The sequence below is a fragment of the Puccinia triticina genome, chromosome 7A (genome assembly GCF_026914185.1).
Source record: "Puccinia triticina chromosome 7A, complete sequence".
Lineage (NCBI taxonomy): Eukaryota > Fungi > Basidiomycota > Pucciniomycetes > Pucciniales > Pucciniaceae > Puccinia > Puccinia triticina.
The window spans coordinates 4,402,975-4,544,883 of record NC_070564.1 but is presented as its reverse complement, the minus strand read 5'-3'; the positions used below and the strand labels follow the sequence as shown (position 1 = coordinate 4,544,883).

The 141,909-nt window shown below is 46.8% G+C and overlaps 20 protein-coding genes across 20 annotated transcripts; 12 read left to right on the top strand and 8 right to left on the bottom strand.

The window, feature by feature from the left end:
• Nucleotides 1–8,761: 8,761 nt before the first annotated feature.
• On the top strand, nt 8,762–9,453 carry PtA15_7A510 (uncharacterized protein; the record flags this gene model as incomplete). The annotated part of the gene is made up of 2 exons (XM_053171124.1): nt 8,762–8,919; nt 9,051–9,453. 2 exons carry the CDS (start codon nt 8,762–8,764, stop codon nt 9,451–9,453), a joined length of 561 nt encoding a protein of 186 aa, XP_053022336.1.
• A 3,181-nt stretch (nt 9,454–12,634) lies between these two features.
• PtA15_7A509 (uncharacterized protein) lies at nt 12,635–13,509 on the top strand (the record flags this gene model as incomplete). The annotated part of the gene is made up of 4 exons (XM_053171122.1): nt 12,635–12,780; nt 12,875–13,145; nt 13,211–13,393; nt 13,480–13,509. The coding sequence occupies 4 exons, from the start codon at nt 12,635–12,637 to the stop codon at nt 13,507–13,509; spliced, it is 630 nt and encodes a 209-aa protein (XP_053022335.1).
• Nucleotides 13,510–14,288: 779 nt separating this feature from the next.
• On the top strand, nt 14,289–16,978 carry PtA15_7A508 (uncharacterized protein; the record flags this gene model as incomplete). The annotated part of the gene is made up of 5 exons (XM_053171121.1): nt 14,289–14,426; nt 14,861–15,238; nt 15,334–15,358; nt 15,439–16,644; nt 16,782–16,978. 5 exons carry the CDS (start codon nt 14,289–14,291, stop codon nt 16,976–16,978), a joined length of 1,944 nt encoding a protein of 647 aa, XP_053022334.1.
• Nucleotides 16,979–30,910: 13,932 nt separating this feature from the next.
• On the top strand, nt 30,911–32,155 carry PtA15_7A507 (uncharacterized protein; the record flags this gene model as incomplete). Its single annotated transcript, XM_053171120.1, has 2 exons — nt 30,911–30,928; nt 31,841–32,155. The coding sequence occupies 2 exons, from the start codon at nt 30,911–30,913 to the stop codon at nt 32,153–32,155; spliced, it is 333 nt and encodes a 110-aa protein (XP_053022333.1).
• A 27,162-nt stretch (nt 32,156–59,317) lies between these two features.
• PtA15_7A506 (uncharacterized protein) lies at nt 59,318–61,456 on the bottom strand (the record flags this gene model as incomplete). The annotated part of the gene is made up of 4 exons (XM_053171119.1): nt 59,318–59,404; nt 59,565–59,695; nt 59,763–60,764; nt 60,856–61,456. 4 exons carry the CDS (start codon nt 61,454–61,456, stop codon nt 59,318–59,320), a joined length of 1,821 nt encoding a protein of 606 aa, XP_053022332.1.
• A 930-nt stretch (nt 61,457–62,386) lies between these two features.
• On the top strand, nt 62,387–63,653 carry PtA15_7A505 (uncharacterized protein; the record flags this gene model as incomplete). The annotated part of the gene is made up of 2 exons (XM_053171118.1): nt 62,387–62,468; nt 62,548–63,653. 2 exons carry the CDS (start codon nt 62,387–62,389, stop codon nt 63,651–63,653), a joined length of 1,188 nt encoding a protein of 395 aa, XP_053022331.1.
• Nucleotides 63,654–76,610: 12,957 nt separating this feature from the next.
• Nucleotides 76,611–77,540, bottom strand: PtA15_7A504 (uncharacterized protein; the record flags this gene model as incomplete). The annotated part of the gene is made up of 4 exons (XM_053171117.1): nt 76,611–76,785; nt 76,859–76,986; nt 77,120–77,317; nt 77,379–77,540. The coding sequence occupies 4 exons, from the start codon at nt 77,538–77,540 to the stop codon at nt 76,611–76,613; spliced, it is 663 nt and encodes a 220-aa protein (XP_053022330.1).
• Nucleotides 77,541–77,777: 237 nt separating this feature from the next.
• On the top strand, nt 77,778–78,476 carry PtA15_7A503 (uncharacterized protein; the record flags this gene model as incomplete). The annotated part of the gene is made up of 1 exon (XM_053171116.1): nt 77,778–78,476. One exon carries the CDS (start codon nt 77,778–77,780, stop codon nt 78,474–78,476), a length of 699 nt encoding a protein of 232 aa, XP_053022329.1.
• A 1,337-nt stretch (nt 78,477–79,813) lies between these two features.
• PtA15_7A502 (uncharacterized protein) lies at nt 79,814–80,098 on the bottom strand (the record flags this gene model as incomplete). Its single annotated transcript, XM_053171115.1, has 1 exon — nt 79,814–80,098. One exon carries the CDS (start codon nt 80,096–80,098, stop codon nt 79,814–79,816), a length of 285 nt encoding a protein of 94 aa, XP_053022328.1.
• Nucleotides 80,099–82,129: 2,031 nt separating this feature from the next.
• Nucleotides 82,130–85,576, top strand: PtA15_7A501 (uncharacterized protein; the record flags this gene model as incomplete). Its single annotated transcript, XM_053171114.1, has 6 exons — nt 82,130–82,246; nt 84,310–84,581; nt 84,645–84,760; nt 84,840–84,879; nt 84,997–85,299; nt 85,408–85,576. 6 exons carry the CDS (start codon nt 82,130–82,132, stop codon nt 85,574–85,576), a joined length of 1,017 nt encoding a protein of 338 aa, XP_053022327.1.
• Nucleotides 85,577–86,841: 1,265 nt separating this feature from the next.
• On the bottom strand, nt 86,842–88,049 carry PtA15_7A500 (uncharacterized protein; the record flags this gene model as incomplete). The annotated part of the gene is made up of 2 exons (XM_053171113.1): nt 86,842–87,623; nt 87,698–88,049. The coding sequence occupies 2 exons, from the start codon at nt 88,047–88,049 to the stop codon at nt 86,842–86,844; spliced, it is 1,134 nt and encodes a 377-aa protein (XP_053022326.1).
• A 183-nt stretch (nt 88,050–88,232) lies between these two features.
• PtA15_7A499 (uncharacterized protein) lies at nt 88,233–88,502 on the top strand (the record flags this gene model as incomplete). Its single annotated transcript, XM_053171110.1, has 1 exon — nt 88,233–88,502. The coding sequence occupies one exon, from the start codon at nt 88,233–88,235 to the stop codon at nt 88,500–88,502; it is 270 nt and encodes an 89-aa protein (XP_053022325.1).
• A 300-nt stretch (nt 88,503–88,802) lies between these two features.
• Nucleotides 88,803–89,847, bottom strand: PtA15_7A498 (uncharacterized protein; the record flags this gene model as incomplete). The annotated part of the gene is made up of 6 exons (XM_053171109.1): nt 88,803–88,885; nt 88,972–89,050; nt 89,165–89,229; nt 89,326–89,568; nt 89,669–89,731; nt 89,805–89,847. 6 exons carry the CDS (start codon nt 89,845–89,847, stop codon nt 88,803–88,805), a joined length of 576 nt encoding a protein of 191 aa, XP_053022324.1.
• A 2,899-nt stretch (nt 89,848–92,746) lies between these two features.
• On the bottom strand, nt 92,747–93,221 carry PtA15_7A497 (uncharacterized protein; the record flags this gene model as incomplete). The annotated part of the gene is made up of 3 exons (XM_053171108.1): nt 92,747–92,892; nt 92,956–93,133; nt 93,219–93,221. The coding sequence occupies 3 exons, from the start codon at nt 93,219–93,221 to the stop codon at nt 92,747–92,749; spliced, it is 327 nt and encodes a 108-aa protein (XP_053022323.1).
• An 8,175-nt stretch (nt 93,222–101,396) lies between these two features.
• On the top strand, nt 101,397–103,097 carry PtA15_7A496 (uncharacterized protein; the record flags this gene model as incomplete). The annotated part of the gene is made up of 6 exons (XM_053171107.1): nt 101,397–101,502; nt 101,570–101,652; nt 101,750–101,898; nt 101,990–102,862; nt 102,940–103,004; nt 103,075–103,097. The coding sequence occupies 6 exons, from the start codon at nt 101,397–101,399 to the stop codon at nt 103,095–103,097; spliced, it is 1,299 nt and encodes a 432-aa protein (XP_053022322.1).
• Nucleotides 103,098–105,412: 2,315 nt separating this feature from the next.
• PtA15_7A495 (uncharacterized protein) lies at nt 105,413–106,403 on the top strand (the record flags this gene model as incomplete). Its single annotated transcript, XM_053171106.1, has 2 exons — nt 105,413–105,808; nt 105,900–106,403. The coding sequence occupies 2 exons, from the start codon at nt 105,413–105,415 to the stop codon at nt 106,401–106,403; spliced, it is 900 nt and encodes a 299-aa protein (XP_053022321.1).
• A 4,522-nt stretch (nt 106,404–110,925) lies between these two features.
• On the bottom strand, nt 110,926–111,205 carry PtA15_7A494 (uncharacterized protein; the record flags this gene model as incomplete). The annotated part of the gene is made up of 2 exons (XM_053171105.1): nt 110,926–111,075; nt 111,143–111,205. The coding sequence occupies 2 exons, from the start codon at nt 111,203–111,205 to the stop codon at nt 110,926–110,928; spliced, it is 213 nt and encodes a 70-aa protein (XP_053022320.1).
• A 161-nt stretch (nt 111,206–111,366) lies between these two features.
• PtA15_7A493 (uncharacterized protein) lies at nt 111,367–112,260 on the top strand (the record flags this gene model as incomplete). Its single annotated transcript, XM_053171104.1, has 2 exons — nt 111,367–111,811; nt 111,896–112,260. The coding sequence occupies 2 exons, from the start codon at nt 111,367–111,369 to the stop codon at nt 112,258–112,260; spliced, it is 810 nt and encodes a 269-aa protein (XP_053022319.1).
• A 720-nt stretch (nt 112,261–112,980) lies between these two features.
• PtA15_7A492 (uncharacterized protein) lies at nt 112,981–114,469 on the top strand (the record flags this gene model as incomplete). Its single annotated transcript, XM_053171103.1, has 6 exons — nt 112,981–112,986; nt 113,063–113,210; nt 113,277–113,429; nt 113,537–113,636; nt 113,725–114,025; nt 114,179–114,469. 6 exons carry the CDS (start codon nt 112,981–112,983, stop codon nt 114,467–114,469), a joined length of 999 nt encoding a protein of 332 aa, XP_053022318.1.
• Nucleotides 114,470–115,810: 1,341 nt separating this feature from the next.
• PtA15_7A491 (uncharacterized protein) lies at nt 115,811–117,817 on the bottom strand (the record flags this gene model as incomplete). Its single annotated transcript, XM_053171102.1, has 6 exons — nt 115,811–115,894; nt 115,973–116,386; nt 116,475–116,559; nt 116,636–117,192; nt 117,307–117,727; nt 117,813–117,817. The coding sequence occupies 6 exons, from the start codon at nt 117,815–117,817 to the stop codon at nt 115,811–115,813; spliced, it is 1,566 nt and encodes a 521-aa protein (XP_053022317.1).
• Between the last annotated feature and the right edge of the window lie 24,092 nt (nt 117,818–141,909).

The following is a 141,909-nucleotide window of genomic DNA, read 5'->3' as shown; positions in this document are numbered from 1 at the left end:
ACCGTTGTCACTCCTTAAGACTTTGACCTTCAGGTTGGTTGTCCGCTCCAAACGGATGATCATATCCATGATTGCCTGATTGGCATCTGACTTTGCTTTCAGAATCTTCACGAAATTGTACCCGGTGGCTATATCGCGTAGTGTGAGGATATAATTGCCTCCGTCAACTGCTGTGACTTGGAATGGTCCAACAAGATCCGCAGCCCAAATCTCCATGCGTTTGGCTTTTCGATCACCCGTACCAAGTGGATTGACTTTGGTAGACTTGTTGAGCATGCACGTCGGGCAGTGGATTGATCCCGCTGGCAATTCTTTTGGTAAGCCCAGCCCAACTTTTTCTTTTATCAGTCTTCGGATCACCCTCAGACCAGCGTGCCCGAAAACGCAATGCCAGAAAAGGAGTCTCTTCTCGTTTTTAGTTAGAGAGAAGGTAGTGGGAGTTTGGTTCTGGACCGCAGGGATAGGTTCTTTAAACAGACTAGAACCAACACTCGTTGATTTAACCGCATTGAAGGATAGTGTCAGAATATCTGTCTCTCTGTCCGCTCACATTCCCCTACCATCCCCAGTCCCCAGTAAATTTTCCAGTGCCCAGTCCCCAGTAAAGTATTCTGTCTTCAGTCCCCAGTACCCAGTCCCCAGTAAATTATTCAGTCCCCAGTACCCAGTCCCCAGTAAATTATCCAGTCCCCAGTCCCCAGTCCCCAGTAAAGTATTCTTTCCCAGTCTCCAGTAAAGTTCCCTGTTCCTGTCCTGTCCTCTGTCCAGTTCCAGTTCCTGTCCCTGTCCCCTATCCCAGTTCCTGTCCTGTCCCTGTCACTGACTTGTTATTACAGATGTTAGTTTATTTTGTCTTGTATGTTACATGCTGTTAGGCCCCCTCTGGATCTTGTGCAGGGGGCTCTCTAGTTGTGTATACATGTCCGCTCCTCGAGTATGAAATAAAATCATCGAGTCAGAGCCCAACAACAAGAGACCCACTTTTGCCCAACCTGAGTCAAGCTCCTCTTTCAAAAACCCCCACTACTCGCCTCCCATATTCTCAGTCAACAAGCGTAACCTCAACAGATAGGTCCTCGGATATGGACGGAACGACAGTTAACACTTGATTACGAACCGCAACAGGCAGAGAAACATGAGGAGAAGACTTGGTCATATGGCTGACCTTTTTGGCAATTTCAGAGATACGTGTTTGTGAGAAAGAAGATATAGAAGAGACATATTCAGAGGCAGGAGATAATTCATGAGATCGAGTCAGAGAAGAAATAGGAGTGGAAAACGAGTTATTAGGAGGGAAGGAGATAGATGTTGAGGGGACACAATTGGTAGAAGACATGAAACAAGAAACACCGCCCGCCGCCGCGCCACCACCCATATCAGACTTCATCATTGGATGTGGTATGCTCCAGCGATTTCGGCGCTCTTCTTTGATACAGCTAAAGGCAAACTCGCCAGAGCCGGAAAAAATATCAAACTGATCCTTGTCATTGTCATAGAATACAAGTGCGTTAGCTTTGCGCAAAGCCGCCATCAATATTAGCGTTGAGCGAGCATCCTCACAATAGAGAACTCCACGGAGTACAATTACTCGGCCGGTTGGCTCAGCAAAGCGGAGGCATCCCACACCAGTAATGAAGGATCTGGTGGCGGCGGTAGCTACCGATAATGGCAACGGTTTAGACAGGGGTCTGAAATCATGAAGCAGCTGGCGCATCCCGGTGAAATGGTGGGACGCGCCAGTATCAAAAATAGCAGGGGAGCTTACCACATCATCCCCTAGCGCCATGTTCTTGAAATCCAGATCATCGAGATCATCCGGCAGATCGCCGATCTCGAGCAGATGTGCCGATGCCCCCCCCCCGGAGGATGACGTCTGTGCTGAACTCGAGGGTTTCAAAGTTGACTGTTGGTTGCTGGAGTTGGCATATCGGGGGCGATAGTAGTCGGCCAGGCGTTTTGCTTGTATTTGGGATCTTGACATGGGGGGGGGGCTCAAGGTGTTGATTGGTTGGGACTTTGTGCGGAGGTCGGTTGGGTGTATAGGGAGCCAACAAAAGTGGCTTGGGTTCGATGTGCCGGCATTGGAAATGGAGAGACACCCGGTCCGCGGAGCTTTTTGTTGATCTGGTTTGGCTTCACTCTCTGGGGGCATTCCGAGAGGTAATGATCCGCTGCTCCACACTGCCAACACCAATGCGCGGTTGTAGCGTAGAAATCTAAAACATCCGGCCAGTTTTCTTCGGGGACATCGGCCAGCAGCGCATCAAAATTGACTTCTTCCTCACCACCTTCCGCCAGGAGTACTGAAGGTGCTGAGGAATCCGCAAGGGTCTCTTCTGATTTCGAGTCAGCGTTCTGTTTCTTGCAGATGTCAAAGGTATTGACAAGGAAATCAAACTTTGGCGTACTCTTTGACTCGTCATGTTGCATCGAGGTCTTGACCCATTGTAGGAAATCGTTCTTGAATGCCACCAAGGATTGCATGACTGCCTGTTGGAAAACGAAACCGAAGAAGGCATCCGAGTGAATCCTGACGTTCAGATTGTTCCACTCCGTGTACAGGTTCCGCATTGTTGAAGAAAGACCGGCCCCTTCCGCATCATTGACCGAAAAATCTAGGAACCGGTTCCACACATTCATCTGAGCCGCCCTAGACACAACCAAAAAACGTTTCTTGAGGATCGAGAGCATCTCAAGGGCACTCTTGGCTCGCTGTAAATCAGGAACTAAAGACGGATGGACTCCCTCTAGAACAACCATCCGCGCGATCTTTTCAAAGGTTGTGTTCTGAATCGGTTGGGTGAAAAAATCCCCGTCAGACATGTTGGAGCGACCGATTTCTTCAAGTTCCTTCAGCCATTGGGTCAGATTTGCACCGTTCGCCGCCAAACGCTTCCCGTCGGTCCACCAATCATTGATAAGCTTAGCCGTCTGACTAACGAGCTTCGCCTGTTCGAGTTGAAGTCTGGCAGCCAAAAAATCCTGGTGCGCCCTGGAAAGATCATTGACCACATTTCCAGGTCTGGCGCCAGCAGCTCCTTGTTGAGGTGGTGGAATGTGAGGAGGCGCTCCGCGATTTTGCACGTTCAAATGACCCGTTGCTGACCCCCCAGGTTGTGCTCCCGTAGGATTATTCAACGGCCGGATTGTCTCATCGCCACCTCTTCCCGAGTTTCCGCCAGTGAACAAATCAAACAGGCTGGCCATGCGAGCTCCACCATCCGGGACGAACTCTTCCTCTTCTCTGCCCGACGCATGGCTGTTGACCGAATTCCTTCTCGACATCATTGTCACAACACGGGAGATGGAAAAAGCAAAAGAAAAAAAAATTGGAAGTCCGGGATCGAAAAAAAAACAGAGGGAAAGCAATCACTCACCGCAACGCCGCGAGGACACTTGGATATAAGAGAGGAACAGAAATAGAGGGAGTAGAACTGCAGATCCCAAACTTTCCCTTTCTGCACCGGAAGGTGGGCCACACCTCCGTAATCAGCTGGATGGCTAATCCGCTTAGCTTAATCGGGTTAGTAGTTCACTGCCGTTCAGAGAGGTTAAGGGGAAAAACGGATTCTACCTATCCCAAGTGCCTCACAACGTTACGACAAAGTAACGCAATTCTTCCGAAGTCGGGCGATTACGCTCTAGACTGAGCTACCGGTCGAAAGAATCTAGCCGTCAGGTCGAATTGCCGGCTTGCGAGGTTGAATCGAGATTAAGGCTCATAACCTATTGTGACACAGGAGACAAGTATCGATAGATTCCGTAGAGAAACTCTCCACGACCCGGGATTGTCCGGGGATGTGGAGTGTGGTTAGTGCTGCTGCGAGTCTGAGAGATGTCTGTGACATGTATGTCACAACAGTTTTGGCCAGGGAATGGTGGCGGATGAGAGGAGCTGTTGACCATGCGGTTGATCAAAGCACAGGATTGGTGGCTGCTGTGGCCGCCATGATTGTTGATGTTGATGACAACAGATCATGGCTTTCGAGGGAAGACAAAAATGTGGAACCTAAAATTCATATTTGATGATTTCGGTGAACCTTGCTGAAAATCAGTCCAACCATTCATAAAAACACAATACATATGTATAGAGAACTCTATGTACATGTGATGACATAAGCAGAAAGAGGGTCTGGGCAAGACTAAGCCCTGTGACCCAGTCTGGGTCACAACTTTGTCCAACGAGTTCATCAACAGGTGCGATCCGGATTGCGGATCTCGTTGGCCAGACTTGGTCCGAAAACTGCTCGGACAGTGTTGTCCGAGACGCTCAGCTCAGGCAGTGCCGACGGCTTGACGCTCTGGCTACCGCTCTGGCTACTTATATGATCAAAGACCGTGTCTACTTCACCCAATTTTTGCAATCGCCTTCAATCACGTCCCTCAAGCAAGTATGTATCATCCCAAACTTGGACCCCTTTCTCTCCTCCGTCTCGCCTATGGGTTCATGTATTCGTGCAAACGACTTCAGCTGGACTTGGCTCTGCTGGCGAATATCTGGCGAATATCTGGCCAACGCTTATGCAAAAGCTGACGTGCACGTCCAACTGGTTGGATGAGGATCAAGGATGCAGATCATGATTCCCTATCCAGAGCGTCTTGATGCTAATTGACAGCGCGCGAATAATATCATATTTTCGAAAAATGAATCCCTGAATTGTGCTTCTTCGTGACAGTATAACGCGAGCACTTTCATACGGCAGATCATGATATTCTCTTGCAGGAATGAGTGTCCTATCCTTCGGACATCAGCCGTAGCTAACTTGGTTGTTGTTTTCTTGATAACTCTTGATAAGGACTCACAACTGCGATACAGACAAAATGAGTCTATATCTAACCGGTAGATGGGAGCTTGAAGCTTTGGGGCTGACCTTCTACTAGACATGTTGATAATCGCCTATGTGTTACTCCTAGTACTTCGTGTCCTGATCTGTCCTGATACTCGTTAAGTATCTTCGACTAAATTTTTAGGTTTAAGCTTATCAAAACTCAGTTTTGATCTTGGCACTCTGCCGCTACCATCTCTCGGCTCTCCGGTCGTTATTAGTGGTTTAACATTAAGCGGACCGACAGGAACACCACAAAAAAAAATTGGCAGCATTTCCCCCAGTTGTAAAATAAAATTACAGGTACAATATGACCTGGACCACTTGGCTCTTTAAGCAATTGGCGCCGAGCAAGAGCCAAGTGGTGAACTCAACTACCCCAGACGCCGTATCCTTTTATACTTTTCCCCCCAACCTCAACTGACCACGACTTCCGCCTCGCCTTATTCCTTTTCCGACCCTATTATGTTTCTCAACATCAAGTTACTACTTTCCCCTCCATTGTCTGTGTGCGTTGCAAGAATGTGAAGCTGATGATGTCCTCCAAATCCGGAAAGCTGAGACTATTTCTGTTTCCCGGGTTGGTATGCTATTCCTTCCGAGGCCTACACGTTGCCGGAATACTACCAATTCCGGGATCCTGAGACAGTGTCCCGGGCTACAATGTCTCTCCGGGCCCCGCAATTTCCAGAATAAGATGTTTGCCAATTCCGGGAAGCTGAGACCGTGTCCCAGAATAGATGTGCCAATATTGATACCAACATTATGTCTTGTTTCCAGTCCGTTGGGTTGAAGCTTTCCTGTAAAGATCAATTCCTGATGGAGATGTTTGATGGAGCGCAAGATATTTTCGACTTTGCCGCAATCAGTGCCCGCTTGGAGAAGAATGAAATGATGTTTACTCCGGAGCAGCGAGTCTTCTTCAATGGTGTGATGTATGCGGTCAATAACCAAGTGCCACAAACATTCTACTTGGATGGACCTGGCGGGACCGGTAAAACTTTTTTTCTCAACAGTTTAATTGATGGTTTGACAATCAACCAGAAGAAATGTGTGCTTGTTACATCGACGGGGGTGGCAGCGCTCCTGCTCAACGGAGGTCAAACGGCTCACTCTGCTTTCAAGCTCCCATTAACAATTAACAATGAGACCTTGTGCAGCATTGATGCCTCGACAAAATGCGGTCGTGAGATGATCACAGCCGACATCATTTTTTGGGACGAGATTGTGACGATGCACCTCCAAGCTATCCAAGCCGTCGACATATCACTGCAACTGTTGACAAATAATCCACACCCGTTTGGGGGAAAGTGTGTTGTTTTTCTGGGTGACCTTTGTCAAACTCTTCCCGTCGTTGGGTTGGAAGAGTGTCCGCGGTCTTGTCACGCCACTCTAAAATCTTTGTCCTTATGGGGAGCAGTCAAAAAGCACGCTTTAAACCTTAACATGAGGCTGAGGCAAAGCAAGGACACTGAAGCGGTCAAGAACTACTTGATCTCGGCGAAGGGAGATTGCAAACCACATCAATCGAGAAGGTGCAACTTGGAACAATCAATGTCAACTTGGCAATTTCTCCAGATGACCTCATCCAGAATTCTGTCAAGTATATATATGGAGGCATCAAGACTGAATGTCAAAGAACACAAGACAGTTACATGGAATATCTCAGTTCAAGATGCATCCTGGCCCCACTTAATGTTGATACTTGAGCTCTGAATCACGCGGTACTCAAAAAGATGAATGTAGAAGTGTTAACCTCAATTTTGGTTGATAAGCCAGACAATGAATCCTTAGACTTGTTGGCAGAGGAAAGTCTTAGCAGACTGGATTTCCCTGGCTTTCCTGAGCACAGCTTATCCTTAGCAGTTGGTATGCCAGTAATGTTACTACAGAACCTGAACATTCCGCAAGGCTTGTGCAACAGGAGGTGGAAAATGGGTGCAAATATCTTGACAGGCTCTCATAAAGGAAAAGAAGTTACATTAACAAATATAACACTCCGGTACAAGGGTGAAGACCAGGCTAAGATTTCATTCTATTGCAATCAGTTCCCCGTAGTAGCATACTTCTTAATGAACATTAACAAGAGCCGGGGCCAAACATTGAAACAAGTAGTGCTTGTATTGAAATCTCAAGTTTTTGCCCATGGTCAACTGTATGTAACCTTATTGCGGGTGACTTGTCCAGAAAATTTGGCAATTTTTCAGATTGGAGGTTCTAAAGATCTTCTGAATGTATTTAATACATATGTCTTGCATTAGTTGTGTTATTATTGATTATTAATAAGTGTTTTTGTAGCCTTTGTAGGGAAGGTTTGAAATGCCAAGCCAAAAAGCATTTATTTTCTCTGTGAATGGATATATGCTAGACTAGGCTCTTCGCCATGTTTCAGAGTCCGGGAATTGACATCAATTTTGTTTGACTTCTTGCAGTAATACAATGCAAACAATTAGATTTTTTTACACTTTCACAATTAAAAGCGCCAACAGTTGCAGGGCGGCGCAGCCGCCCTTAAACCCTAGTTTATTTAGTATCGAGCGGACAAAGCTCTCAAAAACCTCCACCTTATCAACAGATTCTTGGAGCTTCGTCTATCATAAATTGGAACGAGTTTCGACAATTGCTACGGCATTGCCGGTCAACTGAAACTGGGTTAGATTCCTATCGAAAGATCACAACGCGCTTTCTACTCTTGAAACTGACGGCTAATGAAAGGTTACCGTCGTCGAAAATTGATGAATCTTGGAACAGCACCCAACTTGTGTATGCAACAAAAACCGCACTTCCGCATTTCTGTTGTTGCGAATGAAGGAAAGGTAGACCGTGCAGTTGAATATTGCCCAGCAGGTTATCCCTTGTGCGGCTAGTAAGTCAAGTGTGACTCTACTCGATTTCAGGCAGCTACTTCCTATTGATCTAGGCTTGAAATCAATTGGCAAGCTGTTTAGCGGTTGGTACAGCTTTGTATATCAAGCCATCGTAAAGTGAGCTGCTTGAATCTAATTGTTGCAGTAAGAAAGATACCGCCCTCAATAATTCAAATATTTTGGAAGATTGCTCAATTCTCCCTTGCGGATAGTACAAGGCGGAGAGCAAAAATTGAGAGATTCTCGGGACCCACTCGATTGAGGAAGTGGTTGAAGCGGATTGCGATGTTTTCTTTGAACAGGTAGGGTCACTTTGGTCAATTAATCAACCACTGAACGACGAGATGTCGGCCACTCAACACTGCGCCAAATGGAGTAAAAATTTTGCGCCGAGAGAAATCAAACCAGGAACTAATTAGCTACACTCTTTGGTGTAAGCCACTGGCAGCGTGACCTCGGAGCCGAAATCATTTGGCTCGCCTCTGGTCCTGGAACAATGAGTACCTGGAGCTTGGCCAGACAAAATGTTCATCAGCAACGGCCCAAACCCACTACCCCGGCAAGTATATCACGTAGTACAATTAGAGACACCAAGTAGGATATCCAACGGCCAACTCATGTTCTACTGAGTGGTACACCCTTTGTTCAGGAGAGACCCAGTTTCCATTGTTGAAGTGTAATGTATAGAGTTTGGCTCAGCGGAGCACCGCACGACAAACAACTGGCGCGACGCGACTCACGGCTGTAACGAGATCGTGTTGAGCATTCCAAAGCTACACGCGATGCGCTGCTCGCCTTTGTTGTCGCGGTTCAGAAGATCACCTTTTTGTCTCTGCGCCCCGCTTCTTCCCTCTTCATGCCACCATAAACACTTTCCTCGCAATTGTACCACCAGCAATAAGCAAGTGTAAGTAAATTGGCATCCCCCCCCCCCCCCCCTCCCCCACCACCGCCACTGCTCACTTTTCCTCTCAACGAGTTCATTCACAATGCTAATTTTTCTCTATGAAAATTGGCTCCTCATTTCTCCAGAGCGGCTGCTTGCGCTTTGCCCTCGCCGAGTGCTCAATGGCCGGCAACGCCAAATCAGTGATGGTTTCATCATACAGTCATTCCCTTTCCACCGAATCTATCCGCTCTCTATCATTGATTGATCTAAAGTTTATTTTCTGGTTATCAGCCGAGACACGGCCAGGGCACCCCACCCCTACAGCGCCCCGCCAGTGGTTGGTTCCCTTCCCAGAAGCCCGCCACTACCACCCTCCCCAGCCGCCGTGCCCCATCTCCCCCCGCCGGCTGCAAGCGTTACTCGACGCAATGCCATTCGCCGGCCCGCTCGCCCACCACCGGAGCATAGGGACACCGAGACTAACGGGGACTGGGAGCTCAACGACCTCGAGCTTAACGGGGACTTGGAGCTCAACGACATCGAGATTAACGGAGCCTTGGTCAACATGGCTCTCGGCCTAACCCCTACCACCGCCACATCTCCTCGTGCTCCAACTACCACTGCCCCTCCTCGTCGTGTTCCAACCACCAACCCGCCTCAATTGCCTCCCATTTTCCCACTGCCACCCATTCGTCTTTCATCTCTATACAACGCCACTCTCCCCCTCTCCAATCCTCCCTTTCTTCCTCGTCCTCCACCACCATCCCGCCGCCGCAACGGAATGATCATCCTGATACCTACAGCCCTTCCGCAAGAGCTGAGGGACATCCAACTCGATGCAGCTATGACCCAAGATGATGACTCAACTTGAATGCTCTCAAACTTTCAAATTTCTGGTCTGTCTTTCCTAAATCCATAGCATTCAGTCTACGAAAACTGAAACACTCTCGCCTTATCTTTCACGAAAAAGTATTATTTCCAGCTTATCATTAGTTATGCTAGTCTCATACTGGAATTATCCTTATAAGCCTACTTTCAAAGGCCCTCATGTAGCTAGTTTAGAGATAGTTAAACCATCTTCAACACCTTACAAGCCTAGTCTCAAAGGCCCCCACATAGTTAGTGTAGAAAAGAACGCTCTCCTTTTGGACAATCTTGTTGTACCCCTAGCTTCTCAAAGGAGCCGTCCTCCCGCTCTTTTAAGATATATAATTCAATTGAAATGATCGTCCTCAGGACCCAATGTGATTGACTTCAGCTCCGAACTTGAGTGATACCGCTTACGCATCATCCATGAATGAACAAGCATAGCCTTTTGTCCCCCTTCTCATTCGACATTCGGTTTTCCATTGTAAAATGGAATATAAATGGATCCAACTTAGCGCCCCATCTGATTACCGTAGCTCCCATTGTCCTATTTAAGATTGGGAATGCCCTAATCAAACCATTCAATTTTAAGTGATTGGCTATTCGCCCAACACATTGGATACGTATTTTGACCTTTTTCAAGGGTGGATTGGGTCAAAGTCACAACAACTAATTGCACCTTTAGAGTACCTAGCATGCAAAATGTGACAATTGGCAAATTTAAGACGTGTTTCCAATTGTCTGTGCCCGGACGTGTCTTTGTGAAATTTGAGGCAAAATCGACAATGTAGATCTGAAGATGTGGCATCTTCCATTTGAATCCACCCGTTGTAAATCTGATCCTCGATGCTGGGTCTGGAGTCATACAACCAGGAACGCCCAGATCTTCTTTGCTAGATAAGCGTGTGAATTATCTAAATCCCACGCGGCGTATCAAAAATCAAGCTGCCTGGGGAAACTGCACTATTCTTTCATGGACAAATTTCTACTTATAATCAAAAGGCTGTTTGGCTTACTAGTATCATGAGTGTGCCCGGTGATTTCTCCAAAATATCACATTCTCTTCGACCAGTGCCGTTCTTAGAGTCCATGGCTCCCCTCCTTGTAAATTGTCAAATGTGGAACAGCGCGCAACTTTTGGCTCCCAAGAACACCAAAGTTGTTGAAATTGTAATCCGCACAGTAAAATATTGCCTCCAACATTTTCCTTGCCCGGCTAATAAATAGAGTTCATCTCTATTTCCTTTAAGCAATTGAGGCCCGTCTTCTTTCAAATTTCATTCCAATTGAATAACCAAGTTGTGGCTGAGCAGCCAGCATGAATTTTCACGATCAAGTAGCAGCTAACAGAAATCCTCAAGAGATTTTTTTCACCGTAAGGTAGAGAGCATCCGAAGATGGGAATTCAATCGGGTATTCAGCAGCAAACCAATTTCTTGTAGGGCAAGTGCACGAACTACTTTGGAGACAAAATCAACTAGATCCTTGCTGGATCAACAAGTGAAGCTCTGCTTGCCAAAGTATTCATCACTGAGCAGCTACGAGTCTAACGCGGCCAGGCTGAGGATTATTCTTAGGGTCACTCAAAAGAATACCAAATCACTGAATCGGCTTGCAACACGTTTGTTTTCCTACAAGAAGCATCGCCTCTACTATTGAATCACGGCTAGATGGAGTTTGGCTCAGCAGAGAAGTGAAAACTCGCGTGTCGCGACTCACTGCTGTAACAATATCGTGCTGAGGAGTCCGAGCCTATATGCCATGTGCTCCTTGCCTTTGTTGCCCCGGCTCAGCAGTGCAGCAGTTGTAGCTGGTGTCTTCCTTCGAAGATATTTAAAGGCCACTTCTTGGTCTGGACTTCCCGCTTCCTTCTTCTTCATACCGCCCTGAAAAGTCCCCCCCCCCCCAAACACCACCAGGTAAGTAAATTCTGATGACCCCCTCTTCCCCTTCACATAGGCATACATCATCATCACTTCTATCCTTTCCTTCCAGTGAATGTATTCACAATGTTAATCCCTCACCATCACTATTTCCTCCTCCCGCCTTCCCCCAGAGCCCCCACTATCTCTTTGCTTGCGCCGAGTGCCCAATGAGCCCCAACGCCGCTGGTCCAGCACCGGAGCTAAAGGACATCGAGATCAACGGAGGCTTGGTCAACAGTGCCCTCGGCCTTACCCCCGCCACCCCTCACGCTCCAATCATCACTCTTCCCCAATTCCCTCCCATTCGATTCTCCTATCTAGACTACTCCACTCTCCCTCTCCCTGCTCCTCCGGGGCGTCGCCGTCGTCTACGATCACCGGACCGCCGCAAAATAGTACTCATCTTGCTCCCAGACCTTCCACAAGAGCTCAGGGACATCCGACTGGATGAAGCCATGACCCGGGATGACGATGACGACTCAACTTGAGTGCTTTCAAAAGTACGAATTTCTGGTATGTTTTTTCCCATCTCCTCATCTGCATCCATAAGATTGAGTCTACGACAACTAAATCATACTCATATTTCCATCTTCTGATGAAAACCCAAATACAGTCTTACTATTATTCATCCCAGTATCATATGTAAAATATATTCGCCATGTTACCAGCCTATTTAAAAGGCCTTATAATCTGATTGTATCAAGGAAACCCTCATCTCTCTATCCATAGTCTTGATTTCACGAAACCTGAATCATAATAACCTTATGTTTGAACAAAATAGTCTTATCTGCATCTCATTAGTATTTATGGACACTCTTGTTGTACCCCTAGCTCCTCCGAAAGAATTTCCCTCTTGCGCTAATTTAAGGCTGTATAATTCAATTGAAATATTTTTCCTTGTGAACCGAGCTGATTGAGCCCAACGCCCAACTTGAGTCGCACCCATCTCACAAGAACCCTGAACATATCCTACACAAGGCTTGGCGCGCCTGCGAAGCGCGCGTTGCTGATACGGCGCCCCAGATCCTTGGAGGCAAAATACTGCCGCGGCGTAGTGCGCAGCACTCTTGCCGGGGGCCAAGGTGTTTGCGCTTGGCCACAGCAGGTTTCCCCTTCACGCCCACCACTCAAGTCTTCCGGCCGGCCAGCTGCAAATAGTGAGTTTTCCCTTCATCTGCTCTTCCTGTCTATATAAACACTCACCTCAATAGTCCTGGCCACGATCGTTTCTCATTCACCTCAACCCACTCAGCATTCACGATGGGTTTCCGGGGAAACAACGTTCTGCACAAAAATCATTTCCGGAAGGATTGGCAACGTCGGGTTAAGACTTGGTTTGACCAGCCTGGTGCCAAGAAGAGAAGACGTAATGCCCGACAGGCAAAAGCTGCTGCTGCTGGTGTGAGGTAAGCTACAGTATCATAAAGGCTCGTAGTCCCCTTCAGAGCACGACATCAACGTCATCGTACCAACTCGATTTACCTTGCCTCTCCACAACAGACCTACCTCTCTCCTCCGGCCCGCCGTCAGATGCCAGACAGTTCGCTACAACCGACGAATTCGCTCTGGCCGTGGTTTCACATCTGCCGAGCTTGCCGCCGCGGGCATCCGCCGGAAGGAAGCCCTATCGATCGGTATTCCCTACGATCACCGCCGCCGCAACAAAAGTGAAGAGGGCGTGTCAGTCAACGTCGAGCGACTCAAAGCTTACAAGGAACGACTGATCATCTTCCCCAAGAATGCTAAGAAGCCCGGCAAGGGCGACTCTACGGTAAGATCAAGAGTAAAGTAACGTGTCTCTCTCGTCCTACCAACTGACTTTTTTGTTCTATTCAGGATCTCTCGGCCCCAACCACCCAAGACGTTTCAGGACCGCTGCCCTTGCCTTCTGGTACGAAGCCCGAAGCTCCTCGTGTCATCACGCCCGAAGAACTTCAATTCAATGCGTTCCGAGCTCTTCGCCAAGCTCGTGCTGCCCAGCGGCAAGCTGGTGTGTGGAAAGCACGCAAACAGAAAAAGGTCAGTAACGTCACACGATCTTCTGACCAGCATAATTCTGACCGCACACTTCGCTTCGCCTTAACTGTCACTCACCTAACCCACAGGAGGAGGAAGACGCTGCCAAGAAGAAATAAACCTTATAGCATCTTAGCCTCCATGAAGCTTTCCGCCATCTCATGCGCCCTCGTAAATTTCATTTCTATCTCAGGAATTTATCCCCTCGTGTCAACGAACCTCACCGAATTCCACCCCAAAGGTATCCACTCACTGGTCAAATGAGTCTCTAAATCATCCGCGTAAGAGTCATGTACGACAACCCCAGCGAATCAATCTTGCATTCTCCGATGACGTCCCGGGCAATGCATGATACTAGCGCGTTGTCAAATTCTTTTCTCAAGCCATGTAGGCCCAATTTAATTCTGCTACACAGCTGTCCCCAGCCGGCAAGAGCCTATCAACGAAAAAAGTCCTACCTACCAAAAAGATTTTCTCTCTAATACTTGTTAGGTCCTTTTTGACTTGAATTTCAGGCCGATAGCATCTGAGGAAACAGATCAAATTGTCATTTGGGAGTATGCAAGACCGAGGTGGACAGCAGCCAAAATATAATTCCAATCCTCTGGGTAATAGCAGTCAGAAGAGAAGAAGCTTGTCAGATTATTAGCAATATTATTACAATCTAAAAACATGGCTTGAATAAAGCCTTCCCATTAGTTCCCAGCCTTCCCAATCCTCGTTGTCAATGCAGGGGCGTGATTTGTGCAACTTGAAGTCCGTTCAGCACCAGTTATACTGCTAAAGCCTTCGCCTTTGGATTGTACTCTGCACTTGTGTTTATTTATTTGCATCTAACAGTTTCTGAAAAGGTTGACATAACGTTCGCGTTTTCTTTACCCCCCCCCCCCCCCCTCCCATGGTTAGGATTATAGCTGCACTTGCATACATAATCCAAGCTCCGTCAGGCAAACTCTGCGGGGCCCGGCTCCTGAGAGGTGTTGCTAGCTCGCGCCGGAAGGCTCTTTTGTCTCTACTCCCTCCGCTTTCCACCTCGGTTCGTTAAACTATGTTGATGGGACTTGGGACACGCCGAGGGGAGCCCTTCCACACCCATGTTCTAATGTGGCTTGATACATATTTACATGTGACTTCAGGTCCGAGGGAGGATTAATTTTTGAGATCAGTTTTGCCGCAGCCATGCTTCACATGCGCACCTCCCCGCTTTGAGGGACCAGTCAAAAATGGATGACTTCCCGTTGGCATTTAAGAGAGCACTAGATGCCCCTCTGATTCCTGAATTATTTACACCAAAACCACGAACAACGCACAGGAAAGCAATCAACTACAGGCTTAGGAAAACATTTCCCTCTTTACTGAAAATCAAAGTTGGGGTGTGCAAATTGAGATCTGGGTGTGCAGCCGCAACCTGCAAACGGTAAACCTTTTTCCGATGTATTTCTGTATTCTCAAGATGCGATATGGCTGTAGGCCGTCCTAGGGCCGAAGGCCGATCGGATTGCCGTTGCTTGCCTCCTCCCCCTCAATTCTCCTCAGACCCCTCCCCAGAACCCTGAGCTCACAAATCGCTGCTTCACCTTTCATCTTCAGCCTGTAGCCGCTCCGTGGTTTTGTGCGATGGCCAAGTTAACCGACTTACCAGATGACCTGGTCCTTGAGATAATCAAACTCACTATCAAAGACCCCCTGGGGGGGCGGTATAGGTATATTAATGATGATCATCATACATTCGATCTCGAGGAAATTAGAGGCATTCCAAAAAAAACAAGACCCCATCTCGAAGACAGAACCTACTTTGGTAACTACCATTCTCCCCGGGATGACTATCGGGGGAAGGAGCGAGAAAACGTTAAGCCTCACAGTCTCATTCCTTTGTTTTCAGTCCACTAAACAAAATCCAACCAGCTGAAGAAATTGTCAAACTTCATTTTACTGTGGCACAGGTGCCTCCAGTTTCATGGCCTGAGGGTACATAAGCGATCCGATTCCACCAAAAACTTGCAAACGAGACTCATGGGTGCTGAAGATTTGTCACGCTTTCTACGCAGGTATTCCTCGTAATCCATACGTAACCATGTCATTGGTCAGCCGCAACTTTCGAAGATGTGCCCAGCACGTGCTGTTTAATAATGTGGCTTTGGAAGACCAATGGCAGGCCAGCTTGTTCCTGCAGGCACTAATCCACCCATCCCCTCACGACAAACGTGGTCGAGCGGGCGAACCAACCGGTGCCACAGGCCACCACGATTCTGGGCTGAATGAAATCGAGGGTGCTCCGTCGTCGGGAACAGATTCTCCTCGTCTGAACGTCGAAGTAGCTCGAAACGTCCATTCTTTGCAGTTCAAGTGGGCCGGTCCCGGTTCGATGGGAAAGGGAGGTGGAAGATTGATTTGTGAGATCCTGCGAAGGTGTCCGCTGCTCGAAAATATTGCCATCGGTCCGATGTTGTTCCATCGCTGCAAGGAACCCATCTTCGAAGCCCTCGCGAGCCGAAAGTTTATCAAAGAATTTGTCGTCCTCCGTAAAAAGTATATGCATAATTCTCCGATGCTTGACTGGCGGGCCGATGAAGTGATCACGCGATTATTTTCCAGATGGGACTTCCTAGAGACAATCGAGATCCCGGAGCTCCTTGGTCAGTCAGACGAGGCAATCGAGACGATCCCTCAATCAGTACGCCCCTTACCGAATTGCACCCTGACAACTGTCATCCTAGAGAGGCCGGATTTAAACGAGATGGAGCTTTCCTGGCTTTTGAAGGGCTCTATACACAGCATGCAGACTCTCAAGATCCTGCGCCCAACCTCGAAGCTTGATTCCTCGGCCATGTGTCGTATATTAAAAGAGTGCACTGGTCCGCAGTTGGAATCCTTGACACTTGAACTTGGTACCGGCAATAGCAGAGGGTGCCCCGAAAGCTGCGGCCTCCTAGACACTGTATTCGAGTCCTCTTCCGCATTGAGGAAACTCAAATCTTTATCTCTCGATTCGTTTCCCGTCAGCCAGGATTTTTTGACTCTTTTGCCTGAATCTCTCATCAAGTTTGCCTCGGATAACAATGAATTTTCGGCTGCTTCATTTTTCAGCACATTTTTCAAAGAATCCCCAAGCCTGAGCGACACCAAAGTCAATGAGCACTCTACTGAGCCAGTTTTCTCTAGACCTCAATTCACCGATGAGCATGATAGATGTGTCCACTCCTTACCCAACCTCAAATGCTTCTCAGTACGCCTTATTAGGATGCAAAACAAATGTCAGTTTAATTTCTTCTTTCCTATTTTGAACTAGATAAACTACCAACTCTTATCTGAAAGCAAATGATTATCATTTTGCGCATAATAATCATCATCATAATAATAATAATAACACTGGGGGGGTTATTCATCACAGGGAGAAAGAAAGATGCGGACGCGATCACGGAGTTTTTCAAATCACGAGGAGTTTGCTTTCATATTCCTGCCTACGACACATACGATGATGAGCGCCCCCTACCGAATCCCCATTGGCAGGATCTTGATGAGCATTTCGATCCGAATGATGACTATGACGATCATTCGTTTCTGTCTGGGCATACGGGGCGTGCCTGAATGTATCCTCCACCGGATCATCAGTAACCAAAGATACTTGCCTAACTTTAGTAACCCAATAACACATGTGTACTCCGATAACAGAGACTTGCGAAAGGAGGATGAGCCGTAGTATGTAACCAGCAACCAGCTGAGTAAACATTCCATTATGTACATGGGACGAGCAGATGAAACGTGATGAGCAAAGGAAACAGATGTGCCATAGTTTGGCAACAACACTGAACAAGAATTTACGAAGTTCACACTTCCCGAGAGCACAACAAACACTTAAGTATCAGTACCGATAAGATACAAACTTCCTCCCCCCCAATTTATGTTTGCTCACAATCCGTTTATTCTACCAGGTTTGAAACCCCCGCAATCTTTTGTTCATCGACTTTGCTTTCGAGCCACTAGCACTCCTTCACTAGGGGAAAACGCGGCGCAAACGCCGCGCGATCAGTGATAGGAAAAGGGGTAAGGGTATGGATGAGAGCAACTGGGGTCAATTTGGCTCCAGGATGATCCTTGGGCCCCCGAAGAAATAAATTGTATAACATAGCATTGAAGGCCCATATTGTATATACATGTGCAAAGAATCCTGATCTCTGGTTCACTCAAGCTTGTGCTGGTGAGTTGTGCACCTCCTGATCACGTCAAGGTTAAAAACATTGATTTTGGAATTGGGCTGTGTTGGCTGTGTGACAATCCCTATTGAGAGAGCCGTGATGGATGTTACCTGGGAGAGGGCAACGTACAGTTGGCCATGGCTGAAAACAGAGTATGGGAGGTACAACATGACCTTTGCGCAAGTGATTGGCCCTGGGACTTGTTGATTGTGAGCGCAAATGCTATTGCAACCAGGAATTGGAACCAACTGAACAATACACCATTAGAGGCATTAGCTTCATGGATAAGTTTGATCTTGGGGATGGTGCACATAGAGCTGACATGCAATCTGGTAAGTATGCTGCACTTGAACCCACCGGGGGCAATCTCATCTATCAATAGTCTGGTCCCGCTCCCACGTCACGGTTGTGGAGCAGGATTATGAGTATGGCAAACTTGATTTGGAGGGTTGATTCTGGCAGGCCGGGGATCAAGAACATACACCAGGAAAAATTAATGATCACTTGTCTGCAGGTGACACAGCAAAGTGCAAAGGGGCCTTTTTACTATTTCATGTCACTTGTAGGCAAGTGATCATTGTTTTTTCCTGGTGATGTGGGGGACTTCTTCTGTCACTGCTTCCTCTTCATTGATCCCATTCATATTGGTGGTCATGGCGTCAATTGCAAGGAATTCAACAAATCTCCCGGGCAGGCACCGGGAAAAAACATCATTGATGGTTGAGCAACACCAAAATCACACGTGAGCCATAGTATTTGATGTTGGTGGCTCAATCTCAGGAGTGCAGAGGTGAACTGGGGTACACAGTGGTTATAAAATGATTGGGAACAGCTGTCTCAGTCAGGCTTGCATATACGTCTCCAAAGTCAAGTGTCTGGGGGGTATGATATTTGTGCTGCCCGGTACTGTTTCCAATTGTCAGTAGCCAGCGGTAGAATGAAGCATTCAGCTCTGTCAGTGCAGAGTCTGAACCACCACTCAGCCTTAAGTTCTTGGTCAAGGAGAACTTGATAACATGGGCCCATAGAGATGAGGTGATCATGAAGGCTGCCTCCAGGTCAAAGATAGTCCCGTTGTGCACAACCAAGAGTGTCTGTTGGAAATCCCCCCCTCCCAAATATGACTAACTTGCCACCAAAAGGTTGGCCTTATTGCGTAACATCTTGAAGAAAGATGTCTCTGCAACCACGTCAACAGCATATCAGTGTTGCATTGAAACCTTGTCTCATGTGATCACACCTGCCTCTTTCAATACCTCAGCGCATTGAGATCAAAGGGCAAACATGAAGGTGCTGGTTGAGTGGATTACTATTGGGAATTTGAGCCGGGAGTGGACAGTGGAGCCATTGACTGACATGAGGGAAGCAGCATCTGAGGATGAAACCACTACTGCGGGGATGCACATGGCTTTCAGGGAATGGATAATAGTATTCATTGTGTAGGTTTTGCCACACCCACCGGGCTCATCCACATATAGCATGCTGGCAGAATTTGCTTCCGCCAAATGCACAGCTAAGTCAACAATGATCCGTTTTTTATGGTTCAGGGTTTGGCACATTTTTTGGAATAGGTCCGCACACTCCGCTTACCAGAGATCTTCTTCATGCATAGTGCTTTTAATAAGTCCCCCTCCCCAGCGGCGGGGGTATGGAGTCCAACACCAGCAAGAGCTTTTCCACTCTTCTGAGGCTTCCTTGCCAGTAGGTAGTAGCAGAGCAAGATGTGAAGTTGATCTGAGGGGTTTTCAACCCGGTAGACCGTTTAGAGTTGGTGCGGCAGGTCATCCAAGAGCTTAACAGCAATGTGGTTGAACAATTCTTGAGGGTTTGAGAGTGGGCTGTGGATAAGTAGGATGCAGAAAAAATGATGTAGGGCTTTGCCCGTCTGCCAGCCTGCGGTTTTGTGCCAGCATTGGCAGCAATGCAAGTCTGAGGACCTCTGCTGTTTTCCAGTAAGTGTCATAGGTCCCTCTGTTGATTGTGTCCATGTCTGTGAAGCTAGTGATACCTTGTCAGTGTAAAAGTAGCAGACAAAGGTCATATTTCTGGCCTTTATTGACAGTGGGAAAATATACCGGGCTCATCATTTTTGTGTGTCTTTTCCTTGCTTCAAACCTGTTGATACCTTTGACGTGAAATGTTGCAGGACCTTGTGATGGATTCCCCTGCTTGCCTGGAAGGCTTCCTCTTGGGCATAAAAATTACACCTGCTTGCCAAGGTCTGGGAATCATCTTGGGCAAGCGGGTACATGTACATATTACTTGGGGATTGTTCCGCTGGCGCATGATTCCAAGGAAGATCCCTCCAAGCAGTTAAAAATGGTAACTGCTTTCTAGGGGGGCTTTCCAAACGGGTACACCTTTGTACTTGGCTGAATGGATTTTGTTCCATTGCCCCCATGACTTGTACCTGCTTGTTGAGGAAGATTTCTCAGCAAGCAGGTGCTAGGTCCTTGGACAGGAGGAATCCTCCCGGGCGAGTGGGGATCCGCTTGCCAGGGATGATTCCAACAAAGATTCCTCCCCAGCAAGCAGTGAAAAGACCTGCTTGCCGGAGCAGCCTCCTCCTCGGCAATGTTCTCGCCGTTGAGGACACCTTTCCACAGAGCAGCTACCCAGCACCTGCTTGCCAAGCAGGATTTTATTTGCTAAGCTGTTGTATGCACCAGCACGCTGGTGAAGAATCATGCTCGGTCGCTTGGCTCTGAGGGCCGGTGTCTTTAATGTATGGGCTCATCCTGGCTCTCTGGCTAGGGACAGTTGAAACTACGTGGTGTCAGACGCTTCGTGAATGACATTCTGCATAAGGTGGTACGTGTGTTTCCTTTGTGGAAAAGCGCCGGGCTGAGATCGGCAGCCCGTGAATAAGTGCGAGCAGATGAGCGGACTCGCGGTCACTATCCAGATTGGGGGTCCTGGGGCTGATCGTGGCATGACTTCATCGGAGATGACCCCATGTTACCACTCCTGTGGGAGGACCGGGATAGAGCAGCTGCGCCGATTTTCTGATTTGCTTAAATAGGGCTCTTATTTTCACCACAAAATATCCCGGGTCTGCTAAGGCTGCAGCGCATCAGCATGAGCCTTCCTACCCATCTAGACTTGTTTGTGCGCATTGGCGTCTGAACCCAGAGCATCAGCTCAGCCCCAAACTTCCTCGAGCACCAGCCCTCAAGGGGCCGAGCATCAGCTCTACCCCGTCCCGCGGCTTCGCCGCAAAATTGCTGCTCCAACTGAGTGGGCGGCTTCGCCACAAAATTGCTCCTCCTGCTGAGTGGGCGGCTCCGCCGCCAAACGCGGCTTTGCCGCGACCCAACTTGCGGCCCCAAGGGGCCAGGTTCTTGAAGAAACAGCAAGAGTAAATCCTCCAAAATTCCAGCCAGCTTGTAGCACCTCTCTCGGAACAGAACCATGTTGCCAGCCGGACCCGATGCACAGAATTGTTCCTTGTTCTTTGCGTTCATCAATAGCTTTTTTGCTTGTTGTATATTCTCCCACCCAACTTTCTGCATGTCTGATATCAGCTTGTTGAACTCCGATCTTTTCATTCTATCAGCATCGGCTGCCCCTGAGAAACTGCTTGAGCCCGTCCGATTTGTACCCAAACATTGATCTTCAATCATTACCAAGATTGCGTGCGCAAGGTTCTTAAATCGACCGATGTCCCGCACTGAAATCTCCTTCGCCATCTCCCTCCTGGCCTTTGTGGTCGACAAACCCTTTGCCAACCTTTCCAAAGAATTGAAGCCAGATTTGAACACTGTCTTCGGATTCAACAGGTCGCCATCACTCTCTACCACCTCAACGTCGCTGCTTCCTTCACCTTCAGTGCAGCCAATGTTGCCCTGATTACCATCCTTTAGTAACGCTCCGGAAGACAATCCACTTGACAGGTTTCCTCTAGCAAGTTGAGGGTGGGAATGCATCCACTCGATTTCCTCAATTTCCGGCAGACAAGGCCTCTTGTTCAAATGTGAGTGCGGCGACATATCACATTAGTACCTTCTCTTTCTTGCATTGGGCTGAACACTGCAATGTGGTCTCAGAATCTCAATGTCGGAGTCAATGTGGTGGAAGGCCGAGTTACTACTGTGATTGTTGGACCCGGCTGACTGGAATGATGTGGATGATTGGCTTTGGGGAAAACATTGCCAAGGTCAAAGCAAGGATTCCCTGACCATGGTGGAGATGTGGGCTGAATCAATTACGGCTGGGTTTTTGCTCTTGTTGGTCCTGGGAAGGCTCTACACGTGACCAGCATGCCCATCAACAACCCGCTCAACAACCAGACGCTTTGATTCACGGGCAAGATAGAACATGTGCTTGCATGCGCTTCCGTGTCGTTCAAACCAGTAGCAAGTGCAGTCCGTGATTCTCCCTCTGAGTTGTCCTCCTGGATCCTCATAACTCACTTTGTATGATTCCATTGTGGGATTTGAAAAAGAATCAATGATAAACTTCCCACCAAACTGCATTGGTGTAAGAGCCCGCTACAGAGGGGTGGAGCTCTTCACTGGAACTGGGACTCAGGGGCACGGAGGCAGGGCCTCAAGCGGTTTCTAGAACCGCGTTGGGGTGAATTGCTGACTCGGGAGAGATGTCAAGACGATCTCTGTTAGTCTAAATACACGATGTGGGGGGGGGAAGAAGTGATAGGAAGGAACTGAGCTTACCTGACTTGGGAGAGATGTCAAGACGATCTCTGCCGAGTCAGGAGGGGCGGGGGAAGGGCAAGACTATAAGGGGGATTGTTATTTGGGATCCTGTGATCCTGCTTGTGACACCTCCAAAGGGGGGGTTACAATCTCCTCCCCTATGGGAAACTCCGGAACCGTGAGGCGGTCGGCGGTCGTGATGCGGGCTGACTATTGTTAGAGGCATAAAATGAGGGGAAGACGGTGGGGCGTTGGAAGGGATGGTGGTCTGGTTGTTGGGGTAGCTGTTCAGTTGGCAAGGCGGAATTGGCTCGTCTGACTGTGGGGGCAACAGAGCCGTGGGGTGTCGTGGTGTCTGATTGACCGTGGCGGGTGCACATAGGAGGAAGAGGGGGGTGGCCGAGTGTATGGGGATAAGAAAAAAAGGGCAGGGATTGGAGGTGTGCGGGGCCCGGTCTTGGTTAAGATGTGCTTGTTTGGTCTGTGGGCGCTTCACTGGGGGTCAAGGGGGCCGGACTGTGCAAATGTGTCCCCGTAAGCACCTGCCCTTGTGCATTAAGTGGAGCTTGCGTGTGGGGGACATTGTGGGGTGTATGTACTGTTCATCCGACAGAGGGCCAAGGATGGCCGCTACGCGTGCTTCGAGAGCAGCGTTGAAATAAGGGGAGGAATCGGCCAACTGTTGTACTGCGGTTTCCTCCATGTCCTCTGTGATGTCCTTGGCTGAGTATGGGATGTGTGCGTCCAACGTCCCCAGAGCTGCGGCCAAGGTCACATCCAGGTGGGGGAACAGGTCCTCCTCGTCCTCATCCCACTCATTTTCCTCTATCACACCTGCCACTCCCGCTGGTTGTCCTGTTGGGCGGCCCGGTCCAGTGGTGCCGTGTGCTGTTGAGGGTCCTTGCGGGCTACTCCTTGCCTTGGGTCTCGTGTAGTTGTCTGGCTTCGCCGGAGGTCAGAAGTCCGTTGGGACAACAACCCGGGTGCGGTCCATCGGTCCTGGGCAGTTTCCGGGAGCCGTGCTGCAGTGGCGTTTGCAGAAGTGACAGAGGCCGACGGAGTCGAGGTATGCGTTTATGCGCCAGAAGTATTCTTCTTGAGGTAGGCCATTGTACCTCCCCTCAGTATTTGTAGGGCCGTCAGTGGTTGCGGTTGGGGCTGCTGCTGGCCGGTTGCGGCCTCCTGTCGCTCGTCTTGGCATGGCATCATAGATTGTCCTGACCCGTGGATCCGCCTCAAGGAGCTCAAACATATGAACTTGTCCCCGCAATTCTGCTGAGAGGCCTAGGACAATCCAGTTGGCAAGCTCCTCGTTCGGCATCACAAGCGGGACAGCCGCGAAATTTACCATGCGCTGGAGTGTCCGCGCTCGCGTCTCGTACTGCGTGAAGGTCTCCGTTTCCATCATGCGGAGGTTACAGATCTGTCCTTTAATTTATCTTCGCCAACGGAGGGGGAGCGCGGTCGTAAAGAGGGCCTCCTTAAAGGCCACCCAAGTCCGGGTGAGGTATTTGGCGGCCTTGTTGGAATAGAAGGACAGAAGGTTGGATTCCTTGATCAAGGTCCCTGCGATCCGGATCTTGTCGCTGTCCAGGGTCACGGCCTTTGTGCCAAAAAAAACTTCCAGACCATAGATCCAGGTCAAGAACCTCGACGTCCTGGAATGGGCCCGTGAACACTGGGCCGTCCAATGTGCGGAAACGTTGCAAATCAATCCGGCCGTTGCGCGGCAACGTTGCGCTTGGGGCCGCAGTTGGGGTCACCAGGACTTTTGTGACCGCTTCCTCCAGTCTCCTCAATCGGTCGCGGTCCTCTTGAGCTTGCTGATCCGCGGCTAATCTGGTGTCGAAGTTTGCTTGCTGCATCTGCAACGTCATCCGTTGCATTTCAGCGAATATACCCATGATGGAACAGTCCGTCGGTCCGGATGGCGCGGGGGGGCGGTGTTAATGGCCGGTCCCGCCACAGGGTTCGCAGGTGCTTGTGTCGGGGCATCTTCCAGTCCTGGGTCGGCCTTGTCCTGCAATGATCCACTGGTCGAGGGTCCAGTTGGTGGGGGCGGGCCGGTCAGATTGGGTGTTGCAGTCTGGGACTTGTTCGTGGGTTCTGGTACATTCATGGCGTTATGTAGGGGCCAGAGTTCCTCTGGCGGGGGGAGTGCCAGTGGGGCTGAGATCAGGGGGTAAATTGGGCCGCTCGGTGGGGGTGGGGGGCGGATCTCGGTCGGAGGGATGATTTCCCAGGCCCGCACGTTCGGTGGATCCGCGGGTGCCGCGGAGAATAGGGATGGTTCCGGTGGGGTTTGGAAGCCGACCGCTGGGGGGAGGACAAAGGATGAGGCGAGCGACGCCGGACAGGAGCTGGTCTCTGTAGGTTTGGTCGGTGCAGCGAGTGGGCCCGGGGTCGAAGATTTCACGCTACTGGGGCCGGGAGCGGTGTCGGATGACGAGGACTTCGCTGCGAGGCGTTTCGCCTTGTTCGCTGCCCGGATGAGGGCCTCGGTATCGGTGATGGCGAGTAGTTGGTCGGACGAGACGGTTCGCCTCGTGGACATGAGGGGGCGGGGAGTTGGGGTACCCGGCGTCTCCAGAGAAAAAAGGAAACGGGTGTGAGTGGGGAGCAGATCAGGTTCAGGCGAGGCAGATTAAGGTGTAGGCAGATCAGATTCAGGCGGGTTCAGATTCAGATTCAGAGGTTCAGATTCAGATAGGTCAGATTGAGAGCGAGATCAATATCAAGGGCAGATCGTTGGATTTGATTCAAGGTTCTAGAAAAAAAAAGTCTAAGAGCCCGCTACAGAGGGGCGGAGCTCTTCACTGGAACTGGGACTCAGGGGCACGGAGGCAGGGCCTCGAGCGGTTTCTAGAAACGCGTTGGGGTGAATTGCTGACTCGGGAGAGATGTCAAGACGATCTCTGTTAGTCTAAATACACGATGTGGGGGGGGGGGGGGGGGGAAGAAGTGATAGGAAGGAACTGAGCTTACCTGACTCGGGAGAGATGTCAAGACAATCTCTGCCGAGTCAGGAGGGGCGGGGGAAGGGCGAGACTATAAGGGGGATTGCTATTTGGGATCCTGTGATCCTGCTTGTGACACCTCCAAAGGGGGGGGTTACAATTAGTTACTGCTGTTGTAATGGTTGTGACAAATACCAATTCTGTACTTACATAGCCAGGAAAAGAAAAAATGTGCACCCCAAGATTGTCAATGCCGCCATAGTGTACCCATCAGCAAGCTTTTTTGACCGTTCTTGAAATTCGTTGAAAACTTGAGCCTTATAGCCACAATCAACGCTGTCGTGTTTGTTTCGATTTGTCACTTCAACATCGTGACACAAGATCTGCACAAATTTGTCAATTTGGTGCTTTTTGGGCGGCGGGATGTATTGAGTCTTGAGCACCCGGTGCCAAGCTTCAACATAATTGTTTGTTTTAATACCTTGGTGGGCAGTCTAAGAAAAAACCCTAGTGAGCTTGCATGTTTGACATCACACCGCCTATGTGGTAAAATAATACACTTACAGTTTGATAGAAGTGTACCCAATGGATCATGTTTGGAACCCATTGCTTCTTGACACACTTTGCAAATTCCGATTTGACTTGTCCCCACTTGGCCAGGTACTCTGTCATCATTGGTGAAGGATCCGTTGTTGAGTACAAAATCCTTGAAAACTCAGCCTCCGCCTCTGTCGCGCGGGCGTGTAGATATGATACGGCCTGCCCTTTCAATGCTTTCAGGACGTGAAACGAGCACCAGTTGTGCTGTGGTGCTAGAGGCCCCAAGTCCTGGTATACGGATTGCACTGCGTTCCGAATTGGAACGGCACAATCACTCATGACCGTTTAGGGAATCAGGCCAGTTGAGTTGCGGATCCATCTCAAAATCCACTCAACCGGCCCACTGTGAGGAAAATTGACATCAACAAACTCAGTAAGTACATAGTTAAGCTGACTGATACAAAAACTTACGTAGCAGCTGAGGCAGCAAAAGTCCAGCAGACCAACAGACCCTTACCAACCACTGCGTTGCACACCATCACAGTGTACAGCCCAATTTTCCTCCCATCTGAAAGGAAGAAGTTTGACACAGTACAGTGAGTACTATCAATCATAATAATACTCCTCCCGTACTCTAGCATCATTTCTTGCTGCCAGGATGATTGCATGACAAAAATAAAGTTGGCCAAGTCAGTCAGGTTTGGTGTATAGATGTGCCAACCTTGCTTGGTCAGTCGTTCACCCCAGAGCACAAGCGAGTGAAATATGTTTTTGTACATCCTTGCATCCACTTTGGTATGGGTTGCAATCAAGCTCCGCACACGGTCGTATTTGACCCTGCGACATTCTGCCTCAAGTCTATCTTTGTCCAGCTGGACACAGAAAATCAAAATCAGTCAATCAATATTTGTTGCAGATGAGCAAGAGAGGACAAACAGGAGATATTTCGGGTGCCTTGAGAAGGGGTCAAATCTCCTTCCATCCAAGTCCAGATTGAACCTTGTCCTTCAACCAGTTGTTGACTACCAGCGGCGAGCAAGTAATCTGCATTTCATCGGCTGAGTATGGGTTGTGATTGTGGTCCCAATGCCACTCGACCCGCAGAGTATCCGTATCCACATGATGTAGGATTGTGAAGCAAGCCCGGCAACCACATTTTATTGATGTCGCCTTTGAATTGCAAGAGTTCAGAGGAGGATGATGTTTTCCGCGACGTGGGCAGCTATAATCTAACCGGAAATGATACTGATGCAAGGTGCTGTGCTGTGCTGTTTTGTCAGTGTTATTGACCTCCTTCTGGGAATTCCATCTGAGGTTTGCCTGCATAGCTTCAACAAACAAATTGGCTGCTTGGCGCGAGTTCCCCGGTATGGAGAAGAAGTGAGGGTTGGTAGGAAAAGACGAGGCCACTACATCAAGTTGTCAAACCATTTGAAGGGTGTTCCGGGGTAATTGGCTATTGGGGGGGGGGGGGGGGGGCTGGAAGCTCGTAGGTGACCAGAGGTGGTACAACATCATAGATGTCATTTACAAGGGGGTACTTGGGTTGTTCAATTGTCATGCCAATTGGCTAGCAATTAAGAAAATTTGTATAGAGGTGGAAAGGTGGATGAAGATAGTGAAAGGTTTGCAAGGCCACAATAATTAGAAGGTAGGTGACTTTAACTGGAGGGGGGGGATTGGTGAAGGGCAAGATGTTGGTAAATGAGGACACGTATGGAAAGGCCAAATCAACCAACTTCAAAACACTACTGAGGATCAAGAAAAAATTAAGGGATGTAAAATATAAACTTGAATGGCTCCGGGCCACAATGAAATGTGCAGTGGAAAATGAGATAAAGGTTTTGGTTGTGCCGTGGTGGGAAAGAGGCAGCTCTTTTATTGTGTTGTGGCACAATTGCAGAGCCTCTCGGTGAACACCAACTTGTGCTGGGAAGCTGACAATATGTATGGGCCCACCCCGCTAGCCCACTTGGGGAACCAGGTGTGAGTCAAAGTCAACGACCATCATTGTTGCTTATTACTGCTAATCTGTCTGTTCGTCATTTCCATCATGTTATTTTTTTCCATCAAGTTACCAATTGGGAAATTGAATATATCCCAGTGACTACAGATAATTGTGCCCGTTTTGGGCTTGTAGAGGATAGATTCGCGGGCCCGCATACGGGGAGATGAATTGAACCTAAACAATTCCACACTTGGATGAATCACTATGGTTAACGTCCCCCCCAAAAAAACAGCACTTATTGTAATGACATACCCAGATGTAGACTTCTTAGTCACAAGAGAAGTAGCGTAGTCAGCATCAGCCCACCCGCACAGGCCTTCATTAGGGTTGGTTGCTTGAGTGTAGAGTATCCCCATCTTCGATGTCCTGCGCAGTTACCTGAGCATGTGCTTCACGGCCGACCAGTGTGCTTCTGTTGGTCTGCTGGTGAACTGTGCCAACAAATTGGTTGCGAACGTGATATCGGGCCAAGTATGCAGTGCAAGGTAGTTGAGCATACCCACTGCCTTCTGGTAGACCTTCTGATGGAATGGCTGAGAATCCGATGCCACAATCTTGTGCAAATCCACCGGCGCCGGCGCTCTGACTGGATTAGAGTTGTGCATGTTGAAATCAAACAAGATCTTCTGGATAAAATCCACTTGATTGACGTGCACAGATCCATCCTCCTTCCAGTCAAGCGTATAGCCAAGGTGTTGAGATGGCCGTTCCTTAACCTTGACGATATAGGTCTTCTAACGGATATTCCGCTTGTGTATGGTGATGATAATCATGAGCACCATCCCTCCCAAGGGCCAACCCAGCCTCGGACCTCCGGCACTCCTCTACCAGAAAGTTGGAAAATTTTGCAAGTCCACTCATCACAAGGTGTGCTCTCAGAAGCAGACTTCCATATAAGAAGCTGCTCCTGCCCTACTCATCTCCATCAGCGACTGCCCCCTACTTGACCATCTCACCTGGCCCGATGCCAATATCATTTTGCTTGTAACTCAAACCTTCACATCTCTCCAAAAACATAATTTGACTATCTCACTTGGCCTGGCGCCAATAACAGTTTGCTTGTAACTCCGACTTAAAATCTCCAACCTTGACAGCTCCGCCGCTATTGTCATTACCCAACGCATACTTTGTTCTGTTTGGCTCTAACTGTAGTCTCCGCTCAACGGCTTTATCCTTCCAATTGCACCCGCTCTCCGACTGTATCCGCCTTTAACCCTTACACCACCTGCCTCCCATCCATCTACACAGCCTCCTGTCCTCCTGTGATCCACCATGCCCAACTTCAATAAAAACATAGAAGACTACCCTCTCATCCTGGACATTGATGATGTTGTTCCCAAACCAACAACCTCCAACGTCCCAGTTCCGGCCTGTGTCAAATCTCCTCAATTTGCATTACAAATGGTTCGATGGATAGGTGGTGCTGCGCCAGCTTTTGATCGCCACCCGTTCTGCTTTACAATCCCTGGTTGGACCATGGGGGACGCCCACTACTTTGCTGAAGCGATGAAGGCCACTGTTTGTTGGACCATGCAGAACTCAATCCAAAATTTCCTTCCAGAACCCTCAACAGCCATCCAGACCCCCAAACTTGGCCCACCCTTCAAGTACCACTTCAAGCTCTACTTTGCCTGTCCTCAACGTGGATATCACAAAGCTCCATTGAACTCTCAAAAGGCACCCTCCAGTTGTAAATGTGGTTGCAACGCCTGCTTTGAAGTTACACACAACATAGCCTCTGACTCTCTCCGAGTCAATTGGCACTGGAAGCACTCTCATGATTTGAACACCAAGGAGGACATGCAACACACTTGCTTACCTAGGGTTTTCCACAACTGGATCGTTGACCGTGTTGACCAAGGTCTTGGATGGAAGGACATTAAAAACCTCCTTGCTTCCCCAGACATTGTGATAGTAAGTCCCATTATCAACTCCCTTGGCCCCGTAGAAGCACCCACGCTGACAGCATTTGTACAAAATCTTGCTTAGCTTTGTGAAACCGGGGTGGCTCTTGCCGAGGCCAACAGTGTACTTTAGGACCTTGTCTACAACCTCATCAAGGTTTGGAGGACCCGCCTTGCTCCACAAGACCTGGACATGTATGTATTGCTCTGACTGGCAACGGCTGGAACACTTTTTCCCCGGCGATATCCGACTCGGATTCCTTCTTGTTTGCCATCCAATCCCCCTGGCAACAAAAAATGATGATAAATCACAGCAAGACCATGCTCTTTGTTGACGCTACCCACAACTCGGTTAAGAACTGTTTCCTCTCAAACGGCCGGAAAGCCAGCTTGTACACTGTCTTGTTGCGCAACCCCGTCACCAGTAAAGGGCTACCTGTCTGCTGGGCCTTCACCAGTTCTCTCGCTATGTAAGTGGTACTGAATCTATTTTTCACTTGGCAAGCATTCACACTGATTTGCCTGCATCCATACATAGAGATCCACTTGAAAAGATCTTCCGATGGCTGCACATGTCCACTGGTCTGGTGCCCAATACCGTGATGAGCGATTGCGCGCTGGCAATCAAGGCAGCAGTGAAGGGGGCGTATAGCGACCTCATGGAACTAGCACCAAGACACTACTGGTGTTGGTTCCATGTCATCAAGGCTATCAAAACTAATGTGGTGATTCATCTTGGCAAGCAATTGGGAGGGGCCGTTGACGAGTTCAAAGCGTTGATACATGCAGGTACCCAAAGGCCTGGTGCATGATTTACTTACACAAGTGGCGGTAGGTCAGCGGGTCATTTGCTGAATACATTGACTCGCAATGGTATCCTCATATCAAGAACTGGTCATTTCATTATTGAACTGGGAGGCTCTTGTTTTTTTCTACTCATTTCAACCATCTTTCTAGTAAGTAACTGACTCATTTTTGGTCTCACAGACTGCCTATCAAGGTACTGACACTAATAACTACGCGGAGGCGTGGCACAAGACTCTAAAAACGAAATTTAGCACATCCTTGGAGCGTCAACGGATTGATGAGCTCATGCAGATCTTCTGCAACGTTGTTGATCCGTATTTCAGGAGACAATCCACCCAGGTGAACACTGGGTTCGTCAAACAACGGGCTAACAAGTTGCAAACAAAGGCCAAGGATCGTGCAAGGGGGTTTACAGCGGCGTATTTGGTTCAGATTGGGGCTCAGGTTCATAAGATGGCCAATCATGTCAGTGTAACAAGGACCCAGGAAAGCCCCCATGGAACACACTAACAAAAATGTATGAATTTTTGGTCAAAAAACAAAAAACATACACACTCCAGATGTATGAATAGGAAATTTGGTGGATAAGGTACTCACTTCAATTGTATGAAGTTTTTTGGGGGACAAGGGGGGTAATAACCAAAAATGTATGAGAATGAGGATATGATACCAAGGTTTTTTTTGCACCCCCCCCCCCCTGCCCTATATTGGTCCAGCTCTTCCTGTATCAACCACATATCCCAATTGCGGCTGGTTTCTACACTTCCTTGCCAAGTTCCGGGATTTTTGTGCATCTTGAAGTAGCACATCTGCACCATTTATTTGCAGTCACCAAAGGCTTAAATATTACAGATGCTGGTGGGAATTGTGTATCCATCTCCCAGAGATTACATTCTCTTCTTATTAAAATGTCTCAAATTGCTTTTCTAGAACACTGGCAGAACAAATTTTCAAAGATAAAAGCTCTCAAACAAAGCAATAAAAATGTAGATGAAGAGTAACAATCAGTTGTTGATGATAGTCTATGCAGTTTTCTACTTGAATATGAAATTTAAAACATCTTCTTCTTCCATTTTTTACCTTTGTCACTGCTCCTCTGGGTATGTAGCAGAAATGGCTACTCAAAAAAGTATTTCTGGGAGTATTTCTTCATACCCGCGGCAAAAAAAAACGTACGCACAAAATTTGTATGAATTTTTTGAAAAAGCTCTGCACCTACGCACAAAACGTGTATGGATGGGCTCCAAAAATGTATGAATTTTTCAAAAATCTTGGAATTTAGGTTACTGTGTTCCATAGAGGCTTTCCAGGGTCCTGTGTAACGTTTCTTAATATTCATAGCCAAGGCTTTGTGCCTGTGACTGACCGTACCTGGCAAATCAGTTCTTGATTGACTCCTTCACTAACCCGCGGGCACGCACCTACCACATCAAGTTTGAGCCACCAATTGGGTTCGCCGAAGGGCGCCTAGTCACCTGCAACTGTTGTTATTTCACCAGGAGCGGCAGTGGATGTAAACACATGTTCTACTTGGCACAAGAGTACAAGTATCTAGTGGTCAAGAGGGCACCCGGTCTCCACGAGACTCGTGCAACCATCAAAATCAACACTGACTCTGACGTTGAAGTGATCAACTGCTCAATCAAGCGCTCGAACTCTGGTCTTTTCTCACCCGGGGACACCTCCAACCCGAAATGAAGCCGCTTCTCTGCCGCGCCAGCTACTGGTTTTGCAGACGCGCACCCAGCTCTGCAACCGGCTATCTCAGTTGCTTCCTCACCAGCACCTACAACCTCTGTTGCAATTATGGTCCCATCAACTCTGCAAACTTGTATTCAAAGGTCCCTTGACTCTGGAACAAAGGCTCTCAAGCGCTCCATGGACGCACTGAAGAAGAAGAAAGACCAGGTTTGGATGGTGGAAAACTCCTTGGCTTCAATGATGAATCAATTTCAAGTGGTGTGCCACTTACTACTACGGGCGGTTGAAGAACGTGTGCCGGGTATTTCTCACACCCCCACCCCTACCTTCACAGGAGTCGGCGATACCGGTTGGTGTGATGCTAAAACCAGGTCGGGGACCCGAATTGTCCGCACGGGTTTGCAGAGGTTGCGGGCTGCAGATTCCGCAAGGCTGGCGCGGAGCGGCACAGTGCGAAAAATGTTCATGAGGCGGTGCGCGGGGTTATGTCAGCGGCGCGGCGGCGGCGGAGCTTGAAGGCGGAGCTGGACTCAACTTAAGCAGGCAGGCGCAGACTGGATAGTATAGGCTGTGACCGGGGGAAGCCATGGCAGCCAAAGCGGGCGTAGCTGGGGCGGAGGCGGCGTGTGGTATCCCGGCATTGAAGGCTAGACAGGGGCGAGGAAGCTAAGGCAAGAGGATTTTGACAATGTGCGATGACGTGCGGTGACGTTGACAGAAGATCCGTGTGAGAGCGGAATGGGCAGATGACGTGCGTGGTTGTGGGAGCGGGGCTTGGCAGATGGCGTGCGTGAGAGGCGGGCGGAGGAGGATGGTTTTCTTTCTCACATTGTTTTCCCTTTTTGTATGGAGATGGGGGGGGGGAGATCCCCCCCATCAATCAATCTATCAGGAGATGTTTGTTTTTTTCTTTTACGGGCTTTTTCTTGATTTTCTGAATACTCTGGTATGGATTCTTTACGGCGGAGATATTACTACTTGCGGCAGAGTTGTTTTGATTGGCGGAGTTGTCTTTTTGTGTACTTTATGGCGGATTTTACAGTTTATTGTGGCTTTTCTAGGTATCTTTGCAGATATTTATATGTTACTTGACTCATTTCTTTTGATCATGACGCCCCTACATGTACTTGCGGAGTGGAGCGGAGTTTCCCAGATCACCCGACTTTACCCGGGAATCATCTTGGAGCAGCGGAGGTCCTGACATATCTACGTAGTGACCTCTTTTGTTCACCACATCAGATGAACGGTTTGGAGCTCAAAGTTTTAATTGGCAACCTACGGGAGGTGGCTTGTGGAGCGTTGAAACAAATGCAAGGCCTGTTGCGAGTTAAACAAAACTTGAACTCTTTTGTTGCAAATTCAACGGAGGTATCCATGGATACATTCAAGGAGCGGTGCTTTGAGATTGTGGGGATGCTTGAGGAGACATCAGTTTTGGGGGCAAGGGTTCAAGTGCGATGAAGATTGAGGACGGTCGAGTTGAGAAATGAAGAAGACAGGTAAGGGAACATGATTTACCATTGAGGTGGGGGGATGACTTGATAGGGCAAGTGAGCTTATGAGGACCAAGGGACAAGTGGCAGTATCACGGACTTTGTTGTTTGGTTGCTGGTCGACTCTTATACCACTCACATACCTCTCTCAACTGCTTCTCTTCAGTATCACTACAGCTGCTCATGATCTCTAATGGTACTCACTGTATCTCTTGCTGCTCTCTATGTATGGTTACGGGTGTTACATTATGTACTTGTATCTACTGGTGCTCACTTGTCATGGTTACACTAGGTAATTTTTCATTGTTGTTTGGTTGTTTTTATTGTACAGATTTTTTTAGCTATTTCTGCAAATCCACAACCATTGTTTAGGCTACATTCAGGTTTGCCTGGGCATACCTGAGTACTCACCAATTCTCCGCACGTGATCAAGAGAAAGTCTGGGTCAGCGGCTCTAGCAACCTCCGAGAAAAACAAACAATCATTAAAGGATATCATAATTGCCTATGTTTCAACTCCGACAGAAGATATGGTTTAGTACGGCTCCTTGATTATCATGATGCACATTGCTCAGAAGAAAAAAAAGCTGCCCCAATAGATACCTGATTTTTCTTGGCAATCTTTGAGGATTGATTGAGTGCGTGATTTATTGGATGGGATAAGTTTGACGCCCAGTGTGCCAGATAGTTACATTCAACCCGTTTGTCTGGAAAATCCTCAAATCAACTGATTGACCTCGGAAATTTGTTGATGGTCCCTCCCTTTGGGCCCCAACATGCATAAGAAAGGAGGGACTTGGACTTGATGGTTATATTTCTTGAAGTTCTAAGTTCTTCAAATAGATTATACTAGACTTTCAAGGCGGCTGCGCCGCCGCTCGTCGCTGGTTCCCCGCGCGGGCCTCCGTACGCCTCACCAGGCCCCCCCGGCGCCCGCGCCCCCGGCGCCCACTCCCCCCCTGCCACCCCCCCACCCCCGCACTCAATCCCCCCCTCGCACACCCCAGCTGTCTCCGTACTACCCTCAGCCAAACCTCGACCAGCAGCTCGAAGGCAACGACCCACCCGACCAATACTGATCGCCACCAAACCCTGAGAGCACCACAGGCCCCGGTATACTGGACCCGCACGACCATCACCGCAACTATTCATCCACTCCCTCCGACCACACGATGGGCCAAGGCATAACTACGCGGACGGCCAACTCCTCCCCCCCTCGCCCCCCATCAATTCGACCAATTTCCCTCGCCAATCAGCTGCCAACTATACCCAACACTAACAAATCTAATCCCAATCATCATGATATGGCCAGTCACTTGGCTCGAAAGTCTCCCCACTCGCGACACCTTGACGTTTTGTGGAAAGTTCACCGCGATATCATCTGTAAGTCCCCTTCCCGCAGCACTTAAGCCCGTCGCTAACGAACTATTCCAGGTTTTTGAGTATCAATCCACCCCCTTTGAAGCACAGCTCACCCGATCCTCGTTTCTCACCTCACCTACCGTCCCAGCAAAATTTCCACGGGCATCCATCACATTAGCCCCTCTTGATACCACACGACAACAACTCGAAGATGGCGAGATTTACCGCCTTGAAGGTCAAGTCGCCCTAACCAACCGAAACGGCAACCAACAATTCTACTATCATCCCCAACGAGTCACTTGGAAACGCCACACACGAGCTCAAGCCTCTCCCGCAAAAATTACAATGGAAGGCACCGGGACTATCCGACAAGTTACCCTCCCACCAAATCACTCGGACAACACCACCCAAACCTCATCCCTTCCATATCTAGAGCTCATCATTGAGCACCAAACTAACGTTAGTGTCATATCTCAAATTTTAAGACGATTACTGACGCCGTCGACTCATAGGCCTATTCCGGCGCAAATTTCTACGCCAAATACATCATAGAAGGAACGTCTGCCCTTCCTTCCGATATCATACCACTCGAACCTGGGGTAAAAGTTCAACTCAAAGGCACCTTAACCGACCGATGTGCGATTACGGGGCTTCTAATAATCAAAGTGAGCCACAACCAAACCTCAACAGTTCACATAACTGACATCTTCCTCAGGTCACGTCAGGCTACGTTGGGCTACCCCCATTATTCTCTAACGGTCCTATCCGATCCGTCATAGATCTCACAGACTGAATCCCCCGCCTATCTGTAGCCAATCACCCAAAGACCAATCTGAAGCGACCTCTACAATTGAGATACCCACAGACATTTACACCAACCCTATCTACCGCGGTTCAACTCATCAACTTTACCACATTCGCCATATGATAAAGCAGAACCCCCCACTTTGACAAGTCTGAGCTACGGGTCAAAGCACCCAACAACCCTCCCCGAAAGACTTTCACATCAACTACGCCACAAGAAGTACGACACGCGATTTCTCGTGCATTGCCTTCGATTTGCTTATCTCCGAATTGTTGTTCTCACATGACCGCTCCATACCTGAGCTTTCCGTACAAAATCACCATGTTTTCTGATTCCCCTTCCCATTCCAACTTGTGCCTACAGTTTTTGTTTCATTCAATTTGAGTAATGTGCAACACCAGATGATATTGACCCAATCATCACCCAATGATACCTCACGCGCAACTGTGCTCCAGCTCTATTGAGTCTTCCATATCAGTCGCAAGAAAATCAAACAAAGCAATTACACAAGTACAAATTGTAGTGTTCCGAAGATAAGAATTTTAATTAAAAAATAAAACAATTCCGGAGATTAATGGAGGAATATAGGAACAATGCAACAAAGTGAAAGAAAATAGCAATTGCTAACAAGAGTGCGACTCTTTCATCCACAGACGGCCCCAACATGTGAGATTTCAAGTACGCCGCCTCCCATTGTGACCTACAGGTGAGCCTAGCGTACGACCTGACTTAGCTGCATTCATCTCTTTGCAAAGAATGAAGATCGCACTCACCAAAAATAGACTTGTGAACAACATTCACAAGGCCTTCCTTCCTGTCAAGCTTACACACAATCAAATTGTCCTTATGTGTCACTCTGGACAACGCAACGTATAATTGACCATGTGCGAAACATGAATGCTTTAACATGACACCCACTCGCGCGAGTGTCTGACCTTGCGACTTATTAATTGACATCGCGTAGGCCGGAGTTATGGGAAATTGATGTCTGAAAAAACTCAATCCCGACTTCTGACTCCCCTCGTGATGGAGTTTGATTTTTGGCAACATCACCTTCTGTCCTTTGAATGGCCCGGACATCAAGATACCCTCTATTGATCCTGTCCCAATCCTAGTCAATATGAGACGAGTGCCATTACATATCCCCGCGGAAATGTCCATGTTTCGCATGACTAATACCGGCATTCCCACCTTCAAGTCGATGATATGTTCGGGGAAGCTAGGTATGCTCATCTTGTTGAGTACTTCCTCCGGCAAACTGTCAACTCCTTTGGGATCTGGCATATCAATTGATGTCGCCCTAACAAACGGCCCGGCGAGTCTCAGTGCCACTTCACGGTTCAACTTGCGAACGTCGGCATTCAAGGGTGCCAAGATACAGCGCTCCGCTAGGTAAGGCAGGTTAGTATCCACGCTGAAGTTATGCCTTGAAGTCATATCACCGTAGACAAAATCCACGACCGTCTTGTTGCCTTGCGCCTTGCTCGCCGCGTGAGTTATATTGATTTCAGAGACTTTGACAACGTGGTAGTCTTCTGTTTGACCGATACCTTCACCTAAGCTGAGCAGCGAAGATGCAAATTGACGATTCTTCTCGGCGTCCTCAGGTACCGTTGAGTTCGCCGCGATTCGCATGTTCTGCACGAGTTTGAACTGCTCCAGTTGGCCCCAAAGGGGAGAAGACCTTATCGTTGCGTCATAGGACGGCGGAAATTCGTCAAATTTGACAACTGGGAGGATTTGCCTGAAATCGCCTGAAAAAATTACTACTTTCCCCCCGAACGGCAAATCAGAGCGGCAACAACGCCTTCAATTGCGTACTTGTGAATCGTCACAATTTCATCCCATATGATTAAATCCGTAGTGCTTAAATCCTTGCCTAACTTATGGTTAGGCTCAAAACTGCACTCTAATTCTGGCTTGAGATTGATTGGTATCTTGAACGCAGAGTGAGAGGTTTGACCTCCCTTCAGCAAGAGAGCAGCTACTCCAGACGACGCTGCCACGACGGACCGTTTTCCCATGAGGCAACATAGGTCGATGATCGCATTCAACAAAAATGTCTTGCCGGTGCCTCCGGGGCCGTCCAAGTAAAACAAACTCGCCTTCTTAGCCTTGACCGCGGTTCTGATCTTGCGAAAAAATTGGGATTGTTGTTGATTGAAAAGGCCTTCTGAGTGGTTGAGGCGAATTGCTACAGCCGCGAGAGACTCGAGTTCCCCTGGTATCTCGTCAAACTGTTTCATCTTGCGTTGATCCGTTGACGACACTATCATCCCGGCATCCGCCAGAGTCGAATTCATTTTTCCTAGCATGATTGATAGTTTAAACAAACCAAAGACCCTCCTTCTTGACCGGCTTAAAGGAATCGCGTTACGATCCCCTCGATCCAATCTCAACAGGTCGTCAGTCATCGAATCCCAATGCTTATCGTACAGGCTTGTTGGGTTCGAAGGTGGCGAGTTTACCAGCATGAGTGCAAAGAAGTGTCGTAAGGCATTACCACTCTGATATATAGATGCTTCCTAGAGAGCTTTATCATACAGATAGTCATTGATCAACAACCCGAGCAGGTTGCAGGCATCTTGGTAAGACGCCGCGAGAACCCCATTAACAGTTCTGAGATCTTCGTGGGACAAGGGCCCTCTTCGGTGGGAGAGGAGAGTGCGTAAGTAAAACTTTTCCCCCGCCCGAAACGACACGCTGAAGATCCTCCCAACTGAAATCGTCTTGTTTTTTCTCGGCGTCCAGACCTTATCCACCTTGCTCCACGTGAAATACTCCGGTATTTCTTCATACAACAAGGTTCGCGCTTTTCGCCCTTCGGCCCCAACAGCGTCAGTCTGGTTGAGGTCGAAAAAAGCCAATAAATTCGTCTTTTCAGGTTCTTGAAATTTCAATTTGTCCGCTATCTCTCCTCCGTCCCTGAAATATATCATTTGTTCATCCACATCGTGTATTGAGAGGCGCGTGACTGGGGGCCACCGAAAAGAAAGGGGAAACTTGAGTAAACGCCATGCGGCTAATTTTATGTGTCAGCCAAAGTCCCACTAAACACATTAGACAAACTGCGTACCTTCTGGTGCGCTAATGAATCTCGCGTCAATAAATGCTTTAGTCTCGTCATTATCCCTTATCTCCATAGACGACCGGTCATGTCCCTTTGTGATATACTTGTAGAGATATTTCACCGCAGTAGAGTCCACCGGTATTTCGACGTTAATGTGACAGTCGAACTTCAACGAAAGGTATTTGTTATACGGAACAACATTAGAGCTGTTGAAGATTTGTTTGTTTTTTGCAACAACAAAATCAGTCACCCTACGCCGATATACTGGGTACGCCCCACTGATTGTGATTGTCCTTGGTGTGAGTGGTTTTGGATAACCCAAAGAACAGCCTTTCTTCGACCAACACGGGCGTCCGGGACAAGGGCCGTGGATCATTAGCCTGGAGACAATATCGTAGAGCTTGGGCTCACTCAGTGGGTCAGGCACCTCGGCGCAGACAAGAAAATCAATCTTCTCGGGGGTGTCCGGCCTATCTTCTTCCCTCAGTGTGACCATTAAGTGGAGATGGGGAAGGCCCCGTTTCTGGAATTCAATGACCCCCACGTATGAAATTACCGCTCCCAACCTTCCGTAATCAATAACTTCTTCAATTAGTGCGTCAAATTTCAATTTGAACACACGGTCGACAAACACAGGATGGTCAGCCGCGGACGCCAGGAGTCCGATTTTGTTGGTTATATCTTTCCACTTTGGATTAGCAGTCATGGTGATGAAAAGTGACGGTGGGCCATATTTCCTTACGATGGCCATCGAGTCTTGGTACAATTGGCCCATCGCCCTCGGGCTGCCGATAAAAGTCGAGGGGAGTATGACTCGCCGGCCCTCAGGGACCTCGAAGTTCTCAATGGATGTCATAAGGGACTGGTATTGATTTGCTTTCAAGGCGAGTTGATGGTTTCGAATGAAATTAAGACGGGAGCCTTCTACGCATACGTACATATCCACAACAAATTCCTGAAAAAGCGTACGGCCATGGAGAATGATCGAGTATCGACCAACTCTTGCAAACAGGAGGAATGCAAACCATTCCAATGACTTGACGCGTCTATTCGTTTCTATTTCGAAAGCACCACTATTAAGACAATGTCATTGTTCTGATCCGAGAAAAGGACTCACTTCGAGAGGTTGTACAAACATATACGTTATCCCACTGTTGGGATCTGTAAGGGAAGAATAGGGGGTATCAAAGAGGGAAATAAGATGAATGTAAATCGGAGATATGCTCTAATTGTCCGTCTTTCCGCCTCAATTGAATATGACGGGTCTTGTTAATTTCACCTCCCCCTTCGACAACGATCGCAACTTCTTCCGGACTTGGAAGATTGTAACGCTTTGGGTTTGTCCCCGGTTTATGAATTGTCGTTAGGGCAAGCGTCTTTGACGGTGAGTTTTTCAAGACAGTTCTAGCACTCTTGTAAACTTTCGCGTATGGGTTATATGAATACATAACCTTCATCAAATCTGACACTATGTCTTCCTGCATGACAAATTTGGCACCAATTGGGTTTCGTCTGCCAGAGGCTTTCTCGATTCGCAGCCGGGTTTCTTCTTGTCCGCCATTCCCGATGACGTAAATTTGTGCATAGCCTGGGTTGGAACGATTGAGGGGCTTGACACTTGGAATCAGGTGGCTCAGACCGCTCGAGATTCGGAAAACATCGATGCCTAGTTGACCGCGGACGGTTTTGTCGACATTAGCTCCCAGCGACGTGAAGCTAATGCAGTTATTGTAAAGTCTGATAAGAGCCTGAAAGTTGATAGCTCCTAAAGAATAGTCAGCCAAGAAGTTAACATCCCTTTTTGTCAAATGTGTTACATACTCTCGTCTGTTCCTGAGAACAACTGTTCGAGTATCGGAGGCGTTTCAGGGGCAGCTGGATCCATCATGGGCAATATGACCTGCGATTTCTGACAGCACATTGTGAAGTCTTTCTCCGTCTTCCCACGGTTGAGTTTCGTCGATTCTTCATTGAAGTGAAGGGCACCACAACCTATACAGATGATTATGCACCTTCCAAGCGAGTGGGGAATCGTAAATAGGACTTGGTTCAATATGTAATTCTCGTTGTTGTCACATTCACGGGTAATAGCCTTGAACTTGAACGGCATTGTAACTGGGGATAGAGATGTGATAAGATGTTGACGAGATGAGGCCCGATAGTTAATGATTATCTGACAATTCAACAAATATAAGGCAACAACAAAGAGGGCTGTCCAAAAATTTATCGCTAGAAGACTCACACACAATTTACGGAGAATGTTCCTAGTGAGGAGAGTGAGGACTATGAACTGGTCAATCGTGTTACGCACCAACCACTCGAGTAACTTGGCAGAATTAGTCCCAAGAATGTCTCAATGAAGGTTGAATGTTGAAATCGCAATGTCAACTGGCCCCCACAACTGGTATCAAACCAACACCAAGAGGCCCTGAACTAGAGATGGCACTTGGCACCCGCCGGCGGGTACCCGCCACACTTCAGGACATAATTCTATGTGCTTGCAGGTACCCATTTTGCGCGTGCAGGTCCCTGCATGTATTTTCAATAAAATGGAACCCCTGGCACCCGCCATGGGCACCTGCAGGCACATAGAATTATGTGCTGAAGTGTGATGGGTACCCGCCGGCGGGTGCCAAGTGCCATCTCTACCCTGAACGTGCATGACGGTAAGGCAAATGTGGCTGGACCAGTCATTTGATGATGAATGGGCCTTCAGGTCGTGACACTCAAGCGAATCCAGTTGGCCCAGTAGATCTAAGAATCCTAGCTCATGAAGGACAACTAATAGCGGGCAAATCGCTAGCAAGGGTATTGGGGCCTATCCAACTCAAATGACCGGACTCGCATTGACATGTTTGGTCCTGGTTGTGAGGCGCGGGCAAAAAGTACGGTTGTTATTATTTGGCTCTCATCTAACTAACAATATCCAGAATTTGGCCCGCTTTTTTTTTACAAGACTATTCTAAATTTTTTTCTATTAACTGTGGCTCTTTATGATAAGATTTTTATGTTGATTTTTGAACTATGCGACACGACAAAAAAATGAGCAATGAAGGGAAAATGGATCCGTACAAAGTAAGAAAATGGCCCCGGAGGGTTCGATCTTCGGCTCACGGGCGCAAGAATTCGGGCAAATGGACTATTGATCTTCGAACTTTTAGTTCTCTCGGTTGGGGTTTGCTGCCGTCGGTGGCCCGGTGAATCATTCATTTTTAGACTTTTTACTTCCCTCAGTTGGGGGTTGCTTGCGTGGGCGGCCTGGCCCTTTCCTCTTGAGGAGCGGATAGTCATCTTCTTCGACCTTGTCTTCGTCATGGTTGTCGTGGTTTTCATCATTGGCAACTTGGACCTCGTCGGGGGATGCTTTTTCTTTTCCTTTGCGAGAGATCGGAGTGTGTAGCAGCCCAGTGGTGCCAGATTGAGATGCGCAGGGGGTTGGAGAAGATTCTGAGTCTTTCTTGAAGGTGATACTGGTGGGATAATCATGGTCAGAACTAATCCGATCTTGAATGATGAATTAAACTAACAACTTCCTTCCACGCGAGGCTGGAGTCGAGGGTCCTACCCCTAATTTGCCATTGCTACCCTTTGACTGATGACCACTCGTAACACTCACGCCACCAACCTAGAATTAATTCCCGAACAATTAGTATTAAGATATGGAACAGACAGTATCAACTCAACGCACAAGAATGATGGGCATCTTTGCCTTGATATCCCAATCGACCAAAGATCCAACGATCGACATTTCCCGTCCCACAGTGTAAAGGACATGGGTTTTCACCATGTTGCGAGTAGCTGGGACTATATACTTCGAAAGAAAAGCTCGGTGGGAGCGTGCCTAGACTGGGTATTAGTACCAAGCGTCGACTTGAAATGAAAATCTGACTTACAACAGGATCCCAATCATTGTGAGAGACAATGACTTCGAGTTGATCTTCCTCTCCAGGGTTCGGGCTGGGAACTTCAGCACGTTCAACAATTACGCCTAGGCCAACGATACCCGTCTTATTCGTGAAATCAAGGTTCAAATCAGTCGCTTTGCCAATTCGCATGATGGAATCCTGTGTGTAAGTCACGGTAGGAGGACTCCCGTCGTTAAGAGCGATCATCCAAGCACCCGTGATCGAATATATTATCCCTTGCTCAAGTGCATTAGCGACGGCCGTATTGGCCATTAATTTGACCTCGAAATCGACCTCTTTATCGCCTCCAACCCCTGCGCATTGGAAAAAGGTCCCGGTTGTCAGGAGCCCGTATTGGTTTCCTCTGACAACGTCTATTTCAGACTTTTGAGGATGGGAACGAGTAAGTCACAATCTGGTCAGGTTGAAGATGGTGGGGTGCTTACGTCGGACAAGGCTTCAAAATGTCCGGATACGATACTCGGATGATTTGAAGGTCGGACGTTCGACATTGGGGTAATGGTACTTGGTGGTGGGAGACGATGTGCGTGGATCTAATCTACGAGGAAGTTTTCAGGTGGCAGGAGATTAAGATGAGTGTGATCAGGTAGTGGGGGGTGGGAATGTGAGAAGGCAAGCAGGTTTTAAGTTCAAGCTAAGCAGTGATATCGCGGTTGGGGAAGTTCAAGACAACGGCACTTGGGCCAAGGAGAATATTGGGCCATGTTGTGAGGAATGGGGTCCACGGAGAAACACGGGTAACACTACAGAAGGGTTTGAGTGAAAACAATAGAATTGGGCGAGGGTCAGTTTTCGCCATGCGCAATGTTTGATGTTCGCTCGCGGAGCTCCTATCGCTCCGTTTTTTCAGGGCCTGGTGTAACAGACGATAAGGACACGGTGGCCATGGTAGCGAATACTTGAGGGAAGGGGTGAACTAAGAAGTAAGGGTGACAATAGGGAAGCGGTTAAGAGAAGTGAATGTGATCAGTAGACGGTGACATGTTGGAGCTGGTCGCGCGCGATGTTGTCAGGGTCTTAAGAACTCACGGGAATGACAATATCAGGCAACGTGGGCGGGTATTCATGCCTAGAGGTCCACAAAAAACAATGGGTGACAATACAGAAGGGTGGAAGAGCAAGTAATGGGATAGGTTGAGGGTCAGTTACCGGAGATGAACGCGTTTTATGCACACGTGCGGACCTCGTACCGAAGAGAGTTTGACAATCGTTTCTGCGAGACGACGCCTCCAGCTTGGGAAGGCGTTGAGGGTTGCGAAGGCGGATACGAATCGGAATGTTTCCTCGCGGTCCAACTGCGCCCCTGAATGACAGGCCCTTGTGGGATCAGTACAGGAAAGATTTAGGTAAAAGTAATTCTGGAAGGTTCCTTGTGGACCCCGGTTGTGAGGGGATGGTAAAAGATAGGAGGTCATGACGAACAGGAGTGGGTGAAGTACCGAATTGGTGAGGCTGTCGGCCCGTAGGCAACAGTATTGGCCGCAAGTAGCGAGAAATCGGAAAGGAGGAGCGACGGATTTGATGGGCAATTGAGATCAAGTTCGGATGAGGGTATTGAGAGGCGAGTTTGGGCGTCTAGGGAGTATCATACAGTGAGTTTGAAGAAAATCGGAGGGGAAGGCGTTTGGGGGGGGGGTGGCAAGGATTAGGGTGCGACGTGTTTTGAATCCGAGAGATCACGTGGGAAGTGAAAAAAAAGAGGGAATGGAAAATTATAAATAGAGACTTACGGCGCATATGGATTGCTCCTTGCGGTTCCGGGCTTTGGCTTCATTATGCCGCCGGAACCGCCATTGTGGGCAAAGGGGGTTATAGCAAAGGGGGTTGAGGTTGGTTAGCGGGACTCGCGCCAACCTCGTGGATTTTCCACATTGAATTGGAGAAATTCATATTGAATTGTTGGCTCTAGGCTGGTTAGCGGGACCCGCGCCAGCCTAGAAATAAGATGGGGAATGGGGAGGGAGAACCCATGATCTTAGGTTCCATGAATCATTGGTTTCATGAAACTTAGATAACAAGGGTGAGTCTTTTTGCACACCAAAAAATTCCCCCGCTGTGGTAGACGGAAAAGTGAAAAATCAAAAGTTTTTTCTCATACATATATTTACTCACCCTAGGCTTCAAGATACCACCAAATGGACCTCAGAAATGGATTCTACGGCCGATTTTACCCCTAGTCACCACTGGAAGCGTCACTGGAACCCCGCAGGATTGGAAGTTACACCCTCTTGGACCCTCATGGACACGGCCAGCCTCAGTCATTAACCTGTCACACCCCTCAAGTCACCTTTCCCAGGTATACACATACTCAGCCCCAGCCAAACACATACTGTTTTCTATCCCTCTTATCTCCACTGCTCATGCAGGGGACCAACCCCATTTCTTCTGTATTTGACATGTCCCCGCCTCATTTATGCACCCCTTGCAGCTGCATGCAGTCTTCTGATCCCATTTCTGCACTCCTTGCATTAGTCTGACACCACTCATGCACCCCTTGCATGAATTACCCCTGTATTTGACATTTCCCGCTTTGTTTATGCACTCCTTGCATTAGTATGACATCATCTTTCATTTCTCACCCCACTTTTTGCCTGTATTTAGTATCTTCTGACACCACTTGTACACAAACCACCAGCTAAAATCCCTCATCCAGGGTCCCCCTTGTAGCTAAAATCCCTCACATTTGTCTATATAAGGAGCTCTCTCCCCCCAGTTGTTTTTCCCTCAGTTCAGTACCCACCAGTTATACAGATATCACCCTTTAGCCATTATCATCACCCTTACACTTTTATAACATACCATATCATCCCTCTTATCTGCAATAACCACTGAGCTCACTCTCATATTCTCATACTCTCATATCACTGGTTGCATATCACGCACCTGTCACGAGTTACCCGGTTCCTGGTTCAACTCCCGACTAAGACATATACCCTTCTCAGTCCAGACACTCTTCTCAACTTCTTATATCACCCTCTCAAGGACCTTTGTTCAACCCCCACCGGAAACATCAAGTCAACTTTCACCCTTTCCATTGTCATAAATCCTCTCAACTCTCACATACCTGTCATCGAACAACTTCATCTGGAACTAGACCAGACCTATCACTTGATTAAAACTTGCCAAGCTTAGCTTGGTGGGTCTTGTTATCTGATAGTATAGAAGGGCAGAGTTTGCACCTCCATCATCCCCTTCTCCATTCAGCAAAAGGGTTTCACAACCGCTTTTGAGTCTTACACCGCGCACACCAACAAGGTGTGCAAGTGTGTGCACCACATCAAGTGGTGTGCATGTTTTTGCATTCTAAGTTCAATGGAGTAGAGGCTAGGTACTCCAGAGCCCAAATGTTTCCGGGGTGCACCTGTGCATGGTCTGCCACTGCAAATAGTATGGACTGTGTCACCACCCACTTCTTCCTTGGTTCCCCAGTCAGCTGTATCTTACAGACAAGAGGGGGTTTCAAACCACCTCTAGGAAGTTGTCCAGGTCCAACTTTCCAGGAAAAAAACACCTCCTGGAAAGTCTCCTGCGGACCTGGATTCCTGACCAGCAAGTCTCTCCAGGAGGTCCAGGAAATCAGGAAAAACCAGTCCAAAATAAATAAACCAACCCACCCTTGAACTCAGCCCCAAGAAGAACTGAGACCCTGGCAGGTTTTTTTTCTGTTGGAGTGAACACAAGTTCACAAGACATGGTCTGTTTTGGAGTGCTGACCCCCATTGGTTTGAAGTGAACAGCCCGGCACTCCAATCACTCAATGGCCGGTGCACCAGCCATTGATTTGAGGGAGTACTTACATACAGGACTCTCACAATGGCTGGTACATACCGGTCATTGAGGGGACTCACCACTCTGGATGATTGGTATAGAAAAGTCATTGAGAGGTCTCAGCACTCTCAACGACCGGGACCAACCGGTCATGGAGAGGACTCAACCCTCTTAATGACTGGGACTGTACAGGTCATTGAGAGTGATCAAACCTCTTGATGGCCGGCACAGACCAGTCATTGAGATGACTCAACCCTCTTCATGGCCGGTACAGGATTGATCTGTACCGCCAGCAAGAGGGTTGATTCCTCTCAATTATTGACAGAAGGGTCATCAAGAGGATACATCATACAACCCTCTTGATGACTGGTTAAAGATGATTAGCTGAAGAGCTGTTAACCTACTATTCCGTTGTCAAGGTCAATGCCACAGAGATGAGAAAAACATTTAGCCACAGAAATAACCAGTTGACAGTTAAGGTGAGGGTTAAAGGGCGGCGGGATATGATAGAACATGTCCCACTTGTGGGATTCAATTCCAATGCTGATACATGTGAGAATACCAGCCAAGGGGACCAACAATCTTCTCATAAATTGAGAAGACTGTTGCGAACTAAAGCTGCGGAAAATGGTAAGCAAAAGCAAACCTTTTCCGCAGCACAAAGCGCAGTGCGGCGGGAGTTTGAAAACTAATTACATCTCCATGATGCATACAGTGACAACAACCGCAAGCAGCAAAAACAAGCTCAAGGAAAAATCCAAGAGCAAGTCTCTACTCGAGCGAATAACAACAAGCGCCAAAGGTAAGCAGTTGTTATAAGACTAGAGTACAATGATTAGATAGTAGCTAACGCTCTATCCATTTCTCTAGCCACAGTCCCAGCAGAAAAGACCAGCGCAACCAAACCCACTCGAACAGGTGGAGAAAAACTCGGTGAGTGACTGTGTTGTAGGCAGATTGGCTAAAGAAACAAAAAGGCTGATGTGGAGGGACGGATGTTCATTAGACAACGTCGCGATACTCCTGAGCCGTTTTGCCGAATCAAGCCAAACCCAGGGCAGCAAAAGCTAAAAGCTCCATCAAAGTAAGGACAGAAGGATTGAACCTTGGTAGTGAGAAGGATAGCTAATTGTCATCTACTTAACGCAGAACCAATCATCCAGATCCAGAAATAGAAATCTGTTTCAAACATACTTTCTTTTCATCTAAAACTCTTTTATCAAAGATACTGCGGCCTATCGCCTGCTCTTAGGTAAAGATGCTTCTCACTTTTATACATTTAACTATTATGAGTTGTATATAGGAAAGTAGTTAGAAAACTAACAAAAAGAAATAAACTCTTAGTTCTTTGAGTTCTTTCAGATTTACAGTCTCGGTGCTCGAACGCGCTACCTCAGAATCAAAGATCAGGAGCAGGTAAATACAATGGCCGATACCAATGGGGAATCCAGTGATTCTAGCTTAGGAGGCAAACCAACGATGAAAGTCCCTAAGTTCACGGGAGAAAACTTTGAGATATGGGAAAAGAAAATTTGGATGGTACTCGCTGAATTCAATCTCGAGCACTTCATTGATGAACCTCCGCTACCCAATATGACCAGACAAACCAAGCCAAAGGCACAGAAGGCGGTAAACTTGCTCTGTTCAAATCTGTCGGATGGCGTCTTCAACACCATTGTAAAGAAAGAAAACTCAAGACCCATACGAGCTATGGCAAATGTTTAAGTCAGTGTACGCATCAGATTCCATACTAGCCAGCTACAAGGTGTGGGCACAATGGGAAGATATGCAGTTCAACGACGACATGGGCGCATACATACTTGGAATAGAGGAATGCCTTGCAAAGTTTGACTCGTTAGGAATGGTTGTACCAGACTTCGTCATCTGCTGCAGCATTATCGGCAGGATCACGAAAAAACAACCGTTCCTCATGCAAAGTCTTTTCGGTGACTTGAAATCTCTTGGAAAACCTAAGTTTGTTATCAATTGTATACGCGAAGTTGGTTGGTTCGAAAGGACAAACAAACGGAAGGCACCTGACAGCAGCCATGGAGCGACTGCCTTGACCATGGAGCCGTTGTCGAAAAAGAAGAAACCATACACTCCAATCACTTGTCCGGGAAATAAACACAACCCGGCCGCCAAGCACCAAGAAGAGGATTGCTGGACGCTACACCTGCAAAAATTCCAGCAACATCTCGATAAACAAAAGGAGAAGAAGGCAAAGGGTGCCTTGTATCACACAATGACCAAGACAGATGTCAACCGTTCCGGAGAAGCAAATATTTGCCCGGCGTTCACGTTTCTCTCCAACACTTCTGAAGCAAAGAAAAGGACCACAATCTTGGACTCCGGTGCCAGCAATCACATGCTGACTACCCTTGGATACTTCAAGCAAACTAATCCGGTCAACATTGGGATTGTGACAGGAAGCGGTCCCGGCAAGCTAGTGGCAACGGCCAGGGGAGACGCCATCCTACCGTTAGCGAATGGCGGCTTGATATTACTCAAGGACGCTCTCTTTGTTCCAAATCTCACTCGGAACCTCATATCCTTTGTCTAACTGCTAAAAGCTGAAGCTATCATACATCGAGGACCGGAGGGCTTTGAAGTGAAAATTGTGATGGTTTGAGACGATGTTGATTACAAAGGAGCAAAACCAGTCTGTGTGAGAGCTAAGTACTCGTGTCTAGTGAGTCAGAGGCTAGGCCCCAAAAAGGGGCCCAACACCCCCCCCCCTCACCTAGACACGAGACCCGCCTCCGCTCTAGATACATGTCACCAAACTAGAAAACAAACAGTAGAAAAAAGGATAGAAAACAAACACGCATAAAGAAAACATAAAGAGTGACAGTTAAGATCCCAACAAATGTTTACGCAGCCGCTCGAAAGGTTCCCGCGTCAAGGATTTAGTGAGAATATCAGCCAATTGATCACCAGTTGGGACCCACGTGAGAGCTGTTTGCTTAAGGTAGAGAGCTTGGTTAGTAATGTGAAATTCCCTGTCTGTGTGCCTTGTTCTTTTGTTGGATGAGTCCTCCGTGCTTATCTTAACCGCGGATTGATTATCACAAAACAAGTGTCCTATGAAGTCTTTACGTACTATGTCTTTCAACAAATGCCTGACCCATAAGACCTGTCTTGTCGCAATTCCCAGTGCCATATATTCTGCTTCACACGTCGAAGCCGCCACAGTTGCCAACCTACGCGACGCCCAAATGATGGGGCAGCCCATGAAGGTCATAAAAATTCCATAGGTTGATTTGGAGTGCTCTCCACCCCAAGATGTGTCGCAAAAACAACGTAACGCCGGCCCTTGGGTGGTAGGGCGTAAAGTCAACACCTGATTCCTCAAATGCGCCAAGTAGTTCACCAGGTGCCGGACACCTTTCCAATGCGACGGACCCGGAGCCGCGGAGAACCTTGCTAAGAAATTCACTGCAAAAGAGATATCTGGCCTAGTGCCAACAGCCACATAACTAAGCGACATCACAACAGAAAGGTAAGCTCTCAAAGAGGCAGGATCACCCTCTTGTTCCGAAGTAATGTCAACATTAGCCGGCAAAGGAGTTTTTGCCGTGGTTACTCCATCCCAATGCTCGTCCAGGATCTCATTCACCAGCTTACGCTGACTCAGGACAAAGGAATCATTGGTACGTACAATATCAACCCCAACTATTGAAGTTAGATCCGCTTCCCATTTGATTTCCAGTTTCCCAGCCAGCGCTTTCTCCAATGCCTTCAAAGAGTCGACAGAATCGCCCGTCACGATGCCGTCATCAACGTGGACCCAAATGATTCCCGTCTTGTCCGGGTCTTGAAGCACGTAAAGACTTGTGTCATATTGACTCGCCGTGTATCCAAGACCCTTGAGAACGTCCCGTAGGTGCAACCACCAGCACCGCGCCGCCTGCCTCGTCCCATATAGAGCTTTCTTGAGACGAAGGCCTTCACCAGGCTTGACTGTCATCCCCTCCGGCGGCTTGATCCAGATTTCTTCGTCTATGTCTGAATTCAGATAGGCGGCTACAAAATCAAAGGAGTGTACCGGCCATTTATTGGCAATGGCCAGCGTCAGCACAATCCGCATTGACACAAATGTTGCTGTCGGCGCAAAGGTCTTTTTGAAGTCTTTTCCTTCAACCTGCGCAAACCCTCGCGCGACATAGCGTGCCTTGTACCGAGTGACGCTTCCGTCCGCTGCTTTCTTGATTGCAAAAACCCACCGGCCGTCCAATTCATGTTTGGGAGAGTCCATGACACACACTTCCCACACATGCTTCCGATCCAGATTGCTTAGTTCCTCTTCCACAGCTTTCTTCCATTGGTCCCAGTCGGCCGATTTTTGAGCTTGTTTAAACGTCCGCAGTATCCCTGCCATGTATAAACCACAAGTTTCTATGATTTCGTCAACCATGCGTTCCTCCTGCTCAAACGCCAATTCATGCAAAGAATCTCCTAGAGAAACAGCGTTAGTAGTGGGATGGATTGTCAAGGGAGCTTCAATTTTAGAGTTTAAATGTCCTGGTTGTACCATCCTCAAACCCAATGAGTCTTTGAAGGTGGCCCAAGCTGATGAAACTAACTTGTCAGTTTCTGGGACCCAAAACATCCAACCTTTGCTCTCGCCAAGATGAGCAATGACATGAGCCCAAAAGGCTCGATCAGCCAGCTTGTGCCTCTTTTCCGGGGGTGTAAGAACATATGCCACACTGCCGAAGATCCATGCCCGATCCAATTGCGGCTTGTTGCCAAAGAGGACTTCATAAGGTGTCGTTTGTCCGCTGGTCTTGTTCGGTAACCTGTTCAGTATCCAAGACGCCCACTCAAACGCAAAGCCCCAAAAACGCTGGGGAAGTCTGCTGTCACCCAAAACGCTCCTGCCCATCTCCGAAACTGTTCTGTTGAACCGTTCCACAACTCCGTTCTGATAGTGATGGTAGGGTAAACTGCACTCCGCTCTAATGCCCCTGGCCTTCAGAAAATCAACCAAAACTTTGTTAGCAAATTCGCCCCCATTGTCACTCCTTAGAACTTTCAGTTTCTTGTCCGTTTGCCTCTCTAGGTGTATAACTGTATCGATGATGTGTTTGTTAGCTTCAGTCTTGTTAGCCATTATCTTGATCTCATTGTAGCCGGACCCAAGATCTTTAATACATAACACATACTTGCCCTTGTTGTACATCTCAAATGGGAAGGGGCCCATCAAGTCCACATTGAGAATCTCCATTGGTGAAACTGACCGATTTGACCGCGCCAAAGAGTTAGTCCTGTTGCTCTTGTGTGTCGCACAAACTGGACATCAAATCTGTCCCGCTGGCATCTTCTCAGGGAGTCCAAAGGCCCCCTTCTGCTGAATCAGCCGACGAATCACCCGCAAACTTGCATGTCCGAAAATTCGGTGCCAAAACAGCAGAGTAGACTCATCCTTTGTCAGATCTTCGGGTCGCCAAGTGAAACTGGGGCAAACCTCCAAAGGTGATTCAAAAATGTCCCCCGGAAATAACTTAGAAGTTAAAGCTTTAGACTCATCAGGTGGACTGATAGAAACAGGATCAGTTTTATCATTGCCATTCATCGTATCCTAAGCTTTGTCAGATTGATCATTCAAGGAAGAGACAGGTTTTGGAGGATGGAAAGAAATGGGAGCACTGGAAGACACGTCGGACTTGAGAGAAACAGAAGGAACAGAAGATGCAGGATCTAAAGGAAAGCAATTGACAGGAATAGGCCGTGGAAAACACCATTTGTTTGCCTCTCGCCTGAATGGACAAGAGAACAATAACTGCCAGTCGGAAGAAAAGATGTCAAAGGCATCCTTCACATGGTCATATAGGAATCGAGAATCAGCTTTCCTGAGAGCTGCGAGGGATATGAGGGTTGATGTCGCATGCTCACAGAAAAGCACTCCCTTAAGAATTGTGGTTTGCCCAGTTCGGGTCCAAAACAAGAGGTCCCCAGCCCCTGTGATAAAGGACCCACCACTCTTAGTGGCTACTCGAAGAGGTATGGGGGAGGAAAATTTGCGAAAGGATCTCAGCACATACCGATTGCCAGTCAAGTGGTGTGTTGCACCCGTGTCAATTACCGGGTCATTGACCCCCCCAACGGACAACTGACTGAAGCGCGGCTCAAGCCCTCCCTCCAATTCTTGGTCCAAGTTGCCAATCTCAAGCACTCTGGCCACCGACTGAGGGTGTACAGGGTCGGCCGGTACCAATTGGGCAGGAGGATGATATCCGTCAAATTGATGAGTTTGTGGAGCCGGCAAACCGTATTGAGGTGGTAGAGTCAAAGGGAACTGGCGAGGATCAAATGCCGGGAGCGAGCCATTCGCTGCCGTAGTCAAATTAGCAGCCAGTCTGGGTTGGACTCTTGGTTGCGAAGTCGATGGTGGTCTGTGGCGATAGTCCGGTCGATAGGAGTCTGCCCGTCGGGCCTGACCAGCCGGTGCATACTGGTTGTTGAACTGAGATGGAAGCGCTCCGTTCTGTTGGAATGATTGTGGGACAAACCCAGGCGGCTTGACGATGGGATACCACGCTTGAAAGTTCCCGGGCGCCATGAAGGGTTGCAAACCGCCAACCGATTGCAGTCGTGGAGTGAAACGTGGATTGAGCGGTGGTTGATCGAAATTGGAGCGCCTTGGAACCGGGCATTTACTGAGAAGGTGATCGGGAGAACGGCAGTTCCAACACTGCAAGCCTTGAATTGCAAGGCCTTCGACTTGTTGCGGAAGCCCCGGCCAGAAATCCGGGTGATAAAGCTCCATCGACTGCGCATAAGGATCAGAAACAAGATCCGGGTGTACGTCCGTCACACCTGCCACAAATGTAGAAGATGATTGAGGGTTCATTTCGAGCTGTTGTTTGACAACGTCGATATGCTTCAAGATGTGGTCCGCCATGACTGCCTTCTTCGCCAAAGTCCTGCTAACCCCCGCCAAGTCTTGTTCAACCCGGCGATCCACTTCCCGTCGATGATCTGATCCCGCTTCAAGTGAAGACTGGATAGCAAGTCCACCAACGGTTTCGCAAGTGAGTTCAAGGTTGAGCGTGCCGAAGTCGTCCAACAATTCCAACAGATAGCTCATTGCCTCCGAGCTGCTGCCATGGTCCAACATCTTGAAGTTTTTTAGTTTCTCCCAACAGAGCAGTTGTTCAGCTCGAGTGACGTTATTGATGCAGGAACGGAGATGATCATACATGCCGTAAACGGTGCTTTGCTTCAACAGTAACCAAACAAGCGCAGTGTCGACAGTCGCCAGGAGAAGAGATCGACCCAATTGTTTGTTGGCCAAGTGTGGATTCGCCTTGGTGAACCATAGACTATCTGCGAAAAGCTCCCGTGCACGCTCACGAAGGAACAGGTCCCACATGGTGAAGTTCGATCCGTCCGCCTTCAGCTTCTCCGCATCGGTCAACCGAGCGATAGCGTCCCAAACATTTTGACCGACCGTCCTGCTGCTCTGCTGTGCCTGCTGAAGAAATCTGGCAACATCAGCATCCGTGTATATTGCGGGACCGTCGTCGCCTGGTCCATGAGCGTCTCGATCTTCAAGTCCAGGCATGTCTGGTCCGGTATTCTGAGGAGTTGAGGCGTGTCTACTGCGGGACCGGTGATGATTCGTGGAAGCTGGCCAATTGGTTGTTGCGAAGGCGTCTGGTCGAATGCCTCCTAGATCAGGTGGAAGCCAAGGATTATTAGCCGAGGGAGGTGAGTGAGTGTTTCGAGGGGAGTATGACATGGTTTCAAAGAAAGAGAAAGAGAAGGGGATCGGAAGTAGGATGTGAGGAGGAGAGATGGATGTGAGATTTTTCGGTTTGGATATGGAGAGATGTCTGAGAAAAAAAATACGAGAGTTGTGGTTTGGAGTCGGAGAGATATCAGAAGGAAAGGGAGATTGTAGATTCAAAGAAGAGAGTAAAAAAAAATTGGTGCAGGGCGAGATAGAGAGAGAACACTTTGAGTATTGAGCAGAGTAGAGATTTTGATAGAACAGCACAGAGGATGAAGATCCGTTTGGCCTCCCGCCTTGCTCTATCTTCACCGTTATAAATTTCAACCCCCTAGGTACCAAGGTATCGGGTGCGAGCTAGCTAGACTCTAGTTTAGTTCACAACGGCTATTTTCAAGCTCAGCGTTCGGTCGATGATATATTGGATGCAGAAGATAGGAACCCTACGCTGGGTGATTAAGAAGATAAAGAGATATCCCTACGCTGGGATAGAAGACGATAAGCAGAAGAAAAGGAATCAGAGAACCACGATTTGAGACCCTACGCTGGGTGGATTGATGAAGCAAGAAAAAGGGCTTATAACCTGTGATGGTTTGAGACAATGTTGATTATGAAGGAGCAAAACCAGTCTGTGTGAGAGCTAAGTACTTGTGTCTAGTGAGTCAGAGGCTAGGCCCCAAAAAGGGGCCCAACAAAAATCAATGGCGGTGATCCTATCGCGGTGGACTTGGATAACAATCTGCTTGAACTCAAAGGAGTCCTTGACCCGGAAAATCTGGTTTTTGGGTTGGCCGCAGAGGCGGAGAAACCGCAATCCGACTTTGTGAAATGGCATAATTGGCTAGGACACACTTGCGCAAGGTGAATGGCGATCGCTATTCCAACGAAGCTTGACCTAACCAAGACAACCGCTTGCGATGCCTGCATGAAGGGTAAAGTAACTAGAGTACCCTTCCAAAGTCACTTCAAGGAGACTACTGCAGCGCTTGAGGTTGTTCACGGAGACCTAGTTGGCCCAATAGTCCCAGCCACCAATGGCGGTGCAAGATACTTTCTAACCTTGGTTGATCAACACACCGGATACATACACACAGTGATTCTGAAGACCAAAGATCAAGCAACCAAGGCTTTCCTCAAATTCAAAAAGCTATTCGAGAACCAAACGGGAGGAAGGATCAAGAAACTGTTGACTGACGGGGGGGCGAGTTTTGCAACCAAATGCTCAGCAATGTGCTTAAGGTATCAGGGATCCAGCACAACGTCTCGCCGCCCTACACACTGCAGAACAACGGACTAGCGGAGCAAGCTAATCGGACCATAATTGACATGACTTGATGCCTCATAATGCAATCAAACATGGCCTCCAAATGGTGGGGAGAAGCCGTGCAGACTGCGACGGCAACTACTAACTGTCTGCCATCCCTGTCAAAAAGCAAGAAGTCGCCGGTGGAGCTCCTCTTCAAGACACCACCCAACATGAATTTTTTCCGGCCGTTCAGGTCCAGGGTATGGGTTGTCAAACCCAAGCAGGAAAGGAAGCAGAAGTTTGGACCGATTTCTTGGGAGGGAGTCTTGTTGGGTTACAAGAACAGCTACTTGTCCTATAGAATCTGTCGACTCAAGGACAAACAGGTAGTCAATGTGAAGCATGCACACTTTGATGAAAAATTGTTTCTGGCATGTGGAGCATTGCGTCAAAGCTACAATCACTCGAATGGAGACAGACTGCCTATCTTCAACTCAGAAGCAGACCTGCCTTTTGATTCAGACAAGGACTTGCCTGCGGACAAGGAAGCGGAAGAAGACGGAGAAGAAGGGGAGGAGGAGACGAGCTTTGAAGACCTGCTGCAAGCCCTAAATTCTAAAACACCAAGTCAGGAACCTACTCAAAACAAAGCAGTCGGCGACACTACCTTTCCAACAACACTGGCGCAAATAATTATAGGTGGAATTGATCAGCGTAACATTCTGGAAGGGAAGCAAGAGCGAAGGCAGGCGTACACGGTCTCAGTATCAAACAAACCCAAGACTCATAAGCATTCCTCTTAGGCATGAATATCAAACGATTTGAAAATGGACTTCAAATAAATCAGACTCAGTATATTGACAGGAAACTGGCGAAATTTCACCTTGAGGATTAGCACACGGCCTCGTGTCCGCTCAACCCGCATGAACATCTGAAGAAGGCAACAACCGCTGAAGTAAAGGCGTTTCAGGACATGAACGTCAACTATAGAGCTCTGGTGGGATCTCTCAACTACCTTAGTATCTTGACAAGACCCAACATAGCATTCTCGGTCAGCAAGCTGTTGCAATTTCTGGAACAACCGGGGATCAAACACTACCACGCCGCTGTGCAGGTGTTCCGGTACCTGAAAGGCACTCGCAATATTGGTCTGACATACGTCAAGCAGTCAAACTCAGAGGTGCAGGCGTTTGTAGATTCCGACTGGGGAAACTGTCCCGACACTTGGCGATCTACAACTGGCTTCATTGTTCAGTCTGGCTCTCACTTAATCAACTGGAAATCGTCAAAACAGGCAACTGTCTCTCTATCCACTACGGAAGCCGAATACAAGGCATTCTCAGACCTCGGCAGGGACCTTGCGTGGATTGCTAATTTGGCAGATGAAACTACAATCTCTCCTAATCTTCGGCAAATTCGAGTTTTCATTGACAATCAAGGAGCGATTGACCTCGCCAAAAGCAAGACCTCTCGAAACGGTTTTCAAACGAAGCACATGTCAATTTGACTGCACTTTGTTTGAGAGCTAATTGGCATAGGATTACTGCGGGTTCTTTACATCAAAACAACTGAAAATCCAGCGGACGTTCTCACCAAATTGACCGGTCAAACCACCATCAAAAGATCACTTCTCAAGCTTTCAGTCATCTCAATCATTGAAGCTGCTTTGAATCGTGCAACTCGAAGCATGGGAGGCTGTGAGAATACCAGCCAAGGGGACCAACAATCTTCTCATAAATTGAGAAGACTTTTGCGAACTAAAGCTGCGGAAAAAACCTTTTCCGCAGCACAAAGCGCAGTGCGGCGGGAGTTTGAAAACTAATTACATCTCCATGATGCATACAGTGACCACAACCGCAAGCAGCAAAAACAAGCTCAAGGAAAAATCCAAGAGCAAGTCTCTACTCAAGCAAATAACAACAAGCGCCAAAGGTAAGAAGTTGTTATAAGACTAGAGTACGATGATTAGATAGTAGCTAACGCTCTATCCATTTCTCTAGGCACAGTCCCAGCAGAAAAGACCAGCGCAACCAAACCCACTCAAACAGGTGGAGAAAAACTTGGTGAGTGACTGTGTTGTAGGCAGATTGGCTAAAGAAACAAAAAGGCTGATGTGGAGGGACAGATGTTCATTAGACAACGTCGCGATACTCCTGAGCCGTTTCACCGAATCAAGCCAAACCCAGGGCAGCAAAAGCTAAAAGCTCCATCAAAGTAAGGACAGAAGGCTTGAACCTTGGTAGCAAGAAGGATAGCTAATGGTCATCTACTTAACGCAGAACCAATCATCCAGATCCAGAAATAGAAATCTGTTTCAAACATACTTTCTTTTTATCTAAAACTCTTTTATCAAAGAGACTGCGGCCTATTGCCTGCTCTTAGGTAAAGATGCTTCTCACTTTTATACATTTACCTATTATGAGTTGTATATAGGAAAGTAGTTAGAAAACTAACAAAAAGAAATAAACTCTTAGTTCTTTGAGTTCTTTCAATACATAGATGATGAGATGTTACAGTATCAGGGATGAGTCATCCTCTGAAGGTGAGCCCAGTGTGTTGGTCTTGGATATAACTGTGACACCGTTTGATGTTCAAATTGTAAAGTAGGGAAGAAGAGGGGAAAGTCAGGATAATAATGGCAGTTCATGGTTCTGCATCTGCCAATTTTAAAGTACAATCAGAATGATAATGCCAGGTCCGGATAGGGTTAGATTGCAATGGTCAAAACTTTTGGAAAGGTAGCACAGTTATGTCAAGCTAGCAAACACACCACGGTAAATGTGATGTGTAATCGGACCTACCAATGAAGAAGGAATGTTGTGGCTGACTGAATTGTGTTGAAGTGGATTGGTGGAATTGCCTGATAAGAAGAATTGTCATGGAATCAGGGCAAAGTGTTGGTTTTGGATAAGGGAATAGTAAAACAAAGGAAAGTGAGCATTGCTGACTAGCGATGGAAACAAAGCACAGTACGGGGAATGGGGAATTGAAGCAAACAAAAGCGCTTGAGGAATGTGGTATGGCTATAAATAGACCTGCTATCACATCTGATTCCTCCCAGGTTGCAGAGTTTCAGACTCATGAAGCTGCCTAGGGGGGGGGGGGGGGGATTATGGATTTTTTTTTTCCAGGGAATGGGAAATCACTGTTGGAGATCTTGTGTTGTATGCTTTTAATCTATACACCCACTAGAGAAAAGAAAGAGAACTAAAAAGATACTCTGCCTGCATGCATGCACATCATCTGCCACACTCTTCTCCCAAGCCAATGTCTATCACCTTTGGCCACCCTGCAAAATCCACTTTGTAAAAATCATTTGCCCCATTTCAAATCCATGTCGTAAAGGCTAGATGAAAGTACAAAAGAAAAACAAACAAATACAGGTAGAGAACACTGGTCGTTCCTCTTGGAGAAAAGTAAGACTGAAGGAAACTTTGTTATTAAGACATGACGATCCCACCCAAAAGGAAATTTCAAAGGGAGAAAAAAGGAGGAAGGTTCCATTGGATAGCATTGCTGCACGGTACAAAAATGGAATAAATGTATATATATATATGAATGGAATATGCCACATTGAAAGAAAACTGGACGCCGATTTTTCTATCCCAGTAGTATATATTCATATTTATATTATGAAACTGATGAACAGTATGAACTTATTACAAAAAAAAAATGATAAATAGGAGAAAATCACTAGAACGATGAATGAAGATGAATAAGTGATGAGATGATGCGCCCTCAAAAAAAAAAAGTTAGCCAGTGGTAGTATTGCTATTACCACGACCATCACCGAAATCGTTCAGATTAACAAACTCTTGGAAGTTGAAAAAATCGATTGGCTGGTCGATTGAAAGTCCCAAGAATCGAAATCGGTAGTAAACGGGATGTTATTGTCGTGGAAGAGGAGTTGGTAAAGACTCAGTAACACTGTACATGTAGGGGAGCCATCGGGAACAATGCAATCGGACCAAACGATGAATTGGAGAAAAAAAAACCGACCTTTGTTCTGGATTTCTCTTCTGGCGTAGGACAGGAGATTTGCTCCTCTAGTTCGGTGAGCATCGACCAGGTAAAACAAGTCTGTTGGGCCACCAGTTGCAAGATCGAAGTGGGGGATCTACCCAGATGGACTGGAGAACCCAAATTAGGGAAATCTGCACGAAAGTGATGATCAGTTGGCTGGATGAGAGTGCTTACCGAGGATGGCTGCATTGACTCGATGCGCCAACAAATCCCTCCGGCTTTGATCGAGATACTTTCGGACGGGCGAGTCCCACGGGTCGACATAGGCCAACAGACCCGCGACGTTTTCCAACTCCTTTGCAAAGATAGCACGCTCGACCGGTTCGGGTAGCTGATGTACAAAGTCATGTAAAGCCCGACAATGCGGCAAGGATAATGCCAGCGAGGTCGTCCGAGTCGAAACGCTAGATGAGGTGGTCGAAGTGTCATCGCTCAACGCGCCCACGGAGTTCGAAAGATCGGTGGCCATCCCGTTCGATGGTCCGCCGGAGTGGCTAGTAGGTGATGATCCACCGAGCTTTCGGACTGCGTGTTCTGACATCTTCCCGTTGGCGTGTCCATTTTCAGTACCAGGAGCAGCTGATGAACCCCGAGTGCGATTCTCGCTATCATGCTCTAATCCGTTGGAGTTGGTCGGCTGGCTTTGCGAGATCGACCGGACAAATTCAACAAAAAATTGGATCTGTAAGTTCAAGGCGACGTGTGCTGGATTCAACGACCCAAACGATCCGTGAGAAAGATGGCTTTGGCTGAGAATCATGTCAGATGATGAGATGGGAGCGGATGTCGTGTTCAAGTCAATCTTCGAAGAGCCCTGTCGCGAGTTGTTTTGTGAGCGATTTGGTGAGCTCGAGCTCATACTTGATGAATTCAACCCACTACGTGAGGATACCGCTCCCCTTAGCGGACGATTGGCGAAGGAGATGCGAGCTTTGCGCTGGGCGAGGACATGGTTCGGGATTTGGCCGTTCGAAGTGCCAGGAGTTTGACCGCTGGAAGTGCTAGGATCGGGGGCGGTAGAACTATAAGGATTGTGAGCGGTAGTGGAAGAGCTGCCAGGCATAGATGTTCCGCAGGACTTGGGAGTAAGAGGAGGGCCTAGGACGGCTGGAAAATGTGCTTCTATAAGCTTGATAGCCTCCTTGATTCTCCCGCCGACTATGTGTTCTTTGATGGCTTTGATGGACATCAATCAAAACACGTCTCCGATCAGCATCACAATTGGGAACTCGGGACAAGAAAGAAAGAAAGAGTAGGATAGCTTTACCTAATCGTATCCGGGTTGTTTGTACGTCCTGTGCAGTCCAATCTGGGTAATATCCACCGCGATCGGTGCCGGCCAACCGATTGGCCGAGGAATTCTCTCCATTGACGGACATCTCATCCCTGGGCAAGCTAGAAGTCTCGTTGGCCAAATGTTCCTCGGAGCTTCCAGAGACCCCAGGGAGATTGGAGTGAAGGAGACCATGTGAGCTGGAAGTGTCTACCAAATCACCCATCTCTGCGTCACCATCATCGTCTGTATCGAACCTTACGGTGCGTTCAACTACAGTATCCTTCACGGCCAGAGTCGATTGGTTCGGTTTATCTGCTGATGGCGTCTTGGATGGGGCATGGGCAGGTCCATCGGCAGTTTCTGGGCGAGGTCTGTTGCTGCTGGGGGCGGATTCTCTGGCAAATGCTGAAGCGGTATCGACAAAACATTGGTGACAAAGGTAATCGAGTATGAGTTGTCTCATTTCAGCCGGGTCTGTCGGTCTCCGCGGGCCGTGTTCATTGAGGAACATGGCTGGGCTTGTGCTTGATGATGGATGGGTAGGATGATTGCCTGAGGAAAGACTTGGATCGGTCAGATAACGCTGAGACATCTGAAGACTGCTTCCGAGATCACTGCAAATCAATCAAGTCGTGGATCAAATCATATCAATGAAGTCAGTCGAGAGGCATACGCATACTGTAATCAGTGGCCATGATGTTTCAGGTAAGAAGATGGGACTGACAAATATTGAAACAAGATAAACCTCGCGAGACGGTTGAATTGACCACGATGGTTAGAGTCGGCGGAACCTCAACTTCTCAAGGTTTTTCTTTCTAAAAAAAACAGTGCAGGTAAAAGTAAGTGGGAAGAGGCCAATTACAACATAGTTCGGAGGGGAAGCTTACATACCAACAACTTCAGAATATAGAGCAAGAGAACCTGCTGTTGACCGGCGAAAATGGAGGCCCCCTGAGGTTGGAGAAAGCAAAGGCGAAGGAAGGAGGAGTGCTCGGCGATAGAATCGGAGTGGGAACCAACCAGAGATCACGGAGTGTTGCTGTATTCCTGGTATGGATGGAGATGGTCAGCTGTTGCTCTGCTGCTCTTGTCGATCGATCTCAGCTAAGGTTGCGATCCGGGCCTCCGGGCTCAGGTGCTCCGGATGTGATAGCAAGTATCCGTCGGACCGCGGGCTTAGAATTTGGGGTATGTCCAGTCAGCAAGAATATGGTTGGTTTATGTACGTAAATAGTTATCTTTCCTCACTCCTTTCCGCGGCCGGCATCCGAGGTATGCCATTGATTTTCTCTCTCTCTTTGTCTGTTTACGCGTCTCTTTCCCCTTGGTTGATGAGTTCTTTGTCTCGCTGTTTTTGTTTTCCTGGTGTTGATCACATGCTCTCCTTCATCATCCCAGGTCCGAGGACGGCAACACGCTAGAGTGATTCAGTGGAATTCGGGTGATTGAGTGGAATTCGTTTTGGACTCTGAAAGTTCGTTGATCGACGAAGACGCGCAAAACATCGAAGACCCCCGCGATAATGTCCAACCCAAACGATGGACTCATAGACACGCCCAACACTGGTACACAAGCAACCCAGCAGCTTGACCAGCACCAAGTAGGTGTGTATCCACATAAGATCTTTTGATCAAATCAATTTATCTCGTTTTCAAAGCAATTAACTGCTCATCAAACCTGCAGATCTAGCTATCCAAGGCTTTGAACGTCTCTGTGCACAGCAGTCTCGCTGGCCTAGATTTATTCCTAATGGCATCACAACGGATATTTCTATCGATCGACTGCGTTCGAAGAGAGGCATCCACTCTCATCTGCACTCAAGCCTTCTACCCGAGCTAAAACAACAAGTTCGACGCATTACGGAAGCTCTGGATAACCTGGAAAACTGGCTGAAAGAACCGCACTCACAACTCCAACTCGTTCTAGAGATCCAGCCACACCTGCATCGCACTTTGGACGAAATGATTCATGCAATTGATGACATCATTCCCGGCAATTTACCTGCACCCAATCAAACCAACGATCAGTACTTCCAAGAGTTCAAATGTTACAGACTCGTTGGTCTGGACAGTGCTATCAGAGGCGAATTGAGCTGTGCCATGCTTGAATTTTTTCAGAGGGCCCGTGGTACTATCAAGCCCCCGAAAAAAACGGATCATTATGTTTTCCCGGTCTCTTCTCACAATCTAGACTACTTGATCGATGCAGCCATCAGATGGCTAAAAGGGTCTGAATTACACATTATTCCGGATCTTTGGGTCGAAGCCACATCAAGAATTGATTCTGCAGGCGAACAGTATTCAAACCTTTTCCATCCGGACCGGGAACCTCCGATGAGTCGGCCAGCGATCCAGCTTGGCAGATCGATATTACCGATCATTAAACTATCCAATCTATTTTTTGACAAACTAGAAACAGGCGGAATGAAACAGAAGAGGGTGGCATTATTTACAGAGATGTCTTCTCATCAACTGAACTTCTTACACCAATCGGCAGAAGAACTGGGAGCGACTTGTATGTATATGGTATCGAGGTTGGAAGAAGCCGACACAGATCCACCAGTCGATACTTGCTCAGAACTCGTTTGCGAAATCAAAACACTCTCAGAACTTTTTCAATCTTATGTACTTCTCGCAGAACTTTATATAGCGCCTTTATTCCCTGACATAGACGGGTTGCCTTCACAAATTTATTACAGATCTTGGTTTATCACTTGGAACAGTTTGTTCTTTACAGCTACCCATAATGCTATCCAAGCTGCCAACTCCTTTGCAGAAAATCGTTTATAATATGCATTCTTCTTTGTCCTTCATCAGTGAATCACTTAACGGAGCTGTATGGAGCGCTCTCTTTGGGAAAGGCTTATGAGCAGTCAAACCTGTCTAGCCACATTTCTGTCAGTGGACAGAATTTGCTATGTGGGTTGGCAGGTTATGTGGTTACAAGGATGTGCTACAGTCTTTTTTTTTTTTTTTTTAGTGCTTATTGTTTTGACATTCCGCACTAGGTGAATACTAGGTTATAAAGATACATGCGATGATGTTTAGAGTAAAGTACATGATTGAATAAATATAAGATTTATTTTTATCGTTGAATATGATTTGTTTTATCTGAGTTGTTTTTGAGAGAAAAAAGAGAAAAAAAGAAAGACGCGCCCAAAGAAAGTGATCACAATGAAAATCCATCTCTTTAAACGAGTCTGATACTTCGCGAAAGCCGAATCCAGCCAACTTCCGTCATGACTGCGGCCCAGACAGTACGTGTTATGTGGTTGCTCAAGCCACATACCCTGATGATGTAAGCGGGCAGGAAGTTGACCGAAACCGACTCCCCCTAGGAACCAGCCCGATCTTTCCCACCGAATACACGCTTAGAAACAACACAACCGGTAAGTCAAAGATAACTGAAATAAAATAAAATAAAAAAGACAAGAGAAAGTGATTTAATCTTCTTCTTCGATATAGGTTTTAATATTTTTGAATCGATTCGTTTCGAGGATATACTTTGATAGTGCTTCAGAAGTCAACAAATTATTGAGTAAGTTTTTGAGTGAATTTGGATTGATCTTTATTTTGTTTGATATTAATCTTCTTCTGAATTTTCTTCTTTGTTCTTGAAATTTTTTGCAATCAATAAGGAAATGTTTGACGGTTTCCGGTTTCCGACAAAAATCACAATCTGGTGAGTCGAGCTTGTTGATATGAAAAAGGAAATCGTTGAGAGGCGAATGACCCAAACGAAGTTGATAGATTGTAGAACTTAATCCTCTTTCAAGTCGATTCAGCGCTTTGAAAACCTTAATCGGTGAGTTGGTTAAAGCTATTTTATTACGGATGATCGATTGTTTCTTCTTATTGAATTTGAATTTAGATCAAATGATTTGCTGGATATTTGATAGTGTTCTTGTTTGTTGAATAAGGTCAAAAAGAAAGTTCCCTTCAGTTGCTGTCTTTGCGAGTTGATCTGCCTTTTCATTTTCTGGAATACCGACATGAGCCGGACACCAATAAAGCAAAACCAAAAATCAAAGAGTCGAAATTAAAAATTCAAGTTTATCGAAAATCTGAACCAAAACCGATTGATTCGACTCCGGACAAGGTGGATGAGCGACTGTTTGTAGGGTAGCTTGGTTATCCGAATAGATGTTGATCTGATTCGAAAAAGGTAAATTGTTCTTGATGAACTTGTTTTTGATAATGTCGAGACCAATGTTGACTGCTTGAACTTCTGCTTCGAATGCTGATGCTTTGTCGGCGTTGTTAATTCAACAAGCAAATGAAACCAAATCATTGAGCAGAGCCGCCGAAGCTGCTCCTTGATTTGGAATGTTTGAACCATCTGTAAAGAGTAAAATTTCATTTTTATTCTTTTTATCAAAAATTTGGTTAGTAATAACCTCTTTTGCATTTTTTTACTGATGTTTAGATTGCTAATTGTGACATCAAAATCCGACCAAGATGGGATAAGGTGTTGCCTGATTGTTTCAATTGAATTAAAGTCGTACTTGGGGATGAGATGTTTATCGAGAAGGTTATGAATGGATGAAAGATGAGTTCGAGGTGAGTTGCTGATTTTGTACTGAATGAGTCGTTTGATTGGATGATTGTCTGTAGCTGACAATCTTTTACACAAATATAAATGGTTTTTTCTTTTTAAAATGTCAAAGAAAGGGATTAGCGGTGAGTCTCTGTCAAGAAATTCACACGGAGTGGTTTTAAACACTCCCAGAATAACTCTGTTAGCTTGATTATTGATTTTACTAATAACATTCTTGACTGCTGCTTTGTTTCTTTTAGAAGCCCAAACCGAACTTCCATAAATCACCCTGGACCGGAGAACGCTGATAATAAGATTACAAGACTGCTGTAAGCCCAAACCAAAAGAACATCAAGATATTCTGTTAAGTTGACCAATCGTGTTGACTCCACATTTTTTGACTTTATCGAGATGAAGTTTGAACAAGAGGCAAGAGTCCAGGATGATCCCTAGATACTTGACTGAATCCAAACGTTCCATTTCAACATCTCCAAGTCGAAATGGTCAGGTGACAATTGACCTGTGAGTAAAAACCATAAATTTTGCTTTCTTTTTATCAAAGATAGCGTTATTTTTTTTTCCCCATTCTAACGACCTATTTCCTTTGTTTTCGAGGGTAGAAACACAGCTGTTGAGTCGTCTATCAGCGACAAAATGCGTAACATCATCAATAAAACCAAGGGAAAGTTTGTTTTGATCTAGATTGAGTGGGGTACCAATGAGAAGATCCGAATTATAAATGATATACAGAATAGGTGAAAGGGGGGAACCTTGGGGGAGACCACATTTTAAATCGAAAGAAGGGGATAAGTAATCATCCATTCAAAGCAATGTTGTTTGATTAGAAAGGAGGGACTGGATAATCGCTGCCAGGTAAGAGGGAATATTAAACTTGAGGAGAGTATTAATAAGCCGTTCTTTGACAACAGAAGGGTAGGCTGATTGGACGTCAAGGAAGAGCGCTGATACAATCTTTCTTTCTCTCCATTTTTGGTGAATCCAGGAAGATAGAAAAACATTAGCATCATCTGTACATCAATTTGCTCTACCGCCGAAATGACCTTGTGCTAGAATTTTATCATTTTTGGCCCAAAAAGTAATACGCTTAGTAAGTAAGCTCTCAAATACTTTTCCCAAACAGGATAGCAACGCTATTGGTCGGTATGATCCCAGGAGTGCATAAGAATCTTTGTCCGCTTTCCTAATGATGACCGTAACCGCATGTCTCCAATATTTAGGAAAACTAGAGGTCAAGGCGGCTACGCCGCTGCAGATTTCAGGGAAACGTTTCCAGCTCACCACCTGCTAGGCTCTAGCTAATATCACCCACAATCACCCCCCCCTTCAAGGGACATCCTGGAAATAAATTTCTCTCCGTGACCTGATTTGTGATTGGTAACCAAGGTGCTACCCCAGTGACAGATTGGCCATTAGTTAAAAGTCTTGGGAAGAATGTGTTGGGATTGGACCCAAACACCATGATTTTTCCCCAGATCAAATCTTCACAGAATCTGTTTTTGGGTTTCAATGTGGTCAACCCTGCAAGACTATCATATAAGGCAATCTGCAACAAATCTGGAAACTGTTTGTTTGGGGAAGATCATGCTTTTGCTAAGCCCCTCCCTGACCATCAGTTCTTGAAATTTGAGCAATCTGGAGACTGTCAATACATTCAAAATTCAATTACTCATTACTCCATCAATGTAAAACAAAAGACACAAATCAAGTAGAAATAGAAGTGCCTACCAAGAAATGTGGGTGACTAAAAATGAGTATAGAGAAGACCAGATGAGGGAAGGCACAGGAGAATTGGAAACAGTTTGAGTTGTACACAAAGCAGTTCTCCTTCCAGAAAGCCAAGACATATTTTTATCAACTAACATTTATGAAAAGAGCAAAGGAATAGACCAATGAAAAAGATTGAACTTGTAGTGAAGGATTCATCACAATGGAGAAAAAAGGATGAGATAATAGGAATCAAGCTCTTGATGCTTTGAAATTGATTTTATAGTTTGTGGAAACAGTGGAGATGGTTTGTTGGGAGCAATTGATAGAGGCAGGCTTGGGGCCTTTGATGGCCTATTTTATTTACTTCTCTTGGACAGACAACAAGGAGAGGGTTTACTTCTGGGTGTGGCACAGATTGAAGAAGAATGCTCAATAATAATTTCTATTATCAGGAAATCCATGGAATACAAGTGACTTACTTTCCATTGATTCTCCAGTTTGGATCAATCTGAGACAACCCTGCCTGTTTGACAGAAGTCAATCCAGTATAAACATCTGCTTTACATTTTCTAAAAAGATAGAATGGAAATAGGAAGCATGAGATGTGGGTGATTAGGAGAAGAAGAAGAGAGTTGGAGAAAGAAATCAAGCAAACCCAAGCAACAGAAGTTTCAACAATGCTGTTAAGGGTCTGACCATTTCTTTGATCCTTGTCTCTATCTTGTACAGAGCATCACCTGTCAACTCTTTGTAATTTAAGTCACCCTAGTGAGAAAGTATAAGTTTATGCTTATTTCTTAGTGAGGTTGACCAGAGTGTAGGCTAGTTTGCAAAGCATGAATGACAAATTGAGCTGTTATTTACAATTGATCAGGGGAGATTAGTGGGGCAAGGTTGATCTGTAACTCTAGTACATCTCTGACTATGCTGAAGGAGGGGAGGGTCTGCCCCCAAATGACCGTAGAAATTGAAAGTGGAGAGGAAGATTGCAGGACAAAGAAAGCGGGTGGTTGGCGACCTTGAGAAAGTGGGTGAGCACGTTGAGGAGGGTGTGTAAAATAGTCAAAGAGGGAGGCCAAAAAGGTTGCAGGAGAGGGTGGGTGAGATGATTGAAGAGGAGGGGGCAAGAAAATCAAAGAGGGTGGCAAGAAGGACCTGTTGCATTGCATGACCAGCATCATCTCAATCCTGCAGAATGCCCCGGCGTGCTCACCAGCCTGTCTGCGCAAGAGCTAGGAGGGGGTGTGCGGTATCTGGAGGAGTATGCCCATGGTCACCAGCAGCACTCGACGGGCTGGGGAGCTGGTTGATGACAAAAATTACACAAGACCGTGTATTACAAAGGCACAAGCAAAGCAATAATTGGTGAGCTTCAGATTGCCTCGCTTATCTACATTACCTGTCAGTAATTGATCAAGTGGACAGCGGAAGCCAGTTGCGGCAAACAAGACATAGTATTTTAACAAGACAGGAATATACCTGATACATGAAAATTCATACAGACGGGGCCTCCAGAGGGCCATGTTCACCAAGAGTATCTATGTTTTCTGATCAAGATCCATGATCTCAAAGATGAGTATCAGTATTAGTCTTGTTTTGGATGACAATCTGAAAATATAGGATGCTTGAGTTCCTTAATCTGCTATGTACATAGTTTGCAAAGTACCTTCCTCAGTATTGTGGCAAGGTTCTTTGAGTGTGATGATCTTTTTGGTGATCCTAGAGCAACACTGCATTACAAATCAATAATCAAGCAATTATTTCTGAGCTGGGCCTGGCTGTTGAGCTGGGCGACGCAGAGGAGGAGCTGGCGGTGTAGGGACTCCAAAGGGAATGGATGAGTGGTAATTGAAGTTCCGTTGAGGGGGAGATAAGTTGTGAATAAGATGAAAACCTATTACAATTTACGGGTGGTTTGAAAGACCTGCCCCTCTGATGGTACTATGCAAATAACCAAGAGTCTTGTAATCAATATTTAAATGGTGTGGCTGATTCCAAAGATAGCTCTTACTTTTGTATAGTAATCTCTATCTGACCTAGATCACTTGCATCAATAGTTGAGGTGAATCTTTTGTAACTTGGTTTAACGTGGTGGGTGCGATAAAGTTTGATATATGTTGTAAGAATTTGTGATGTTAAATTGCTGACACTATGTTGTTATAAATAATCTGTTACAAAGTAAATATATATATATATATGGGTTGGATGTTGGTTGTTGGTTGGTTGGTTGTTGGTTCTACTACTGTTCTTAACACACACTACAGTTCTCTACACTAATCCACTACTAATAACCACAATAAAACAGACCTTCCTAGGCTGCTACAAACTAAAACTAACCACAGTGACCAAACCTCTATAGGCTGATCCTAACTAAACTAACTAACCACTTGTGACCAAACCTCTGTAGGCTGATGGGGAAAAAAAAAAATTATAGTGGGGAGAGGCCCTCCTTTTATGCTGGAGGATGAGGGATTTCTGCTGCAGAAAGCTCCTTGTGAGGGATTTCTGCTGCAGGGGTTCTCACCTACACAGCCTTTCTACACAGCCACAAATACAAACAACACAGCTTTGCTGTGCTAGATACACTTTAAATCCACAGCCAAACATCTATGATATACAAACTAACAAACAAATACACAGCCTTCAGCAGTAGATTCCTGTGAAGGCTGGACCAGATACACCCTATCTCCACCTCCAAACAACGCAGCCTCCTGATAGATACCTTCTAAATCCACCTCCAAACAACACAGCCTCCTAATAGATACCTTCTAACTCCACCTCCAAACAACACAGCCTCCTGATAGAATCTTCCCTGAACAAACAAATACAAAGACTCCAGCCAAAGATGCTGTGCAGCCTGTGTTAGATACCTTCTAACTCCACCTCCAAACAACACAGCCTCCTGATAGAATCTTCCCTGAGCAAACAAATACAAAGACTCCAGCCAAAGATGCTGTGCAGCCTGTGTTAGATACCTTCTAACTCCACCTCCCAAACAAACACAGCCTCCTGATAGAATCTTCCTTGAGCAAGCAGATGTATAGATTGCCACTATCCGTGACCATTCTGGATTCTGGGGGTCTTGGCCTCTCCTCCTCTTCCTCCTGTTCCTTCCTCCCTTCCTTCTTCCTTTGCGCTCCTTCCTTCCGTTCCTGGTTGAGACTATTCCTTACTACAAATCCTTCTTTGGTTCGTATGTGCCTTGACTGTTGATGTGATAATATCTCCTCCTCTTGTATGATGACTGTACTGTCTCCACCCTCTGTTGTATCCTTTTTGGCATTGACACAGGCACAGAACACCACAGCGGACGCAGGTGTGGGTGAGCCCGGAAGCCAGAAAGTCGACGATGTATCGCCACATCCGTAGTACAGCAGCTCTGTCAGCTCCGCGTCCGCCGTCGCCGACGCCGGTACCAGCTGCCGGGGCTTATGCTGCAACGCTTTGATCGGCACCCGTCAGCTCACCGTTTGCAGCTTCACCTGTTGCGCCAGCGGTGCCAGAGTTTAGGGATGCAGCACCAGCTCCATGAATCACACTCGGGTCAGTTTCCTTCACTTCAAGTGGGGGGTGCTGAGTCATCCCTTTGCAGATTGTGCCTTACATTCAAATCCTTGCGTATCCAATCCTCAATGAACATGTTGACCTTTTTTCCTTGATTTTGGTTTTTCTGGCTGGAAAAGGCCTGTGAGGAGGAGATAGGTGAGCAGTTGTTTGGAAGAGGGTGTGGCACAGCAAGAGAGAGAGAGAGAGACGAAGAGTTTTTTGGCGTACCAGCTAGTAAGTCCTGGGGCTTGGGCAAGTCTTTCTGTCAAATTTTGCTGGTGAGGAAGACGCGGGTCGCTCTGGGGACAAGGATGGAGGAGGCAACGGCCTGTTCGAGTCTCATTGTGTGCCGAATATGGCAGTGCTGGGCAGGAACGGGCTGCTTGGCGGACCATTCCTTCGGGCACTGACAATTTTATCCTGCATTCAATCGCTCGGACTGCGCTGTCCACGAAACTGAATGTCAAGTTGGCCAACAAGTTATCTGCTGATGTAGTCGACGCCGTTTTGGCAATTCGTCAAGAATCAGAACCGATCAATCTGTACATGATCGAGATTATGAAAATGCAACATCGTACCAAGGATGACAGTCGATTGGTTCGTGGAATCGTTCTAGATCACGGAGCTTGGCACCCAGATATGCCTAGACGAGTGGAAAACGCATTGATCCTGACACTCAATGTCAGCCTGGAGTATGAAAAAACGTAAATATCCCCCTTGTCTTGACTCATTTGTGCCAGAATCAAGATAATCCTCACTAACCCTTTTCTTTTACAGGGAAGTCAACTCCGGGTTTTTCTATTCTTCCGCCAAACAACGGGAAAAACTGGTAGAGTCTGGGCAAAATTTTATTGGCAATCGGGTCAAGAAGATCATCGAACTGAAGCAAAGAGTATGCGACTTGGAAATCAACCTTGAGGCCTTAGCAAACGGTGAGAAGTCAAAGGAAAACCCAAAAGGCTTTGTTGTTCTGAACCAAAAAGGAATTGATGGTGGCGCTGTTAGTTGTGAGGATAATGATGAATGTGACCTTGATTCAATGGTGAGGCTGGGATATGTACATACTGCTTCTGATGTGCGTTGCATAGGTGAGGTTGGGTAGGCGTTGAAAATGCCAAGTTGGCATGCAGGTTGGACCAACGGAAAGAGTGCTGTGGCGGTGGCCGTAGTTCCCAAGGCATGGCAGTGTCAACGCTAACAATTGAGGCTGCTGTCGGATGTTGGACCCTGTGATACCACATATTTATAAAAGACGGGTGTCTTGGGTTCGATGAATCCCCAGGGCGTCCTCTGCTGCTGTAATTCCAGCGTGCGGTTCGTCCTCACCCCCTCCGCTGTTGCACTTGCACAGTTTGAGGGGCTCTACTCGGTGGCCCCCCTTTGCATAATGCCTTCAATGCGGCGCGCTGGGGGCCATCCACCCACTATTTTAAACCCTGCTAGACAGGGATGGATAGTGGGTCCAGTTTGTGGTGTTTGAATTTTGTTTTGAGAAGGCTTTTTTTTGTGATTTGTTATTTTGAAAGGGGGAACCCTTGCTTTTTTTTTGTAATTTGTTTAATTTGTAGGGGGAACCCTTGATCTTTGTTTCTGTGTTTCTCTGTCTTTAATAAACTTGCATATCCCAGATGAAAACACACCGAAAAAAATCTAACAAGTAAGGGAGAAATGATTTTTTTACTCCAAATTAAAACTTCATTAGCGATGTCATCATGACCGCATGCTTTCTTTTTTGGAAGTTTAGATAGGATTTTAACAATCTCAAGAGTTGAGATAACGGGAAAAAAGAAAGGGTTAGACTGGTCAGTAGGAGTAATGTCACTGATGTCGCAATTTATAGGAACTTCTGATGTTCCTTTAAACAAAAGATTAGCCTGTTCTTCTTTAACCGAGGTGAGTTCATTGTTTTTGTTCAACAACGGAGCAACGTTGCCACTGCTGTTGGGTTTGGTAAATTTATAAGCTTTAAACAACTGATGGTCTTTACTTTCTGCCAGAAACTTCCGCCAGTGATTCCGTTTCAGTTCAAAAACCTTATCCTTGAATATCTTCTGCCAATGGTGATAACAATCACAGGCTTGAACCAAATGAGCGATCAACATCCACTTGCGGGCTCGATTCCTTTTTTTAACAATAGGTAGGAGGATATCGTTGTTCCACCACGATTTGAATTTTGCTTTATTGACCTTGACTATCTTTTTTTGTTTGTCGATTGATTTCTGAAAAGAAATTTTCAGTGACTCCACAAATTCATCAACCTGGACACTTTTTAATAAAGGAGAATGATCAAGTTTTTTAACTGATTTAGACAAATCATCACAAAATCTTTCAATGTTGAGACGCTTGAGGTCAACTGACAAACGGGTGATTGGAACCGGGTGAGGATTGAAGTTAAGATGAAGAACAATAGCTTGATGATCTGACCCAAAGTTTACAGACGAAGTATAACACAAATCAACAAGTTTAACAGCACATAAGTTACCCCAGGTAAGGTTGATGACGGTTGGACTGGTTCTTCTATTAATAAAAGTGGGGACTCCTTTTTCTGACACAATCTTGAAACTGTTCCGACCACAAGTTCTAATCAACTCTTTTGACTGCTGGTGTGTATGTTTGTAATTTGAAGGATTCCAAAGACGATGATGAAGATTTGAATCCATACAGATGAAAGAAGGAATTCTACAATTGTTATGTTGTTCCAACCATTCCATGAGTTGATTGATACCTTCAAAGGTTCTGGGTGGATTGTACATATTGATGAGTCGAATTTTTTTGATTTTTTCCAGATTAACTGACAAATCAATGGCCAAGAAGATACTGGAACCGTCTTTGAGTTGAAGGATTTCAGCTGATGGAAAAGACTTGTCAAAAAAGAAACAGACTCAATGTCTAGAGTTGTAATCCAATGGTGAATGATTCAAATCGAGAATACATGACCAATTTTCATAGTGTGGAAGTTTGAAAGTGTGAGGATTAATCCATGGTTCTTGAAGGATGAGGATTGAAAAATTTGAATCCGAATAGAGTGCATTTGAGGTAACATCAAAAGAGTTATGACAATTAAGCTGAAGAATTTTGAGGTTTGGCAAAGTCAAATCAGGAGTTGAAGAAGCCGAAGGGACCGGGGTGATATTAGGAAGGGGATGAGGGTTTGAATACATTAAGTTTTGACACATCATTGATTAATAATTTTTTGACGGAAATTCTTAGTTTTGAGGGGGCACTTAAGACTCAAGGGGGAGTGGTAAAACCGAACGTTATCATTGTCAAACTCAGATGAGGCACTAATTTTCTTTTTGTATTGAATACATTTAACACATTTTTTGCTACCAATGTCGGACTGACAATCTTTTGAATTATGAGCATCACCACAATATTTACACAGAGGAACGTTTTTACAAATTTGAGCAGTATGGCCTACTTCTAGGCACTGAAAGCATTGGAGAGGAGACTTTTTGTAGTGGGCTCCAGACAACGGTAAATAGTTATAGAAAAGACTACCTCTTTCAATCTTGCGAGCAAGATCTTTGTCAAAAAAATTGACAATCAAAGACCCATGGGATTTTTTTTCCCCTTGCGGGTTACCGAGCCATCGAGCACTTTGAATGTGGTCTGGATGGATGTTATTTTCTCTGCATAATTCAGCAAGAGAAGCCTTATTTGTCGGAGTGAAAGAAATTGGAACCGAGTGAAGAATAACAGGGAATGTCGAAGGAGGGGTGACAAGAGAAGGATCACATAGATGTGTCCACTCATGTTTATGTTCAAGCAACCAATTGGCTGCAAACTGGTTTTGAGTAAAAAATTTAAAATCACCCAAAGGCAATTGGGCAACTCCCTTTACTTTGATGGGTGACCCATCAGCTATAACAGCTTCAATGTCTCTGAGAACATCGTTCACTTTCTTTGTGATCTCCGGTGGAGACATTTGAGAGAAGGGACAAGAGTCCGGAACGGTCTTACGGATAATAAAAAAAGCAGGTTTGAATTCATTCAAGACCCTATTCGGGGGAGGAGAACGGACCATAGTGGTATGAGGAACCACAGGAGTCTATTTCTTCGTAGTTGAAGCCCAAGACGGGCCATTTTTAGGTTCCAAACGAACTACAGAATTGATTGACTTCTCCATGGAGTCTACTTGCTTGGTAATCTTCTCCACAGCGGAGAGAGTCTGAACGCTAGCAATCTTCTCAATTGCTAATAGAGGGGATAAGGTTTTAACCTTCTCCGCGTCTATGAAAATACTCCCATCTGAGTTAGGATGGGCGAAAATCTCAGCGATTGCACTGAGAAACCCATTATCAGGGTTTTGGGGGTTGTGACGGGACTGGGCAAGGGGAGGGTTGTGAGAAAAGTCCGACTGAGTCGGAGTTTGTGAACGGTCAAGAGAACCCGACTGGTCCATAGTCAAACCGGAGGCTACAATATCCTCCATCTCTATGGTTTTCAACCAGCCATCCTGGTTTGCCCGAGAACCATGAAGATTCTTGGGCGGCATATTGCTGGCTATGCAAGCCAAATAAGGTAAGAACCTTGTGCTTTTTTTTGGTGGGTCTGAAAACTCAATTTTTAACTTATTTGGAAGGGAAGAAGGGAAAAAAGGGGGGATAGGATGGGAAAAAGATGAAGATCAAGGATAGGCAAATAAAGAGAAGATACTTTTGGTTGATACTCATTGATATTTTAGGATTTTTGAATGTGGATGGTTTTTGAGGGTGGTTGGATTTTAGTGGTTCATGTGCTACAGTCAAAACTGAGCATTTGGCAGACCCACATGAGTATGCAGTGCGAGGTGTTATGTATGCCCTTATGCGGGCATGGGGTGAGACAGGTTAGACTCAAGCAGGAGCAGAAATTATCTGCCACACAAAAAGGCAAAAATGATAGAAAAATTGAATGGGCAGAATTGTAGATTCTGTCCTTGTGAAGAACTTGAGCCGCTCACCCATCTTATAGCCAGAAGAATGGTCCCTGGAGTTAGCAACTGGCTGCCCCTCATTTGGAAAACTTGCACATTGTTTGATTTGTGTGTTCCCCTCACAGTGATCCTTCCTTACTGAATGAACAGTATGCTTTTATGATCAATGTGTCCAGACTATGTCCTTGCCCATCTCATGGCTTCTCTCACTTTGTTTGTCGTGTCACCTCTATTACCCTCAACAGATGTAGCATAAGGTACCCTTAGGGAAGACCTATAGAGAGGCTGGAGGAGGAGCTATAAAAATTTAAAAACGTCCCAGCCAAACAAACTTCCTGCTCCTGCTTCAATAATAATTAACAAGTCCCTGCCTGTGGGAGTGGTGGCTTTGCCGCCAGCCACAGCAAGCCTCCCTGCAGGGGAGACTTGTGCTATGTTAACAAGTGTTATGTGTAAATCAACAAACACTGGCCCTCTACAAGCACATAATTATTTTACAACAGAGGGCACGATTGTTCCTACTACTGAGAGTGGAAGACTTCCCGTAGGATCTATGCCCCCCGTACAGACTAAAATTTCACAGATCTAAACCTTACTTGCTGGTGAAAAGTGATTGAGATCAAGTTCTCACCAGCCAGTAAGGTTTAACCTGGCCTGACAGATCTGAATTTTTAGCCCACGGGAAGTCATCCAGTGTATCTTCAACTCCGTTTCCCAAATAATGTGCAGCTTGCGGACTTTTTTCCATGCCTGCTCAAGAGATTAACATGGAAACTCTGTGGTTGGCTTGAATGAAGTGGGCCGGGGTGTGCTTGGTTTCATGTTGATTACGCTCTCTTGGGAGCGCAAAGATTTCAAGGGTTTGACTGTTCCCGTCTTATGATTTGTGTTTGTTTACCACGTACTCCTTTTGATGTTTACTTCACGAAGAACGTTTTTTGCCAGAATAAAAAGTAATAATACAAATAACACGGGTCTGAATATGAAGAAATCGCGGCTTTTTGTGTAATTGCGATATTCATTTAAGCTCCCAGCTCACTCCACACCCGCACCCTTTTCCGGCTGAGTGAGGATTATCGAGGATTCTGAAGCTACTACCAATGAGCTCGGTCGCAAATTCAATAGTTGATCCGTCCATCAGGCTTAAAGAGCCCTCATCGATTACCACGAGTCCGCTCCGATTTCCAAATACACTGGTAGGACGAAGGATTAGATGGTTAATACTGATCCCGAGTGATACCTGTAATCGGATGTTTCCCCGCTCACAAATCATCATCCTCGACAGATTCAGTGAATGCAATCTTGTACTGGAATCCATGACATCCGCCACTTTCGACAGACAGACGTAGGACTTCGTTTGGCTTGTTATCCATCTTGCGTACCCGCTCGATCTGCTGGATGTGCAAATTTTGGAAGGGAATTCTAAGTTGAGCAAGACGATATTTAACTTGAATCATTAATATTCTAACTAGAAGGAGAAGAAAAAAAGTTCAATTCTAAGCTAGTAATGTTTCGAATTCTACTAACCTCAATTGCCGACTGGCTTATTTTGATTCCAATAGGTTTGACAATCGATGGGGCTGAATAATCATCTTCAGTAGAGCGACGGGGTGTTGAAATCAAGTTTGCCAATTGAGTCGGTGAATGTGAGCTTCCCTGAGGTTGCGGTTGGATAGATGAGTCTGGTGTCCGATTGGCATCTTGGTGCACTGGCCGTAGCAGAGTCTAGAATTGGATTTAAGATGTCAGGACAGGGCAAGATTTCGAAACCAAACAGTCGTTTGACCTTCAAGATTTTCGGCCTGGTCCTGCGAAAATCCACCCGCGATACGTCTGGTCTGTCTAGTTGATGGGGCCAGTAGGTAGTGATAAATCGAATGGGCTGATATTGGTAGCTTGATCCTAGAAGAGAGGAGCGCAGAATGTTTGGTCTTGCCGGGATAGTCATGAGGTTCGAGGTCGTAATTAGGGCAGTCGCCCGAGCCAAGCTGCCAGTGGTCTCCGGGTGCCGCCCTATCGGCGAGCGGCCGCTCCCGAAATCCCCGATACATCACACAGGACACGGCCCACGGGGTTGCTGCATGGGAGTGAGGGGTTCGGGGCCTGGGTTTAAGCCCCAACTGACCGCTCGATCTCTTCCCATCGATCATAACCCGAACCCCATCCACAGCAAAATCGGAAGAAGATGAAATCGCTCATCCATGCCAAGCTGCGGACAATCACGACGATATGCCATCAGCCGACGGCAATTACTACCATACGATCGCTGGACAAGGGCCGGTCACCTATAGGAAGCTCGTATGTCAAGGCCAAATCACCAGTCTATTTCCCCAACATTTCGATTCGGTTGGTCAGGCCTAGCTCGACGGATCGTGGCGACCCATTCACGGCCATCTTCAGATGCGATCTCCAGTTGACCAAGCCAGACATCTTCAACTACCTGCGACAGATCTATGGACTCGGGATTACCAGTATCCGGACGGCGATCTATCGGGGTCGGTACGAGCGACAGATCAAGAGCAGGGTCCGTGGCGGGGTCAAGATCGGCAGGGACAAGAACCGGACGTTCAAAAAGGTCTGGGTCGGCTTGGAAAAACCATTCTTCTACCCTCCTCAACCCAGCCAGCGATTCTTGAACGAGAACTACAACTACCAGGACTTCTTGAACGCCTATAATCGATCCAGACTCACCCAAATCAGACACGCCAAACTCGACCGGAACCAGGTCATGCCTGCGGGTATACATGACCGTAAGGGTGAACGAGTTAACGTCCTTCGACAGATCCTGGACTCCAAAAAGTCAATCCAACACGAATTGAACGAACACGTCAAACAGTCTTTGATCGACTCAACTACCGCGCCAACAACTTTGAAAAAGGAATGATCAACACACTCAAAGACCTAGATTAATAAATAAAAAGTGCAGAAGATCTCGCCCCTTCCTTGCAAACCCTAGCTCTTCCCATACCATCTGCATGCATCACTGATTTTACCCGTTGTTGTCACCTTGCCCTTCTATCTCTATTTTTTACATTACAAAAACAAACGCCTTAACCGCTGGATCTTTCTTTGCATAGCAAGTCTGAAGAGCGGTACACTCCGGTACTTTGACAGTCTTGGGAGACAGGATGTAACTCCACCCATTTTTTCACCTTTTAAATTACGTGAGAATTTTACAAAACTTTAGAGCTAATTATGAGGCCTTTGTGATTTTTTTTTGAGAAAATTCAGCAAGATGTAAACATTGCTGCTGGTCATTCAGAACAGCTTGTTCATTTTTTTGGAAAGTTGTTGATAAACACCTTAAAAAGGGTTTTCAAGTTTGGTAACTTTTATCTATTGCCTTGGAGCTGTTCTAGTTGTGGTGCCCAACACTGCATATGCAATTGTTTGCATAAAATCATACAGCATGTGGCTTGCATTCATCCTGAGAATAAAAATTGAAGAAAAATGAGAGCCTGATGAAAGTTTGTAGCACCTACATTAACACAAGCCCCCCATGGTGGAAGGCCTGTTGTATCCTGCAGGGAGCTAATTCAGTTGCTTCACATCACCTGAAATGTAGTCACCTCTAATTTTGACTGGTGGAGGGACTTGCCTATCATCACAAATTTTAAGGGGGAGCAGAATTTCTTTTTGGCTGGGAGGATTTTAATTTTCTATAGCTCCTCCCTCAGCCCCTCCACAGGTCTTTCCCAGGTGAACCATATGCCACATAACGTTCCTTAAAATCTGGCCTACTCAGATATCCTCTATCACCATCCAGTGACCTTCAATCATTTTTTCAAAAAATGAAGATTGGTTAATTGTTCCAAATGAGGATCCACCAGTTTGAGACTCCACATAGATTTGTTTTGGGATGCTTCCAGGACGCACATGCCCCTTCCTTTGAAGGAACTTCTCCATGCCAAGATACCCAAAAAATGCAAAAGCTATCCCCTCAAAACACCCCTTTACTGTGCGAACTGGGGAAATCGCCTTTGATATCACAGGCTGATGCAATTCTGATACTTGTTCCATTGTGACATCTATATTCCAGTGTCTTTAGAATTGCCTGCAAATCTTGAAAATATGAGAAACATGACAGCAGCTGGTTACTGCAAGGTCCTTGGGATGCCTGCAAGAGCATCTTCGGGACCAATGATGTCAGGGCACGTTGAAGCTGTCCCAGGGTTACTTTACGAAAAAAAAAAAAACTTCCTTGCAGCAACATTCTAAAAACTATGTATTGATGGTAGCCTCAGGTGACTGTTGGTGGAAAGTGGGGAGCAAGATTACGGCAGCCCTGATTCGAGATTTAGCTTGATGCTTGATAATGAAAGCGGCGGCACTCGACCACCAATCGACGAGTAGTCTGTGTTGCTGAGGCGAGGATTGGACGAGGCGCCGGAGCCGTGCCCCGGCTTGAAATCGAGACCGTCTGCATGCTCTTGTGCTTGCAATCATCCGAGTCGAGCAGTCGCTCCTGACGAGAGGCGATTTCAAGCTAGTCTGCATGCCGCACATCGTTCTCCTCCTGAACTTAACCCACATGACTGTGAGCGGCAAGGGCAAAAACGGGGTTGGGCGAGCGCGGGACGATCGTTCTGGCCAGGACTACACATCCATAGATATTCGCATAGGCTGAGGGTATGAGGCCGGAGCTGCAGACTCTCCGGCGTCCATCGATTATCTTTTGAAGCTATCCTCTGGCAAGGCTCTTGAGAGCCTCGGACCAAGGCCAAACCGACTCGCGCCCATGGTCACGAGGAAGGAGACGATTTGGGGGCGGTGCGTGTAGTGACACAGGGAACTTGGTGACACAGAGGATGATTATTCCAATCCTCTCTCCCGGATGTTCATCCGGGAGAGAGGGATACCGCGACTGCGGCGAGTGACAGAGTGCGTAGCCCTCTGGGCTACAACAGTGCGAAAGGGGGTTTCGGGGATTTCCGTTCTTTCAGGCTAAGGTTCCGATCCGGACCCCGCAGATCCGGAGAAATCCGGAAACCCCGCAGACCGGATCAGGGTTCGGGATTGAGCTTGAGAGATCCGGCATCCGGCCGGATAGTGAACAGCAATCCAAAAGCGAGATTTATGCGGGTAAACCTCAGAAAACACCCGAAAATAGGGTCTTTTCTCGGGGAATCCCCGTGAAACCCGCATGAATCGGGAACTCTACCGGGGAATCCCCGGCATACCCGATCAAATTGGCACTTTTTTTGGGAAATGCCCCTTGCTTTCAGATCCGGGAAAATCCGGCCGGATTCCGGATAAGACCAGGGTCAGGGTGCGGGATGGCAGATATCCGGCTCCGGGGCACCGGATCGGAACCTTATTTCAGGCAGTCAAGTCCGCAATGCCGGACCCGACCATTGAAAACCCCGCTTGGAAAAGAAGAGTTGCTCAGCAAATGAACCACCTCCATCCCATCGAGCGTTAGACATGTGCACCTCCTTCACGAGTCTTCTGGATTTGTTTTTGGATTATCAATATCTATGCACTGGCCATCCGTCTGATAAACTGAAACGGATGGAACACCGCGCGGCCGACGCAAGGCTCCTGTGCTGAGGCTGTGAAGCCAGGCTGTTCCATCGGCCGCGCTGCTGTCCCTGCCACATGTCCGGATGACCGAGGCTCACCAGCCCTACAAAGACGAAATCGAAACAGCAGCTTCTCTCTGTTTCCCTCTCCCTGGCTGGACCGCATGGCATGTGTGCGCAGATTTCTGGAGGGCATTTCAGCCTGGCGTCTGCTACATCGAACACGGCACTGGTGGCTATGTAATCTTGTTTGAGATCCGAGACGGATGCTTGATTTGTGGCACGGCGCTCTCTCAGAGTGCGTTTCGCAAAGAGCCAATCGGCCGGACATCCTTGTTGTCAAGAAGATGCCCGTTGCTTGGTACATATAGCGTCAGCTTGAGTGTGCAGAGATGCACCCCATTCTGCTCACGCGAAACCAGCAGCCCGGCTGCGCTTTGTCCCGAGAAGAACGGGGCCAGCAATATGGGGTGCAGTGGCCGAGGGGTGTCTTCTTGTGGGAATGCATGACGGTCGGATGAGGATGGTTGCCAAGATCGGGGGAAGCCTAGATATGCCCGACATTGAGCTGGTTGCCACGGCCAAGCGTCCAAGACGAAGACGAGGCTTCGAGCCAGGCGCCCATCCCACTCACCGGTGTGGTGTGCATGGTGGACATCACTGGTGGTGTATACAACCCGAGCTGGCAACCCTTGGCAACCATGGGCTTGTCTTTTGAACCAGTGTTTGATCGCCCGGCCGAGAGGAAAGCTTCCAGTCAATCAAACTCCAATTCGGGCTCTCGGAAATACATACATAAATACATATGGCGATCAACATGGTTCAGTGCTATGTACATACAAACTGTGTGTGCTCCATACCATATTACGTGTGTGTGTGTAAATGCATATTCTGTTATGTGAGTTATGTGAAAATCTGGGGTCGAGGAAGCGAGATCGAAGATGGAAGATGGTTTTCCCGGTGCCATGGCCGGCGGATGTACCCACCCATCCGTCCGGCCGGCCAGCCCCGCCCGATGCCCGCGCCGGATGGACTGTCCAAGCCAGAAAGGAGCGAGCCCTACTGGCCACCCAGCATTGGGCCCACATCCAGCCGTCTTGGCGTGTCGGCCGAGGCCTTCCATGACCCTCACGTATGTTTTACCTTCTGCGGGATTTGCAGCCGGCATTTCCTGGGGACTCGCGTCGATCTTCAGGCACGCTTGCAGGGCGTCCCCAGGAAAAGAAAACATGTTACATCGGAGGTGGTCGGTCCTGCTGTTTACACAAAATGGGAACAGAAACAAAAAAGGCTGATGTGCTTAGCTGCCCGATCCCAACGGGGCTTCTCCTGGGAAAGAGGCCCCGTCAAGACGTGTGGCGATGGCTGTGTGGCGAGTTTAGGTTGAGGGGACTCTCACTCGCCGACGGGCTGGCACGCGTGTGTGGGGGTCGAAGGGCACGATCCGTGTAGTCCAGGAGCGAGCGATGATGAGTGTTGGTGTTTGGGGGGCCGGGCATGGTTGGCTGTGGATGCAGTCTATGGCAGATCGATGTGGGGGCCCTCTCGCTCGAATGCCCGGGCGGGTGGGGGAGCAGTCTGTGCTCTATGGAGTGGCTGTGGAAGGCCAGTCCAAAGCTAAATATTTATGTACCATTTATTGTTTCTGTCTTTTGATCGAAAACAACACCAAGAAGACGACGGTCTTGCGGGGCGGTGTCCGATCGCCATCTTTCGGCATCGTCTGCCTCCACTCGGCCGGCCTGCTCGCCATCCTCCTCACGCCAGCCGACCGCCAATCCGCTTCCTTTTCTCCTCTTTCATATCCAGTATGATCTTGCATTCAAATGCAAAAACCACACACACACAAACGAATGCAAAGCCTTCGAGGATTCCCCAGGAAAACAAAGCAGTCTTGTGTTTGATGATGGGTATGCACATAATATAACGGGACGCACGGAGTTATGTGGGGCTGTCATATGGGCTATGCACTTCGCGCGGCTCTCCTTTTACCCCCAGCCCACGAAACAACCTGAAACAGCCAAGAAGCCGATCTTGGGTTCCTTTCTCTCCCAAAAAAAATGTAATCGACTGTATTTATGAAGACGAGACAGGGCAGACTGACAGGGTGGCCGATTTTTTTCTTTTTTTTTTTTTTTTTACAATTTGAATCGTCCGATCGTTTTTTCGATCAGTGCGCTTCCCCCCCTGCGACTGTCTCTACAATCGACTGGATCTCGTCAGTCAGTGTTTTGGGGACGAGGGGCCATCCATCTCTCCTCCTTTAGTCCATACGCACACACACACACACGTATGTAGAAATTCAGAATAAGCTTTGCCCAGACTCTCGACCAACTCTTCCTTCCCATTCAAATCCACTCGGCAGTAATCTTTCGTCAAAGCCAACCCCCAAAACACAACGAAGCAAACATAACGCAATGGGCTGTCTGTATGAAAGCTTCTTTGAAAGTATTGGTATTTATATGTATAAGCTTCTCAGGTTAATATGGTATGGACTATCAGCTCGCCCCACAGCCCACAAGCCGATAATACTCAATGGGCTATGCACTCCACTCCCACCGCTAAAACCGCCACAAGAGAAACCCAGACCTAGCGACGCTCATCCCAGCCAACGAGACTTAATAACCACCACCCCCATCTCATCCACCACCCCACACCAGTGAAAGCCTCTTCCCCCACACCCCAGAACCACCATAGAAGGACTCTTTTCTCGCATCGCTTTTCCTCGCTGTACCTTCACAAGAAAGCAGTGTGTTAAATTATTCTTTCGCTTCTACCAAAATAAGCAAGTATATAATTCCTCCATCGGGCATTTTCATCGGCAAGCGCACCCGCCACGACGCCCCAGCCACAGCACCAGCAAGTCCCACGAGCTTCCCTCTGCCAAGTCTTCCTTCCTTCCGTCTGTGTGTGTGTGTGTGTGTGTGTGTGTGTGTGTTTAACATCCCTTGCCCTTCCGTCATCAAACCTAAAAAACCCTAGACGCTGGCCTGATCGGCTACTTTCTTCTCTCTCCCCTCCGCGCTCGGCAGCATATTCACACCCCCTCCTCCCCTGACGTGCGACTTGCGCCCTGGGCCCATCCGTAGAGTTTTCGCTTACGAGACCTGGGCATCCCAGCACTGCTGGCCCCACACACACACATAAATATCGCACCCTCTCCGCCACTTCTCTCCCCACCCCCCTCGACCCCAGAAAGCATCATCCCTTCGGGCGACTGTTGGAGAACAGCTCTGCATACCCCCATCGTCCGCAGCGGCCCGCCCCTCGAAGAGACAAACCATGTTCATGGAGCCCTTCACAGCCAGCGGCAACCCCACACACGCCGCCGAGCCTCGCCAGCCTTCCCCGTCGCCCCCAAACCTTGTCGCTTCTGCCCACAAGCCCACGCCCCTCGAGCTTGACGATGACAATCGCCCCCGCGCCAGCGCCAGCGAGATCGGCATGTTCGGCGACTTCTGTCTCATGTCAGTCCCTGCCCTTCCCCCTCCACACCCACTCCCTTCGGCTTATCCTGCCTTGCTCCACAGGTGCGGCGAGATGATCGACGGCCAGGGCCCCGCCGGCAGCGTCTACTGCTCCGCGGAGTGCGAATACCACCAGCACATCACGTCCGAGTACGACTGGTGCGACCTGAGTCTGGAAGGTGCGTCCCCCCCCCCCCCCCCCCCTCCCCCCCGCTCGCATGTCCATACGGCCGCTGACCCGGGCCGGGGCATCCACAGGGTACCAGCTGCCCAGCTACGGCTGCTCGACGACGGCGTCGTCGGCCAAGACCAGCCCGCTCGCCTCGCCCGCCCTCCAGGCCTCCGGCCGCCTCGCCATCCTCTGCTCCGGCCCGCCCCCCTGCGAGCTGCTCTTGCCCCTCGACCTCGGCGAAAGGCTGCTCGGCGCCAAGGCCGTCGCTAAGCGATACCTCGAGCACCGGCCCCACGACCAGCAAGCCAACGCCGACCTTGACGCCGACGCCGAGGTCAAGCAGGAGCAGGGAGAGGAAGACGGGAGCTGGCGCTCCTCCCTCGCTTCCACCCTCTCCCCCGCCCACAAACACCCCGTCGCTGCAACTGGCGCACACCTCAAGGCCCGCCCCGCCCTCGCCCAGCTCTCCGACCTCCAAGACTTCTGGCTCCCCGCAAGCCAAGCGCCCATGCCCCAGCGCTCTTCTCCTCCCTCCCCGCTCGACCGGCCCTCACTCGATCGTCGCCCGCTCGACCGTAGATCGCTCGACCGTAGATCGCTTGACCGTAGGCCGCTTGACCGGAGACCGCTCGATCGTCGCCCCCTGTTGTCCAGCGAACACGACTCGCCCGCCGCCACCCTGTCGCGCTCGGCCTCGCGCCGCCGCGTCTCCGAGCCGCTCTCCAACCCGGCCCTCGCCCCCGTCCGCACCCGGCCGCCGCTGTGCCACTCGTCCTTCTCCCTCACATCGCTCTCCTCGCTCTCGCCCTCCCGTCTCGCCTGACTCCCTCCCCCACAAAACCCCAAAACCCCCACAAAACATCGCAAAACTCATCCCCCAAAAAAATTCAGAAAATCTAAAACGGCCGCGTGGCTCTTTTCCGACTCGGTCTCGCTTATCATTTACCCCTCGCCGAAAAACATAGACAAAAATATATAATGGCCGTCGGCCGCCCGCCCCACTCAGTTATCCTATAGACTCCTGATACAACCCGTTCGTGTGAATATGTATGCGCCGAATCTGTGTACTGTGTTAGTTCCTCAACCCCCAAAAAGGCTTCCTTCCGAGCCACCACTCCCCCCTCGCCTTTCCGTTTCATGGGTACCGTTTTTTTAGATATTTTCACAGATAAATAAGTAGATATAATTATATAGATCTCGCCGCTCTTTCATGCGCGTACATAGCTGTGTAACCCCTGTCCATTCTTATTCGCATTGTTACCCCCCTTGTCCATCCCCTCTCATTACCCTGGCAGCACCCTCTTCGTTCACATAGCTCTTTTTTTCAGCTTCTCACCCCCAAAAAACATATATATATACATTCGCTTAAAGTCTGTTCCCCCTGTTCCTGGTGCATTGTACATATTTACTGCATGGCTTGTCGCTCGTCGTCCCTCCCGCTCTCCCACTTCCCCCTCCTCCCTCCCTCGTCCCCGTGTGTGTCCATACACACTTCTACAACACCTCCCAAAAAACCCAAAAAATATCTCCCCGCCCCCCCCCCCCCCCCCAAAAAAAAAAAAAAAGTAAAAAGAAAAGTAAAAAAGTAATAAAGAAAATTGAAACCCCCAAACACCTGTGCCTCTTCCCGCGAACAAACAGCTGCTGAGGTTCTGGAATATCAGGACGGTTCACGTAGGGCCGAAATCAGCAAGACCAAAATAAAGTTTATCCCACGGTCCCAGCCAATTTGGCTGGGAAGGCTTGCTGATTTATAACATCAGCAGGGTTAACAAATTCCTACGTGAACCGTCCTATTGTAAGTATAGACTCGCGTCCGCAAACAAGGGACCCCCGTTTGGTTGGGACAGAATGTCTGCAGCTCTCCCTCTCTCCAAGCGTTCTGGGCCAGAAAAGTCCAAGCCAGCGCATGGTGGGCGGCCATCCAGCCATCCTGCGTCTCCTCTGCATTTCGCGGCCAACACCTGCCCATCATCAAGGCACAACTAGTGCGAAACTTGCTCTCTCGATATGTAGAACTTGCTTTTTTTTACTTCAGGATGTATCTATTTCGGATCATTACACACAGAGAAGAGAAATGGGGGGGTTTTAAGGAGAAGGCGGCGGATGAGAAGAGGGGTCGAAGTTCTTGAGGTAATTGCGATCGTCGAGAGGGGCAGAGAGAAGACTGATCTGATTACGCTGGGCGATTAACTGGTCGACTTGGAGCTTGACGGCGGGGGAGAGATTATCGAAGAAGCCGGGAGGCGCGATGCCGACGCCGTCCCAGCTGAGGAGGGTTCGGAGGCGGCGATCGAGCTGATCGCGGCGGGATTTGAGTGCGAGCAGGGCGGATTTCTTGGCCTGTTGGGCGGAGAGGAGGCGTTCTCGGGCGCTCTCGGGGAGCCAGTGGGTGGGGAACTTGGGGCTGAGGTGGGGGTGAGCGGCCCAGGGTCTGTGTTTGGTGCGATGGTTGCGTTGGAGGGTGGGTTTGGCGTCCAGGGGGATGTCGCTCATCGGGTCCGCCGACGCGCCCGCCTCGGCGATCAGCCGGTCGAGCGCGTCCGAGCACCACTTCTGGTTCATCTGCAGACTCGAGTAATCGTCGCACGAGATCTTCACCGTCCCGTGCGGGTCTCCGTGGTGGTCGCTGGTGTCGAACTCCGAGCGCCGCTCGCTTTCGAACCAGCGCTTCCCACTCAGAAGCTTGAACTTGTGCATCGCCTCCGGAGAGCCTTGCAGCCCCGGTATCTTCGACAGGCTCACCGTCATGCTCGCCTTCTTGTTCGGCCGCTGGGAGTCCAACTTTCCGCGGTGGAATCCCATGTCGTCCTGGGTTCTTACGATCACATGCGCCTCAGGTGGAGGAGGCACGAAGGGCTGTTGGTACTCTTCACGAGACAAGGTTCGATGTCAGACAGCAAATCAATAAGAGTTCTTTTTTTTTTGGGAGGGGGGGACTGACTGATGAGGGAGGGCATCTGGAACTTGATGGCCCTCAGTTTGTTCAACCGTTTCCTCGCCTCCGCCCATCGCAAGTGCGTCGTCCCGGGCACGTCCTGCATGGCAAAAGGCTTCGAAAGGTCGCGCTCGATGTCAAAGGCTTCCTCCATGCCCGGGCCCCCCAGTCTGTGGTCCTTGAACTTGCCCTTGCTCGATACTTTGATCTTGTTCTTCCCGCCGGCGAGCAGCGGCAGACTGAGCGAGAAGGCGCGCCGGTCGCTGTGGGCTCCGCTGATCCCGCTCGGATTGGTGAGCCATCTTGTGGATGGGATCAGTCGTTTGTTGGCTGTTGATAGCAGGGAGCTCGATGCCATCGTGTTCGTGGAGGGAGGGTGGCGGAGTCCCTCCTCCTCGGGAAGTGGCCGGGGAAGGTGGGGTGGTGCTACTCGATATGCGCATGTCCTGCCGCAGATATGCTTATAGGCAGCCCCAACCGCAACCAGACCCTCGCCCAAACAACCCCGCCCATCGCAAGACCACACGAAACTCATTCAAGGATGGCAAGCGGAACGAGCGGACGAAAGCAATCGGCAAGCTGGCTGCAACGGCAGGAGGAGCGGAAGAAGATGGAGGCGATCAGGCTGCTGGAGCGGGAGATGCGGGAGAAGGAGGAGGCCGAGCGGACGGAGAAGATCGAGAAGATCAAGGCGCGCAAGCTCAAGCTCGCCGAGAAGCAACGCATCGAACGGCTGGCCCTCAAGCTTAGCCAGAAGAAACTCATGCGGCTCAAGAAACGCGAGGGCCGCACGAAGAAAATCGCCGGCTGAGCACCCGCCTCTGCTGCTCTCCATCTGCACAATCTTCGCTCCTGTGAGTCGCTCCCTGGATGATCTGCTTTCTTAAAAAAGATCGCTGACCTCGGTTCTTGGATGAACATTATTACCAGGTCTTTGTTGCTATATCATTCTCCAACACCAAATTAATAAAAACGAACATCTCTTTCCACCTCAACACCCCACTCCCCAAAAAAACAGATAAACCAACTCTCCTATGGACTGAGCGAACAAAAGCGGGTCGGAGTACATTGTTGACACATCTCTTTCATGCAAGAAAATCCATCGAGGATCTCATTTATCATTTGTGTCCAGGATGATTGTAACCGGCCCATCGTTCGAGATCTTCACGTCCATCATTGCCCCGAACTGTCCCTCTATCAACCCAAGATACACACAAAAAAAAAAAAACCTCCGCTCTCAGCACCGATGTGTTATGAGCAGCTTATGAGTGCGAATTGACCTTTTATTAGATCCGCAGAGTATGCCGATTTGATCGATTTGATCAGCTCTCCATACATCGCTTTCGATGACTCAGTCTTCTGTTTTTTTGAGAGATTTGGGGTTCAAGGTTCATGGGAAAAAGGAAAATAAACAAATAAAATCAAGATGTTAGTCATGATTCCGGTTGGAATGGATGAGAGAATTCGGTTTACCATGGCGTTGTGGAAGTCAGGCTTGTTGCCTTTTTTCGTCTTGGCCATCAAAGTGAATTGACTCACTAGAAAAAAACAAACAGCAAACATCAATAGTTGAGTTTCTTGATTGGTATGAGGAGCAAGCAAGCGTGACAGTGTCGGTGGACAAGCCGCTTAACCGATCAAGACCTCTCCGTGAATATCCCTGACGCTTTGGCGCCATTCTTTCGGCGGCTCATGGTCTTCCACTTGGCCAGCGGGAGGACGAGGATCAGGGTTGTGGCTGGATGGTGTGTCTCCTGCCGGGTCGGTCGGGGTATTGGATGGCGGGGTGGTCGGCGCGTTGGGGCCGGGCGGGGATGGGAACAGGCGCAAGGAGAGGATCTTCGAGACGATGTACTCGAGCTCTTTCGGCGTATCATCTGTCCATATTCCTCACTCCGATCGTCAGTTTTTGGATGGTCGCACCACGAGGAAGAGGTGCGTCGGGGCGGGATCGGAGAGCAGTGTGCAGGGACAGACCGGTTCCGAGGCCGACCAAGACGCACAGGCCTTTCCCGATCCGCGAGATCTCGGTCTGGTTGACTGGGTCATCGCCGGGCTCTGTGAGCAGGCTGCTGGATACACTTCTGGGCGGAATAAAAAGAAGGGTGCTGACCGGTGACTGAGGCCGAGGTGACTCGTTGGATGACTGCCCGCATCGTTTTTTGTCTGGTGAGAGTTGAAACTTGAAATCAACGCGGGCGCCTTCGGTCTCGTTGCAGGCGCCTTTACAACGGAGCAAGTGACTGCCATCGTAACCTCAACCGATTCCCCACCCGTTGTGACCGTGGACGTAGAGGCAGAGAGGGCGCACATCTGGAAGAAGATCCAGGAGAGCCAAGGGGCAGGCGACTACATTCTTACTAAGCATCTGATGACCACTTGGACAGCCATGGATGAGCAGAAGCAAGCTTAAACCACCGCTCTTGAGGACCACATTGGCGGCACCAGTGTACAGTGACCCCGCCATGTAAGCATTCACGATGTAAGCATAATCACGATGTAAGCATAGCATAAATGTAGATTTCCCGCGACCATTCTCTTGGTTTTGCTGGGATTTTACCTCGATAAGAAGCATACCGCAATGTAAGCATAGGATTTTTGTCCACCATCCTTATGCTTACATGGCGGGGTCACTGTAGATCAAAGGATGGTATCCAGTTCCACCAGGAAAATAAAATAGTCAGTTGATGAAAAGTGACATTAGCACTGTTCACGTAAGCTAAACATCAGCAAGATTGAAATAAAGTTTATCCCATTGTGCCAGCCAATTTGGCTGGGAAAGTATGCTGATGTATATCTCTCACATGGTCATAGATTTTTTACGTGAACAGTGCTATTACACCAGCTCCAGCCAGCTACCCACCATCTATCCAATATCTATCCACTATCTATCCCAATCTCCCAACCATCTCCTCAACTTCCAAAATTTAGCAAGAAGGTCCTGTTCAGTTTTTGATGAGCCCAACTGATCCTCAGTTCTGTCCAGCTGATACTCAGCTTTGGTACTCAGCTCATAATCAGCTTTTCTGTCCAGCTCATACTCAGCTTTTTCATGCAGCTCACTCTCAGAATTGGAATAAAGCCTTTTGACCAGCCCTTTCCCAGGTGATGCTCAGCTTTGTACTAGTCCTGGCGTAGCTGATGCTCAGATTTGTACCAGTCCTTGCTCAGCCTTCTCCTAGTCCTGTCCCAGCTGATGCTCAGCTTTGGCCCAGTCCTGGGCCAGCTGGCCAGCTGATTCTCAGCTTGCTGAGTATCAGCTGAGCCAGGCCAGGGAAAAAGATGGGAATCAGCTTGGAAAGGATCAGAGCTGAAAATCAGCTAGGCTAGGGCCAAAGATGAGCATCAGCTGAGCCATAGCCAAGGCTGAGCATCAGCTGAGCCACAGCCAAGGCTGAGCATCAGCTGAGCCACAGCCAAGGCTGAGCATCAGCTGAGCCACAGCCAAGGCTGAGCATCAGCTGAGCCACAGCCAAGGCTGAGCATCAGCTGTGCCAGGGCCAAATATGATCATCAGGTGGCCAGTTCCAAAGCTGAGCATCAGCTGGGCCAGGGGAAAAACTGAGCATCAGCTGAGCCAGGGTAAAAGCTGAGCATCAGCTGGGCCAGGGCCAAAGCTGCGCATCATCTGGTTTTTTCACATTGAGTGCTTTGATCCTGACACCTATCATGTGAGCCCCAGATGTGCTGCTGGAGAGGAGCAGCATTGGAGCAGTGTTGGAGCTGAAAACAAAGCTGTGTCATGTCACTTGCCATCAAGTGACTACTTTTTTTTCCTGGTGTTCAGTCGATACGGAGCAAGAACACGGATTGATCCATGCCGTTGGCGCAAGATGTTGGTTTTACACCGTTTTTTGATGAGAATATTAAAGTGTTAAGAGCGCCAATCCCTTTGACTATTTTTGACCTAGGTGCGTTATTCCTGATTACTAGAATAATATTTCTCATTCATACCGGGCAGCATGCATGTTTATAAGCTTTTGGCTTGATTGTATAGCTTGGAAAAGAAGAGCAATCCTTGCCTACCTCAACGGTAAACATTCAAGAGGTACCGACTTGGATAAAGCCTATAAAGGTTTACCTTACCCTTCAGAGTGGTCGCAAACCGAATCACAGAGCCTTTTATATCGCCCTTCAAGATGTGTACAACATGGGCTTGTTCGCCGCAAGACTTTTGGCTCACAAGGAGCATTGCAACGCCATCGCACGCGGCGGTCATGGTCTCATGACCGCGATGAGATACGACATGGCAATCAGGATGACCGCTTTCGCTCATCAGATCGCATCCCAGCGTTATTTCTCGCCGGTTTATCATCCACGAAATTCCTGGGCGGGCCATTATAACCCCCGAAGACGAATGGAAGGCGTCTCCTGTGTTAGGCGCAGTGAATGGCTGATCCGTCTTTCGACGCGATCCGATGAGCGAAAGCGGTCATCCTGATCGCCATGTCGTATCTCATCGCGGTCATGAGACCATGACCGCCGCGTGCGATGGTGTTGCAATGCTCCTTGTGAGCCAACAGTCTTGCGGCGAACAAGCTCATGTCGTACACGTCTCAAAGGGCAATATAAAAGACTCTGTGGTTCGCATTCCACTGTGATTCGGTTTGCGACCACTCTGAAGGGTAAGCTAAACCTTTATAGGCTTTATCCAAGTCGGTAACTCTCAAATGTTTACTGTTGAGGTAGGCGAGGATTGCCCTTCTTTTCCAAGCTATACAGTCAAGCCAAAAAGTTTATAAACATGCATGTTGCTGGGTTTTGAATGAGAAAAACTGTTCTAGTAATCAGGAATAACGCACCTAGGTCAAAAATAGTCAAAGGGATTGGTGCTCTTAACACTTTAATATTCTTATCAAAAAAACGGTGTAAAACCAACATCTTGATGGGTTGAGACAGCGCCGACGGCATGGATCAATCCGTGTTCTTGCTCCGTATCGACTGAACCGGATACCATTCTTTGATCTACTGTTGCCAACACTGGTGCCGCCGATGCAGTCCTCAAGAGCGGTGGTTTAGCCTGCTTCTGCTCATCCATGGCTGTCCAAGTGGTCATCAGATGCTTAGTATGTAGTCGCCTGCCTCATGGCTCTCCTGGATCTTCTTCCAGATGTGCGCCCTCTCTGCTTCTACGTCCACGGTCACAACGGCTGGGGAATCGGTCGAGGTTACGATGGCAGTCACTTGCTCCGTTGTAAAGCCTGCAATACCGAAATATCAGGATGCCGTTACCCAAAATGGAAAACATCATCAATGCAACGTACTCGGGATGGCTATGATGGATGCCAATTCAGACGCGTCTGACGCGTTCGGTCTTTCTACAGCTGGCAATTTGTCCGCTGCTAGAGTGACGACCTCATCGCCTTCTTCTACCAATAGGAAATCCTCTTCACCTCTTGTAGCAGCCGCCCGGTTGATGGTTGGGCATAGACGAGGCCACTCCTGATGCAGCCGGAACCTTATCACGTCTATTGGGATCGCCTCTCTTTGCGGCTACGCCTGCTCTAGTTTGAACATTTTTCTCGACCATCTTTCCCTATTCCAATAGGTGATCTCAGTTTATAACTATCACAATGTTTTAGCCGCGTGTGGACGGTCGGCTTACTAAAGAGCAACAACCGTTGGAATGGATACCGTAGGTGGAAGAATCGAAGAGGAAAATCCACTAAACATCGTTAACATCAAAAAACCGTGCTACAGTCAGCCACCTGATATCCCGTGAGACGCACAACTGTGGTGAAGCTCACCAGTTGCTATAGCTCAATAGAACGAATTATAATTCGCTCACCGTCTATTTGGAAAGGTGGCAGGAATAGAGAAGCACCGTCTGTCGAGAGGGTGGCAAGAGTTCGGTGAAGTGGGGTTCACCGTCTATACGATAGGTGACTGTGATATGAATATAAAGATCTGCGTGATAAACTTTCGGAGTATTTGTGCCTATAGAAAGGTACACCAGGAGGAGCTGCTCCTATGAGGAACTGAGAAGTAAACGTTCGAAATATTTGTGCCTATAGAAAGGTACACAAGGAGGATCTGGTGTGACGTCACGCTTCTGATAAAAACTCTGGAGGGTCGATGATGCTCTACGTCGACTCCAACTATAGGGAAGACGATGTTTGGGAAGGAGACTAAAAATGATGCAAACGCCCGAGATGGGGGATGCTTCTGAGATCAGGGATGGGGAGAGATGGTGTACACGCTGCTATACTGAGGTTCATTCCTAACTTAACAAAGTCCCTCTATTTGAGGGGGGACGCTGTCCCGCAGGGACCCTCCGAAGGAGGGACTTACACCCAATGTCCAAGTTTGGGCTGACAGAATCACAATTATGTCGTTTTTCAAACGTTTCTGGCTTCACCCTTTCCCACTGGGCAGCAAAGGTTTGGGGGAACAAAAGATTCCCAAGATCAAGGAGAATCTCTCCAAATTTTTCTGAATTTTTTGAGGCCTTCAGAACCCCTCAGATCTATTTTTTGTGACTATCTGTGGTCTGCTTCATCCTATATTACAAAGTTCACACTGTACAGAATCCAAAACTCATGATGTTACAAGGGACATTGCACATCAAGAAGACAGGTTGGGGATAGGTGGGTATAGTACATGGATAAAGAAGACTTTGGTCATCATGGAAATCCAAACAATGATGAAATTGGACAGGAAATGGATGGGTGAGAGCAGTTTTAAAAAAGTCCCCACCAAAAAACCAAATGCTGTCAGCCTGTAAGTCCGTTGAGCGCGTAAGTCCCTCCCTCCGGTCGGCGCAATGCGACCAGTGTTTTACCACTCCACCTGTAGGAGGGTGGGACTTAGTTAAGTTAGGGGTCATTCGCGTCTGGCGCGGGCCTCTGTCCTGCGCATAACGCTGGACTCAGTTCTGATCACAGGTTCCCACTCTCTGCCTACATAGACCGGGGGGAACTTGCTCTTGCTTGATCTCCTTCAACGCCTTTGGTCTTGACTCGACCCGCTGATCAGCTCGGCATCTCTCTCTTCCAGAACAATCCTGGGCAACTTGCCCGGCTGTGACTCTTGAAAGGCGGGTCATTCCAGTCAACAAGCATTTTGTTGTTGCATGGGCATCCTCACCTCAGCCAACTCTGGTCCATCCATGAACTGGGTAACAATCTCCTGTTAAGGTTTTGCCTCACTAGCAGTTGGTACTCAACTCAAGCCAGTCCACAAATCAATTGGGAAAGATACGATGAAGTCACTTCTCAACATCCTCAAGTCCTTAATCCTGTTGGCTTTTGCCATCAAAGAATGCCATCAGCAAACTCCCAAAGTGTGTCCCAGCCAATACTTGCTCTCACACCCTTACAACGGGCCTGGGAACCCCATGCACCCACTTTGATCGCAGGAGTTTTAGAAGGAGGGGAGGCTGTGTTGCCAGCTGATTTCCACGCCTGAGAAAAAAGAAATGCAAACCAACCAATTGATTGCTACTAAGGTGTTAAGAGAGGCACCATGGGCCACCATCAGTCAGGGGAAATAGATCATCCTCAGCAAAAAGAAATCGTTTTGCCCACAAGATTGTTGGAGTGGAGTTGTTGGAGAAGTAAAAAACAACCAACCATGAAGCATCTTGCCAAAGAAACACAACAACCAGAAAGAAAATCTGAGCAAATCCAACAAGAAAATAAAAAAATCAGACGTCAAATGACAACCTGTCAAATGACTGTTTTTGTTTTGGGAAGGCTTTCCAACAAGCTGGGGGTGTATCTTTGCCTATGCAGGTAATTTGCTGGTTTTACATAGCCACAGCACCAGTGTCAACCCCAAACATACCAAGTGACATTTTCCCAAAGAAGGCTATCATTGATGGCCATTAAGGTCTGATTCTGTTGATGGTTATCAACACCTTTTTTGTATAAATTTATCTACAGTAAGATGTTGGCATTGCTATAGTGAATCAAAAATAATCAGGCACTTGTTTTCCAGAGTGCCTGAAAGCTCAACTAGAAACACTTCAAACTGGTTTTGAAACAGACAGCTTGCAAGGAATTAAGAATATACACTGGCCATTGCTAGCAGGATTGAATGAATGTAGACCACTAAGTTCAGCTTTTGAAGTGTTAAGTTGGAGCTTTAAAGGCCTGCCAGCTTAAAAACTGTACATCAACAATCCCATGCCAAATAGCTCAAATTTTTTCCTTGGAAAGATATACACCATATCTAATTTGAACAGAGCATGGGTCTGTTGAAGATTGGATTCCAACAGTTGAACTACATTTATCCATGCTTGAATTTTGAATTGATGTTACTTGCTGCACTGTTCCAGCTGTGATGGCACATCAAAATATGATCATCCTTTTCCCCAGATCCTTAAAGCCCACTCCCAGTACCTCATGAGTTTTAATAGTGGTACCAAAAACCAAAGCAGACATTCTACCAATGATGTTGAATGGTTTTTCCCATCTGTTGCGTAGGAAATAAAGCTGCCAATGGGAACTGCAAAACTGCATCCAATCCAGGGAAGGTATTGAAATTGGGCCTGCATTTCATCACAAATATATCACCCATTCTTTATTATTGGAATTGTATTTTAGGAGGTTTCAAAATACCTCCAGGGAGCCGTCCAGGTCCAAATTTCCCGAAAAACAACACCTCCTGGAATTTCACCTGCAGCCCTGGATTCCTGACTGGCAAGATCCTCCAGGAGGTCCAGGAAAAACCTGTCTGAAAAAAACAATACAACCCATCTCTGAATTCAACCCCCTGGTATTGTTTCATTTCAATCAGCTGTCTTGCGCATCAAGCCTATACAAGTATCTGTTGCTGAAAGGATGCCATTTTACCACCTAGACTGTGGCCATCAAGAATTTTCAGCTTTGGAATCTAGGTGAGAATCCCCTTGGTTATTGCAAATATTGATGGCCCTCTCTGTCATTGATAGTCTCAACGGCTGGCAGGCCTCTTGGTCCTCAACGGTCTTGATTCCTGGAAGGATCTCCTCCCAGCGTCAAGACTGTTCATTCTTGACAGCTGGGAGAGAGTATTGAATCTCTGTATGATCTCAGTGGCCAAGAGGATTACCTCTGGCATTCCAGACTGTCAGTGGCTGGAAGGCATCCTCTTGGCCATCAAGACTTGCACGGTCTCAATGACCGGAAGCTATCCTCTTGGCATCAAGTGTTGTAAATTCTTTATCACCGGGGGCATTTATTGGAAGTGGATTGTCTGCCACACTTGCAGCGTACCACAATGCCATGCTATAATACTCCTGGTCTATAGAGACTGTAAAATGAAGATGTGTCTGGTGAGAGTCAAACTTGCAACCTCAGCTATACTGAGACACATACTAGAGTGCTGCCTTTACCAACTAGGCTACAGACACTTGTGGCTGCCAGCTGGGTGGTTGGTTGTTAGTGCTCATGGGTCAATCCAACAGCCCTCCATACTGTGGTGATACATCATGGTAGCAGAATAACAGATAACTCAACATGGTCATCACATTGTGTGTTGTCACTCAATAACCATCATCATTCATCATCAAAAAATTGTACTTACATGAGGGTTTTTGGCTAGTACATATGTTGAATGGGTGAATATGATTGGTCAGGACTGTACAGGTGATTATGGGTTATGACATGCAGGCTGAATCAGGAGGTGTGATTGGTCAGGACTGTATGTTAGTGTAGTCATGCTGTAACCAGGTCACCTGCTGTTGTTATGCAACAAAGATCCACTAGCGCATGCAGCTTAGTGCATGCAGCTATCACATGCAGCTAGTACCTGCATGAGTGGCTGCATGTGTACACTGTATGTATGTAAGTGATGATGCAGCTATGTGTAAATATGTATGTAGCTATGTATGTAACCGTGTGTGTAACTAAGTGTTGTAAATGTGGATTGTGTAACTGTTTGAGGTTGTAAGGGGTGTTGTGAGTGTGTAAGAGTATGTAACTTCTGAATGAGTACCATTATGAGTGTTCTGTAAAGCAAGACTAGGGGTAAATTTGTGCACACTCCGTTATAGGAGTGTGCCAATACAGGCATGTAGCTGTTGCTATGGGATGCAGCGTCACCCTGTCGTTGCAAGCCCGCGTGACTGCGCAAGTAGGCGCAGTCACTGCGGCCGCGACCCCAAATGCAACGTCAGGTGACGCTGCGGGCCGCAACGACACCTAGTTGCCCGTAGTGTCAATGGTTAGAGCATCACTCATGAAAGTTGATTTTGGGGGTTTGATTCATTCAGTGTGCAAGGTTGTGTGTTCAACCCTCACGTCTCTTGAAGTTATCTTTTCACAGAGTTCAATAGCATTGTCTTCCACTTGTCAAGACTATGTAGAAAGTCTCAATGGCCAGAGCAGCTTGTATCATTGAACTAAAGGCTGCCACAGGCCTTTGGCAAGGGAGCAAGCTTAACCGCCGTGGACATCTTGGGGTGTCCAGTTTCATGCTGGCTTACATGAGGTGGAAACTTTGCAAAATTTTGGCACTTTGAGAACCCGGCTACAACCAGAATATACTTAAAAAAACCTTCTGCATTTACTGGGATTGCTTCCTGGGTCAAGTTCTGTGTTCTTGAACAGCTGGGGGAACTCAAACTCCAGGACCCATGGGTTTTTTTGGCAGGGGAATATTTTCCTGGAAATTTGGACCTGGACTGCTTCCTGCAGGCAGTTTGAGACACCCTATTGCTCCCAATACAGTCAATAAATGTTATTGGCAGAATTTTGTTTTGGTCATTCAATCCAATGCACAGTATTTTCCTTGTGTGTATTTGGTGGACCAATAAATTCCAGCCTGAAACCAATGAGTATTGGGATGTATGCAAAAGAAATCCCCAAGCCCCTTGGCACTTATTTCAATCAATTAGTACAAATCTGTCCCAGGGACTTGCTGCAGCACATCTTCTCGCCCTCATCCTGTGACAAGTCTGAAATGACAACATTTCACTTTACTCTACTGCAATCAAAAAACTCATATATGTCTCCAACTAGACATACACCCATAGACACTACATTGATTGAATTTTGAAATCACAGCCACATCAATGTTATGGTCTGTTCTGGGGAGAGCAAGATGGATTCTGGGATCTGGTGATCTGTTGATCTGGGTGTTCTGGATCCTGATATGGTAGATTGAAGGACGAGGAATCTGTCTGGATCTCTATCCCCTTGAGCTCTGAGTGTTCAGGCTATGGCATAGGATAGAATCAGCTAGATAGGTGGGAAATAAATAGGAAATGTAGAGACTTTTAAATGACAATGTATCTGGTGAGAGTCAAGCTTTTAATTTCAGCTATACCAAGACACATACTAGAGTGCTGCCTTTACTAACTAGGCTACAGATAGTTGTGGCTGCCAGCTAGGTGGTTAGTTGGTAGTGATCATGACCCTGGTTCACTCCAACATCCCTCCATATTTTGGGGATAAATCATGGTAGCAGAGTAAAAGGCAACTCAACAGGAAAGCCCTAACTACAGCTCATAACCTTCAAATATCCAAAGCATTCCTGAAAATAGTTTATCCTCAGTGAAATATTAATCCTCAAGGAAAAATTTTACTGGCCAATCTTGGCTTCAAATTGCTAAAACCAACATACAATTCACTCCAGAAGTGGCCCAATACTCTGAATCAACCCATCAAAAAACATCCTGGCCACCACCCCACAAATCTACTTTTCTCCCAACCTACACTCCAATAAATTGAGAAGGATGCTACAATCTAAACTAGCTACAGTGTTTTATGAGCCGTATTATGGGCTCTGAAGTGCATGCTCTGATGTACATAGGTTACACATAAATGTCACAAACTACACTCTGAAGGTTCAAGAGTTGTCCACATCCTTCAATCTATCAACTAGGAGCCAGAAACTCCAGAACCCCAATCCTTAGATCTCATCTCCTTCTCCACAGAACTGACCATAACACAGTGAATGGCACTGTGAAACAAAAAAAACTCAAGAAACTGCTGCAAGTTGACACGCAATATTAAAAAGGTGCCTTTGTAATATTGCATGTTAACCGGAAGCAGTTTCTTGAGTTTTTTTTTCACAGTGTGGTAAGCTAAAGAAAACCGTTTCTGCAGTCCAAGCGCAGCGTGGTGGGAGTTCTAAAACTGATAAAATCTTGATAATCCAAGCAGAAAAACAAGGTTTGAGGATAATCCCAACCAAATAACTGGTGATATTCTGAGTTTTTGAGCCTATTCCCTGATCCCTTTCTGATTCCTGAATCTATTGTTCTGCCATCTTCATAGTTTGAAAATTGAGCTTCCCTTCTCCATCTCTCCAACACCATTCATTGGACCTTTTTTTGATTCCCATCCACCCGCTTCCGCCAAGGGTATACATCCCCCTTTTCTTCTCAAACCAATCCACTCCCCCACTATCCATTTCTTTGATCCTTTTTCTGATTGAGATTTATGGCCTGCCACAAGGGCAGCTACACAGCACTTTCACCTCACTTCACTGCCTACGGTCAGATGAAATGTCTTTCAAGATGTAATAATCCCAGAGTTTAAGTTCAGTTCAAACTCAGAAAATCAAATGGGATGGGAATTGCTCTGATCCATATAGCAGCCATCATTTTTTTGATTCCATGTTGATTCCTATCCTATTCAGCTGATTCTGATACATCCATATTATCATCCTTGATCCATCCTTGATCCATCCCTCCAATATGTAGCTCCTATGGTGTCATACCATATGCAGCGTGGTGAGGGGATAGTCACCAGAACCAAAACGAATGCAATGTGTGCACATTGCCTTTATTTTTAGTCCAGTGTTTCAACCTTTGAGCTGCCCTTGTAATAGTCTGTGTATTGGGATGGAATTATCCAAATAAAGATAGAATGTGTGGTGGGGCGGATTGATTGAGAGGGAAAAGGAAGATGGATACCCTTGGCAGTGTTGGTTGGATGAGGATCACAAGGAAGATAATTGGAACAGATTTGGAGAATCAGAGAAGGTCCTCAAACAATTGGAACCAAGGATATCAAGACAAGGCAAGGTTGTGTTTGGCAGTGTCATATCACACAGTGTAATGTTTAAAGCACACTACCCTTACATCATCCTTTTAGGATAATCTTTGGTAAGTCAGCTGTCATAAATCTTGACAGTTTAATGGCCAAAAAATGATGTGTTAAATAGTGTAAAGGGGAATAGGGCAATAATTTATTGACTACTAATCATGCTGCCAAAAACAGCCTAAAATTTAGAAGATAGTGGGGTAGACAAGGATCAACAGGATCTGGAGCAATAGAAGCTAAATTATGGTATTCACTATGGATCAGAGTGAAGTTCCATGGCAACCCATTATCTAATTTTGCAATGAACTTAGGCTGTGTTTGGCAGTGTGATTATTATAATTAATTGCCATGTCCCTTTACATTGTGTAAAACATCATTTTTTGGTCTGATCATTTGGAAGTAAACTGTCAAGCGTTATGACAGCTTACTTCCATATGATTATCCTAAAAAGTTGTGTTTTAATATGTAAGGGTAGCGTGTTTTAAACATCACGCTGTGTACATAATATGACGCTGCCCAACATGGCCTTTTCTGGGTTGAGTCACAACGCATAGCGCCCGGTGCCCCCCGAAGCTCGACAAAACGTTTCGGATTCGTATTGGGAAGTTCGACCGAGAGGCCCGGTGTCCCCCGTGTCTGGGCGAACCACAGGTGGTCCTGCCAATGTGAATTTTTGGACTCCAAGGGAAAAACAAAACAAGAAAGCAACAAATATACCTGAACATCTCAAGATGGTATCTAGTCAAGGAAGAGTCTTACTCGCATACTCAGGTGGTCTGGATACATCGTGTATCCTCGCCTGGCTGATCGAGCAAGGATATGAAGTCGTAGCATTCAGTAAGCCTTCCGTGCTAGTAATCTGTATATAAATACCAGGTCTGACTTAACCTTCTGATATGTGCAGTGGCCGACGTTGGCCAGGAAGAAGACTTCAAGGCAGCGGAAGCAAAAGCGCTGAAAGTGGGCGCCAAGAAATTTGTCTTGAAGGTTGGTAAAACTTCTCTATCTGATCAAGAGCTCCTCGCAATGCAATTCGGCCAACGACTCATCTCGTTTTACTTATTTCTATTTTTGGTCTATTCAGGATCTCAAGAGAGAATTTGTTACCGAGCTCATCACTCCAGCTGTCCAAGCGAATTGCATCTACGAAGGTGTCTATCTTCTTGGAACCTCTCTTGCAAGGCCTGTCATTGCTCGAGGAATGATTGAAGCCGCTACCACCGAACAATGCGCGTAAGTGTCTAACGAGTTCAGTCAGTGCTACTGACCAAGATTTCACAAACTGACCATAATTACACTATTCCAATCTTCTTGACCATACCAGATTTGTTTCACACGGATGCACCGGAAAGGGAAATGACCAAGTTCGATTTGAGCTTGCTTTCTATGCTCTCGTTCCTTCGATCAAGGTCATCGCACCTTGGAGGCTCCCGGAGTTCTACAACCGATTCGCAGGTCGATCCGACCTCCTGAAATACGCCGCCGAGAAGGGCATTCCGGTCGTCCAAACAGCCGCCAAGCCCTGGTCAACGGACGAGAACCTGCATCACATCTCGTACGAGGCTGGGATCCTGGAGGAGCCAGACGTGACGCCGCCAAAGGACATGTGGAAGCTTACGAAGGATCTCCAGGAGGCCAGTGCGGATGGCCCGCAATGTATCGACCTTACCTTCACTCGAGGGGTGACCAGCGAATTGGTGGTGTACAAGCCCTCAACCGAACAACGAGAAGTCATTGGCAAAGCCACCGATGTCCTCGATATCTTCCTCCAACTTAATTCACTTGCCCGATCCCACGGGATCGGCCGTATCGACATTGTCGAGAACCGCTTCATTGGTGTCAAGAGTCGAGGCTGTTATGAGACCCCAGCCGGCACCATTCTTCGTCGGGCGCACATGGACCTTGAGGGACTGACCCTGGATGGAAAGGTCCGAGCGTTGCGCGACTCGTTCGTGACCGCTGAGCTCAGCAAGATCCTCTATAACGGTTATTGGTTCAGTCCCGAACGAGAGTTCGTACAAAGTGCCCTCGAAGCCAGTCAGAAAAACGTGAACGGCCGCGTCCGACTCTCGCTCTACAAGGGAAACGTCGTCGTCGACGGACGCGCCTCGAACGAAGGTCTCTATGATGCCAAGGAAAGTAGCATGGATGAGATGGGCGGCTTTGAGCCCACAGATACCAGTGGTTTCATCAAAATGTCAGTCCCAGTCCCATCTGATCTTCCTTCTCCCATAGCAACCTGACACGCACGTGTGGATTTCGATGACTGTACAGCGAGTCGATCCGGTTACGAAAATGGGGTGCTCAACGTGAGGCCCAAGGCAAGGGTGTTACAGCCGGTTCGTTCTCCTTCTTTTCTTCTCGAGTATAATTTGATCTCTAAACTGATTGATCTTCACTGATTTCTAGACCAAGTTTACATGAAGCATTGAGTTGTATATCTCTAAGCTTCATGATCTATTGTTCGAGTGGGGTTGAAAGGTGGACTCAAAGGTCACGATACCCAACTATGTACTCACAACCCGCATTGCTTTTGTTCTTGCATCTTTTTTCTTTTTTCTTTTTTGGTACCTCGTTACACATTTTTTTTTTCTTGTGGTCCGCCTTGCCTCTTGCTACATGTTCAAAACACAAACAAAAGTTAATTTTAGAACCAATTGCGCTGGAAAACGGCGTGTAGCAGACCAGTTCAAGCTGAAAATAACACCATCAATCCAGAGTATGCCCATAGGCCTGGAAGTCAGCTGCGATTGACTTCCCATCTGTTTTGACCACTAGACCTTGCCACGCCTTATCCAATCAGTATTTATTTCAAAAGTGTAAAATATTTTCCCGCTGAGCCCAATGCATCCATAGTTCTTTGGAAAAAAGAACCCATTGTTCAGCATGCCAATGTTTTGTTCTTTCCGTCCCTACAGGGACATCTGTACTCAAGAAGACCTTGATTTTGGCTGACTAAAGATATTGGAGGACTTCCTGTTGTCATTTAGAGAGCTCTAGATGCCCCTCTAAGTCCTAAATTAAGACACCTATCAAAAACTCAACCAGTGCACATGAAATTAATGAACTGTAGGTTAGGAAAACATTTCCCTTTTTGTCAAAAATTAAGAACTTGGGTGTGTAAATTAAGATCTGGGAGGCTCCCAGACTTAACGGGAAGTCCTCCATTGTGTACTAATTTGTGTCACCTTTCTTGAGTGTTTTCCTTTTTTTCTCTTTTTTGTAACACACTCATAAATTGGGGCAGTTCATGTACTTGGAGGACTTCACAGATGTTGGTTTAGACCCCAAAAGTCTAGATTTTTGCAGGGAAATCTAGCTTTTTGGGCTCTAGATCACTTCTGGAAGGTCCACAGATCTCGACGGGAAGTCATCCACTGTTTCTGATTTGCAACATCAGTAATCAAACCTTGTTGAAATCAGGTTTGCTGATCACTTGGAAAGTGTTTTGGTTTGGTGGGCCCAGGTGGGTAGTGAAAATCACACATTGAGTATACGTAAATACAAAAAACATCAGAAATAGTTTGGCTAGAACATGAAAGTTGGACTTGACTCAAGATTTTTGCAAAACACAACAGTTCAAACTGGGGTGTAATGGAGGACTTCCCGTCGATCTGGAAATCCAGATCTGAGCCGACAGATTTCAGATTTTGCAGTGAAATCTCGGTCCCCGAAGCTCCCCGAAGGGATCCAGAGTTCCAGATTCCAGATTCCCCTGCGAAATCTGGAATTCCAGATTTATTCGAAGTCGACGGGAAGTCCTCCAAACATCATTGTTTTGGTGAAAACTCAACCCACCTTCGTTTTTCGTTTGGCACTTACTCAATATTCTAGATTTCTTGCCCAGCTCCCCAACCATCGAATGGAGCGTGTCAAGGCGGATCAGCAAATTCCCCCAAGGGCAATGGATGGCTATCCGCATAACCTTTACGCCTGCCTTAACCTATCTTAACCCAGACACGATTTTTAATCTATGGACTAGCTGAAGGCTGCTGAAGGGCCTGTTATGTACCTCATATTTCCACATGTGTATGTATGCGCAACCATGCCAAGGTTTGGCAAAGGCAACCCCTGTTTTGGAATACTCCTTTGCAAGAACTGTGAACCCATCCCTCCACCGCAAGTGATGAGCATGGACTCACCCCATGAATTGAGAAATCCCTTTCGATCACTTGTCGGATCTCCTCCCCAACGCTCGCTTCTCCCCCAAGCAGTTTGAGGTTAGAAAGAATATCATTTATGTACGCGAAGGTACGAAAGCGCGCCAGCTTTCCCGACTCAGTCTAAAGTCTATGTAGCCTAATAAGATTTGGCACTCCTAACGATTTTGGCATTTCCATGACATACTATGCTTTGCATGAAGCTGAGTCGCTGATTATTTCGGGCTTGCTTCGTATTTTGAGTTCTCATCTTTGCTGAAAACCCAGCAATATACTAAGCCTACCATAGACACGCGTATATCCTCCGCCCAGTTAGATACAGTGAAAATGCGGACTCAACCGACATGATTTTCATTCATCATTTACGCTTGGCTGGCTTGAATTCTCGAAAATCCCGGGATTTCCTTGTAATGAAATGGCTAAATAGCTGAAACAGTATGCCTTGCAATTTCATTTCTCCACTTCGGTGACGAAAAAAACTTTAAACCCTCGAGAATCAAATGCTTGTGCCCACGCTCATCTTCAGGCCTCACTAATTCCAAAACCAAATCAAACCAGCGGTACTAGCTTGAAACAGCATCGTCAATATGTGTGAACTATTTGACCGGATCGTTTACGGTATACCTGTCCCAGCTTTGTCATTTTTAATGGCCACAAAAGTACTGAACGAATCGAAAAGTACTCGAGAAGTCTTAATGGAATTGAGAGGGACACGGCTTCCAAAAGAAATCATACACCTAATCGATACGGCATTGGTGAAGGGGAAGGCTTTCGAATTACGAAAAGAGTGGCGGAGCTCGCTCAAACGGTCGCTTCCGAGTTCGTTCGATGATTCTCTTCACGTGGAGGAGTCAAAGGGGTCGGTAGAAGAAGTTTGGTTGGACATGCTGAGCAAAGACTTGCTATGGGAAATTGTGGATTCGAATCAGTGCTGCTTGAAACCCAGGAAGCTGTACCATGATGAGGAACATGAGCTTGCACGAGTTGAGTGAGGTTTTTGAATGAGAGCATAATTGAGTGTTTGACTGATGCTCCTGTCCTGACGATTATGATTGTTTCCCTTGTTGTCTTCAGCACTTGCGGGAATATCTGAGCACTTTGCCACAGCCCCTAGTGATAGTGAACCGGACGCTACTTTCAAGGGACTCCATGATTGCCAACGAGAAATTTCATGAAAATTCTGAAAGCACTGAAGAAAATGAGGAAGAAGATATTCTTGTAATCTGTCTGCCCAACCACATACTTCAATATGACATCCGACCCTCTTTCAACAACAAAGCAGCCATTGGTCAGATCGATCTGGACGACTGCGATGCGGATAACCTCGAACTCACCCGGGGAATAGTAGAGAAAGTCGATGTGGAAACTGGATGGAACGAGGACTTTATACTTTCAATGCGACATCATTTTCAGTACCTTTTGAAACAATGCGATCTAGCCCTCGGCAATGAGAACGGAAGTGGCCTTTTCGATAATCGGGATCGGCTATTGGGATGGTGGCGTGTTGAGGAAGTTGTGTGCGATTGTCAGTGTGATGACATCTCGCAAGGAGCTGGTCACCGGGTTCAACATACATAATTATTAACTGTCTGGCTTTCACTTCCAATTTCTTCTACTTATAATTATATGCAATTGGCTCAAACTGCACCCTCTTCATCAGGCTTGCGATTTTATTTATAGCAAGCAAGTTTCACTCTTTTGGACCCTTCAAATAGGGTCAAGACAGCACATATTACACTAAACTAAGGGGTTTTAAAGTTGGCTAGATGCAACTTGCATGCACTTTTGCAAGTCGGCATTCAAGTCCTTCCTTGAACACCAAGGTGCAAAAGTGAATGCAAGTCACACTGTACTACATCCCCTAAGCCTGCTTGAAGTTTTTTTTTTTGAAATTTGGTATTCAATAAAAGCCTTGAACACCAACTTTCAAAAGTGCATGCAAGTTGCGCATGGCCAACTTTGAATCCCCTTCATTAGCTCTGCAAACAATTAAATGTAGCTGATAGTTTTCAAGCTTTCAGGCTGTTAGCTTTAGCTGTAATGGAGCTTCACTTTGGTTTAGAATGCCAGCAGCCTTTTCTCCCCTTTGAAACCAGAAAATAGAAAATAGCCTGCTTTCTAAATTGGCAGGAAGTCCTCCAATATCAAACTGCTCAGTCCTGCTAACACTAAATTACAGATAATTAAGTGAACTCTACAGCTAAATAGCTGCAATTTGGAGATGCACTTTTTTCTCAAACATTTTTCAGCTGTAATTGTAGCTGATTATGCACTACAATGTAACTGTAGCCTAATATGTACAGCCTTGATAGAGTCTATATGTGCACATAGGGATGATAATTGGGCTGCTCCGCCGATGGGCTGCCTGAACCTGGCTGGGTTCGGCCCGGGCTTGGGCTGTCATTTTGGGGATTTTTCCAAAGTTGGCCCGGCCCAACAGACCTGCGCCATTAGTCGGGCTGGGGCGGTAGCCCAATAGGCATCCGTCAGGCCGCCCCTGTATCACCCAGGGGAACTCCAGAGCAGATATGTGATCAGGAGTCAGGACAAAACACAAAAATTTGGCTCCGCCCTGTCCGTTTGCACGCAAACAGACAGGACAAAACATTGGGGTCCTGTCCGGTTTGCACGCAAATGGACAGGACAAAACATCGGCTCCGTCCTGTCTGTTTGCACACAAACAGACAGGAAAAAACACAAAACATCGGCTCTGTCCCACGCAAACAGACAGGACAGCCCCAACACCTCTGTCCTGTCTGTTTGCACGCAAACAGACAGGGTGCCCCTCCCTTGTTATAAGGTAGGAACACATTATAACTTAGTAAAAGGCAAAAAAAATGTATTATTTTCTTTTTTGGCTGGGGCCCGCTGGCGGCCCAAGTCATAAACAGGTTTGGTTTGGGTTGGCATTTGAGAGGAACTGGCCCGGCCCGGCCCGTCCACTAACTTCCCAGGCTGAGCTGGGCCGGCCCATGGGCGGCCCGAGCCCGCCTGATTATCATCCCTATGTGCACACTCTTCCCTTCATCAGGCTTGTACTTTTATTTATGGCAATCAGTTTTCACTCCACTTGAGCCCTTCAATAGGGTTTGCATGTGCACACTCTTCCAAACCTGGCAGACAAGTAACCTGAGGCCCCATTTGTAACAAAATTACCACAAGTTCCTTGGCTGCCGGAGGGTAGGGACACAGAGCACCCACCCAAGGTGTGACCTCCCATCAGGGAGGGACTTGCATACAATCTGTGATTCCTAGTGTGAAAGCATACAGTTTTTGTTTTTTTGCAGGTGGCCAAATTTGTGCCCCCAAATCCCCCACTTCCCAAAATACATTCTCCACCCCTTGAACCATTGCAATGTCAGGTGGGTTGTATTGGTGACAACCCCTCAAAATAAGGTTGACTGGTGACTGATGTAAGATTTTTCTCCAGATTGATATTATATTGGTAGGGTCTACCAATACATTTTTCCTTTGTTGTAATGTATTGGTGGACCCTGCCAATATAAGATTGGCAGACCAATATTATATTGGATGCCCCCGGTTGACCTCACTGTGGGGGTTGCAACCAATGCAACCACTTTTGATCTTGAAAGACCTGCATATCCTCTTGGAGCTGGTGGTAGGCATGTCCCCATTGTGCTCCTCCCATGAGCTGGAGCTGGGTTTAAAGAAGCTCACCTTACAAGAATCATTTAAGCTGATGTGAGCAAAAAAACAGTGTTTCAGTCATTCTCATAGATTTGTACAGTACTGTACAGAAAATCTAAATCCCTGTACAGCTACTTTGCCTCAGTGCTTGGAAGCTTCAATCAGGAGGATTGGGCCTCATATCAGCAACTACAAAGCCCAAATTGCATCAGAAGAAGCACATTCCCAAGTGCTTCTCAAGTTCAGAGGGGCATGACGGCATAGCATGGTGGTATTCAACCCATTTTTTTGGCCATCAAAAACCCCTGAATATTGATTTTACATTGATTACCTGTTCTTTTTCTCAATACAGGATCTGTATTTAGTAAGAAACTAAAAACACTTAAAATCACATTTGCCAAAAGAAATGGGCTAAATACTAACATACTATGCTCTGGCCTCTCTGAGACAGAGACCCTGCAGAGCCTCTCATTGGAGGATTCTACTCACAATAATTGATGCTGTGTGGCAGAACTACGTTGCCTATTCTCCATTTGCTGATGCAACATACAGGTGTATGGTGGCAGTTAGGAAGACAGACACAAAAGGCAATAGAGCACATTTTGATAAGACCTTGAATCAACGGTGAAACAAATACAATACATGTATCTGTATCTGCCTGTATTTGTATCTGTTTTGCACCCAATACTATTTATTTGTATTGTATTCAAATACCAATACTATATAAATGTATTCAAACTTTGGTATCTTGTTGCAAATACAGCCCAATACAAGATACTTTATTTTCACGTTTTTTGATGGTTTTTCTGCATACAGTCCACAGTGGCCAAAAACAAGAAAATCAAGTTATTGATACAATACTATGGTATTGTATCTTCAGGCAGATACAAGACATTTGTATTTACCATTTTGGATTTTTCACCAGATACAATACATAAGTATCTGAAGATACTGTATTGTATAGTATCTGTTTCACCGTTGCTTGAATGGCCAGATAGAAGGGGATTGACAACTGAAGGGTTTGGTTTGATTGTTGTGCAGTTTGAAATCAAGCTGGATGAAGCAGCTGGTCAAATATCATTTCCAGTGCCTCATATCTCATCATCATTCCAATAGGGAGGTTCACAATGGAAATTTGAAAAAACTTTAAAACCCATTTTAAAGCCTTTATGAACAAATTTTTGAAAAATGTAGAAATTTTTCTGATTGCTAAGGAAAACCCAAATATGGACAGTTTTTATAAAAAAAAGCTGTTCATAAAGGCCTTGAAATGGGCTTGACATTGCCCCAAAACCAAATAGGGGGGTTCACAATTAAAATTTGTAAAACTTTAGGACCCATTTTAACCTGTTTATGAACATATTTTTAAAAAGTTGTTAAATTACACTGATTGACCAGTCATACCTTTTTCTGGACATCTTGCCAAAGTTTTAAAATTATGTTCATAAAGGCCTTAAATTGACCTCCAAAGTTTTATCAAATTCAATTGTGAACCCCCCTAATGAGTTTCATGGATGGTTTGACTGCTTATGCACTCTACCTGCATAAAATTTAAAGAAATCCTGCAAGTAAGCCCTTCAGCAATGCCTCATCTGTGAAGGCTTTGCTGAGAACTTCTGCTCACCTGACCAGGTGGAAAATTAATCTAGGTGGGGGCAACATGAACCCCTGGCCTGCTGGTTTGCCTTGCTGATGCAAAGCCAGCTCCTGCATATTGGAGGACTTCCCGTCAATCTGGAAGGCCTTCCAGAGTCTGATCTGGTTTTCCAGATTCCAAGGTTCCAGATCTTGCCAGGTTGTTTGTTCTGTTGCTTGCACCCCTCAGATTTGCAAGTCACTCCAAAATATCTTATAGCCTTGGTGCATCACCAGAGTCCAAGCCCTCACTGGGCTTTGGGTGGGTTCTCTTGAGCTTGAGTTCTTGCCATGCTATTTTGTGTCATCAGTGTTTGCAGTTAGATGCAGAAATGGCTAGCAGGAGATCTAGGATGCTTAAAGGCGTTCAAATATTTCTGGACCTTGGACCTGCCAAAAATCTAAAATCTGGTGGCTCAGATCTGACTTTCCAGATTGACAGGAAGTCCTCCATTTCTTGCACTGGGCCCTTGTTATTTTAGCAAGGTTTGATGACTCATTTCCAAATCAGCCTTATGTGAAGTTTGAACATGAGTTTCTATGCATTTATGTAGCACTGAATCAACCACCAGCCTACGTAATAGAAATTTAAGGTTTCAGCCGACGTCGATCCCGACCCCCAACCGCCGTCCGGCTGGGTGCCTCGGAGTTTTTGCACACAAGGATATGTTTTTCTGCTTTGCTTTTCTGTTTGGCCATATGTATATGTATACTTTTCAAACAACCTGAGCTGATGGATGGAGAGACAGGATGCGAGTGCATCTTTCTCCCCACATGAGTATATTAGTAGCTTGTAAGACGGCGGTGCTATCAGTGGTTAATTGAAGGGCAATCGCATCCGGTTCTTGGTCGGCGGGGCGCTGCTCTCAGCCGTCAACTCAGGGGGAGCCTTGTTATGGTTGCAGAATTGTATGAAGGCTGCTTGAAAAATCTCCGTTAGACTGAGGCGATGGAGCCAAGAGTGGGACTGAGTGTGGCCAGACTGAGAGTGAGACGACTGAAGCAAGCCAGGGTCTGTCCATAAAAGACCTCACCTTTCCCCCACCAGGCTCGCTCTTCCCATTTCCGTCTCGAAGACTCTTCGGAAACTTGGCCATCCCCATTCCCCCAGGACCCAGCCAATACCATTCGGCTTCCCTCCGCGGATCTACATATCCCAGTGGTACGTCTGCATACCCAAGCTTATCGTTCTGCCACTTGCTGACACACCCATCCCATCCACACCGTTCAAGTAGCTTATCCTCTGTCCCCCGACTCGATGAGTGCCCACACCCTCTTGCACGACGCCGTGCTCCGAGCAGCCACCCGGCAAAACCTTGCAGTTGGAACGGCCGGATTGAATGCCGAGAATGACGACTCGGTGCTCACTCGCGTCCACAGCCCGCTCACCTCGCCACCCACCCAATCGCCCCCGTCAGAATCCCCCATCCCCAGCACACCCACCACGCCCACCAAGAGCAGCGGCCGCAACCAATCCAGGGTCGGCCTTCGTCAGAAACGCGAGGCAGCTGCTAAGGCTAAACAGAACTCCAGAGACCCCCTTTGCAGGCTGCCCATCGATGTCGCCGTCCGTGTCTTCACTCTTGTCGGTCTCGGCGCTGATGGCTGTGGTGGTCATCTCGATGGATCAACCTTCTCGGCTGTCAAAGACCTCCTCAACTGCGCCTTGGTTTGCCAAAAATGGCGCACAAGCTCTGTCATCAGTACGTCCCCATCCCCTTCAAACACCTCGGATCTAATCATCACCACGACACTGACCTCTTCTCCCTCTTCCTCCGGTCACTAAGATTATGTATGGTTCAAGCTAGCCCACCAGACCTCATACAGCCAATCGATCGAAGAAGAGTTCCAACCACTCACCTGGACACGGAAAGACTCGCGGACGAACTGGAGCGAGGCGTACAAAGAGCTCAACCAGGTCAAGCCCTCGCAGCCCACGATGGACATGGATGTCGACGCTCTTGAAGACAGCGGACCGAGCCAGAAAGAATTGCGAGAGGCCGCCTGGCACGCCGAAGATAACCACATCATGTCGAAGAACGAGGCTCGGGCGTTTTATAAGGACTTGGGCGGGAGGAAACTTCAGGATAAGACCGGCAAGGGATTGGGTACCGATCGGACCGGATGGCAAGATCAAGAAATCTACGACTGAATCTTCACCCTCCTTCTTGTCAATTCAATAACAACAACAAAAAAAAACCTCTGCAAACTAAGAAGCTGGCCGATTTTTGCAAAACAAGCTCGTTTCTTTGATAGATTACTCGTCCAACTGGCTCGCCCACTTTGATTCGTTTATTTATATGCCATTCTACTAAATTAAGACCTGTCTGCCCCACATATCTTTCCGTTCCATGTTCATATACATACGTATCTTCATACCATGTCCATACGTATCTCGTTACTTCTACTGGCCCATTTTGTGATGGCATACAGATTTACATAAATACTCATCAAAACCCGATCCGCTCAGTTCCTGTCTTACCGCTCAATTCCTAACCAAAATCCACCTTCGCAGAAACTCTTTACTCCATGTTGCTCATAGCTTGTAGCAAGTTGAGATCCCATATATACATATACATATAGTTATTTATCAGTGGTCTTTAGATGCAATTAACAATTCGTACTTTCTTCCTACATAAGTCATATGCTTAGCTCCTGTCACTTCTCTTGATCCCGACTCTTTCCAAGAGGTACAAGTTGGATTTGGGTTCTGTTAAGGTACTTTTAGTCTGTCGTACTATGTTCATTAGTTAGTGGGCCCTTTGGAATCGTTTGTAGATCGTCAAGGCATGAACAGTTCGACAAACTATTGATCTCTCTTGCACAAAAATAGATAAACTTATTTCCGTTCGGAAAGATATTGTTGGGAAAAATGCAAGTGAGCATTTTGTTTTCTCCGGAAACAATTTCCCCCGAACAAAACATGCGGCGAGTAAGCGAGCGGGATTCGGAAGTGTCTACTATCGACATCGGTATATAACCACTCGGAACGTCTGTCTGCAAGGGATAATTCATCCAGCAAAATCTTCATCTTCCCCTCACGATGCGAGTCAACGAGCAAACTGCGATCGTCGGCCCCCGAGTGGTGTTGGTACCCTACCGGTATGTTCTCAGCATTGCTTTCATGTCTTCGTGGCATCTGAAATGCAGCTCATATATTAAAGATAGATCCAACAATCTGCCCCAACATTAGGAAGGAACATGTGCCTCAGTATCACGAATGGATGAGCGATCAGGAGCTCAGGGAAAGTACTGCCAGCGAACCCTTGAGCCTTCTCGAGGAATACGAAATGTGCGAGCGATGGGCACTCGATCAAGATAGTAAGTAACACCCTTTCGGCTTTACCTCGGAACAATCCAGATCCGTTCCTGACCTTGCTTTTGTTTTCTACTTTTTTTCCAACCAAACCAATGGGTAAAAAATCCAGAATTAACGTTTATCATCTTCTCAAGGAATTCCTCTCTTTCAATTGGCTCGGATCCACCTGAAAAACACACCACGTATTCCGATTATCTTGGCCAAATGATGTCAGTTGAGTTTGAAAGTTCGAGTGATTAAGTGGGAGTATGATGAGGTGAGTTGACCGACTGATTTCCGTGCTTGAAAAAATGGAAGAGGGGATGTCAATCTGTTTATTTCGGCAGACGAGTCGTTAGAAGATTCGACAAGCACGCCCAAAGAGACCGATGGTCAAGCAGCGCCGAACAAGGGCGAGTTGGAAATCATGATCGCTTCCAAAGACCATCGTAAACTGGGCCTGGCTACCGAAGCACTCCAACTCTTCCTTGCATACATCCTCCTCATCTCCCGTCCACTATCTCCCTCTCAAAACCCTTCTCAGAGCTCCTTCCCGCATATCAGCTTCTTCTTCGTTAAAATCTCGTTCAGCAATACTATCAGTCAACGCTTATTCGAAGTTGAGTAGATCTTCATCATCACTCTTTTACTTGGGCTTCTCTCTCGTATGCTCTTCCTTTGCTTTCAGTTACTGACAGTCAAATTAATTCTACCTGTTTCTCCTGGAATTCTTGGTTTTCTTTCTCTCCTCATGACGAATTGGACGCGCCAGAAATTAGGCTTTGAAAGAACATCTACGAACAAGATTTTTGAAGAGTACGAATACCGACTAAAGCTTTCTGGATCGCCGGTCCTTTCGATTGATGATGATGACGATGGTCAAAGAAATCCCCAGACCGATCCACCTCGTCAGAATACCGATCAAGTGAACTCCAACGAGCAACGCGACCCAGAAAATCAAGTTGTGCGGGCGTACAAGGCCAAGTGGAAAGCGTTCTGTCCAATCAAGATGGCTCTTATACCTTGTCCTCTAAACGATCCGTCAGCCGCTAGTCTTTCTTAACATTACGCCCACAAGCACCCAGATCGGATGGGTCACCGCGACGTTCATTTCGGAAAAGGCCCCCCGTCGTCCGGTATTCATCATACACATCTTGATAAAGAAATCACGAATGACTGGATCGGCCAATGTTCGAGATACCCAAGAATGCTCTGATATATCATACGACCCGTGAGAGAATTGCCCAGATAACAGATCATTGAGTGACAAATGCAATGCCAACTAATCATCACGTTGTGAGCACATGATACACAACTGCGCATAAAATAGGTTGGAACGTTTATTACATGGCTGTGTCGACAGTGGGCCGCTACGCGAAGTTACATTATTTGTCCAAAAATTATTGATGTACATAGTCGCCCCAAAATGTTGCCGTTAATGCTCACCCGCACAGCCATTCCTCATGGGCCAGTCTTGGGAGGGAGCTGAGGAGCCTTCACTCGATGTAAACGCGTCGGCTTCGAGGTAATCGTCGGGTCGGGGCGGGTCGGGTCAACATTCGAATCATGCTGACCGAGCCCGAGCCGGACAAACAGGCCGGGTCGGGGCGAAAATTGGTTTTTCGACCTTCAGTCTACCCGGGCCCGAACCCAGACCTGGGATAAGGATAAGGCTACTCAACCTGTCGGGTCTCGGGTCTCTCTCGGGCCGCCCCGACCCACTTGCATCCTGACGGCTTCACAGGGGATCTTCTTGGACCTGCTCATCAGAATTTTAAATGATAATGATAAATTTACTCAGGGATTGCGCAAAGCAAGCTGAAAATATGATTAATTATGATGTTCATTCAGGAAATTCTGAACTGTACAGCGGACCTATCAGACAAGAGAACGCAGCAGGAAGTTTCACGTTCAGTTCGGTTGATTTATGACTCAACAAGGCGAAGTTAAAGAAGGTATCTGGCTCCACTGAACAGAGGCGAGAAAACTCCAGGTTCAGTTAACAAATTGTCTGGTGGTAAAAATTGCTGTTTCGGGTATAAAAAGCTGACTATCGGAAATACAGCTAACAAATTATAAGATAAGGACAATACGATTTGCTTGAAGAAAATTGAAGAGATGAGAGTCCAGAAAAAATCAGACAGGAAACCATGCGGTACCTCGGAACCTCCCACTTGACTAACTGATCAATATATACAACTAACTTTGTGAGACGAAATATGATTTTGCCAGTTTTCTTGTCAATAATTTATTGAGAAGGTTAAAGGCATACGAGCAGAAATACTAAATTCTTGTGTCCGGTGGCGCATCCTGTTAGTTCAAAGGATGAAACAGAATAACCCGATCATCATTGACGGTTGTTGACTAGCGTAGCTTGGTCCTCGCTGGTGAAATGAAAGAAAACCTATTGGATTTCAGGAAGATCCTTCCGGTTGCCAAAACCAATGCTTCTCTTGGCGCCGTCACGCCTGAGGGCGATGTAATGATTCTGTGGGAGAATTTTACCAGTGAGATTACATCCGGGAGAATCAGGAGTGAAGCCAAACAGATACAAAATACTATTCACCTTAATAAATGTTCCCCCGAGAACGAAAAACCCGTCAGCTCCTGCCTGTATACCACTGTAGCACATTTTTGTCCGGCCATCAAGAGCGAGGGAATTTGCTTCATCCGATGGAATCGCTTGATATGCCAAATCAGTGACTGGGATGCCAAGTTTTGGTGCGCCAGATCCAAGTTCGACAAAAATGTTCGGGGGAGCTGGATATGCTTTCGAGAATGCATTGCGAAGTGATGCTCGTCGTTGCGGCCTGGGCATAAAGCCAAATATAGATGCGAAAGTGGGCCTCTTCGGTGTGGTGGCAACATTGGCTGTCGAACAGGGCAAGCGCCAAATGCCGTTCGAAGGATCGACTACTGCCCCAGGTATCTGCTTGTGTATCCCGGCGGCGGCCGTGTCTGAGACAAGCATCAATGAGGTCTTACAAATCATCCAGACAGTCACAAGGATGGAGTTAGTTTTACTCATAGTTCGATTGGCATAGTGTTGAATTTCGGGAGATACTTACACCGGTATCAACTATGGCTCGCGGCGGATCTTCGGTCGCCATGACATTCTGACCGTTAACGAAAATTCCCGAGAGTTCAGTACCCCTGAAAGTGTCTTATCGTCAGAATGCGCACAATACCCGCTAGAGGAGCCGAGGGACGTGCCGGAAAAGCAGCTTACCAGAAGTTTTGACTGCTGACATTTTTCCAAAACATCTGCGATGCCCCACCTCGAACCCATTGTTCATTAACTTTCCCAAATGAGAACTCGCCGCTTGAATTCACCGAAGATTTCGTGAGTGCAATGCCGATAACAGGTTGAGAAAGAGCTTTGTTATTCACTAGCTGGGTGAATACACCCAGATTGTTGGGTGGGGGGAAGGATGAAAGCACATCGGGACCCAAGCCCATCAAGCCATCAACTCCCAGGGACTGCCAGTATCCCGAAACGTCGGTCGCCAAACCAAATAATTGCTGGGGTACAGAAACACCGCCTCCGAAGTTCAAGCTATCTTGCGCTAAGTATCCATTCACTCCTCCACCATCAGCGTATTGGGCATTGAATGTCAGGTTCACCAAGGGGGTGAATGTTCTGGATTGCGCGTAGAAGAACGCGGCGTGAGTATTGAGTGCGCATGATTGACATTTTGGATCAAACACAAAGAAATCAGCCGAGCCGGTGTCAATGTTGATTCGTAGAGGCTGTGAAGACGATCCCAAGTTCACTGTTGTGGACCACTGGCATTTTATCGTAAGCAATCAGGCAAATGGATCAAGAGTGTAGAGATTTAGTGATTCAAGCGTGCTCAAGTCACTTTCCACCTAGGAGATAAACACAGCCTTCCCGCTCACCAAAAGATCTCCTTGCAAACTGTCAGTCTTAACCGTCGATGTTCCCCACGAGGAGTCTTGAGCAAGTTCGTTCTTGCCGGGAAGATGCCCACTGATGACATCTGCCGTAGAGACGACTGGACTTATGATGAGCTTAGTACCCGATTCGATCGTTCCGAGTGCCGAAGGGAATAATTGAAGCAGACGCGTAAACAATTGTTTTTTAAGCCCCCGTTTGCTCTTGGATTTCTTTTTGGCTAGATAGTCTACGGATAACGCTTGCATTTGTGGTGGAAGATTGGATTGTACATAGGGACCGATGTCTGAGGTAGCCCTGTCGCTGTTCAAGAAGCCAAAAAAGCCATAGCGGGCAATGCCGTGTCCCAGGACTTGCCTGAAATTTCCACTTGGGGCCTGATAGAATACTGGAGTTCGCACAATACTATGAAAGCAAAAGAAAATCATAAGACATCAGTGTCGTGTATAATGATATTTGTACTAGGTTGAGCTGGCCGAACGACCCATACCTCATGTTGAATGCAAGATACTTTTCAGATGGATGAAACGAATGACAGGGGATCTCAACCAAACAGTTGTAGTTTGATTAAAGAGTTCTGGAATGAGGTAGGATACGGCTTGCCGAACTGGATGTTGGTGACGAAGAATTCGATGGGTTTAAGGAAGAAGTCTGTGTGCTAACTGATGTGTTGATTGTGGACGTTGATAAACGCACGCCCCCTTTTTTCGGGCAGGCCCACGCCCACACCCTTCGAAAAAGGGCGTGCGGCTCTGCATGCCCCCCAAAAAAGCGAGCTTAACTAGGCCTGCACAGGCGGGAGCGGGAGCGAGCGGAGCTGTCGAGGCCTATGCCTTATATATGTCAGAATTTCCGCGAGATGAGATTTCAGATTTGGGCTGAAAACTGCAAAGCTCAGGGCCCAATTATAAACAAGTTTTGGGATAGTTTTGGGTTTGGTTCCAAATAAGTTTGAAATCAAAAAATGTTATCTTGGTGGTGCAGATACCTCTCAACTAAGTCCCCCTCTTTGTGGAGGGGGGACACCGTCCCGCAGGGAACCTCCGAAGGAGGTACTCATACTGTGTCGACCCCGCGGCCTGAGAGAATTTCAGAAATGCTGTTTTTTGATGTTTTGTAGCAGCACCAATTCTCATTGGGTGATTAGGTGTTGGGGGAACAAAAGATGCAGAAGATCATGGGGAATCTTTCTACATATTTTTTTGAATTTTTTGAGGCCTTGAGTGGCACTTGAATTCCTTTTTTATGACCACCATTGGGTCCGCTTCACATTACACATCTTGCACTGTACAGGATCCAAAACTAATGATATTCCAAAGGGTATTGCAGATCAAGGAAAATGGCTGGTGGGAGATGGAAATAGTACATAGATTGGGACAGCTTGGGTGGTCCCAGAAATGAAAATGAGAAGGAATTTGGTCCAGAGACCCATGTGCTATGTTGATTATGAAAAAGTGCCCATCAAAAGTTGAAATTCTCTTGGGCTGCGGGGCTGACATAGCACCTAAGTCCCTCCTTTGGAGGTAGCTCTGCTCCCCCAAGGAGGAAAGACTTCTATGTAAGTTAGTGTAGATACATGCCCAAAACTTTTTCCAACCTGTTGATTGGAGGACTTCCCGCCAATCTGGAAACCCAGATTTTCCCAGATTTTGCAGGGAAATCTATGTAGGCAGATCTGGGATTTGGGACAATTGAGCCCAGATTTCCCCTCAAAATCTGGAAAAATCTGAGTTCCCAGATTGACGTGAAGTCCTCCATTGTCAAACCCAAGCATCTCCGCAACACCAAATTCAGTGCTATTTCCTGGGATGGCATAATGCTTGGATAAAACAACACTTTCTCCACCTATCACATCTATTGAGCAGAAGACAAATCATTTGTTACCACTAAGCATGCTCAGTTTGAAAAATCATACTTCCCGCAATGTGGCACTGCCTCCAAGAGCCTTAATTTGTATGGTATCAACAATTTACCATCCCTTATTTACATCAACCCTGTGAGCCTGAGTCTCTATAGTGACAGCAGGACACAAGAAATGGGGGGGGCAATAGTTGGATTTCTTGGGATAAAGAAAATACAACTATAAGAGAAAAAGAGAAAGAGAGAGAGAAACTGAGCAGGATCAGGATAAAGAGAAGTACTAGGTTATTCTAGTGGGAATGCACATCCACTGGCAATGCTACTCTTCAGAAGAGTGCTGCTAATCTGTGCTAAGAAGTGCTACAGCTTCCTCTCAGGAGGGTATCTGGATTAGATAAGTTTAATCCAGCCACAATTTTTTAGCTTCCTTCTGGATAGTCAAGGTTCTTAAAGGGAAACCTGAGGGACAGCCCTGTAACCTAGATTTGAGGCAAAGGCCAAATGATAATAAGGGACAGCCCTGTGATCAAGAGTGAGGCAAAGGCCAGTAGATTTGGAGGGACAGCCCTATGATCAAGAAGAAGATAAAACCAGCAGAAAGAGCAGATCAAGCAAGACACAGAGTTGTACCTCTGAAATAGACAAGGTTCAGTGAAAGAAGTTACTTACTGTCAATATCCTAGGCGCCTGTGACGGTAGGTATACTGGGAGTGTTGTAAGCTCTTTGGTGATGATCCTAGGGTTATCTGGGTGGTGGTTCTGGTGTGCTGAAGTCTGTAGATCCGCCTCAGGCAAGGGGGATCATGACTACGAAAATTTTCACAGTTTGCTTATGTAATTTACATATGTACATGTGGTTTGGCGCGCCTGGTAGCGCTAACACGTCACAACTGCGCAAGCGCGCCACAACTCAGTAACTCAGGGAAGGAGTATAGTTACAAGGAATTGATAAGTTGTAACTAGGGTTAAAATTGCATGAGGAAACAGAATATGAAGTCAAAACAAGGTTATCTCTTAAAATGAAAAGGATATAAAGTAATTTATATGTAACAAAGCTAGAACAGGCAGCTTTTAGGTCAGCTGTGATGACTCTAAGGCTGACAAACCCTCTGCCATATCCCAAGGAAGAAGATGCCAAAGAAAGGCTTGGCAATCAGTTTTAGGACAAGCTTGAACAGCAAGAGATGAGGGAAATACCCTCAAGCCAATCATCATTGCTGGCCAAGGAGGACCACTCACCGGAGCTGAGGGAGGAACATTCCCCGGACCAACTTTGACCAGACACTGCTCTAGCCCAACCTGCTTGCAAGCTTATGGTCATTGGCCCTAGACATCCAACTGTGATCACCAGCAACATTGATACCACCAACATCCAAACTTACAAGTGGCATAGAGATGGCAATTGGAATTTGGTACCCGGGTAGCACCTGCTTTTTTGGTCCAAAACAGATACCTGTACCCATACTTGGCACCCGCGGCGGTGGTACCTGGGTCTTTCTGGCGGGTACCCGCCAAGTTGTTTTTTGTAGTTTTGTGCCTGCTCGCCAAGAGGGATCCCTCTTGGGCCTTGGCAAGCTGGTATCAGTATACCTGCCGCCAAGAGGGGATTTCTCTTGGTGAGCAAGTATACATATATAAACCGCTTGCCAAGAGAGATTTCTCTTGGCAAGCACTGGTATACACACACCAGCTCGCCAAGAGGGATTCCTCTTGGCAAGCTGGTGGGTGGGAATCCCTCTTGGCAAGCTGGTGTGTGTACATACACCAGCTCTCCAAGAGGAATCTCTCTCAGCCAGCTGGTGGAGCCGCAGCCTGGGATATCACACAGGACTTTCAGGAGACAACTCCAGAAGGGGGGCAGGGACATACAAAGCGGAAAAAAGGTAGCAGTATTGGTGGGTATCAAGCGGCAGTACCCGGGTTACCACCTAAAAATTGCACAAAAACAGACAACCGTACCCGTACTTGGCACCCCTGGCGGCAGTATCCGCCAGTGGGTGCCGGGTACCACCGCGCGGTGTAAGACTCAAAAGTGTTCCTGAGAACCTTTTGCTGAATGATGAAGGGGATGATGGAGGTTCAAAACTCTGCCCTTCTGCTATCAGATAACAAGACCCACCAAGCTAAGCTTGGCAAGTTTTGATCAAGTGATAGGTCTGGTCTAGTTCCAGATGAAGTTGTTTGATGACAGGTATGTGAGATTTGAGAATGAGTTCAGTATTATTTGAAAATATAAGGGTTGTAGTGATGTGTGGTGGTGATGGTAAGTGTGAAGGGTGGTATGTAAATAACTGGTGAGTACTGAGCTGAGGAGCTGACAACTGGGGAGGAGAGAGCTCCTTATATAGACAAAAGTGGAACCCCAGAGGGCTTGTGGGTTAGGGTTTCAACTAATCTAGACAACAGTGTGAGGGATTTTAGCTGGTGGGAGTAGATAGAAATGATGTCATAATATGTCAAGGGAACATAAATGATGTCAGAAAAATGCAGTACGGCCGCATGAAGGCTGCGTAAAGTGACAGTAGACTGCATGAGTTGAAAGGTGGATGCAGGGGGTGCATAAATGAAGTCTGAGGCTGCAGAGTCAGTGCGTGATGACATCATAATATGGAAATAGAAGAGTACTTGATAATATGTAATGACTGTAGTCTGATGGGGAGATGTATGTTTGTATCCTGTGATGTGTATAAGCATAATGCTGTGATCCTTGACTTGAGGCTTGTGACAGGCTGGTGACTGGGTATGTTGAACGTGTGATGGGTGTCCAGTGTCCAAAGAAGTGTAGGTTCCAATCCAGTGGGGTTCAGGTGATGCTTCCAGTGGTGACTAGGGGTAAAATTGGCCGTAGAATCCATTTCTGAGGTCTGTTTGATGGTTTCTTGAGGTGTATTACAAGTAAATATATGTATGAGAAAAAACTTTTGATTTTTCACTTTTCTGTCTACCACAGCGGGTACCTGTTTGCCATCTCTAAACCGGTAACAGGCCTATTTAACCAAGACACTCAAGCCCTCTAACCACAGAGAGGCTATTTCAGCTCATGACTTATCTGAATGGAGGGAGGCTGAGTTGAAGGAGGTACTACCATAAAATTTCACTCAAATTGGATACCTGCACCCACTAAAGCAGTTCAAAGCAGGTACCTGGGTACCAGATGGCAGGTACCCAGGTACCTGGGGGTGCACACACAAAATTTGATCCCCGGTGTGGTATACAAAATGGGAAAAATCAAAAGTTTTTCCTCATATGTATATTTACTCATAGAAGGCCTCAAATTACAACCAAACAGACCCCATAATCAGATTCTACGGCCAGCTTAACCCCTATTCAACGCTGTGGTGAGCCTAATAAAAATTTTTATTACACCGCGCAGACATGTACGGTGAAAGAATCAGCGCCAAAGCCTTCTAGAAATCACCCTGTTACAAGTAATCAGCTCCCACAGACAATTCATAATAGCCTAGCACCACCCCTACATGAGGCGCCTCAAAACCTTCAGTATTCAATTTGATGGATGGCCCTCCACAATGGGTATTAAAATATGTACAAAATCAGGTTCAAAGTGGGAAAAGTCCACCATCAAAAAGAGCCAGACTATTAGGAAGGACCCCAAGTATTCACTACATTTTACTCCTTTATATTTCATCAAGGCGCAACTCTTCCTCAGATGCATGGCGGCTGATGCGCCATGGTTATTGTTTTCCTCTTATGTCATCCCAAGCCATGCAGTATGACAGCTCTGTTTATGAAGATTAGGGCTAAAAACCCGCCAAAATAAGGGTTTTGGGCCCTAGCACTATAACTGTGCTGATGTAAACACTGGTAATGTAAATAACCAAGCTTGTTGCGTGGCAAATATGGCCACTACAAGGGTTTAAACACTCTGTAACAGAGGAAGGATTAATTATGTAATTATTAATTACAGGGAATTAATTTGGCGTAAAAAGTAGGTGGTAAGCGCTCAAACTGATTGGCTGCTTGACAGAGGCAGAGGTCTCACGGCAACTACTTATAAAGATAATTAAGCTTTATATATGCTAATAAGGGATTCTTGATGATTTAAAGGGTTTAATCCAGTGGATTTGGCGTGCAAAGGGTGGTTTAAAAGGAAAAGGGGCTACAGTAGTAGCAGGAGAGAATATTCACGGCAAAATTACAGTTTCTGGGTGGTGAATGGTCTGGGGGATCTTTTCCTGAGGGCCAAATAGGCCTCTATTTATAGAGGGGACTTTAGTGGGCGCAACCACTAAGTCCTTTTCTCCCTATGAGAGTATCCTGAGGTGTAGGCGTGAAAAAGGCTTGGCTGTGGGCAATTTATTTGTATTACAAGTCTAATTTCCCTGAATCTGCCACATGACATGTTTATAACCAATTGTCATGTGAATGAGCTTTAGTAGAAAACTACATAATTTTTTCACAGGGTATTTTTAAACAAGTAATATTACTCTTTTTTGTAATGTAGTTTTTTTTTATGTACTTCACTTATTTTACTAATTTTTTGTATGTTAACCTTTTTTGGGCGCTTTTTGTGGCCAATTCTTAACTATACAATATGTACATGAAGGAATAGGAATAGGGGGTTACTTTGAGTGGATGACCCCCCTTAATTTATGATACAGAATCTGATTCTGAAATAATAATTCACTAATTATTATTATTTACTGAGTTATTGCAGTATTTTGGATACTTGATGTATCTCTAAGGCTGACATGGTAGATGCCTTGTTGGCTTGTTTCATTGTCCCCTTGTTGGAGGATTTTGTACCCTGTTTCCCATCTTTCTCCTTGTCTCAGAACCACCTGTTGTCCCCTCACTATAAATGTAGAGCCTTTTGGCCCATTCTGTTTGTCCCCCATCAGATTGTCACTTTGCATCCCTGGTCACAGAATAAGAATTACATAGCCTATTTTACCATATATCTTACAGTATATTTTGTCCCTAAATTTAGTCTAGAAAGCGCTATTCTCAACATCTCATCAGCCACACTTTCTCTTTAAGAGTCCATACTCTTATTCTTGTCCTATATTACTCTCCCAACCTGAGAGGCAGCTTTTCACACACTCATCCCTCTCTAAGCTCTATTGCCCCAAATAGTAGTTCCACACCGCTGGAAGCGTTGAGGAGCTCCTACTGTGCCAGGAGGTAGGCAGTTGGTGGAGGGGAATGAAAAATAGAAAACCTGGGATGTGTATGCCCTCCGGTGTTATTTGCCAAAAAAGAGCGCAGAGAGTCGTGAAGCATTTGGGGGGATGATGATTTTACAACGGCTGGAATTGCGCGTCAGCGGTGTTTGGGTTGAGAGAGGAGCCAGGGATACTGCCGGAAGGAGTGTGATCAAATCAGAAATGAGAAGTGATTGACGTTGTGTGGTAATGAACTTAAAAGACGTGAGAAACTGAGAATACAGGCAGAAAGATCTTGAGCATACCACTCCTATCACCTAATTAAAACTTGCCAAGCTGAGCTTTGTGGGTCTTGTAGCTGGCAGTATAGAAGGGCAGAGCTTGCAACTCCTTCATGCCCTTCTCCATTCAGCAAAAGGGTTTCACAACCACTTTTGAGTCTTACACCGGACCTTGCTCTGCTAGATGCCCGGTGTGGTGAGATCACTCAAACCCATATATAGTATTTCAAGCCCATACATGTACAAAATCACTCATTATTATATCAGAATCAGAATCTACAGGTCAGGTTTTCCTGGCATATGCCTAGCTATAATATTTCTCTTATTTTGCTCTTTTATTCATTATCTGTTACATGACTAAATATCACAAAAACAGTCACAGACCAATCATTTCACAAGATATTCTCTCTTATTCCTTATACAAGAGCATCTTTATACATAGTACAGATAAATACATAATCAAGAAGGCTAAAATCACTCCAAGAGCAATGCAATTTGTGGCTATTGAATACTACAGCCAAGGCAAGTTTGAAGCAGAATTACATAAGAAGAGAGCATAGCAAACGCCTCACAATTTCAAGACTCAGAAGTCAACTGAGGTCATGGTAACTCCACGTCAGTCTTGTCCAACTAGTTAGTTTACGCAGTGAGTGTAGTATATGTATGTACATAAAATTTCTGAACCTTCCAACAACTGTATAGACCTTTAGGCATATTAGGCATAGATTACTCCTGTAATGCATCTTTCCTCATCATGTTTTGTTGCTTTTTAAGCCGTCAGAATATGTAGGCCGGTGTCCATTGGGAGTGAATTTTTATTTTCAGGGGATATCCAGGCCATATTTCTTCTGGCCTGTTGACACACCTTTGAGAAGCTCCAAGCTGTGCTATTGGGCCCACGCCCCGGCCAGCTTGACCCAGAAGGTCATGACTGCTGTCACAATTGACAAAAGGCTGCAGCAACTGAATGGCTCAATTTCATTGGCTTTGAAGACTCCCTGGAGTGGCCCTCTGTGGGTTGTTGATTTTCATTGTTGGCTTAGGGCCAGGGGAGTGGACTAGCATCAGGTGTTTCTGAGCTGTATCTGGAACCAATAGTTTTTGGAGCCCAACCAGTGACTAGTTGTTGGAAAACTCTGTTCAGAGAGTTTTGCAATCCAGACCTGGAAAATTGCGGAACTTGTTGGACTTATTTTTTCCAATTAGTCCAGCAAATTGCTTGGCCTGGGCTGCTGAACTCATTGGACAAAGTCTGTCCAACAACCTTATCCAAGCGGATAGCTCATGCAGTGCTACATGGAACAGATTTGAACTGCCAGCTCCAGTGGGCAAGGGGCTGGAGGCACAGGAATAGAGTTTGGAGGGGTAGCCGGGATTTTGCAGGTGCGCTCTGTGCAGCTTGGGTGGCTCTAAGCCGCCTGCCAATTCAGAGAAGGGCATCTAAAAGGTGCTTTCCCACACATCTGGGAGCTTTCCTTTTAGATTCCAGCTCTCCAGTATCATAGGTGCCCCCTTGACAGGTGTTTTACCGCCAAAGTCTTGAGCTCCCCTGTTGCGTTTGCACAGGTTGAGCAGATTTTTGCATTAGGTCTGGGGGGCCAACCAATCCCTTTTAAGACTGAGACCCAAAACCCGGATTTTGGGCCATGCCCTGGGGTTAGGGCATCAGGGTGGGACTCATATTGTGCCCCAAACTCTGGTTCATGACAGGCTCTGAGGATGGGGGCATTAAGGGTGCATCTTTTTTGAGTTTTTATCTCTTTTCTCTGCTCAAAATTCATTTGGTGCATATTTCAATTGTGTATATGTGACTCTCAATGATTTAAATGATAATAAAACAGGATTACAATCCAAGTTTATTAAAGACAGATAAACACGGAAAGAAAGATCAAGGGTTTCCCCTACAAATCAACAAAATTACAAAAAAAAATGCAAGGGTTCCCCCTTCCAAAAAAAAACAAATCACAAAATAAAGTGTTCTTAACAAAAAATCTAAACACCACGAACTAGACCCACTATCCATCCCTGTCTAGCAGGGTTTAAAATAGTGGGTGGATGGGCCCCAGCGCGCCGCATTGAAGGCATTATGCAAAGGGGGGCCAACAAGTTTAGCCCCTCAAACTGCGCAAGTGCAACAGCGGAGGGGTGAGGGCGAACCGCACGCTGGAATTACAGCTGCAGAGGACGCCCTGGGGGACACAAAGACACCAGCCAAAGTCCTCTTTTATAGACAATTGGGGATTGCCCTCGGCAAAATTGACTGCCACATTCATCAAGCCATGACTACCACGCCACCGCCACGCCCCTGCATGTAACTCTGACCTCCGCGTCGGTGCCTGGACCGGCAAGGCGTTGTCAACAAGGACATATACACTCCCTTGCGGCCGGTACCAGCCATCAAGTGAGTGTACACACCCTCTCTTGATGGCCGGGACCAGCCATCAAGTGAGTGTACACACCCTCTCTTGATGGCCGGGACCAGCCATCAAGAGAGCAACCGATGCCAGCCATCAAGAGAGCATACACACCCTTGATGGCCGGTACTGGCCATTGAGACAACAAACACTCCCTCAATGGCCGGTACCAGCCATCAAGTGAGCGTACACACCCTCTCTTGATGGCTGGTATACACTCCCTTGCTGGCCGGTACCAGCCATCAAGAAAGCATACACACCCTTGATGGCCAGTACTGGCCATTGAGACAACCAACACTCCCTTGATGGCCGGTACCAGCCATCAAGAGAGCAAATACTCCCTCGATGGCCGGTGCCAGCCATCAAGAGAGCGTACACTCCCTTGATGGCCAGTACCAGCCATCAAGAGAGCGTACACACCCTCAATGGCCAGTACCGGCCATTGAGACAACAAACACTCCCTTGATGGCCGGTACCAGCCATCAAGTGAGCGTACACACCTTTGATGGCCAGTACCGGCCATTGAGACAGTATACACTCCCTTGCTGGCCGGTACAAGCCATCAAGAGAGTGTACACATCCTTGATGGCCAGTACCGGCGATCAAGACAACCAACACTCCCTTGATGGCCAGTACCGGCGATCAAGACAACCAACACTCCCTTGATGGCCAGTACCGGCCATCAAGACAACCAACACTCCCTTGATGGCCAGTACCGGCCATCAAGACAACCAACACTCCCTTGATGGCCAGTACCGGCCATCAAGACAACCAACACTCCCTTGATGGCCAGTACCGGCCATCAAGACAACCAACACTCCCTTGATGGCCGGTACCAGCCATCAAGAGAGCGTACACACCCTTGATGGCCAGTACCGGCCATTGAGACAGTATAAACACCCTTGATGTTACTCCCCTTGTCCATCAGTCTTCTGGCCGGACTTTCCCTTGGGAGACCCGGTGCTCTAGCGCTCAAATCTGTCTACAAACACTCTCAAGCCCTTCATCATAAAACCAAATTGTATACTGTCTTGATGGCCAGTACTGGCCATCAAGGGTGTGTACACTCTTTTGATGGCTGGTACTGGCCATTGAGGGAATGTTTGCTCTCTTGATGGCTGGTACCAGCCATTGAGGGAGTGTTTGCTCTCTTGATGGCTGGTCCTGGCCATTGAGAGAGGGTGTGTACGCTCACTTGATGGCTGTTACCGGCCAGCAAGGGAGTGTATACTGTCTCAATGGCTGGTACTGGCCATCAAGGGTGTGTACACTCTCTTGATGGCTGGTACCGGCCATCAAGGGAGTGTTTGTTGTCTTGATGGCTGGTACTGGCCTTTGAGGGTGAACATTGAGTTACTGATCTACATCTGTTAATGAAGTTGGTAAAAAAAGGTAAGGATTCTAAAGAAAGCTGGAACCTAAGATTCAACTACCAAAGGAATATAACCATCTGAACATGGGAAAAAGCATTCTTCAATTCTATTGTAAAAATTGATTGATCAAGTCAAACACTTTATCACTTCCTGATTTATGTTCAACTTCCTCAACTCAATACATTACTCTGGGCTACACATGTTGATAGTGAAAATGCTCATGTGCCACTTGATTGAGCCTGTGCAAATAATGTAGACTTTTGTGTCAAGGTTGCATTTGAGTAACAAGATGAAGACAAGATGAAACCAGGCAAGATTGGAAGGCAAATCTAACAAAAATTTCATTCAATTTTCCCTGGTAGTTAAAGGCAGAGGTGCAATGGCTGGTGTGTGTGTAAAGTGAGATTGAGGGGGGGGGGGGGATTCCTTGGGGTGCGGGTTGGGGAGATTGTGAACTTACACTACATAAAGTGACCACTGAAGCAGTGCAGCCCCCTTGACCTCTAGTGGGCCATAAAAGGCTTGGTACCATTCCTTGAGGCAAATGAGGACTGGCCCCTCCTCCCCCTTGCCCTCAAACACTTCCATGCCCACCTGCTCAGAAAGCACGCCAGCGACATACACTCCTGTAGAGCAAGTAAAAGGAATAGTGCGGACAGGGGCAATTGAACCCGCATCTCCCTGATGCATGCTGGGTTGCTCTACCATTGACACTACGGGCAGTTGCGGCCCACTGTGGTATGCTTTATGGTTACCCATCTAGCCCATTTCAAAATTTTCCATTTTCTCATATGTACACTCACAAATCAACCAATACAGCGACACCATTGGATTCTACGGCCAAAACTACACAGGACACCATGGACAACACACCTTACACCCCTCTGGATCAGAAGATACAACCCCTTCAAGACACCATCAGCCAGTTTCACACACACAAACACCATACTCAGGTCATGTAATCCGTTACATGAACCACCCTTACCCAGGACCATGTAATCCGTTACATGGTCCACTCTGACACTTGTCTACCCTTTACATATGCTTTAACTCATCAGCTGCACTCATTACATTGTGTCATGCAGTGTCATGCAGTGTCATGCACACTAGATGCAGGCTTATGCAGGCTTATGCAGGTGCATGCAAACTAGTGTAATAGGGGCTGTAGTTCATGCAGGTGTCAAGCTAGCAAAAACCCCTCATGCAGCTTGCACATGACATCAGTTGACAGCTCAGGCTAGCTAAATTCACTCGTATGACATCATTTGACAGCAGGTGACAGACAGGGGCAGTACAGATGATCAGGTGACCCAATGACATCATACGTCAATGACATCATAGGCCAAACTTGAACCTCTCACCTCCTCTTTCTCACCAGCTAAATTCCCTCATCATTACATCATGTGACCTGTCAATTGGGCTAAATTCCCACATCTAGGCTGTACCACCAGCCAAAATCCCTCATTTGACAGCTCAGGGCAGCTAAAATCCCTTGTTCCCTGGTTCCCCTGGAGCTAAAATCCCTCACCCTTTTCTATTTAAGGAGGCTCTCCTCCCCCCAGTTGTAATTTCTCTCAGCAAACTACTTGCACTCAGCTTACCCCATAACAGTACAATACTTGCTCACTCTACAGTATTAGCCCCCACTATATTGTGGTTTTACCCTTATTACATAACAATTACATACATACAACAACACTATTACATCGCTCAATCATCATCAACCCCTCTGTCAGGGTGTTCCACAACCTCTTTGCGGCAACACACGGACCATATCAACTCACAACTCACTCAGCACCGGTTACATCACCCATATCCCCTAAGCCACTTGTTCGACATAGGCTATCTTTTGATACACCTCCACTATCACTACATAAACCTTCCAATCGTAGATTGGGGGCTTGTTTTAGTGTCTAGTGACCCAGGAAAGGCAGAGGTAACCTCATTCATCCCTTTCCGCACTCAGCAAAAGGTTCTCAGGAACACTTTTGAGCTTTACACCACAGCGTCACCTGACATTGCATTTGGGGTTGCGGCCGCAGTGACTGCACCTACTTGCGCAGTCACGCGGGCTTGCAACGACAGGGTGACGCTGCATCCCACAGCAACAGCTACATGCCTGTAGTGTGAGCTATATCCACAGGTGTGAGGTGTACCAACATATACTACCTCTACACACCCCCTGTACACCTAGACCGGTGACAGAGCCCACTAATCCTCCCAGAGGCTCATCCCAGGTACGCAGCTGCCTATAGCGCTGGGCTCATAACCTGTAGAGCAAGTAAAAGGAATAGTGCGGACAGGGGGAATCAAACCCGCATCTCCCCAATGCATGCTGAGTTGCTCTACTGTTGAGCTATATCCACAGGTGTGAGGTGTACCAACATATACTACCTCTACAACTCCGCGCCCTCCCACCACACCTCCTCCAACAAGGCCTCCCGGCTGCTCATCAAGACCTACTATCAAGCTGACGGGGGTGTTGCGGGGCATTTGCAAGGGGTAGTAGTAGCGGCGCTGATCAGCGGACGCCTGGGTGCGGGGAAGGACAGCTGGAAGGAGCTCACGGGGTTGGCAATCCATACACTTGGTGTTGTACATCAGCCTCAAGAACTGCCGGGCCTTCCCCCAGAGCTCGCTGCCCCCCAAGCTCATCTCTGTGACCGCCAAGAACAATGGCTTGCCCACCCCTATGCTTGCCATCTGCCATCACCGGCCTCCCCCTCAAATATATGGTCCAAGGATCCAGCAGCGAGGACTAGATTCCCCTCAGTCTCAGGGGTTGATTTTTTTTAGTTCAATCCCCAGGGTTTGGGGCATGCCCCAATCAGTCTGGGGTCTGTGCTTTGGGATGTCCCAAACCCCGGGTCCCACCCTTACTTTCAATCCCCAGTTGTGTTTGTGCAGGTTCAACAACCAAACTTTAGCCCCCCTCCTTCACTTTGAAATTGCAATGGACCCAAGGCCATCCTTCTACTCATTTCACACCTTGAGCTTTGCTATTGCCCTTGCATTTGCAAAAGGCACAAGGCGGTTGAACCCAATTCCTTTTCATCCCTGCTTCACAGATTGGGGGGCCAGTCCAAGGGGACTTTTTTTTGGTATTAATTCAAACATACTAAGGTTGGATGCAAGTGCAGAATTTCCTTTGATGGGCAGGGTGCTGATTTTTGGGGCTCTTTTGAGGGAATTGCAGGGGGAACCCTTGATCTCAATTTCCACAAAAGTGTGGATTTAATTGTGAAGCCCGGCGCGTCCCGCAGGGTTCACTAGGTTACATGGGACCTATCACGTGACAAGGGTACTATTCAGCTCCTTCCCCTCGCCCCACCTAGTCCGGCAGAGACCCGGACTGCATCCCTCTCTCCGCTGGCTAGGTGAGTTCCCTTCTTGTCATCCCTCTTTCTCACTCATTCCTCCTAGCGTGTACATGGACTAACAGAGAGAACCAGACCGCATCCCTCTCTCCGCAGGCTAGAGTGCAATAACAGTCCACTGTTGATTCTAGAAGCCTAGAGCCTTGTGCTCCGTCCCTCCCAAGCCTCCTCCCAATGGTCCAGTGAAGAGCTCCCTGCAAGCTCTTACATTAATATATTTAGATTCAATCTGAAATGTGGTAAAATTGAATGTGGGACATGGGCACTAGCCAGTTGCAAGATAAATGAATAATCTTTACATGTCTAAGACTGGCTTTATCAATTGTTATTGTTTTTTTTTTTTAAAAAAAAATGATGAAATTCATGGTGTTCTGATATTTTTTGCACACTTCTGGCTCTCATTTTTCAGCTGTATTGCAATTCTCCCAATAAAACAATCAAATGACTGAAGTTGTTGAAATTTGACTGATTGCTTGAAGTTGTTTGAGAAAAGTTCTGGGTAGTACCTCTGAATGAACTTTTCCATGTCACACATCACTTTTAAATGTATAATCACTTGTTCTGTCATCTTCTTCCCCTGAACAAATACTTCAGGAATATATTCAATTATATTTTCCAAGAGATTCTTCATTTCAGACAATGGACTGGCTCTTTCTGGGGATGCTTTTGTGAGAAATTCCTCCTCCATTGTATGGAAATTTTCAAAAAGAGATTTTCCATCTATATATTTCAATTGAGCCTTGATTAATTGGTACTCTACCTTTTTCCAAGTCTTCTCATCAATTCCTGTAATGTTGATTAAAATAAAAATAACTCAATTTGTTTAGAAAGATGAGTTACCAAGTAAATATGGCTGACCATCAAAAATCTGCCCAAGGTTGCTCTTCCGATGACATTCCTCTGCAATTATTGATCTGAGATCAAAGCTAAGATATGTGCTTGAAACATCATATAGAGGGTATTTGGCAATAATTAAACTTGAAAGAAATTGACCTTGATCTTTTTTCTGGAATTCTGAAAGATTTATGAGAGAGACCAATTGAAATTTATCCAAATTTTGAAAGAAATTAATCATCAGGTCACTCCAGCTGGACATCAGTGATATTTCATTGTAAATGTTTAAAGGGTCCCATCTAAAACCTCCCACAGCTTCCTCAAATGATGAAAAAATACCTTCTATCACCTTTAGGAATATTTCATCCACAAGGTTACCAGGCAATACAACTTCATCTGCTTTCAGCAATAATTCTTGGTTTGCTAGGATTTCCAGGATCTTTCGGCCATACAGATGATCTGTGAATTTCTTTAAGGCTTCCATGTGCTTGTAAAAACTATGTAGAAATGTGAATTTCTGAGTTGAAATTTTTCCTCCAAGGTTGGTGATGTTTTCTATCTTCATTATCATTTCTTCTTTATTCTTTTTGACTTGCAATACTTCTGCAATCATAAAAAAGGGATTCAGAAGATTTGACTTATTTAGTGAATATACCATGAAGGTATAGAAGAAAATACTTTTGTTTTTTTCATTCAATACATCTTGCTGCTGAAAATTCATGAGAAAGATTCTCTTAGACGAGTCCACAGGATTTGAATCTATCACAAATACTTTCATCCCAATAAGCAATGCAAAAATTTGGAACCAATAAATATCTCCTGAATAGAAAACTTACTCTTACCCTGCAGTAAGGAGATTGGTTCAACAGAGGATGCAGCAAATTCTTCCTGTCTGCCACGCTTCACACCTACAAGCTTTGTTTGAAGATGTGTTGTTTTTGAAACAAAGTCTCTGTCATTGCCTAAAAGAATATATACAAGAATTTCACAAAATACTTACATAAGAAGAATCATTAGGTTTTAAAATGGCATGAGAGAGTTAATAAAACAGTTAAGCTACCTCCACCTTCTTTCAACACTTCTTGTGTAGATATTGCTGGCTCTTGAGATGAAGAACATGACACAAACCAGATGAATAAAAAAAAAGTCAGAGATTATATGGTGAATTTATTTCTTTAATGCTCCAATGATAAGGACTTGCCTGTATTTCCATTAGAAAGTGAGACAATTTTTTTTTTGAGAAGACTTGTTCTCACACATGAGATGAGATTCTATTCTTGAGATAGCAGGATTGATGCCAATAAAAATGAAGAATGTTAGGATGAATGATATTTGCATTTTCCAACTAGTTTTACCAATCACCTGCATCTTGAGTAAATTTGGGATAAGTAATTTTTATGGCTATAAAAACGCAGTTTGTAAATTTTGGATCTTATCAATATAAGATTTTTTCAATAATTGCAGTTATGGGGAAGCATATAAAAAGAGAACAGAATAGTAAATACCAAGGTGTTTCTTATATTTTCTCTATTTATCTGTTTGTGTTTATGGGAGACTGTTATCTTAGGTACTTCCTGATCTATAGTTTTTATTGGAGCTGGAACCAAGCCTGAGTATTTATACAGTTTGACATGGTGTATGCTTTGTGTGATCAAGGAATTGGAATACCTAACCACTGCCTCACTGCAGCAGGTCCAAAACAAAAAAATTACAGCATAAGGCCTTTTCTGATTCCAAAATATGTGTTTCCAATCTCAAACATGTATTATTTGTTTTGAGGTATGCATAAGAGGTGCCTCCAAGCCTGTCTGAACACATACCAGCATAGCCCTTGGTGGACAGAATATTGTATGTTGTTTCAGTGAAGCAACTGAGTTGTTTTGTGGATCCACTTATGTATCCAACCCTGAACATAAAGATGGACATTGGGAACCGGGTACCTGCGGCGGGTATGGGTACCAGGTCCTTGTTTTGCCCAAGCCAGACACCTGTACCTGCGGTGCTTGGGTGGTGTACCCCCTCCTGTCAGGAGAGGAAAATACTTCACCCCAAGAGTGCTGACTCTCCTGCTGGCCAGCAACGGCCCTTGGGAGAGTCCATTGACTCTCTAAATCGCCAGTACCGGCCATCAAGGGAGTTCTGACTCTCCTGTTGGCCAGTTCTGGCCCTCAGGAAAGTGTAAGAGCTCTCTCAATGGCAAGTACCGGCAATAAAGAGTGCTCATACACTCTCCTGAGGGCCCAAACTGGCACAACAGGGGCTGAGGCCCCCAAGGGACAGTGACTTAACACCCACCCAAGGGCCCATCCACAAGCATATTGGAGATTGAGGCGGGTTTTGAAACCCCCCTCCTCTGTTGGGTTCACAATGTGTCATCAGATGACACAAGCCTGTCACAATGTTGTATGTAGCCCAGTTTCCTTTAATCCCTGGCTCAGCAGAGAACTGATCCCTCTTCTCTCTGAGCTAGGTAATCTTCTCTCTTCTCTTTCTCATCTTTCATCTCACAGGAGAGAACTGATCCCTCTTCTCTCTGAGCTAGCAATCAAATCCCCTCTGTGTTTGGTCCTAGACCCGTGTTAGGCTCTCCCACTTGTCCCTTGTGCCCGTTCCAGCTCACTCTCAGTGAAGGGCTAACAGAGTCCTTAAACAGGTGTGGCCAGCAGGTACCTGGGTATGTACCTGCCTGCTGCAAAAATTCAGGGAACCGCACCCATACATGACACCACCTGGTGGGTGTGGCAGGTACCAGCAATGGTGGGTAGTTACTTTACTTTACAATATCTGCGGGATTTTTGTAAAGTAACTATCCGCCGTTAATTTTTGCGCCGTTATGATTAGCAGCAACGTTGTTACAGCTGCGCTGCTTTTAGCGCAGCGAAGCGGTTAGCGCAGCAGTTTTTTGTGCCGCTGCGCTAAACGCTGCGCGCAGCGGCCAGACCGCTGCGCTAACCGCTTTTTGTTTTCCTGAAAAAAAAAAGATAATTTTAGCGCGCTAAAAGAAGCGGTCACATAGCGCTGAACCGCTGCGCTTCACCAGTAGCGCAGCGGTTTGAAAAAGAAGAAAGAAAATGGTCTAAATCATGTTAAAAGAGGTTTAACATGCAGTTAAATTCCGCTATCCGCTAAATTAGCGGATAGCGCAGCGGATTTCCACTTCCGCTGCGCTATCGCTAATTGCCCTGGGTGGGTAGCGGTCAACCGCTGCGCGTAGCGAGTAGCGCAGCGGTTTTTTCAACAGCTTCCGCTACTTGCCTCTGGCACGTAGCCATGTGACCGCTGCGCTGCGCTAAATGACCGCTTTTTTTAGCGCAGCGCAGCGTTTACAACGTTGTTAGCAGTAACGCGCGAACAGCGGCATCACGCGTAACGTAACAAGCCTCTTTTTTTGAGGCCGTTACCAGTAAAGTAACGCGTTATCCAGCGGATAACACGTTATTGAGCAATAAAAGGCCAAATTGGCCCTATTTTGGCCTTTCATTCCTCGTTATCTCGCCTGGTATCTGTCGCTACGCGCTCAGATATAGTAACGGCCGTCGCGAAAAAAAAACTCTTGGTGCAATATTGATATTGCACTGCCATTACTGGTAACAATAACAATAACGGCCAAAAAATGTTACGTTATTGTTACGTTAAGCGTTACTGTAGCAATTACTACCCACCGTTGGTACCAGGTACCTGCAGCGGGTACCAAATTGCTAACTTTACCTGAAAACAGCCCTTCCGGTTTACATCAATCAATGATATACCTCCACTCTTCCAGGCGAGGCCATTATGATCAAGCCCAACTTGTCAGGCGCGGTGATGCCAAGAGTAATACTCTTCTAGCTACACCAGTGACTGCGCAGCGGTGCGGTGGAGCGCGCGGCAAAAGTATGAAATAACTTGTATAAGTTATTTCTAATGAACCCAAAAAAGGGGTCAACAGAGGGGCCAGGAGCGCCTGGGGTGTTTAAGTGTGCTCCGCAGTTCTTACAGGGTCTGCGCACCCCGTGCGCAGAGGTGTTTGTAACCTGTGACTTCTGGGGCCCTGTGCAAAGGGGGTAGTTGCATGCCAAAATGCACCCAGGATAGAGTTTTTGGGATAGAATCCAAATAGAAAAGGGAAAAAAACACAGACTTACTCTCAGCAAGGGTCTGCGGTAAAAAAGACTACCGATTCAAGAAAACCAAGGTCAATGCAAGGTCAGGCTAGCGCATGTTGAGGTTTTCGGGACGCTAGCGCGGTATCCTAACGCACGGCGCGCGCGGCTAGTCTGGACGAGCTCTAGTGACGTCATGGAGTGCCGACACTCCATTTCCAGAGCTGTTGACCATTCATCTGGAGCTCTCAGTTTACCACCAATTTCCTCTTTTCCTTATCTCAACACCATCTTCCAAAACCCGCAGAATCATCATCGCTTCACCAAGTCTAGTTTGCGGGATTCCTTCGTCAAGGTCATTAGTCTAGGTCGGCTGCTCAACAGTCTCTTAAATCCTAGTGTTTGTTTGGTGGTGGTTTTTGTCTATCCTGTTCTCATCAAAACCTAGTTCCTGTTTCTTTTAGGTATTGTTCATTTTCTTATTATTTCTATTGTATCATTCATTTTTGTATTTCCTTACTAAAATCAATTTCTTTTAGCCTGAAAATTCTCAGCGCACAGGTCAATTAGACGAGGGCTAGACTGGCGAGGCTTTGAGGTGGTTATAAATGTATCTGAGGGGCCTTTAATCGCCCAAAGGCCCCTGTTTATGTAGTCAAGCTACAACCTGTAGGTTTGTAGCTATTTTTAGTTATTCTTCTTTCGGCTCTTTGGCCGGAGGAGTGGAGCATAGGCAGGAGCTTTTGTGGATTCTACTACTCAGGTTGCTCCTGTCATACATCTTTGGAGATGGTGTTCTCTCTTCCTCGATCCAAGGGAGGGTATTAGTTCTCCAGTCCTTTTGCAACTGTTCATCTGTGGCCAGGGGAGGCTCAGTAGTTCACTTTACTGCTACACTCCTCGGGCCGTTTCACCTCGGTCTTTCTGTTGACGTTCTCTTAGTCCAATCGAACTGGAGAATGTCTTGCGACCCGTTCTCTTAGCTTGAGAGCAGGTTTCAACCAATTCATAACCAGTTCTCCGGCTGTTTCCTTTTGGCTGGAGTTCCACTATTCACCCCTCAACTTGGTTTAGGGTTTGAGGGGATATTTATTGCATAGTTTTTTGTGCGCAGCACTCTGCGCCGAAATTAATTTTCAATAATGAATACCCTTTCTAGCCGTGTGCGCGGCGCTCTGCGCCGCTAGCATTGGAAAAAGGATGTATTTCCCTTATCTTTAGCGGCCCTTTGCGCCGCTACTTTATATACTAGAATATTTAGCCGGGCTCTAACTTATTATATTAGCCCGGCTGACACAACTCATCAACCCTGAAGCCCAAATGATAGCCAAAATTGATGGCTAACTTTGTGACGCACTCACTAAACCAGGTGTGCAATGATACTCAACCCCACTTTCAAGTTTATCTTTTGGAAGGCCCATTCAAATTTCATTGGCAATCACTATTTGCTCTTGGTTGATGTCATCCTTTCAACCTTCCGCACTTCTTCCCACAAATTCAAGTATCAGATTGGATGACTGAGCCTACTAGCAACCCAGACCAAATTGCCCGAGCCTCTCGAGCAGGTCCCTCCAACTTCTTTGTGAAAGAATTAGGAAAACTGAAAGATGCATTTCTAATCAGAAGCTAGTACAAAATATCTAGAATTAAAGTAATGAAAAACAAGGTTTGCACTATCTGTAACTGAAAGCAACTTGAGGCAAGCTTGGGTTGGTATTGGGCTATCTTGAAGAGGTAAAGAGAAAATATCTGGGCAAAATCTGTGCGGTTTTGCTGAGGGGTGTGGTATGGAGCAAGGGTTGTACAACAATTTCAACTTATGAGCTTTGTTTTATCCCTACAGCAGAGCTTGGTCGTGCTGCTTTGATCTGCTTGACAAACAATGTTTGTTCAAGTCAGCTGTGGTTCTTTTCTGTTGTCTGTTTATGGTCTGGGTACATGTTGGATAATGAAATGTCCATCACATGTTACATGTTACAGTCGCGGGCTTAACACAAATTCTAGAATCTTGCTCAGTACTTTCTTTCCGCAGACAAACTCGGAACCATCAAGTCACGCTCAACAAACAAGTACACCATCACATAAACCAACAACAACATTGACCAAGGTAAAGTCAACAATATCATACAAGCTAGAAAAGTTGCTTATCTCAAATCAAACAACTCTGTCAACTAGTGTCTATTGGACATTGTTTTGTGAATGTACAGTCTTCAGTGGATTATTGTTCAGGGGGAGGGGATAGGTACTTGGGACCTTCTGAATCTGATTTGTTATTTCAATTTACTCAATGATTTTTCATTTTCTCAGTTAGCTATTCTCACGTTTATTGCCATTCTAAATAAGTCTATCAATAGATATCAACACTCAATACCTAGGTAAAAACTCAAGATGCAATTATTTTCTATTGATTCAATCTTCATTATTAACATTGTTTTCTTCTTAGTTATTTACTACTACTGGTTCTAGAGTGTTTGCAATTGAATAAGACCTCATTGAATCACAGTACATTGGATCACTTACTTGTTGTTAGACCATTTGGGATCCTGTCTAGGAGTGTGTCTTTTGGTTTTCTGCCAAGTCGTTCTGCAAGTGTTCTGTGATAGAACAAGATTCAGTCAGCCTTTGCTGTAATCTTATCTTGGGGAAAAAGAAGGTCCTAAACTCTGGTGATGGCTTTGTCTTGGCTTTGAACGGGGAAGCAGCTGCTGATGATTGGCAAGCAATACCTTTCAGATTTTGTCTGGGTTAGGTCTGTTGGGGATGGGACTGTGAAAAGGGATTGGGGATTACCTTTCTTTGCAGCTCGGTTTGGGTTTCTGCTTAACCCCGCAAGCTTCCTTGGCGGATGCTGCTGGTCTGGGTTTGGTCCGGTATTCTCGCACTGTGCAGCTGCTTTTTATCAACCACCCCCACCAATTGAGGGGATCAAAACCAAGATCACCCACTACTTGAAGGTTGTGAGACTGAGTCTCTATAGTGACAACAGGACACAAAAAATGGGTAGGATCTGTTTGAATTTCTTGGGATAAAGAAATTACAAACAGAAAAGAGAGAGAGAGAAAGAGGAAGATAAAGATATGATTATCAGGCCTGGACTAAAAGTCTTTGATTTATGATCAGGGCTATTCTCAACCTGGAGGAGTTGGCTGCCAGCTGTGCAAGGCCAAAGAGTGCAACAGCCTCCATTCACACCAAAGAAACAGTGGTGGGAATCAGAAATAGTAGGACTATTCTGCTCTGGTTTTTAGACTTGCTCTAGGTTTGACAAGAGATAACCTTGATTATCTTTGAGGGGTTGCAAAGTGGAGAGAAACAGGGAGAGAGATTTCAAGAGAAGCAGAGTTCACTCTGAGATAAACAGCTTTTATCTCAGAGTGAACTCTGCTTCTCTTGACATCTCTCTCCCTGCTTCTCTTTAAGGTCAGTGAAATAGGGTACTGTCAATATCCTGTGGTGATACTGGGAGCAATGGTGTAAGAGCTGCACTACCTGTAGTGCAGCGGGATTTTGAGCCGCTGTGCTGCACTTTTCTTTAGCACAAGACTTGCTAATGCTGCTCTTATCTGGTCATGGGTGGAAACCCCACACAGTGGTAGTGCACTAAATAATTGTTTTTTTAGCACTGCGGTGCTGCATTTTAGCGCAAGAAGCGCGCTTTGCACTAAATGAAGCGCCACAATAGCGGTAAAGTCCCACTATTTAATTCTCAAGGTCCAAATGAGTGCAAGTAGTGCTTAGCACTAAATTAAAATAGTACAGAAAATCTTGTGCTTCATTTCAGAGATGTCAGATGATATAGAAGAATGAGAAAAGCAAGAAACAAAATTAAGGTCTAGTGGTGTGGCATTTCTGGATGCACTTGTTTTTGTACCTTTGAAATTTTATGCTTTGCTCAGAGTGGTTGATCACGTCTTGAGAAAGACCCTACTAGTTTCACCCCATTACACAGCCAGGTCTTTGAGATGAGACATTACCCCTTCAATGACTGGTACAGGTGGCCATTGAGGGGAGTTTTAACTCCACTTAATGACCAGTCTGGGCTGGTCATCATGTGGATTTACAATCCTTATTGATGACCAGTACAGGCTAGTCATTGAGAGGAGTTACTACTCCCCTCAAAGACCGGTTGTACCGGTCATCAAGAGGAGATGGAAGTCTACCAAACAACCAGCCCAGACTGGTCATCAGGAATATTTGATACTGTACTTCATGACCAGTGCTGATGTCCATTGAAGGTAGTCACAAAACCTCAAAAACCAACTTGTATCAATCATCTGGAGGTAGAAATCCCCTCAATGAGCCCCTGTACCAGCTATCAAGGTTTGTAGCAACTCCTCCCAATTGCTGGTACAGACTGGTCTTCCAGATTATTTGTTAGTCCCCTCAAAGCCCAGTACAGAAAAATCATTGGCAGGAGTTGTTAATTCCCAGTAGCATTGTTCATGTGCTTCAGACTACACTGAAATTCCCAAAAAGCTTGCTTTGAGGGAGGGGAAAATTCCAAGTCTTCTATCTTTTTGCAGCACCATTTTTTACGCCTAATTTTTATGTATTCAACTTGGTATGGCTACAGCCATTGGGGGGGAAAAATTGTAACTTCTACAACTTTGAGAATCACAGTTTGAGAGCTGGACCATTGGAGTCCTCTCACTTTTTAAGGTCCAGTTGGCTCATCACCGGAGTAGCCCGGTGCACTCAGCCTCAGAGCAGGCAGGTCACACTTGCTTGGAGGTCCATGGAAGCCATTTGAAATCATGTAAAGCCATGTGTACAGTGAGTTTCTGCAAGGCATCATGATCTGTTGGCATAAATAAAAACATTCTTGCACATGTGAGCGGCCCCAGAAAGCAATCTTTCTGGGAAGTGCTTTACACATGGACTTTGCAGTAACATTGTTGAAGGAAGCCAACCCTCCAAGAAAAAGGAAGAGAAGATAATATCAGGAGCCTAAGTGCAGCTGTATATACACTTCATCACAAAACAACTTGGATGAGTAATCACCATATTGTTCTACACACAAAAAATAACCATCTGAACATATTTATTACAGATGCTCTCTGTTTACAGAAAAACTTCAATGCTTATGGAGAGGTAACTGAACATCAGTCATTGGCATTTCCTGGTAAATCACAACATGAAAGTTCAGGAATCAAACCTTATGAGTAAGATAGACTCAATTTGAACACCAATTAATGAAGGGTTACTGATGAGTTGAGAATCCTCAGCACTTGAAATCATGATAA